Below are 114,626 nucleotides of genomic sequence, written 5' to 3'. Positions count from 1 at the left end.
GGTGACGGTGCCAGCTCGAGCTGCTTTGTTTCTCTTCCACCCCTCTGAGCCTCGTCCAGGTGTAGGGAAGTCAATGTACAAAGCTGGAAATGCTATAAAAAGTAATGTGAAGAATGTAAATGTAGAATTTTTTGTAAAGACCTTTAGATATGGAACAAACTTTCCACATCTTTTAGGGAATGTAATGGCGTGAAATTCAATGACTGGCAATGGCACAGCTGAGCACACCTCTTTAGAGGTTGTATAACAGCTTCTCGCATTGCAAATTACATTCGAACCCGATCCTCTTTTCCATTCAGGTTTGTACGATTAAATTACACAGTTTTTTTAAATTCATTCTTAAATACAGGTTGTGTCAGTTCTTGTTAATTATCTTTAGATCTGAATATTTGCTGCTTTGTGTGAAAGCACACGTGGTCTGAGGGTGGAGATTTGACAAGACATTCTGCGCTGCTGTCAAAAAAATATTGCAGAGAAACTAATCACTCTCTTCTCTTTTTTTCAGTTTATCGCAGAGCTTTCCATCTTAAACAAGGATTGACTTGGCAAAATATCTTCAGTTCCCCATTGACATGTAAGTCATTTGTGAGCTTTCAGTGTTCTGTTTTCATGCTTTTTCACAGAGTACTGGATTTCTCATTTGAGATACAAAACCAAAATCCATGACTCAACACTAAATGCTGAAATATGTAATTATAGCTGCTTCGCTTTGCTGTTATTTTCTATCACCAGCGGCTTTTTTTTTTTAATGAGTCCGTGGAGCTAAAATTAAATGAAAGAGCTACTGTGTGGTTTAGTTCTACTCAACAAGAATGATGCATGCGCTTCAGCGGATCATCACAAAGAACAAAGCGATGTTTATGTTGGGTAATAGAAAGGGTGTATCCTGACTAAACAGACCAGTGTCATGTGAATTCATCAAGGAGTTGTGCCACTTTTCCTGGCATAAGGTGTTGAACCTGACTAATACGGAAGCTGGGCTCAGATAACAGTGCAGTCAGCCATTGTGTAAATAAAACCAATCTGCTCCAACCAGAAAATAGGAGGCATCTCAAATGTAAGTATCCAAAAAAACTTTTGTTGAACTATGTTTCAGCTCAGAGAAATGCAGGTTTGTGTTAAGACTGTCATTGTCGTCGTCTAATATGTTACTATTTACTAAAATGTTAATGTACCACATTATCATGTTCTCTATTCACCTCCCATATTTACCTCTTCTTTTACTCTCTGATTACTCCTCATTTGCCTCGGGCCATTTGCACCGTTGATTTTCTGCCTTTGTAACAATAGATCGAGTGATGGACATCTAGATATTCAGAAATTTATTATGTCTGTAGTTCTCCTCATCCCTGTAAAGCCTTTTTGCATCTTTACGCTCACAGTTCTGACAAGCCGCAACTTCCCTGTTTTGCTTTACTTGCTCCGCTCTGATAAACAGCACGCAGGTTTATCAGAGCGGAGCAAAATAAGCAACTAGACCAAAATAGAGCGGAAATATAGATTTGATATTGGACTGACATTCCTCAGGCAGCCATGCAGAAACACAATTTTTAAATGAATATTTTGTAACTGCTCGATGTGTTAAAGGGTCCATTTTTAATTAAAAGGATTTTTCACCCCAAAAATCTAAAATACACGTTTTTTCTTTTACCTGTAGCGTTGATTCTCAGTCTAGATAGTTTTGGTGTGAGTTGTTGAGCGTTAAAGATATCGGCCATAGAGGTGTCTGCCTTCTCTTCAATATAATGGAACTAGACGGCACTCAGCTTGAGGTGCTCAAAGTGCCAAAAAACTGTCTGAAAACTCAACAACAATGTCTCAATCATGACCCGGTTAGTAAAGATAACCCACAGACATTGCTGTGAGCAGTTTCATGTAGAAACTACTTTCTTTCTACTGAACAACACCTGCCAACTGTATTAGATTGACGTATGACGTGTGCATTTGTTCATGGACGAGAGGCTCTCGCTTGTGACAGCGTGAGACGTAAACATTAGTGGCATCCTCTAACGTTAGCTAGCTCACTGGCGCTATGGAGCAGGCAGTAGATGCAAGCTTCCCTCTGCACGGTAATGCTGTTGGCAGGTGTAGTTTGGTAGAAAGAAAATAGTTCCCAAATGAAACTGCTCACAACAAGTATAGAAAAAGATAAATGTAGCTAATGTGATGTCACCGATTGGTTCGCGGACTCTCATTTAGAAGCCTCGAGTTCAGCATTTTGCATTTGTCATCTTTGGTTTTTTTTGTTCTGGCAACAGAGATTACGAAGTATGGATGAGGGGGTGGAGCTGTGGAGGAGCTGACCTCGCAGACAGCCCGAAACTCAAAGCAGCCATATTATTAATTATGCAGATCTTTAAGCCTTAAGAAATGTAAACAGGTAAATAATATAAAAATTCAACCCCCATACAGATGTCATGAGCAATAGAGACCAAAACGGTTTTTGCACCAGGTTTTAAACTTATTTTTTATGCTGAAAAAATTTGGCATTTTAACATCAAGGGCTATAGGGATTTACTAGTTTTTGAAGCCGGCCTCAAGTGGCCACATGAGCCTACAGTTTTTGGCACTTTTGCTTTTGCTTCGGTTTTTAGCTTCTGAGGTTGCTGCTTGATCACAACAAGGTCTGTGCATTATCTTGAGTAACTGGGTCATGATTTCTGGAAAGAGACATTGCAGTTGAGTTTTTATTGTATTGTATTGTATTGTATTTTGGGGCTTTGAGCACCACAAGCCGAATGCCATTTAGTTACATCATATTCAAGACAGCGCAGATGTCTCCAAGGCTGATAGCTCCAACACTCTGCAACTCACACCAAAACAATCTAGATCGATAAATAGCGCTACAGGTGAGAGAGAAAATCTGTATTTTTGATTTAGGATTGAACTGTCCCTCTAACATGTTCACCATATCAACTCAAAAAGTAATAATGTGTCAGTGTCAAGTTTACAACTTGTTTCTGCTGCCCCCAAAGTGGCTGAATCAATGAATACAGGCATTAACAGCATACAAGCACATGACTCGCATATTGTTTTCACGCCAGCGCTCTATCTCTCAGCATGCCTCCATATCTAAACTCTCACACCATCTCTCACCCCTCTCTGTGACCCAGCAGCTGTGGCTCCCTCAAGTCCCTCTGTTAGTGGGGTATTATTGTCTGCAACTGCCTCAGACCGGTCACATGGTAGTCAAGTGACAGGGCTCAGGTTACTTTGTGCTATTGATGTCTGATTTCCAGACGCAAGCGTTAACCAATAGTGTACTGAGCTTGTTTCCTCAAAACAGCAGAAGTGAAAACAGAGGTATCTTTATTTGCACTCAGCAAAAGCTTGAGGAGTCACCAGTCCAGTACCAGTTTGAAAAGCAAAAAACCAAGAACTCAGATTTTTTTCACACTTTACAGCATGAAGTAACACTGTATTTGATAAATAGTAGTATGTTGGATGTATTTTAAATACCCTCAGAACTCCAAAACCCTCTGTCAGGTTTGAAAGGCATATGTTCTTTAAAAAGTGCCCAAATTACTCTATTTTTCATCATCAGATTTTCACATTTCCGCAGCCCTTCAACAAGAAATAAGCACTTTGTTTTGGTGATAACTATCTCTGCCCTGCTGTTTGCTCACTGTTTTGGCTCCAACACTGCCTACATTTGGTGTGACTATTTAAAAATATGGTTATTTATGGATGAGGGAGGGTTATGCCTCTTCCCCAGCACTCAGGGAGGCTCAAGGAAAAAAGATTTGTGCCTTTGGTGAGGGTAATAATATAATAAAGACAAAATTCACACCCCAGCCACCCCACTCCTCTGATAAATAAAGTACAATCCCTAAACAACATGGCTTTAGAGGCATACTAATGTAACTGTCATTTAAGGACATCTGCCCTGTCGCTGGCAGAATAACATGTTGGCGTGGTACATTTTAGCTAACCACAGATGCATCATTTGTATATCTCAAACATATCATATTACCATGTCTAAAGCGATGTAGTTCAGATAACATGTTATGAGCTGAGTTTCTCACCTGTAGGGGGATCAGATGGTGTATGGTGTGACACCTAGTCGGAACAGCTGCCAAGCCGCTGTTCAAGGCCAACAAACAATAACAGCAGGTGTTTTTATGGACACAGTGGTGACATTATCTTTTCCCAGTCAAGTGGTTTTGTGCCTTCTCCTAATGTTAACCACAGCTTTGTCACAACATAACATTTCTTTGCCTCTAAGTTTCAAAATATCCACTACATATGAAGCAGGGAAAAAAAGATTTAAAATGTACACATGTAAAATATCCATTTTTTTTCTTTGCAGAAAAACACAATGCCAACATTTATTCTGGTGACTGGGTTTGGACATTTCCAAGTCTTAATATACAACCCCAATTCCAAATAGTTTTGGAATAACATTTAACTTTGAAAGTGAAATATCTTGTCTCTGTGCTGTATTCAATTGAATATAAATCAGAAAAGATTTTCAAATCATTGTATTCTGTTTTTTATATCTGTTGTATACAGCGTCACAGTTATTTTTTTTAAATCAGGGTTGTATTAGGCAGTTATCATAACTTCTGTACACTGTATGATTTGTTTCGTTTTACTATGATATAACCATATTTAACTAGGTAGCTATCTCAAAGGGCTGTGTTAAGCATACTAAACACATACTCTGACACAAAAAAACTGAAAATTGGAAACGTGTGGGGAACAGGGGATAAATTATTAAATGTGCGGGAAAACCAAGGAGAAAAAAAAATCTGAAAGATAAATAAAGGTGTAAAATACATCCAGTTTTCATGACTTTAATTTAATTTGATTTTTTAACTCAACGAAGGTTAAAGGCTTTATGAAGGTTAAAAACTTTCTGTTTCTCTTTATATATTTTTCATTAAGTAACTTATTGTGTAACACTGATATATGTATTTTATTTTTGACTTGGCCTTATTCAGCCTCCCCCCTGAAGACTGTGGTTTAATATATTTTTTTTAACTGATATTTATCTGACATATTTGACAGGAAGGTGCTGTCACATAAATATAGCTGTTATGTGGGTGTTGCTGTAATGAACATGTTGTCATGCGTTATGTTGTGCTGTGACGAGATTAAGCTCTCTTTCTTTACAACAAATAACTCCCTAAATTTCTTCCGCTGGTGTCCGACAGACCACATTTGAAGGAGTAAATACTTTTTAATATCTGTGATGCTGCCTCATAAGCTCGTACTATAGTTGCAGCTGCTGGGTGGAGATACTGTATTGAAACTGAACCAGTCTTCCCAAATCACACAGACGCCTTTTACCACATAAGTACAGAGAGTGTTTTGTGCTGATGGCACAGCATTGTCAGGGGTTGTTTTGCTAGAAAAACAGGAAACGTTATCCTTCCTCAGTGAAACTAGTTTAAAGGGAAGATACAGTTTAGCTGGTAATATACATTAAAGAAGCAGTTCAGCCCAAAAGCATAAAATGCATGTTTTTCCTCCTTACCTGTAGTCCTGTTTATCAGTGTAGATTGTTTTGGTGTAAGTTGTTGATTATTGGAGATATCGGGCGTAGAGATGTTTGCCTTCGCTCCAATATAATAGAACTGGATGGCACTCGGCTTGTGGTGCTCAAAGGTCCAAAAAACTGCATCTGAAAAACTCAACAGCAATGCCTCTTTGCAGAAATCATGACCCAGTTACTCAGGATAATGTACAGACCTTGTTGTGAGCAGTTTCATATAGGAACTATTTTCTTTATCATATATATCACTGCACAGAGGGGAGTGTGCATCTACTGTTAGCTAGAATGACTCAGCTAGCTGTGGTTGCAGTTCACCATTCGTGCAAAAGTACAGTTGGCAGGTGTAGTTCAGTAGACGAAAATAGAAGAAAATGAGACAGTTAACAAGAAATTAACCAAAATTGAAAGAAATATCAGAAAACTAGCAACAAAAGAAAAGACAAATGGTTAAAAAACAACAACAAGGAAATGACCTGAAAAATGTGCTATAGATGTATATACAAAAAAGTAAATATATATTTCTGTATTTTCTGTAGTTTTAAAAAATCTAATGATTCTCTCTCTATATCTCTCTCTTAACTCTGTCAGCTCTGTCAGACTTCCTGTCAGCTTTTCCTAATTTATTACAATTTGTGGGACATCTCTTGCCAAGTTGCTCTTCGCCTTTTTAGCCCTGTTTTTAAAAGAAACGAAAGCACTTTGCTTGAATTTTAAAGGTTTAAATGCTTGGGAAAGGCATTTGAACAAAGCATGTCACGCCAGGTTTCAAACAGTTAATGGAGTTGTGGTAAACTGTCAAAGGTCTTGATCCTCAGCATCATTCAGCTTCTAACAGTCCATGCTCTGTGCTTATATGAGCTACTGTAGCGCGTTCTTATTTCCTCCAGGAGATCTAAAATATCTCTGATTCTGATATTATTTCATTTATTAGGATTTAGGTGTGTTGTCTTTGCTTGTGCAAGCTACTTTCAGTCACATTAATCATTACCATGTCACAGAAAATGGACTTTACTACCAAAAAGACCCTCATGAGTTGGAAGGTCAGACATAAGTCACTTGTCCATTAACAGGGGCACACAGTGTTTCACACCTAACTATTTAAGGCTGTTGAGAGCAGAGCTTGACTCGAGGCGAAGAGACCACTGTCATGGTTACATAGCCCTACACTCTGCACACAGGTGAACTGCAGGTCAGAGCAAAAAAGGATTACTGTCAACCTCAGTGAGTAAACATATGACTCATTGCCTTCATTCCTTCCCAGACTGATAATGGTTGCTTTTTGTGTGGCTTAAATTGCATTAAGCCTGCTTTGACAAAAAATCCACAAAGCAGATGGAATTAAAAACCTAAGTCCCTTAATTTATCCCTAATTTATCTTGTAATTTGAGAGGGCATGCTGCCTCACTCCCTTGATTTTTAAATTTCCATAAAAACAAACTAAACCAGTAAGGTCTCTATGTGGCTTTAAGGGACTGTTATTTTTAAGAGGGGAGGGGGTGGTGCAAAATATGGGAGGCATGCCAAACCATTTTTTGAAAACACCGGGGAGGGACTTGGCTCAAGGGAGAGACATACCATCTTTAAATTAGGGCTGCAAAATGATTAATTTTTAAAATCAAGATTAATCATGTTTTCAGTTCCATTATTTTGCATTTTAAAACAGTTTTGAAGTCCATATTGACAAGGTGAAGTATTCTTACCCAATTGTCCTGATAAGGAATCAAATGATGGCAAAAAATTGCATGGGACTAGCAAAAAGTGGACATGTCTGTAAACAGGAGACTGATTGGTACCCACAGAACCTGTTTTCATTCAGATATCTTGAGGTCAGAGGTCAAGGGACTCTGCTGTTTGTCAGGCTTTTTCCATTGCCAAAATTTAGCCTAAGTTTGGAGCTTTTTTCAGCCCCCTTCCTGAGAAGCTAGCGATTAACACGATCAAAAACAAACAAAACATGTTATGTATGGACTTTAATTCCTCACGATTAATGCGTTAATGCTAACAGACCTGCTTTAAATGGTTTTATTTTGTTTTTATTTCAAATACCCTCAGAACCCCAAAATCTGTAAGTGGGTTTAAAAGCATGTTTTATTTAAGAATCAAAATAACACCATTCATTATGGCCAGAAACTGTGAAATATGTCTATTTATGATAAGGAGTTGTCATGTCCTCTAGTCACTCAGGGAGGCCCAAGAAAAAATATTGTACCTCCAGGGAGGGTCATGATGAAAAAAAAACAAAACCAAAAACAAAACAAAACAAACAAAAAAAAGGTGTCACGCCTCAGCCACCCCACTATTCTCATTTAAAAAAGTATAGTCCCTAAGTGATTCAGATTATAAAATACGAAATACGTTATAGAAATGAGAAATCTGGTAGTACGTATGAAATGATGTGCGATGTTGAACGGCTGCTGGCAGAGACCATAACCCGGCTTCAGGCTAATCACTGGTCTTCTATCTGCAGTGTAAGCACCGTACTTGTGACAACCTGCCTGCTGCCTTTCCTGCTTACAAGCTCCGACCCCCCACACACATAAACAAGCTCGCCGGCATTTTTGCAGCTGCTTTGCTGACCTCCTGCAGTCCTACTGAGACTCAAACATCAAGTATGTGCGCACACACACACACACACACACACACACACACACACACAAGGATGTGAAAGAACGTGTGTTTTGCATGAGTGTCAGAGACAGAGAGTCTAGATGTGTAAAGGTGTGAAAGTGTGAGTTGATAAGTGCATTGACACACAGAGAGAAGTACGGGTGACGACAAGTTTTGTGCTGTTTCCCACACTGACTTAGAAGCTCAGTTTGACTGCTGTTTGTTGCATCACATGTTGTTTCCTATAAAATATTTTTAAAATGTACTAGATATTGCAGGTATTTTCTTCTGTGTTTTCTCATTCATCTTTATTTCTGGCCTTACTGTTACCCATCATTTTTTATTTTTCCTACAATTCTCCCTGCATGTGATGCTGATATCAAAGCTAATGAAGGAATGATAATATGCATCCTGTCTGATGGAAATGTTTATACTCCTCATTTCCTATTCAAACTACACGTACTGTGCTGCTTTTGAGATAATACAGCACTGTTTCTGTTTCTCACCACTGGGACTTCCTGTTGTTGCCACCTCATTAAGCAGCAGACGGCAGCCTATAGGTTTCCCCCAGGCTCTACTTTGGCCCTTTATTATCACATGATGGATCGAGCCCGTAATCTTCTGAGCAATCTTGTGTCTGCAAACACGCAATCTGTCCCAACAGTTCTGGCAGACTGGAGACACGTTGTGTGACACTATTTCTACCACAAATAAATTGCCATATTTTCCACTTTGTAAAGATCACTGTTGTTTGATGAAAAAGTTTTTTTTAATGCAGCCATTACACACTGATGTAGAAACCCACGTTGGTCAGCATGTGGTCTGCATGATCCAGATCTATGACCTTATCCTTGCTGCTGTTCTTTGTATGTTGTGGCGTTATAGCTTGAAGGGATATTAAATACCATTTTGCAAATGTCACGCTGATGAGCATTGTGCTACTTTGCTGCAACAAGCACGCTATTCTTATGCCTGATGCTTAGTTTTATAAGACAATCTGCCTCGTGCAACAGCAGTCTTACGTTATCCTCATTGACTCATTTGTATGTTAAGAGAAAAAAACAAGTAAAGTCAAAGGTTCTGAACCATCTAATTCAACTCTTACCCAATTGTGCTGAATGATGAATCCCATTTGATCATGAGTAACTGTTAGCAGAGGTAATGCTTCCCGAAAGCTACATGAGAACAATTTGTGCCGTGTGCCAATTCCACACTATAAAACTACGAGTAAATGTTGCACTGAAAATGTTACTTAAAGCTTTAGTGTGTACAAATTAGAGGCATTTAATAGCAGAAATGGGGCATAATATTTCTAACTATGTTTTCATTAGTTTATAATTGTTGTGATATCTTTACCTCGGAGTGAGCTGTCTGTATCTACAAAGAGAGCAGGCCCTCGTCCATGGAGTCTGCCATGTTGTTTCTACAGTAGCCCAGAACAGACAAACCAAATATCGGCCCCAGATATGGACCTTTGTGTTTTTCCATGGGCCACAGTAGTTCTTCTGCATGCTTGGCACACAGGAGAAGCTTCAGTTCTGTAAAAAAAAAAAAAAAAGTGTGTAAATGTGTTATCGGAAAAATACTCGTGCTGAAAATTTTAAATCAATTTTACAATTCAAAAATAATAAAAATAAATGAACACAACAACAATGCACTGTAGTAAACAACATTGTCTAGTCTAGATATTAAGTCATAACAAATTTTCAAAAGTTCCCAGGCAAACTGAGAAACAAACATTACGTCATACGTAATTTTACGTATGTTGGAAATATTTCATGTGAAGACACGTCATATCAAATTTCTACTTTTGCCTCTTTTCTCTCTCTCCTTCTGTCTTTCTTTCTGTCTCTCTCTACATCTGATTTCCCAGATGTGCTATGAAATAATACTACATAACCAGAAGGCAGTGATTTTTTAACTGTACTTTTAAAGTGTTACAGGCCAAACAGATTTTCCTGTCATTGGTTAACAAATCTCAGCAGACAGTCTGTACTGTTTGTGTTTAATTGGGATCACCTGTGGCTCCATTTTCTGTTATTCAAATCCTTCCTGTTATTGGTTAACTAATGTTTGCAGAGAGCACTAAAAGGACAGAGACCCCGTAAAATCCTGTCTTCGGCTTTCGTCTCTCTTTTGGAAATACAGATTATGTGAGATTTTGATCATTTCTGTCATTCAGCGGTACCTGCACTCTGTTTGATACTAATACTGTGGATTAAGGATTTGACAGCCACAGCTGAGAAGGTAATGTGTACTTCTGCCTTTGGGGAAATTTAAGGTCATGAACCACAGAGACTTATTTCATGAGTTAGAAGCATTTTTGTAAAATATTTAAGGTCCAGTGTATAGGATTTAGGGGGATATATTAGCGGAAATAAAATACAATTTCATAAGTATGTTCTCTTTAGTGTATAATGACCTGAAAATGAGAATGAGCGTTTTTAGATGACCCTTTATATCTACATAGGGAGCAGGTCCTCTTTCACAGAAACACCGCTTTAAATCAGAGTCCATTTCTTTTAGAAAGGGTTAGAACTTTGTGTATAATTCTGTTTCAGATAAAAAAAAACCTACTGAATGTTTGAATCTTTGGTTGTTGGCGGAAAGCTGAACACAAATTGCATTGCAAGTATATACATGTCCTACAAGACAACAAAAGACAACACATAAATAAACACAGACACACAAACATGTAATCGATAAGCAGTCCCGCTTTTCCTCTACTACGTTCCTGTCAGCAGGTGCTGAGCTGGCGACAAAACAAACACCATCAGAAAAATACAGATTCATAACATTTATGCTTTGTGTGTTTTTACTGGTTTACTTTGTCCATGTATTTTGGAGAGGGACCTCTGTGATTAACCTCCTGAGCAATGAACACTGAAGGAATCCTCACTGGGAGTCCACGCTTGGCACAATAGAAAAGTTTCAGCTTGTTGCAATTTGCTTTCCTCACCGCTAGATGTCACAAAAGTGTACACACAAGGTGGTTGTATAATACAGATTTGCACAAAATTTACACAATGTTTTCGAAATGTTGATTGAGTGATGTTATGCAACTTCTCTGGGATAATATTCCAAGATAGTCCACAATTTCACAGAGTAATTGTGGATTCAAAACCTCTGAATGATTGGGTCAACTTTTGAAGAGTTATGTGATGCAGTAACTTGCTGTATCATGCAGGAGGGAGCCAGTTCCTACTGCCAAGTTCATAGCCATAGCATCATTTGACCTTCAAAAGTGAAAAAAAAATGTTTGCATTGCAGTTACCATCTCATGCGAGCATAAAAACTTTTTTTCAATAAATATAAATTTATTCAAAATTGACATGTTTCCATTAGGTGTATCTTATATTCCCAGTTTCAATTTGTGCAATTTGAGTGCAATGGAAAACTCGCCTACTGCTCCTTTAAACAACAGTAATAGAAAGTGTTACACAAAGTCATATGTAAAAGCAAGGTGGTATCTGGGTTAAAGGAAGACAACCAAAAGCCACATCCTCACCCTAGAGGCACCACTCAGCTGCCTGCTCATGTAGACAGTCTTACACTATCAGACATGATCAAAAAGAGAAGGGTAAAAACATTTTTAAGGCCCAGACAATGCGTGCTAGTCATCCTTAAAAGTATTCCCTCATGGAGACATAATGTTTGTTTCTCTGTTTGCATGGGAATGTTTTTCAGTGTTATCTGTCTCCTAAGATACAGTATCTGCAGGAGCATAGATAGAGACTTAAAACAAAAACAGGAATTATTGTGAGCCAAGAACGAAATCATGACCTTGGCCTAGTGGGGCTTAAAATAAGCTCCCAGGTGCACAACGGGGAAGAAAGTGACCGTAAGCTGTACAGTCCGAAAGAAAGCCATGTACATTATGTTAAATGTGTCCAGTAATTTAGTATTTCACACGTTGCAAATATATAATAATTTGTCACACTGGAAGGCTTTCCTTGGATGCTGAATGTGCAAGGTCCGACACTTGCTTTCATACACTTTTATTTAATAAAACTCAAGGCTTTTTTGCAGGAGTTGTAGCAATGGGATAACGTTTTAAAATCTGATTAATAATGCTCAACTTTTGACATACATTAACTACTGCATTATCATTAAAGAAATGACATTATGGGAAATGCAGTTATTTGGTTTCTTGCCAAGAGTTAGACATGAGGATCGATACCACTTTCAGGTATAGAGCTGGAGCCAGCAGGCAGTGACCTGAGCATAGCAGCTGCAGCTCATAACTCACAGAAAAACATCCTGTCAGTGTTACATTTGATATTGATAAAATGACCAAACTGTGTTATTTATTGTGCGCTTTAGAGGAGCTGGTAGACTTCTGACTGTAGCTTCATATTCAATGTATGCAAGAGTGTTATTAATCTTCCCATATCGCTCTAAGAAAGAAAACGAGTAAGTCGCTCTCCAAAATGTCAGACCATGGCTTTTAAAATTTTCCCATGAAGGATAGAGTATCTATAAACAACACAGAAACCTAGATGAAAGCTAAATACAGCTGTCTTAATCTGTTGATTCATTATTGAATAACTCCGACCCTGCTTTCTTGTGTTTACTTTAATTGTAGTCTTGAATAGACACATTGCTTGTGTTTAATGAAGTCATGCATGGAAGAGAGATTGGGTCTAATTGTTTGAACGGGAGAGAACAGATAAACCATGAGGAAGATAAACAGAGAGGGAGGAAAGAATGTGAATGAGGTCTCTGTCAGGGCGGGCCTTTTTAAGTGTCGAAACTCTTGACTTGAAAGGTGAATATACTGCTCATCTCGCTGACTGCCCGTTTTTTTTCTTTTTTAAGGTAATTTTTTGGGAGTTTTTGCCTTTAATGATGGAAAAGCTGCAGATTAATACAAAAGGTGGGTGAGAGAGATGGGGAATGATGTGCAGCACAGGGCTGTGGGTTGGTGTCAAACCTCGGCTGCAAAGGACTATATGGGGCACAAACTCTACCAGGTCACCTCAGGTCACCCCAGCTTTGGCTATTTTATAGAATGCGAATCATTAGTCTAGAAAAAGCAAAACACACTTGCTGTAGTGTCCTACTGCCTTGTGTATGAGATACCTGAAACCAGGACCCTCAAGTTCACTGCACGTTCATACAAATGCATGTGTATGTGCTTTCAGGGGACAGTTATTTCGGCGCTCTGAACACCTAACAAGTGCAACTTTTTCAGCAGGTGAAAAGTCATGTTTTGTCTTCCAATATTTACCAAAACATAGTTAATCTGAGAGCTGTATAACAACGCTACATCACATAAGACCACCCAGCTAGCAGGGAACGTTAATTGATTAACGTTATTACAAGTTGCAATACTTTTTAAAGAAAAAAATTCAATGTAATGTTCAGAGAATGTTTTACGGACATTTATGATTATAAATAATGTCCCCTATAAGGTAAAATGCTGACTAAGCCGTAATGTAATAACTGCAACATTCTGAGAATGTTTTGGGGATGTTGAGAGGTTTTTTTTTTTAATGAAAATTTAATGTTATGTGATATGCTAACAAAAAAGGCAACATTTTTTGATGCTACCCTAAAATGTAAACATAATTTTATGTTTCAGTTTGATGGTAGTTTCAGTGCATGCCATGCTAAGCTAACCTGGCTCTAGTTTCATATTTAGTGTACAGACATGAAAGTGATGTCAATCTCCTCTTTTAACTTTTGGCAAGAAAACAAATGTTTCCCCAAATGCCAAACTGTTGCTTTAAGCACTGCACAGCGGCAGTGTGAGATCAGTTTCTGTGTCTAAATTAGCTTAATTTGCAGTTACATCCCTGACTTAATAGTCGTTTCCATTACAGTGGCATAACAACAATCCAAGTTTCTGGCCATGTTGATCACCATGAGCACATTAAAAGTTACTATGTTGATGGAAAAAGCAGAGCTAGAAACAAATGTTAGGCAAATGAGACCATGGCCTAAATTATTACAACACTAAAGGGGACTTTTGTTCCCTCTGACTGATGCAAATTTATCTTTACAGGGTTTTTTCTCGTAGTGTAGACGAGATGATGCATAGTAAATATAGAGAATAAATGGGAAGTGGAAGTGTTGTTCATTCAGACTCCAGTCTGCCCCTGCATCTATGGGATCTATCAGCATCCCATTAGCACTTGTTTATTTCCTGCTGCCTGGCCGCAAGAGCAAAAGCCGTGCGATGGAGCAGATACTTCATCTATGATTCAGACGACAACAATCAATTATTTATTTTGCCACAGTAAAGTCTGGCTCTACTCGTGTAGGAGTTTCACTCAGACAGATGACAAGACCAAACATTAAAAAGTCTGTTTAGAGATATTGTCAGTTATTCTGTTCAGCAGTGAGTATGCTATTTTTGACGTACTGTACTGGGATAAAAATACACTTGTTAATGGTACGGCTCATTGGAAGGTCCCTGCATGCTAAATTTGATGCTGTGATGTAGCTTAGCAGAGGTTAAAGACAAGAATCAAGCTTAAGTTCCATTAAAGAGGGATTCATTACTTAGCGATTGTGGATCATCAGGGTTAGAGGTGACAGTACGCAGATTTTATCACAAGGGGGTTAAAATCTCTGTTGAGCTTCTTTCCAGCAACTGAACTTTTGCACAGCTGTTATCTCTGTATTATTACTTACATGTAATCTGCACAGAAATAACTGCAGTAAACTGGATTCAAAAAAGCTACAATTAAAGCAGGGGTGAGCAGTAACCTAGAAAAGACAAAAAACCCTGGAAGATTTGATCGTGCACCATCCTCCAGCAGCTTGTCCCTCATTGTCCTAACCACCCAATCATAAGCAGACCACGGGCATGTGCACATGCTTCATACATTGTGCCAGTGTTTCCAAATATTGCTTTATTTAATCTTATTTCATTGTAGAGATTCACGCGGCACATTCTCTCAGTCCCTTTTTTTTCCTTCCTCTCTCGCTCTGTTTATTGCATCACTAATGAGACAAGAATTAGCTAGCCAGCCACCCCACAGACCCTCCGCCTCGATCCGCTTTGTCAATGACTGCTTGCCAAGGAGGACAGCAGGCAGTAGCTTGGGTGCCTGACTTTTTGTCAGAAGCTGTAGCAGCTTGAATTTGGCCCATGCTATGTGTGTCACAGCAAAATGCTGGCCAGCAGCAGCACTGGGTCTAACCTGTGTAACGGCAGCAACAGAAAGTTTGCTGGGAGTCCGTCCAGCCTCCTGAAGCTGGGGTTTGCTCTGGCTGGTCCTGAGTTGCTGGGACCACTCACTGGGCTTCAGTCCCTGAAACTGCTGCTGGCAAGGTGGTCTGTAGCCACCAGTGTAGCACCCAGTGCCAGACATCGCATGTTCCAGGCGGTTAAAGCAGTGACGTGTACGGGGCCCTTAGAGTCTTTTTTTGAAAAGGCCATCCTCCTTTTTGGGGGAGTTGCTTTTCAGTTTTGGCAGCTATTACCAATGCTGGAATAGCAACTTTCTCGGCAGGATTCTCCACCATTAAATCTGGTGACAAGCATGTGCATCTGCCTTTTATAGAACAGCCAATAGGAATGCCCTCTTTCAGAAGTGACCTGTGATTGGCCAAAGTTTCTCGTCACTGGGTAGATTTTTTTTAAATCCTGAAAGCAGAGCCAAGAGGAGGTGCACAAATCTTTCAGTCTACTTGGATTACATTATGCTGAAAGATTATCATGGGATTTTTGCCCAGTGATGCCAAAATGAAACTGTCTACCCCAGCTTTAATATATGCACATGAAAGGCATTACATTTTCCTAAAGATTGTTTCTCTTGTTTCCATCACCCACTGATCTATTGTACCTTTAAGCTCCTGGAGGCTTAAGTTGGGAGCTTGTGCAAAGCGGAAACCGTCTGGGTACACTGGAGGAAGATGAAATACTTATTCCAATGATGGACCTGATGGTATCACTGCTAGAGGCACTGATTCCACAACCCACACTGGATGAAGGATTTCATTTTCGTTGGAACATGTTTTCTGTTATCATGACAGACTTGCCGCTCAAGTCTGCACTGGTTTGTCAGTTCAATAATAGAGCATCTGAGGAATGAGGCATGATGGTGGAAAAGCAGGAAAGCCACACTTCTTAAATGATCGAGTCAAGCCCAAAAGGATCAAGCTTGGATGTGGTTTCATCTTGCGATTTGGATGTACAGTGAGGCAAATACATTACGATCTGTGGACATGTAAAACAAACAGAGCTCTTCCCTTCAGGAACACGGCTCTTTACTGGTAGACAAACAAATAAGAGCGCACTTCCCAGATATAAAGAATGGAAAATTTCAGCTCCTTGCATTGTTTTCTGTGGCCATTCCCTCTTGTAAGTGTGATGTAAATTAATGATCTTTGGCCAAAGGCCATGAAGTGCTGCCAACTTGCCAGGAGTCTCAGGCCAGCTTTAAAAAAAAAAAGAAAATCCTCGGCCACTTCAATAGACTTGTGTGTATGTGTATATATCTCAGCATGTGCTTGTGTATGTATTTTATTCTCCTGGCTCCTGCTAATCTCCTGACCCCAGATGGAGAACAGTGGGCGAGCGGATTGTGTTTCCTGCTTGATTCAATATTAATAGATCGGTATGCTACTACCACACTCTTTGCAGGGCAAAAATGGAAGACTGCACCCCACCACCTCTCCAAACCCCCGCCCTCTCTTACCTTGGCTCTCAGCCCAACAACTGCTTATGTAGGATACGAGGCCTTGTGAATGTCAGGGCACAAATAAGACGCACGATCTGAGAGGAAAACTGAATTAGCAGAGTAACCCGAGCAGGTGTGAAGGACAGGACTATGGATCTGCTGCCAAACAACAATCTGCTGTGAGCAGCCACATGATAGGTCCCAACTGGGATTGAGGATGACATACAAGGTCTGCCGGATCCATGTTTATGAAGCATTTTAGCAGAGCAGTGTATGAATTATTCACCTATTCAAACCAGTACTTCTATTCTGAAAAGCTTGATGAACATACTGTCTGTTCACATTTGTCAGTGTGTGGCCATTTTACTGCGTCACAGCGAGATTGACAGTTAACAGTGACGACTGCTTTAAATAACTGAATCAATGTACATGAGATGTACGTGTGCGCACAGGAACATGAGCTGACCACTCGTATTACATGCTCAGTTAGTTATTAACTGCAGACAACTACCAAAATGTCTCATTAGATGTATAAATACATATGTACATAATGCAGTGACAGTGGATTTTGGTTTTAGTTGGTCCTGCTAAATACATTTTCTGGAGTGTATTTCCTGAAACAAGAACTGTTGTATTTGTTACATTGGAATAAAACCTTTATATCTGCACGGGAAGCAGGTCCTCGTCCATGAAGTCCGTCATGTTGCACCACCATGTTTCTAAAGTAGTCCTGAGTGGACAAACCAAACACTGGCTCTATATTGGGTCAATAGCGTTTTTGCGTTGGCCAGTTAGCAGCCCCTCTGTGATGAGCAGCGTTGGAAAAACAGATTTCTAAAAATGTAATGTAATGTAACAGCTTTATTTAGTGTTTTTATTGGTTTAAATGTAAATAATCCAACACCTCTTAAATCATCTGTTTTTTTTTACGTTTTCGCTACTCATTTACCAAAAAAAAGAAAAAAACACAGAAAGTTACAGATTTATGTGACTGACAGTTCTATCTTAATTTTTCAAATTTTGTACAGATTTTGCAATAATATTGTGAATTCTTTCTGCCACAACAATTATGCAAGGAAACCTGACACTGCTCTTGTTAAGATCATGTTTAAAAACATCTATCATCCAGCATCTAAAGTGCAAGACTCATGTAGAGAGCAAATATTGTACTTCAATAATCCAGAAAGTGGCTGTGAGTACATGAGTGGTTCCTTTTACTTACTTGTTACACATGAAAGTGTTTGCTTTCTATATGCCGCTGTGCACGGGTGCATTCATGCCTGAGCCTGGCCGATAAGTGGTTATCTAGTATGAATGACGAGCCCTCAGTGACTATGGCTCCAGTAGGAGTGTAGTGCTGTTCCAACATGATCTTAGACCATTCATACCATTCATACTTAATACACTATTGATTTTATACCTTTCATACCTACAAAATATTCATTTGATTAATTTACAGTGGCAGTCCAACCAATCCCACTGAGAACCTTTACTCATTCATACTTTACAAGGACAGTTCACCCCAGAATAATAGCTATATTATTTCCCTTTACTACCAGTGCCATAGTTCCATTATATGGTGGAGAAGGCAGAAATCTCTAAAGCTTATCTCCCCAACACTCTGGGACTCACACCAAAATAATCTAGATTGATAAATAGCACTACAGTCAGTCAGTCAGTCATTTCCTGTAACCGCTTGTCCTCGTAAGGGTCGCGGGGGGGCTGGAGCCAATCCCAGCTGTCATTGGGCGGAAGGCGGGGTACACCCTGGACAGGTCGCCAGACCATCGCAGGGCCGACACATATAGACAAACAACCACACACACTCACAGTCACACTTAAGGGCAATTTAGAGTCACCAATTAACCTGAGCTGCATGTCTTTGGACTGTGGGAGGAAGCCGGAGACCCCGGAGAGAACCCACGCAGACACAGGGAGAACATGCAATCTCCGCACAGAAGGGCCACGCCTGGACCGAACCCTTAAAATAGAAATTTAATTCAAAATCTAAATGGGTGACCCCCCCCCCTTTTTTTTTTTTTTTTCTGACACTGCAGTCAGTATTCAGCAATGATTCTGTTTGACCACCCGGGGACATCATGGTGACTGAAACCACAGAAACCGCCTCCTTGGATACAAGTAATTTATATACACTCAACATGAGTCCAAATAACAGGTTGTGACAAACAGCCTATGGCTTGTGGATAGGAACACTGTCATCCTGGAGGGTATCAGAATGACTCATGGAGCAAAGGGGCTCACACTTGTGTAAGTAATTACTATTTGTAGTCCCCTTACGGATAATTATAGCTCAAGATTTCAGGAAAAACACTCTAAAGTTGTGCAGAGCCACCAAAGACAGTCACTGGATGTTGGTGTTTTCTATATTTTGACTAAATAATGGCCGTCAATAATATTAAAGATCTGTAGGATAATTAGTTATACTTTTACATTAATAACCTGTCTTCAACAAATCAACCATAACTGTAAGATAAAGCAAATCTCTCTCCTGTGCAAGCATCAAACAATAGTGTTAAACTGGTATAATCAGGAAAATGGAACAGTCATGTTTGTTCGTTTGTTTTTTAGTTCAGTAATTAATTCAATCATTAACATAACCAAACTATTCATTAAAAAAAGATCATTTAACTCTTCTGCCATGCTCTCACTGTTCTTTAGATAAAAATAAATATGGCATGTTTTACATCTAACCTTGGTGAAAGAAGCTTTCTTGTTTTAACCAGCGAATATGTTCATTTTGAAAAGCGTTGTATTTAATTTATGTATCTGCCTCTAGTGGTTCCATCATGATAAGATCATATCCAATTAGGTGGAAAAACATATGTGCATATATTGGAATTGGCCAAAAGTCTTTAGAAAGAATATTAGAAAATACTGGCATATCGGATATCGGCAAAAATCAATACTGTGCATTCTTAGACAAAAATACCTAAAATGTTTGTAATATTTAGGGTGGCAAAAGATGGCATAACCCAGGATTTTATGGCACCTCATAACCTAGAATCATGCTGGTTTCACTTCAGAAAAATGTCCCACTTTGGCTATTTTGTCCCATTTTCGCTGAATGCATTAAGTACTCATTCAGAACCTTCCTTATTGTGACAGTCATCATATGGTGGTGTTTTTTAGACTATATACTGACTGTCAATGCTACCGAAGGTATGTTAGATATTTATTAATTAGGGGTCGACAGATTATCAGTCTGGTCAATTATTGGGGTCGATATTTGGCATTTCGCCGATTATCTGTATTGGCATTTTAAAATAAAATGAATTCATTGAAAAATGCAAAGAAAGTGTCAGCATGGGAGGAACTTTTACTTTGTAAAACCTCAGGGAGCTATTTTGATTTATTCATTTTTTCTTTAAATTTTCACTTGACTTTATTAAAAAAATGTTGCTGGGAACTTGATGCATATGATGCTGAACATTTCAGTTTTGATTAATCATTTGCTAAGGGCATTAAACACAAGTTTTGTGTTGGAAGTTTGTTATATTCCAAATTCTAAATATTGACCGAAAGATTTTAATTTTTATTGTAAACACATATCCATACCAAATATTGGTTATTGGTCTCATTAACTACTAATAATCGGTATCAGTATCAGCCCTGAAAAACCCCTATCAGCCGACCTCTATTATTAATATTTTTACTTCACCAATAACCTGTTTTTAACTGGTCTTTAGCAAATTCAACCATAACAGTGGGATAAAAGCATGCCTCTCACCTATACAGGCATAAAACAATAGTGCTGAGCAATCACATACCATTATAGTGTGGGGCAACCAGTTCAAACAGCTCTATACATTATTGCATCTCTATTAGTGCTGCTGAGCAAGTAGGGCCTACTGTTGCAGCGAAGGGGGGGTGGGGTTGACGTGTCTGTTATAAATGCAAACCCAGCTACAAAGCAATGTTTAACAGCTGACATGCAGAGAGGGGGCACCACGTGAAGAACCATCTGAAAAGGTGCACTCATTTTCTGTGAAATCAGGAGGGGGCATCGTAATTCACAGAGATACCTCATGTGACTGTAGCCGATAAAGTGTGTTGCTGTAGGTCAGTGAGCTGCTGCTGCTACCGCGGATGGTGATAATGTTGATGGAGGTGCTGCTTTTTCCCCTCCTGCCAGTCTTGATGTGAACTAGAGCTGGTGAGACAGAAGGGGAAACGCGCAGTCAGACTGGTCGTCTTGTGCTTCACAGAGCCAGGGCACTTTCACGGATTTCATCACGATGGCTTGGAGAGGAGGGAGAACACGGTCGTTTTATCGACCAATCCACTATTTAAACTAAAAGCTGGTATCGTTTCTGACCCGAGGAGGAGGAAGAAAGAAAAGGTAATGTCTGTTATTACCCAAATCCATTGGAAATAACAATGAGACGCCTCTGCGCCGCGTTTTAGTCGACAATGATGGTGGTGGTGAATTTTGGCAAACCGGTGGTCCTTGATTCTTCGCTAGATTACCTCAGCATTGTTCGCTCTTGTCACACTTTGCTACACTCGTGTTGTTGCGTACAATTATTTATCCCACCGGTGTTTCGGCCACAGATTGTGCTTCTACCTTAAGCTCGCGTCTGGCCACAAAATTTCCCAAACCAGCGGTGTTGTTACGCTGCGGGCCTGCCGACTGGATCAAGGCAAATTTCCCCACTATGCCAACGTAGCGTTGTTAGCATAGCGACAGGCTAAGCTAACGTTAACGGTTAGCTGCTTCATATTCGCTGCCGTTTTATGGCACCGTGTTTTCTCGTGTGGTTGTTAATTTACGTTAACCGTTATGTACACAGTGTCCGCTTACAACTACAGCGTAAAATGAGTCTGTAAAGTAAGATAAAGCCCTCAGGTAATCTTCAGTAGCCATTGTGTCTGGAGAGGCTGAGGTAACGTTGAATTATGGGACCTCAAAGTTCCGTTATGTTTGTCTTGCTAGTAACTGAACTTCGTATACAAACGTAACGTTAGCTAACGTTAGCTCGGTGAACAACACGAACAATTACAAACAAAAGTGAAGACCTGACTTTAATGTGGCCTCAAATATAAAGAAATTAGTGTAATGTAATGAAATGTAATGTGAAGGGGCATTCACTGCTGCTACTGAATCCCGTTAACACAGTGATGTGGTGAGTTAAATCGCTGTACTGTGGGTCGCGGTTAAGCATTTTTCTCTGCTACTAAATTACATTGTTTGGTCTTTTCCTGGCACAGATATATCTGTTTGTTAAATGTAGTTAAATAGTGCTGGACAGTGTTCTGTTGGAAGTGGTTAATCTAGAAATGCAATTTGTTTGGACGAAAATTAACCCCTTGTTTTGACCTGGATTCCCAAGAGTGGTGGTGTTAGCTACATGCTTGTGTACATTTTAGATAGGTTGAAGTCAGGTAAGGTGAGGCACTTTCGGTGGATTCCCAAGAAAACCACCCAAATTTCTGAAGACTACTTCAGTATTACTTTTAGAATTTTTTGTGTATCCCCTCTTTTTTTTTTTCTTTTTTTTTAAAGAAAATACATCGTTAAGTAAATTACTGGAGAAACTTTGGACCTTTTAAAGGCATAAAGAACTCCAACTTCACTCCAATGACATGCAGGTTAAAGGGGACATCTGGTAAGGTAAAATGGGACAGCCATATTTGTTTTTGAAATGATTGAATCCATTTATCAGTTCAGTCATTAATTCATTAAATCCTTAATGTGACCTAACTATAAATTTAAAAAAGATTATCTGGCCTGAGGTATAAAGAAATGAGTGTAATGTGGGGGGGCAGACAGCGCTGCTACTGAAACCATGGTTAAGTATTTTCTCTGCTGCTAATTTATGTTGTTTGGCCTTTCCTGTCATGAACATAGCGGTTTGTGATTTATATTTAGTTGTGTAGTGCTGGATAATGTTCTGTCGCAAGTGGTTGATCAAGAAATGCTATTTCTTTAGACGGAAAATAACCTATTGTTTTGACTGGATTTCCCAAGGGTTGCACTGGTGTTAGCTGCATACTTGTGTGCATTTTGGATGCATTGTGCCATAGTGTATGTTGATTTGAGGTAATTTGAGACACTACTTTTTTTTTGGTAGATTGCCAATAAAACATCCTGAAGACTACATTAAGTGGTAATTTCAGAACTCATGTATCCCAGCTATATTTCTGTAAAGAAAATATGTTGCCAAATAAAACTTTGATCCTTTAAATGCTTATGTTTAAGTCAGACATCTTTTAAGGTAAAATGGGACTGTCACGTTTATATTTAAAAAGGTTAAATCAGTACACAATTCGTTAAATCATTAATGTAACCTAACTGATATGATATAACTAAGATATGATACGGCTGTAAGTACAAAGAAATGAGTGTAATGTGAAGGGACAGTGACTGCTGTCATTGAAACTCGTTAACACAGTGATGTGGTGAGTTAAAACGCTAGACTGTGGGTCGTTGAGTCTAACGCTAGCCTAACGTTACCTAACTCCAATGTGCAGGTTAAATGGGACAGCTGATATGGTAAAGTGGGACTGTTGTTTTTTTTTTTTTTAATGGTTAAATCCATGTATTAGTTCAGTCATTAATCAATTAAATACTTAATGTAACCTGACGATTCATTAAATTAATCCTCCGGCTTTTCTACCATGCCTTCCCTGCTCTTATGCTACCCGTTTCCTTGGAGCCACATTGTGTACTATGGGCATGCATGTTTGCTTGCGTGCTTGTAACCGTGAAGGCTAATTTCAGACTACTGTAGTTACATGCTAGCTGACTCATCATTGTCTTTTTATATGTTTTAAGTGGAAAAAAAACCAAACTAAAAATGTCTCTAATATGACTTGGCTACACACTATAACAAGATTATTATAATTTTTTCATTGCAGTGTGTTCCCATTTTTTAAACATGTTGGTTTCACTTTAGAAAAATGTCCCACTTTTATTTTGGTCTCATTTTACCTGAATGCATATGTACTGACTCAAAACCCTTTCCCATCAAAGGTTAAGTGCGTTGTGAACATATTTTAATTAATCAAACAGATAATACAATGCAACACTCTGCAACCATTTTTATTGTCAGACTCTTATTGCTTTTGCAGCAGTAGACTTTTCATCAAAATAAAAATTAAATCAACATGCTACATAGCTTACCTTGCAAGTTCTGTGATCAGTGATTTTTTAAAAATCTTGCTTTGCCCATCCTAGTTAACTCAGGCTGCTAATACTTTAAAAGCCTCATTTCTCCCATTTTACCTGACGTCTTACATTACCTTACTTCACCCTAAATGCTGTTAAATTTGTTCCACAGGTTTCTGTTTTTCATTCGAGTTATTCTGTTCCAAGCCCTGTCAGTAAGAGTGATCAATTGGACTGCCTGGCAGTTTGTCATGTAACTTTAAATCTGCGTTTTTTTAGTCAACCTGTAGAATTATTGGTTGATAAGTTGTATTTTACTATCATCAGGTCGCATTTTATGTGAGGGGATTGTTCGAGTATTATCAAGTTGCATTTTTAACCTGCTGGATAACATCTGTTGCCTCATGTGGATTATGAACCGCTCTTTTGAAATGCATGGTTTTGCAGAGGTATTATAGTCTTATCTGAGCTCAACTCTGCACAGACGCCTCCCTGTGCTAAAGCTCTATAGTTCCTCATCTGCACTTGCCTTTAGCAGTTTCTCAGTATCACACATAGATGCCCTAGATTGAATTTGTATATTTATCGAACATATCACATCTGAGGAACTCTGCACAGCACTGTTTTTATTTAAAGCTGTAGATTATGCTAAAATAATAAAATATATATCGAGGGTTGAAAGCAGCTGCACGATGCTGGGTTACAGTTCATAAGACGGTAGACGACTCAAGTTAATTAGCAGAAGTTTTTTCAAGACAGAGGCCACGTAGACGCACAGATGACTAATGGATTGTCTTTTCTGCTGTGAGGCAACATATAGACTGGACATGATTCACAGCATGTAGTGCAGCATGTTTTGCAGGTTTAATATGTATAATCTAGATGGTCTGCATCTAGGTGTTGTGAGCCTTCGGCAGATGAGATTAATTGAGTGGAGCAGTAACTTTGTATCGCTGTTAACCAGATGAACCAACAACAATGATAGGGGAACATTGACCCCCTTTATCTAATAACATTCACGCTCCTAACAGAAGTGAGGGTGTGGTTTCCTGTTTACCGAGAACACTGCGGTTTTTGAGACAGCATTTTTAATGGATGCTAGGAGAACTGATAAGTACTAGTGTATAGCTGTCATCACCCTGCACTGCCATGACCAAAACAAAATGACCACAAAAACGAACTTTCTGCTACCCCTCCCAGTTCATCAAGATTCAGAAGCAAACAAAAAACAGCTTATGTTAAATTAATTTCCTCTTGTTTTTTGTTGCCTTCCTGTGGATGTAATTAAAGAGTCCTCCGGGATAGAGGATGGTTTATAAACCTGAGTGAAGAGATTTCAGAATTTTCTTTGTGGATTCAGACCAAAATCAGTCTTTACCAATACCACCCATCCTATTTACCTACGCTGTATTTTCTTCTTTTTATATACCCCTCTTAACCTCCAACGTCTTATCTCCATCTAGTTTTTCAGTTTTGACTCCACCTTTTTCCTCTATCCACTCTCCTCCCCATGTGCGTGTGTGTTCCTCTTTTCACTGCAAGTCGGTTTTGTCAATAGTTTCCTTGCTGTCGATGGATGAGCTTCTACTTCGGGATGTCTAAATGTCCCTGTACCCTCTTGTCATTGCAGGTGATGACCTGGATGGTGTCATGTGAATGACTGAAGACCATGAAGCCCACACACAAGCTGCTGTTTGTCCTGTGCCCCATGCTGGTCCTGGGCTTTATTTACTACTCCTCTGGGAAGCTACATCTACACGTATGGGGCCAGAAGCCGCGTAAGTGACATCCTCCAGTCTGACCGTTTGTAACATTGATTCATTACCTGATCATCCATCTGTCACAGTGCTTTTTGAAACCTACACGTTATTGAGAAAATGTGTTTGACACCTGTCTCTGTTTTGCCTCTCCTTGCTGACTGCCAGTTAACCGTGTGTCTGTTTCAATCTGTTTCTTTTGGGTTTTACTCTACAGTCTCTCTGCTGAGCTTTACATCGCGCTGTTTGTTGGTGCCTCAAATCGTGTCTGTCTGTGATATTAAGTTAGTTTTTCATTCACTTCACCAGAGCACCGGATGTAGTGGGGAGGGCGTAATCAGATTTTCTTGTGCAGCCAGTGCTAGTTGTTCCGTCTCTGCTTCTGAAAACCAGCACGTGCGGGTTGTCTCACAGATGGAAATCTTCTGACAGCCCTCCACCCAGGCTTCAGTAAGAGGACCTATGTGTTAACCAAAGACATGGAAGCCTTTCCTGACTCTTGTCTCAGACAGCGTACTCATTTTTGTTCTTCTGTAGATAGGAGGAAATGGCATTTTGAGATTTCCACACTTTGATGATGAAACCATAACTCGAATAACTGAAAATGCAGTTTTACAATAGTCTTTATAAAGTACTGAGAAGGCATTGCTTACACTTTCCACTGAAAATTACCCCTGGTATGTTTGGGTGTTGGTTATGAGTCAGTGTGATTTCCTTGTAATGTTGTATATCCTGAGTATCTAATGCCATGTATAGAAGAGTGAGGATGAGGGGTGTATGCTGTTACTATTTAGCTCAATTTCTTTTGGCAAAATGCGTGATTAAACTGATGATGGAGGAGGGGGCTAGGGGGTTTATTTCACACTGTGGGTATCCTGATGCGGCTGTTAAAATCCAGCAGAGGGGGCTAGATGATCTCAAACAATTTTGAAACTTTCTTGCCCCGTGCCTCCTACAGAGTATATTATCTTGGAAAACATTCTCAGTGAGCAGCTTTTGGCGAAGAGAAAACACAAATGTCAGTGTTTTGAACCAGATTGAGAGCGTAGCTAGAGGGACAGCATGCTTTCTAAAGTGCAAAGCGTGGAGAACATGTTTTTGATCTCCCTTGTGTTTTGTCATTGAGATCTTCACACTGGCCCAAATGTAAATATTTAAACTGGAGTTAAATTTTCTTTTTGTTGTAACCTAGACTAGATTAGCTTGAAAAAGAAAAGTGCCTATTCCTGTCATGTCCGCTGCTTCCCCAACTGCTGCCTGTGTGATGCAAAAATACAGTAATGTCCAACATTGATCTTGGGTAGAGGGATTATGTATCTGCTCGGCAATACGATGATTCAGGACGGTGTGTTAAAGCCAGGGCTGGTGCTCTGGTGTGGGTCCATGGATGCTCAGTGCCAATTATCAATAGCCAACTCTGCTTTTACGATTGTCATTGAGAATATTTATCTTGAGGGCCATAACTTCAGACAGGTATCTTACTTCTTAAGTGTTCTGAAACTTTTACATGGCAATGTCATGTTTGAAAAGGGGTATTTTTCCATTAAAGTTTTACATTCATGAAATTGATGGGAAACGTAATTTTCAAACAACTAATAGTCTTTTGAAGCATTCAAGCTACGGAGATAAACATTAAACTGCAAAATACATTCAGGAATATTTCACCCCCCAAATTACCTTTTGTATATCAATCACTCACCCTTGACTCAAAACCTTGTATGCCTCTACAGCGAACAAAGAATCCAAAAACTCCTGATGAATGGAAGTCATTGTGGGGTGAGTTTAATAGCAGTAAAACAATATTTTAAAAATCTGTTAACAAACCCTCACACAACTCGTGCAGTGTAATCCAAGTGTCTTTTATCCAGTCTTAAGCTTATTTCATTTTCATTGAAATATGAATATGTAAAACACCATCTGTGCCTGAGGCTATTACATGGCAAAGTTTTGCTGTCGTTAACACGATCCTCTATGACTTCAAGACTTTTTTTTTCCATTTTTGGATTTTTCATTAACTGTGGAGGCATGCAAGAAAAGCAAAGTTTCTTTCAGGATGAGTAATTGAAACGGTCAGTTGGTGGTGGTGGGGGGGGGGCCTGAGAGAACTGAGAATGCTCTTCTTCTTTGGTGTCATTACGTTTCTTTTCAACTTTGTCACTGTTCCCCATGACACTCTCACTGTGAAGAGGAACAGGACTTCAAAATCTCCTTGTCCTTAGTGGCAATGGTGCAAGCATTACTTTTTTTTATCTGTAAAAGTATTCTGTTGTATTTGAACATGGAGCTCTACTGTAACAGAACTGTGTGCAAAGTCAGAAGACAACACTGAATCAGGTAGAAGAATTTAGCAATTTTACTGTCTGAAAGGGCCAAGGAGCCAGCACTGAATAAGCTTTAAATGTGTCTGATAAGTCAATGATGCTAATGTTTGCTTATTTCATAGTGAAGTAGGTAAGTAAGAAGCCTGCCCAGTTTTTGTTCCCTACAACTTAATCTCTTGCTGTGCCCCCCCCCCTTAATTTAACTCATCCATGCCTGATCTAACAGGCTCATAGCCAAAGGGTCTTGTCTCATCCAATGTGCATGAATTTGTGTCAACCTTGGCATTTCAAACTGTCTGTACTGCTGAACTTGCTCTGCCCCTCTGCCTTACAGTGTAAATATAAATGTTGCAGTGTGTCCCCATTGTGGTGGCTTTGTGAAACTGTTAGACATAAATGAGTCCAAATGTCACTAAGTTTCTGTATATTATAAATAGTATAGTTTATATAACAGGCGTCCGTTATACTCTAGCGTAACTGGGATTGCTTAACATTTACTCTCAAATTTTGCCAAAAAGTTCCTCTTTTTGTGTGTTGCATCACTGTCATTTCGCCTGATCAACAAATGACCTTGGCTGTGGTCCATATCAAAGCGATCTCTCAAGCTGTGACCAAAGTCTCTGTGTAACAAGGCTCTTGCTTTCTGTTGCCTTCCATTTGTGTCTCAACTCCAAAGCACTGAAGTGAAATGCTTTCCACCTTGTACCATCACCAGCTGCATGGGATCGACAATGATACGCAGTCAGTTTATTTTAATAACTGCCTGACACCCTTTGATGTGAAGAAAGCAAAAAGAAGGGAGCTTATTTTTTCTCCTGACTTGCGTTTCAATAGCACATAGCAAAAAAAAAGAAAAAAGAAAGGAGCTTTGATTGCAGTGGGAAATATTGGCTTTCTGCGTTACTGTGGTGCCAGATGTTTGGCTTAAAAAAGGGTCAGAGGAGAAAGAGAAGCATGTGGATGGTCTCTCCCGCCCTCTGCCCCGGTCAGCTAAGCTATGCCGTCTCACTGAGAGGATCAAATCTGGATGATCTTTCCTCCTCAGTCTTGAATTGTGGCAGTAGAGACTCACTGCTGCACAGTCAAATGGAACATATAGAGGCTTATATCCTGCTCATTATATACTGTAGTTATTTTGCCAGTATTTGATGTGCTAATGTATCGTTATTTTTAGGGCTCTTTATTTCTGTCTTCCTCCAGCAGGAAGCACATGTATGAGATGGACTGCCAGGGAAATAAAATAAGAGTCATTCTGTTTATATGTGCTCTACGTTATGAAATCCAAGTAAATTATCTGGGTACTAACCTTGGCAAATTGATTAAAAAACAAAACAGAAAATGCACAATCAATAGGGGTTTCACCATTTTGATTCTAAAGCAACGATCAAAATAAGCTTTTGAGTTCAGTCATAGGAATCAAAGCAGGATCTGCGATTACTTACTGACCTGCTTTCCGTATTATGTGTCTAGTTTTACAATGTTGGATGTTCCTATTAAATGTAGCCAAACTTTCAAATAATGAAGTAAACATATATTAAAGTAATCCCTGTGAGCAAAAATATGATTATAGCATGGTCTAGTCGAAACCTTAAATACAGTGGCAGTCATATCACACTTGATGGCATGTAGCTTACCTTCTTATAAAATAATTTCAAAATGTAGCGACAGTTGTCAGGACATAAAATCAACGATTTGTTGATCTTCATGAAACAAGACTTTAGTCTTAACAATGGCATAGGCTTCAGTGATGAAAAAAATCAAATTATGGAATTGGAGAATCATGACACCCCTAATAATTAATACAGAATCTGGGCCCCTAATGCTGTGTTAGTTGTATTTTTAATCAGCCCATGCCCTGGCAAGCTGGTGTGTGCTATTTGCCACAGTGGGCCATGACAGGAGTTGGTTTTAATGAGCTGCCTGATGCAGATCCACCTGATGGTCACCACATTCAGGTGGCTGGTGACTTGTTTTGTTGTTCCTCTTTTAGCCCCCTTGTGTTATGATTTATCCAGACTTGTTCAAGTAATATTGCCTGTTGCAGTTGATCAGATCAGTGGTGAATTCTGTTCTTGTTTCCTGGACTGTTGTTTTTCCAATGACCAGAGCCTTTCTTGTGGCTATTTGTTTCACGCTGTCTTTTGACTCTGCCGTGACAGTAACCTTAGAGTGTCAATTTCAGAGCAGGTTCATGTGACCGTTGTCATCCCTTTGTTGTCAGCGGGAGTGGATGTTCAACTCTTGTTAGGCTTGAACTGGTGAGGGATTTAACCTGTGTCCTTTCAACAATAGCCTCTTTTCCAGCCAATGTAGCTTGTTTCTAAATTGTATTTATCATAGCTGCTGCAGAAGTGCTCTCAGTTAACATGTTCAAGAATTGCTGTGGCTGACACACACGGGCCTGTTAGCTGCCACTTGTATCTCTGTTTTATTCAACTGGAACCATAATTAAAGCCTGTGCAGCCATGATGAATAAAATTCACACAGCTGGCTAAATTGCTGTGTGAAAACCTAAAAATTAGGCAGTTTTTTGTACATTTACTCTGCAGCTGCACAAGTAAGGCAATGATGTGTGCCTGCACAGACTTGAGCGGGCACTTGTGTTGTTATTGAAGCAAACTTTCCATTGCCTCCAGCTTGTTTTGAGTGTCAGCATAGGCAATTACAATACAACTGTTGTCATTGATCTGTATTCATGTTTTGAGACAACTTTGTGAGTAATAACAGAAATTGTTGACCTTGTAATAGAAAGTGCAATCAAGTCACTATTTTATAAGTGTTAAGGGGTTTGACAAAAGAAACAGAAATATATGTTAGTGAGGAAAACAAAATTGTCTTTGGCTTTATTGCTACACATTGTACTACCCTAAAAAGGCTAATCACAGTAATTACATCAACACTGAAACTGAGAAAAATAGCTTAAATTTTTTTTGACTGTCCAGTCAAATGTGATATAGATAGAAAAGTGGTAATGCACTTAATAATAGGTATTCATTAAGTCATTGTTAGGCCTAAAAACCATGATCAGTGATTTGACCTGCTGATCTAAAAATGCACTATATTTGTAGTTACTGCACTTTGCCCTTGCACAGCCTTAAACAGCTATGTAGGTAATGCAAAGGCAAAGTGCAGTAGCTACAATGTTAGTGTCTTAGTGTATTATTTCTTTCAGTATGTGGAAAACAGTTTATATTTTTCATTTTCATACTAGATTAAATCTGTAAATAAATAGATATCTGTTTTAAAAGCAATAACAGAGAAAATTTTAAGCAACCTTTAAGTATTATTTTGTTGTAATATTCACTTTATACGGTTTGACCTAAATTAAGATGATGTGACAAAATCATCATCATTACTGATTTTGCTGTGGTCATTGTCACGTTGTCAGTCGTTTTGTTTGGCGTCATTCTCACTGTCACGCTCACCATTCACTGTAATACTCTTACCGCAGTTTTTCTTGGCCTGATAAAATCCCAAATCCCAAGGAACACAAGGCAGAGCCCAATAACTAGATTTACTGTAGTTTGCATTCTTTGGCTTCTTTAATCACTGCCATTTTACAGTCTTTTTATTTAGAACAAAACCAGATTGAACCAGATTTTTTTTCACTAGATGGATTAGATATCCAAAGGTTGAACTTCAGTCAGGTCTCAGTTTTGAGTGAAATTTTAGTTTCTGTGTTTTGTCTTTGTTAAGTTAACAATAAGTGATGGAGGCTATATAAAGAAACTGGTTTTAAAAAAGCTGAAATCAAGTGGTAATGCTTACCAGACAGTATCTGCAATGAACAATGTTCACTTACTGGATGTTTTCCAGATCTTTCAGCCACATCTCATGGCTTTCATCAACATGTGAACTTTGTTCGGTTGTCATTAAAATGGTTCACTAGTTATCACATGACCTGTATGATATTTTTGTCATTTGATAGTAGGCTTTTATATATTGTAAAAATATGAGCAGTATTCTGTGGTACATGCACCTTGTGCTAAGATGTTTTTCTATTATGAATCATTTGCCAACCACCAATTTTTTGCCGTTTCACTTTTTTTTGTTGTTTTTGTGCAGTGTGTATGGAGACCTTTTTTAAGGAATTAGTTTAAAAGTTGTTTTCATATGTAAGCGGTGATTTCAGATTTATTATTAAATAATGTGGACATGGCCTGTGTATGGATCCCACAACATCACATTTTAAGATATTTATTTTATATTTTAGATCTGATGTAATACAGCCGTTTCACATAGATTGGCCAACACTTGTGTGTGACTTGCCATTTTCAAATTTTGTCAAAAGTTGTGGTGCACGATGCAATTGCAGCCAACTTCCTTTTGAATTCAGACTATCCCAACAGCACAGTCACTCATAATAGTTTGCTTTGTTGCTAGTAACAGCAACGCCACCTCGGGGTGTTAAATCGCACTTGAAATTAACACCTGCATGGTGAAAAAGGAATGTGTTCCACCAGCCAAGCTGCTAACATTTGTGCCACCAAGCAACAATGTTAACCCCTGTGGATTTCACCACTCAACTGCTTTTCTATGATTAAACACTGAAATGGGTCATGGAATTGTGATTTTCTATGTATGTCTTTCAGAAATCTTTTTGATTCTGTTTTTACACTTTGCTCAAAAATGTATTAGGATACATGATCTTTTTAAGCGTGATTCCCCTTCCCCCTGTCAGTGTCAGTGCTTGATTAGCAGTGAGGTCAACTCATGGAGCATGCTCTCAGTATTGATGAGCTTGGTTTTCAACATCAGGGGATCGCCTTCTCGTGTGGTCATCAGTGATCCACCTATACAGTTTCGGCAGGGACAGAGCTTGATGCTTACTAATCGGGGAATTCGATCTGCCAGAAGCCCTCACATGGAGAGGCTGTGTTGTGCTTGCAGCCTTTTATAAAAGATCACAGTCCTGTACAGCAGTTTACATTAGCAGACTGCAACGCTGTCCTTGTCACAAGTGGCACTTTTTGTTCTCGTTCTGTTTTAAAGAGGGTTTTCTAGTTTTGTCGTGGTTAATCATCGGTGCTTGGATGAAACAGCTAGGCAGCTGTCCTCTGATTGTTTTAATAGAAGCTAAAGAGACATGTTTTCATTTTTCTCTAAAAAACCTGAGTGGGCTTTTGTATGAAGCTAGCCCTCTTCTTAATTAAAGGTTCTCCGTTTTTTTCTATCATGTACAACAATTATAATGAGCATCTGAAAGGATATGTAGATTGGAAATATGCAGCAGTTGCCAAAAATCTTAATCAGGCATTATAAACATGGCTTTAAGCAAGTTCAGAGAAAGTCACAGTTATTCACTGTGGGTTTGTCACTGCTGTTCGCACATATTTTTACAGTGAGAATATATCCCGTTGTTTTGTGAATATAACAGACTTGTATTGTAGTCATTCTGGGAAGGGTGATATATTAATCGAGCTATATTGTGGTTTGTTTCATGTGGGATGTATAAAATGACTTTATTGTGAAAGTTGAGTATAAATTGTCAGGTAATTTTTTTAAAGCACTGGCTTGAGACTCGCTTTGGTGTTTTGGTTCTCTGGCTCTCACAGACGCACAAAAAAGATCCATAGATGAGATATGCCATACAAACTCTCGTGCCCATTCAGACCACTCTCTGCTCAGCCATAATGTGTGAGGCGCAGGTCGTTTTTTGGTATCTGTAGGGCTCCAGACCGCAACTATTAGTCATATTTTGCGACTATGGAGCACCAATTTGGCTTGCAAATATAATGAATATGTGGACTGGAGAGATATTGGTTTGTTTCTAGCTCACAGTGAATGAATCCTCACATTTAATGGGGCCATGGTAACAGTTTATGTTTCGGCTAACTGCAAACAACTAACTGTTGACCACAAGCTTTACATTCAACAAAAACATCAACATTTATGGCCCGAGACGAGCCAGGTGCTTCAAAATTAAAGCACAAGTGGTTTCGCTTTTATTTATTATTTCATTATAACAATACGTTTTTTAAGCTCTATTATATAGCATTATTATTTATTGTATCAGTACTTTATTTGACTTTTTAAAAATAAAACAATAGCTTCTTTTTTAACTTTATTTTAACTAGTTCGTTTAACTTTATAATAACAGTTTGTTATTTATCTTTATTATAACAGTATTTTATTAAACTTAATTGTAACTGGTTTATTAAACTTAACTATAACAGTACATTATTTTACTGAATTATAACAGTTGATTATTTAACTGTCATAACAGTACATTGTTTGACTTTAACTAGTAATATAACTTTACTGTAACTGTAGTAAATTCATCTTTATAACAACAGTACTTTATTTAACTTTATTATAATTGTAGTTTATTTTGTAGTTTCATATTCTACAGTGGTTTATAGGAGATTTCAAAACATTGAGAAATATATTGTCTATCCCAATATAACCTAAAAATATTGTGATATTTATAAGCCATATCACCTAGCCCTAAGTAATTGTTTAAGATTGCTAAACTTTATATTTTATTGTTATGAAAATCTATGCATGGCACTACATAAATGTTAGATGCATATTGGGGGATTAGCATTAAACCTTTGATGTTTTGTTTCTTTCTGTCTCTGTGTCTGCCTTTTGTGTGCACCTGTATTTGTGCATAGCTCCGGTCCATGTTGTGCTGATGCTGAAATTTTTTGGAAATATTCTGAGTACTTTGGTCTTGGTTAATAGTTGTATCATTGCCTCCACAGCTTTACAGTTATGATCTTTTTTCAGTGTCTTAACCCCTTTTGTTTTCAGAGAGTGATGCAGAAGAGTCAACTGTAGCCTTGCCTAAAGAGGCTGAAGTGAAAAGAATTACAGGTAGAGGCACTGAGACCCTGCCCATTTATACTGGGTGACTGTCAAACTGTCAGCTGGGTGATTTTATACTGGGCTATTGAGTTTTTCCATTGGAATATACATCTCTGCTAACGCAATGAGAGCTTTACATTTTTACCACTTTCATCCTCCTATCATCATTTACTTTGTGTTTAATTACCAAAAATGTTTGTGCTCATTCACTCATTCAGTTCTTATGGGCAGCTTTCAATATACTACTGTCATGTAATCACAGAAACACAATGGGGGCTTTCTGCAGTTAATTTTCCACTTCATTGGGCTTTCCTGCTTTGAATAAAGATTTAGACTCAGTAGCTTTAATCCCAGTAGTCTGAATTATAATTCTAACCTCTCTTTCTCCTCCTTCGCCTCTTTTGACTCTGTAATGTCTGACATTTGCAGTTGGCTTTCTTTGGTTTTCAAGTCCAATGCTGCCATAACAGACTGACCTCACATGGTGCTAACTGACCATTTTGTGTTTCAGAGTTGGAAACGGACATCTCCGCTGGACGAATAGTAGGCTCAGGTACATCTGCAGCCCCACCAACCGAAATACTCACTCATCCTTGTTGTTCCTTCACCATATAAAAGAAAAATGCAGAACCCTTTCAAACCCTGGGATACTTCAGCAGCCACATTTGGGTTGAGATGCTACTTTATAAAAAAAAAAAAAAAAGCCAACTCTGTCAACCAGGTGTAATCTAACAGGGAAAGCAACGTGTTTCTCAAAGTAAAATACTGATTTGGGTATTCATCACAACTTGTGAGGCATTAAACATCTGCTCAGTCATCGTCCGCTACATGAAACTGCAGTGTGATACAACACTGCCCTCTGTTGTCTTGGCTCAGTAACAAATGGTTGGCAAGTGAAGCAGTCTGCAGGAGTTTTGGTGCATAATACTGTCAGTGCCACAGACCAACATTTGTCTTACTGGTAGGACCCTGCCGCTTTAATTTCTCCCCAGCTGTTGCCTCGACTTGGCCCTTTGGCTGCTTTATGCTTCCCAACAGAAACATAATGCGCGTACATACACACACACACACACACACACACACACACACACACACACACACACACACACACACACACACACACACACACACACACACACACACACACACACACACACACACACACCGCTCATCTTGGCTGCCATGGCAAAGTCCCCATCCTCCAGGGCAGTGCTTGGATCCTTCCCTAACCAGCCGTCACGCATTCCCATTGTCCTTTTCTTTATCTTTCTCCTCTAGCTTCTTCTCTGTGAAGACAAGATCCGCAACCACAGGAGTAATACCACGCTCTTCCTACTTTTAACTAATGCTCATGTTAAAAGTAGTCCTCCGTCATGCTAATTACAATATTTTACTGACAGAAACTGATATGTTTTATAGACTCTGTAATTATGGCTTATAGAGTACAAGATGTAGCTACTCAAATGACCTCCTCAATGAGGACAAAGTTCTCATTTCTCCATAAATATTTTACCTCTGTGCTTCTCTGTCTTCTACCTCAACGCTTCACCAGGCACCTATTGGCTGCCCCTTTGGTTGTCCATAGGTGATCTCTAACTTCTTTTCTAACTTTATTTGAAACTCAACAGATTGTTTTGGCTGGCTTCTCCCTAACCTTGCTTGTTTGTCACAAATTCTTTATTCTAATGCTTTTATTTTCCTTTTACATTCGCCATTTCGTTTACCCTGTGAACGACGCACAGGTTCTTTACAACTACAGCCAATGAGCTGATAGTTGCAATTATGTACATTGGATGAGCAGTACTAATGATTCAACTATGTAAAGTGTCGACATGCTGTACTCTTTATCCACACTTTGTAGATCTGCATTGTAATATCCGTCTTTGTTCTTGTTTTCCAGTGTATGATAAGCAGGGCTTTCTGCTGCAGCTGGACACAAAACTGTGAGTACATCTCTTTCTAGGAAACATATGTCATTTAATGTAAAATGTTTAACAAATCTCCATCATACGCTGCCTGTGATATTTCTAACTTGTTATATGTAGAACAGCTGAATTCCCACTTAGACTTTGACTCCCTTAGTTTTAATGTGTTTTACAGCTTGTTCCACAGAATACTTATTCATACAGATTCTTGATGATCAGGGGAAAACTTGAAACATGAAAATATAAACCTTCAGCCAATTAATCTCACTTGAGGTTTTTAAATAAACACATAGCATTTCACTGGAGTCCTAACCAAAACCTGGTGAGAAATGCACAAATTTAATTGAGTAATACATAAAGAGATTTGTGTGAAATGAAATGTAGTTGGGGTTTTCCCTTTTGATTCCAGAGCGGCTGTGGTTTGTCAGGGCGAGAACATACTACATTGAGTCATTACACAGCTGTCATTGTGTCAGCGTGTCTGTTGATATGTGTATAATTCCCTGAATTGGTTTGACACTCTTGCTCTAAACTGCCACGATAAGACCCTTTCTCCGGCCCTCCCATTACTACGCGGGCAGTAATCATATGCTCCCATCAACCACTCCAGCTCTCAAAGGGCACATCTGTCCACACTCTGCATACACACTGTAAGCATTGTGTCAGCACACACTTTAAGGTGGTTTTCACATGGGTTCAGTTTATCTAATACAGCTCCCTACATTATATCTACAGTGCCATAAATTACTCCATTAGGGTGCATGCATACAATGGTGCAATTTATCATAAAGCTAGTAATTAGTCCTGTGATTTGTAATTTATTCCAGCTTTACGTACCAGCTTGAGGCCAATTAAGGCCAAGCGGCAAGTGAGCAGCATTCTAGCATACTGAAATTTAAAAGAATACTTCGCCCCCCAGATGACCATTTGTATAACAGTTAATCACCCCATGTTACTTGGAATTCCCAAAGAAAACTCTGTTTTTCTTGTGTGCCTTCTTGGTGAATGAGGAAACAAAAAATAGAGAAAATCCTTGATGAACTGAAGTCATAAGGGTCCATGTTAAACAGCAGCAAAAACTGTTAAAAACATCTGTTTGGAAACTCTCAGACACCTTATGCAGTATAATCCATATGTCATTTATCCAGTTAAATGCTCAGTAGAGACAGCCTGTTTAATTAAATTGAAACGTATCTATTTTTAAAGCCAGCCTCAATTGACAGAAATTCAATTTTACCTTACTGAACACAGGAGCTGCTGGTCTACTACTGCCTCGATTGGTATTGGTATGGGTGAATCTGAATTAACCCATTAAAACACACAATAATACTTGATGGAGGCAGTGGTAGACCAGCAGCTGTTGTGTTCAGCAAGATAAAATTCCTGTTTTTGCAAATGGAGTCTGGCTTTAAAGTTAACCTAGATAAGTTCCAATTTTAGTTCATTTTCCCTAAAATTATGGGTTGTCTGTTTTAGAAGTACCTTAACATGCAACTGGATAAATTAGACCTAAATTATACTGCATGAGTTGTGGCGGAGTTCATAAATGGATGTTTTGATATAGTTCTGCTGTTAAAAATGGACCCCTGTGACTTCAATTAATCAAAAATTTAGTTTGCTTTTTAATTCTTTGTTCACCGGAGGCTTGTGAGAAAAATAACATTACCTTCATGAATTCAGTATAACACATGGTGAGTAATTGATACACGAAAGATCATTTGTGGCTAGAAGTATTTCTTTTATTAACTTGCATAGGGGTGTGCATAAGCAGGCCCCAGTCAAGCTCCTTCTCCTTCCAACTCTGAGTTCAGGCCTCACATAGAGCTCAGACTTGGGCCTCTCTCCGTTCTCCGTGTTTATTTGAACTAGATTCATGGCATACATCACGTTATTAATGATCATGCTAGTAATCGGGAGGTTCTAGTTTTAGCACTGTCGGTGTGATTATTTGAACAAGGCCTCTCTGCTTTGTCTCGCCACACACAGGTGATCCACTGAGCTGTTGATGAGCTCTCCAACTTCCTAAGCAACCTGTTTTTCCCCTATCTCTCAAGCCGATTGTTTGACAAGCTCAGTTTTTGAGGCTTTGAAATGTGTCAGCGTAATTGATAATCAGTTATCATGATGTGACTGATTGATCGCTCCCTCTGTTCTTCTAATGTACAGGCCACCAGAGTTGGCATACAAGTACGGCAACCTCAGCGAAGGAGTGTGCAAGCCTGGATATGCAGCAGCCAAGATGACCGCCATCTATCCTAAGTGAGAAGGATTGCTCTTTCTTTTACACATAATTTCACATAACAGTGTGGAGATCCAGCTGGATGCAGGAAGACTCCTTTTTAAAATCACATGCAAGCTTCACAAACAAATCATTTTAATTGGATGTCAGCAGGAGAAAAGCTAAAACTGTCACTCGAGCATACCAAGACGCATGATGTCACTCCTCAAGCCAACTTGGCCTTAAGGGTTTTGAGTCAGAAACAGAAGCCCCCACATTCCTCTCCAATCTTCCCCTGTTTCAATCATGGTCTATCCCCTCCCCACTACAAAACCCCAACTGTGTCCTTGTGATCCTCCTGTTACACAAAAGAACATTTGTCAGCCGAGTACAAGGTCTCCCATCTCTCTCCTATCGCATCCTAGAGCCTTAGAGGCTTTCTCTGTGAATGAAACCAACCAACTTCCTGTCCTGACTCATCACGAGCTTCCTGGTACCCAGTCCACACAATCCACACAATCCGCCATGGCCGTCACTGATGTCACTCGTTCTTTTGATTTTTCTATTTGCCTCTTTTTGCCGCTCATCTCAGCTCAATCTATAGGGCATTGTACTGGCAGCATTCTCTGAGCTAAGCTAATAGAGGGGCAATTTGCTGCGTTGCTGAACAATGGCCAGTGGTACTTCAATGTAGCACAAAAATTTGCCAACCCACTTCCAAGTTTAAGTATTGGACCCGATTTATCTATTGCCTGAGGATGTACAATTACATTCACAGCTTAACAAAACACAGTATGAAAGTTGAAGAATAAATTCTAATACATTACAAAACTCTTTTACTTTATTATGTATATTCACATATTTTACATTCTTAATTATTTTTATTCACTTTTTTATATATAGTCTTGCTACCAGCTTTTCCTACAGGGCTCTAGGAGCACCACTTTAAATGAACATGCAAAACTACAAAACACGTTTGGATTGTTTTCCCATCTTACTTGTATTACTGATAAATCCTTTATTAATGAATAGACAATTTACATAAATAACAGTTTGCTTTTTTATTTTTTATTATAAGTCACAACCTCTTAACTACTTAGCGCTTAAGTTTGCTGGAAACATAGCTGAACTTACCAATGTTCTCACCTCACCTAATCAGAAATTTAGATAGTTTAAGGTGCATCAATGTGGCACTTTAATCTTGGCAATTTTCCAAAAGATAAAAAATCTAAATCTAAATTTCATCATTGTCAAGTCAATTTTACTCACATTTTGGTAGGATTTCTTGGTTTACAGAGGGAATGTGGTTTATATTACCTGTGAATATAATTCAGTGAATCTTAATTTCGTACAGTAGGCATTTTATACTCTGCATAAACACTGGTAGACAAAGTCACATGTGTATACTTTCAGTGCATTTACCGTAAAGGTCAGAATACAGGGGCTGGTTTGACAACAGAGATACTGTATGTGAGCCAGCAAGCTAAAACAGAAACATCAGATGCTGTCTCTGGACCATCCGAGACCAAACTAACTGTCACATCTCTGTGTTCAAAACAGCAGCCTTAGTTGGAGACAGACACAGAGAGAACAAAGCAAAGTCTTGACAAGTAGAGCTGACTTAGTAACATCACTCGTGGAGCAACACACAAATTCATGCTCCCTCTCTTGCGTTTCACATGATATGCAATAATGACTTAAAAAAAAAAACGAGGAGGGGGAATATTTTCAAGTCATACAGGTGTTCCTAGTAATGAAATTCAGTTGTATGGCCTCCAAAAATGGGTAAAATGAGACTGAATGGTTGCAGTCTGGAACCCTGTTCCTATCTAATAAAACTGTCTTCCTCTCCCTGTTCTCAATGTGCTTAAGTGAGGATATCCAAACCAAACAACACCATCAGCCACACTGCCAGCTGTACATAGCAGTGCTACTTAACGCGACATACCAGCAGTTGTGGAACTGCCCTCTACCTATCTGAGAGGCTACGTGTTAACAACGTCCTCCCTCTAAATGACTTCCTCTAATCAGCCGCACGTGTCGGATCAAAGTTCTGTACAACACAGAACCCCCACTGGGAGCTCACTGATTGCTACCACCTCCAACCCAGTCACATGTAGGTCAATGAGCCCAATTAAAGCTGCACTATGTAAGTTTGCGTGTATGTTTGCGTTTGTATGCATGAGTGTAAGTGTACGGTTGAACCTACACAATCAAGCAGTTTGTGATCTATCACGTCCTGTGCGAAAAGGAACCAACCAATTAACATCTTGTTTGCTAACTCAGTCTGCTCTGTTTGTTTATCAGGTAAAAACAAACCAATTTAAAAGTCCTTGTTAGCATTTTGTTTAGATAGGTGTGGCCTACAGTTCAGCTGTTAGAGAAAACCTACTTAACCTCTAGCAGTGAGGTCCTCTCGTGGCTCTCCCTCTAATCATCTCCTGCTTCCTCTATGTTTGTCTCTCTGAAGCCCCCTGCCCTGCAGAATCCAATTTATTTTCCACACCTCCCCTCCCCTCTGCTTTACCCAAAACTGTTTGTATTGGAGCCCTAAATCAAGTGTTGGCAGTGAACTTGAAGCGGCACGGTTATGAAAATATTGCCCGTGAGAGATGGACCCCGCAAAGGAAATGAGCACAATGCTTCCCTGCCTGTTGGCTGTTTTGGGAGCCCTCACTTTTTATTTAACAACAAGCAGCCCCCTGTCTCTGCTTTGTCAGGATGTCAGTGACTGACTGTCGGTCAAGGCTCAGTGACTTGCAATGGTCCCATGTTATTTATAGCTCCCTCTGGCCTCAGAATTTCTGGGTTTAATGAATCTCCATTTGTTTTGGCAGGACAGAAGTTCTCTCTGTGTGTGTGTGTGTGTGTGTGTGTGTGTGTGTTCGTCTTCGTCTGTCAGGTGATGTGAGGAGGAGAGAGAGTCTCCTCTCGAGTTCTCACTCTGCTTTCATACTTTAAACCTGGAGGATAATGAGGGTATCAAAGACCGATTAGGGTGCTTGGAAGAGGTTTAAGCTAACCGGAAGGCCTCCCAATAATGTCGGCCATGTTTGGTCATTGTGGCTCAGAGCTGCACATATTTCTTGTGAACCCATGGCAGTGTTATGGGAACAAGCTGTCCAAGATTCCTGCTGAGAAACAAGGGAGCGTGATGGTACTTGTATATCCTCCTGATTCCAGTTTAAAATGCCTTTGCTAGTTACTGTAGTCTGTCGGCTGTGAGAGCTATAGTTATGTCGCTGGTGGTCTGGTTTCCGCTAACTCTCTGCAACTGTCTTCTGTAATAAACAAAATAATACACACCAGCTCAATAGATCTCCCCAAGGCGCCTTGCATTGTGTTTTCTGTTCATGTGTCCTGATTGATTATTTAGGTCTGACACGGAAGCGCATGGAACGCCAAGCATGTTAATGCCAGAAAAGAGACAACGAAAGCGCCCCCCCTCCCCAAGCATGACAGCAGGTCATAAAAACACACATTCATCCTGGAGCCACACTTGCAGAAGTGGCACGTAGCCCAGTGCTCGGGTCGCAGGCGTGACTAAGAGGAAATGGCTTCTTTTGATTCTGAGGCTTCAATTAATCAAAGAGGGACACACACACACACACACACACACGCACTCACACACTCATACAGATACTCAGGATAAGGAAGAGCCAATGCTGGAAGTAGCAGTTTGTGGGGCGTTAAAAACACTGCTCACAGACTTGTTTTTCAAACTTGTTTGTTTTTAGTGTAGCATGATGACTAGCAGGAGTGGTTTCTCGGTTATGTGAATTTTCTGGATATTTTCTGGTGTGTGTTTTTTTTTTTTGTTTTCAGAGGTAACAGTGAGAACAACTTCCCCCACTCTAATTGAGTTTGTAGGGGCAGTTTCGCCCCAAACATTTGAAGAAAAGCATTCTGGCACGAGTGTGTTGTCCCAGCAGATTTATCAAACCGTGTGCCAGCTGTGATTTAGGCTTGGGTGGAGAGGTTATGTTGCTGAGTTGTGCACTGCAGCCGCCTCCTGTGTCGCTCTTTGCCCCTCAGATTTTATGACACACTAAGTTTTTAGCTTCCTTTAGCTAATATATGTGCATATGTGCAATGTGACTTAAACATTGCACAGGTCATTAACACTGCTGTCCCAGGTGGAGGTTGGGTTTTTGGAAGTCACAGGGCCTCTTTGTTTGGATAAGGAATTGCACAACAAAATAAGTAACTTCTCTTTCTCTTTGTTGCAGGTTCATGAAACCAGCACCCATGTTTCTTGATCGGAATTTCAAACGTCTTGCAAAAGTCAGCAATTACTTACCTCCATTTGGATTCAAAACACAAGGTAAGAAGAGTTCATTCTATTTGTCATCTTACACAGTGACATCTACTATGTTCTTTATTAATGTGCTCGAGGACGCTGTCCACAAAACAATTAATACTAGTAACACTGATCTGTTGTGTTAAAGCCAACATTGAGCCTGTGTATTTAGTGCTGCTGTTTCTACAACGTTTAGATGCTGTGTGGGAGCTTGACCGCACGTACATGTTACAGTATTTTGTGCCTGCAGTGCCTGGCATCTCAGATTAAGGAACCATCTGATTTAGCTGGTACCAAACTCAGATTTGTCTGTTTTCACTCTTGTACAGATGATTTACAGTTCTGCTTTAACTTGCCAACATTACACTTGGGTCAGAAGGTGATGGGTGAAAAGTGAGAGCGACCAGCCGTCTACCCTTATCATCAGACACCAGTTGGCTTTTCATACTGTACCTTAATGTGGCATCACTGATGCAACATGTGAGACAAACTGCCAACGTTTCTGAAGAGACAAGTCATTCTACAACCTGATATTCTGACAATTATTTTCAGTTTTAAATTGCTGAAAAGAATCATGGATGTGGGCAGTGGTTCAGAGATTTTTTGTCCAAATATCTGCTTTTTTTTAAACTCACCAAGGTTTCGCTCTGACGGTTCAGCTGTGGAGAATGCCAGTGTTCTGCCACTTTGCACTTCTCATCATTTGTCATTGTTGCAAGGCTGGTGTTTTTGGCAGAATATATATTCTGCCTCAGGTTTGTTTAGGCGAGTTGAGACAACGTGATACAGGTAATCCATCACAGTGTCCGTTTACGGTACGTCACCTTTAGTCTTTGCTAAAGTTATGCTATTATTATATAGTTATGCAAGCATAAAATGTTTTTGAAGACCACTGAGATTGGTGTATTCATGGACAGTCCAACACTAGGATTTCAGGAGCAGTTGCTGAACAGCCGCTTTTTTTTAATCCAATAAATGACTTAATCTCTATCTGACATCATCCATGCTTGGTTATTGTTTGACTTCTGGGTATGGCTGGGTTCCAATAATTTGCTTAATTTTGGATCTTGTTGCTTGCTGGCAAAATACCCAGATTCTTAAAGCTTTGATGCTAACAAAACTCTTCAGATCAGATTTTCTAACTCTCTTTACTCTTTTTATTAGCAAAGAGAAATTGAAAACATAAAGGCAACAGGCTTGCAGTTCTTAGCAACTAGATGAGATGAACTAATGAACAACTGAATTATTTAAATAACACGTTGGGCTGTTCAGTGGTTGAAATGCTGTCTGTAGCTGGTGTGTTTATTCAACAGAGTGGGGACTTTACTCTAAAGAAATGATCTACCTGATTGCCTCACGCCAATTTAAGAATCTCCCAGTTAAAATTTGCTTTGATTTAATATTATAACATTATTTTAATCTGATCTAACATTACATTTTGGTGTTTTCAGTAGGTACAGTATTTGGTTCCAATTCTGTTCAGACGAATGTCCAATTCATGAAAAATATGTGCTGTAGTCTGTTATTTGCTCAGCACTACGTCTCATGTTTGGTTGCTCCTATTGGTTGTAGCTTATCCAATAACGTCTGAAGCAATTTTGATCTACGTCCAGCCTTAGATAAGGTCTGTGGTTAGTACAAGCTGAAGAGACTTTCACGTTTTGCTCTACAACATAAAATGCTTAAATAAATACCTCACTCATTAAATTTTAAGCTATTATGCGTCTTAAAAAAGGGGGTTGCTAACAACTGGCTAAATGAGACTACAGAGCATCATTACATGACAGCGTCAAACACAGCTTTATAGCCTCGTAGCGATGGCAACGCAACCGTAGTGTAGTTTGTTTTAGCCTAGCTTTGGCTTTTTACCTCTGGTAATTACGTTTAGGCTTAAAAAATCCTGAAAGTGGTGTTCATTTGTGAAGATTTTCTTGCTGAACAAAATGTTTCGGTATCATAAATGTTTGTTCACCACAGAGCTTATTTTCTGCAATGATCCAAAATCCAATGGGAAAATCCCAAAGACTTTTTGATGACGGAACAAGGCAAAGAAAAATGTCATCCCAGGGGCACTCTGTTTGCATTTGCAGTTAGGTCTGGTGATGTGAGGTCATTGCACCCAATCCCTATTTCTGGGTATTATTTTCAGACATCATGTCTCATTTAAGACATGCTTTTTGACGGTTCATATCACTATCGGAGCGCTGTTGAACAAACTACCAAAACAAGTTTGGAGCTAGAGATTATTTCAGCAAGGAGGATTTGCGAGTGGATTTGTTGAATCCAAATAATCTTTTATTTTCACTTTTAACAATGGGGCTCAAAGGCAAGTCTGTGTGTTTCATTTTGGCAAAATGCCATGAAAATAATCTGCTATATAACGGACAAAATAGATTTTTACTCTTGAGCCTTGAACAAGACATTTTTTTAAAAAGTTCATCTTCATCTTTATAACACCATGCCCATAGATAGGAATATATGAATATTTGCAGTCATTTTGTTTACACCGTAGGCTTCTGTTTGTCATAATAACAAAATCTCATCAGTGATTTTCACTTGTTTGCAAGATGTATTCTGTCTTGGGACCAGGGAACTCGCAATGTCTCCCAACACTCCAACTTTAATGTTTCCATACTCAGTGCTTGTGCTTGTTCCCTGACCTTAACACACTCCAGCACTTCAGATATCAAACCAGTGTACAATGCCATGGGAACTGAAGAGATAACATTAAGCTGGCTTCAGTGACATGCTCTGTCACATTTTCCAATACTTAGAAGCAGAAGGTACAGTGAATGTTACCTTTGTGCTCTGGCAAGTTCCTCCGCTGTCATACGAACACACACACAGGCACACACACTGTCTCAGTCGCTATCAAAAGAGCACTCCCTGTGTGAGTGTTACACCTGGTTTCTGTTTTCTCCACGGACTGCGATGGCAGCGGGGTTTCCCTTTTAGCGGTACTCATGTGGAGAGATGATACGTGTGGATCTTGAATAGAACGCCACAAAGGATTCCAAATTGAGAACATGGAGTGGAGGTGGTGGGCGAGAGGTTTATTTTTACTTTTTATTTTGCCGAGAGGTATCTCTGGCACACATCGACAACAGCAGAGAACAGTAAAGCTGTGTTGATTCGGTCTCAGAGGAACAAAAAACATACTTGTCAGCACGGCAGGATGCCAGTCAGCCACTGAACGGTCAATTTAAGTATCATGCTATATTTTGCATCAGTTGTTAAACAGTATTCTCGCTGTATATAAAAAAAAATGTTCTTGCTTATATCTTTCTTCAATCAACTTTATAAAGTTGTTATCATGATGTTGTCCACAGTCAGAGTCTTATACAAGAGGTATTTTTCAAAAATCACTCAATTTGACAGATTTGCAGAAAATCAGCATTTGCACATTCCTTTTAAAATGTGTTTGACAGCCCTGTAAAATGGTTGGCTGAAGGGATTTGGCTAACTGAAAGAGGCCTTTATACAGTATTTCCTATTAGCAGTTGTCGATGACAGACATTGACATTAACTCAGCAAAACTGATTGACTCTCGTTCTGAATGTAATTGCATGAACATAACTAGAGTATGATGTTTACACAAGCTCTGTCACATGATCACACTGCTGGTGTGACAGGTAAATCACTGTATTATCTTCTTTGTAACATGAGCTAAAAGCAGGTGCACAAGTGTATGACCACATTGTGCCAAAGATTAGAATTTTCAGTCTTCAACTTGGTCCCCTGAGCTGTATTTTAGAATTGTTCAATTATGAAGATCCTTGATAAATTGGTCATCGTATTACAATCAAATGATCATTTTTTGATCTTTCAGTTGATGCTGATTCAAAACCCAGCTAAAATGCAGGCCCATAAAATACCACTCTCTGATCACATGATTCTTTTGTATTGTTTAGGCTGCACTCTTTCCAACAATGTGTCTGTGTTTATGTGTTACGTGATGCTTCCGACCATCGTCTATGTTGCCAGTAAAGATTTTTGTCGAGAATTCCATGTTGGACCAATGTCTGACCAGACAGCCATTCGTCTTCGGCTCCCACCACGAGACATACTTGGCTGAAATGTTTACCCCGAATACTTATAACAATTAGCTTCCATGTCATCCTCGGGAAGAGAGTCCTGCCCATTGTGATTTTTCACTTTTCACCCACTAGGACCCAGGTGTGGTCCTCAGCCTTGTGTTTATGCTGCCTGGGGTGATGCTTGACGCCAGACATCGACACCACATCCAAACAATGGGCTGTTGCTCTGCTCGCCTCTCCTCAGCAGGTTAATCATTAGGATCGTTAGCCAGGGTGAATGAGGCTGTAATACATCTTACAAAGTGCTCTGAGGCCCCAGTCTAAACTCTCTTCTTCTCACTCTCCCTTCACTCTTGCTTTTGTTGTTTCTCTTGGCCCCCATTTGCAGACTATGTGCTATATGCTGATTATATGAGGTCGAGTAGGGAGGGCAATGAAAATCCCTCATTTTTTTATCAATGACTATGTTAACATGCATAAAACATCACATTTTTTTTGGCCTTATTCCAAAAATGACAATTCTCCTATTAAATTATTTACATGATTGATGAAAATTAATATTTGACCAATTTTCTCGTCTATATGCAGCCTCAAAGAACCTCAAAATGCAAAAAAGTGGAGCAAATTTTTTTTTCAAAGTGGCAAACCATGTTAACACAGCCTCCCATTTTCATTCTTTCAATCGCCATCTGGAAACAGTCGGCGTTGTGATATGTGTGCATATCCAAAAATCTGTTGATATCCAACTTGTCTTTCATAAACTTTAAAGTAAAATGTGGGGTTTTCTTGAAGTGCCTCAGCCTTGCACACTGTTGGTGAGATGGGTGGTGTACAATACAAACAGCCGATCGTAAACAGACAAGTTGCTGAAACCCCAATTGAAACACATATTTTGGATGAGCCATAGACATGTACAAAGAATGCTACTTAAACAGGAATAATGGCACATCTCACATTTTAATGCTAGTTTATATCACCTTTATATACAAAAATGGATACATCAATTTAAAACGTATGAATCACTGGCATCAATACTTCCTTTATGTCGGCATGTGTAGATCCACAAGGTGGCACTAGAGGGCAGTCAAAAATTTCTGACAACAGAAAACGATTCGATCCGTTCTGTCATTCTTTAAATATATCGTCTTAGTTTCCTATGATTGTGTCTCGCTTAAACTAAGCTTCACTGCCCCCACGATTTACGATGGTACTCTTTCATTTCGTCGCGTCCATAAGCTTTCAGAAAACATGCATAAATGCGGACAATGTAAAGGTAAGAGTACACACAAAAGACTTCGTCCGTTTCTGTATCTAATGTTGAACATAAATGAATATTAGTTTGCATTTAGCTTCCAAGTAAGAGAAAGCTGATTAACCGCCATCATTATATCCAAGTAGTCTAGTTGTGGCGCATCTGTATTGCTATAAATGTAACAGAGATCGAAGATAGTAACAACTGTAATGGAATCTGCCACATTCCGGATATAATGGTAATAAATTAAAATATGAGTGGTCTAAAAATGGTCAGGAGAAGAGAGAAATATATGTAACATCTAATGCTGGAAGCGTGACTCCAGCAGAATGCCCCGTAGAACATGGCAGGAATGTGTGCTATGGCTAAACATCCCCATTTCTCACCCTGCGATCAGAGGGGGTGCTGGCCACGCAGGGAGACGAGCTCAACATCGCCCACTTAACCAGGAGAATGTGCTTGTTTGAAAACAGCATTCCTCTCTGAGTGCTTTTATGGGAGAGTTTCTACATACACACGCATACCACACCGGACGCTGTATGTCTGTTTCTTCCAGTTTCACTCCTCTCAAGAACACAACAGCTTTTTTCCCTCCGAAATCCCATCACCACTCTCTCTGAGGGCTGATTGGTCACTCCTTATCTGTGACTGAATAAACGGAGAGAGGTGTTCTCTCCTCCAACTGTCTGAAGACCACCTAGATTGTTATATCTCTCGTGGTATCTTAAAGTCTTTGGCAGTTTATCAATAAAGGAGCAGTTCCCTCAGTTTTGGCTTTTCATGTGTTTGGTTTTCATTACTAGAGAACATCACCTCATCTGTGACGTTAAGGTGATGCACTGCTTCATAAAGGGTGCTTACGGTGACTGACCTTGGCGATAGTGCTCCATTTTTGAGTTTCAAATAATGAATTTGACTAGTTGTGTTTATCCAGTGTCCTATTTATTGCCAAGAAAGCCATTATCCACTAATGTATTTTATACAAACTGCTGCAATAAAATTACCTTTTACAGTTATTTTATTACTTATGTAAGAAATGCAGTTTAGGTGGCAACTTAATATTATCTTAACTGTCCTCTCATGGTGTTTTCTTTTTCCTTGCAGAGAGAATCATAGACACCATTTTAACTACCACGAAAAATTACGGACTTGGAGAGGAGCTGGACAGGTAATTATTGCTACTCACCCACATCAAAAAGAGGTCCTGTTTCTTTCTATCCATTATTCTCCAAAGAGAAAATTCACCAACTTTCACGTGGATTAAGTGAGCTTTTATGTGAATCCATGTTGATGCTGAATGTAATCAAATAAAGCAATAAATTCTTATCATCACTTACTTTTATTGACAGAGAAAACTGAGCTGTCCTTCTCCTGAAGCGGTGCTGGCAAAACTTACATATACCAGGATGCATTTCCTGCAAACATACTAGTCTATAACAATTACTTTGTTGGCCAATTCATAATGTTGCCAAGACTTTCAAGTTGTGCCTATACTTCTGTAGTCTGAACCAGAGTGAACAAGATGGCAACATTCTTTTGTTATTTTTTCTTCTTTACAGCAGCAAACTGGTGCTCTACTTCATTTTTTTTTACCTTTCACAATAAAAGTCCAACTTGAATTACTCAGAAAATGAGGCAACTCAACAAAATAGCTTACAGGAGCATTGGATGACAGAAATACTCACTTAATTGTCACCTGTCCTCTTGGTCCTGCTGGTTTTGGTTGTCTTTTCCAGTTTATCTTTGGGATCTTAAAGAAGGGCACTCCTCTGTCCAAAAGAGGTAAAACTTTCATGCATAGGAACACAGACAGACAGGTGGTTCTCTCAGGGCTCTTTTGGCATTTATGACAGCATCCAACAAAAACTGCCCACTCTGAAGGTCATTGCAACAGAATGATTCAGCCTCTGTTGACATCAGAGCTCAATCTAAGCAGAGTCATCACCAGTCAGTGCTTGCTCTCAGCAGCTCAGGTTCTGGAGTGTCTCCATTGGCCATATCCTGTGCACGAATAGCACAGCTTCAGCTTCTCTCTGCTGCATTTCTTGGCGTGTATACTCTGCCACGAATAATATGGCTAAAACCTGAGTCAGCCAAATTCCTGTAAAATGTATCTTCGTCTATAACATTCTCTGCACTCATATTTTACGAAGCTATTTCCGCTGCTGGAAGCATAGCTAGTTTGTAATACAAACAAGGAAGTTCTGTTTCTGAGGGACCCTGGCTACTTAGAGTCAAAATCCAACCTGTAGTTCTCCCTGCATCCAACTATGATAGTGTTGATTCAAATGATGCCGCTGGATGCAGGTGGAACAAAGCATTTTGTATCTGCGAACCCAGTTTTCTCTGTCAATGTAGCACGCACTGAGAAATTTATTGAGTTGCCATCAACAGTGATGGGACATCAACAGAAATATTGGCAAATTTTCCCTTTGATGTAACAAACTGTCCCTCCTGTCCTGCAGTCTCAGCTGTAAAAGATGCATCATTGTGGGCAACGGTGGAATCCTGTTTAACAAGTCTCTGGGCTCCCGTATAGATGACTATGATGTTGTAGTGAGGTAAGATGACATCATGGTAACTTCAATGAATATGAGTATCGATGTCTGAACAGTTTGCCCATAAAACAATAGCATTGTGAATAAGATGGGTCAAAACAATACAAACAGGATGTAAAGATTGCCATTTGTGATATTAAATATATCCTTAATTAGAGAAAACCTTACTGAAGTGCATTTTGCAGAAGTTGATACATAAATAACAAACTTCCCAGCTACTTAACTTCTGTGCCATGGGCTTTTCTTAACCCAGATTCCTCTCTGTAAGACTGTTTTTTGTGCTGGCAGGTTGAATGAAGCCCCAGTAAGTGGTTACACCAGAGACGTGGGGACCAAAACCACCATTAGGATTACCTATCCAGAGGGAGCCATCCAGAAGCCTGAAAACTATGAAAAAGACTCGCTTTTTGTTTTTTCTGCGTTCAAACCACTGGATTTCAAGTGGCTCAGGCAGATGGTCTTCAAGGAGAAACTGGTAAGGATATTTTTTTTTCAAATGCCGAGTAATGAAAGTAAACATATTGAACATTTAAAACACATGCACACAACCCTGCAAGGTAAGAAATGTAACTCACAGCTACTAAATGAGCAGAGGTGTTTCACGCGTTTCATTAGAATTGTTTCACATTATTGCTGTTTGACCTGCATCCACTGAATTACACTGCAGAGGATTCTGCTTCTGTGTGTGAATGTCTCTGAATATCTGAGTTATGTGTCTTGTGTTAGCAGAACATAGCCGTCTAACCTGTGATCACATTCTGTACATTCCTTCCTGTGGAAGTGTAAGCCGTTTTTGTGAAGGGGTTAAGAGGACAGCATGGATCTCTATTATATAATGGGGATGTTTTAGATCATTTGAATGCTTAATGTGAAATGGACAGTTGAGAAAAACCAATAACTAGCACACTCCAACTGAGTTAATTTTTGGCATGATACTTTGCCAAATTGTGTTGTTTCCCTCTGAACCTGGTGTCTCACTTGTTTAGATGTTACCGTGCTCATAATTAGAATTAATTTACCTTTTTACAAATCTTTTCAGTGTCCTTTGAAACCTCACGGTCGCCAGAGTTAAATGACAGAATGTGAATTGGCCTCTTAATCACAACGGTCAGACTGAAAAACTGAGCTGGCTTTCCCTTATCTCTTTAAGTACGTGAGGCAGTCATATTTAATGGCCCCCTTGTCCTTTCTTTATATCCATTGTCAAAAAAAAAGGCTCTCATGAGCACTTTCATTTTGTTCTTGTTGAACAATCTCTAGTATCTCCTTGAAATAATTTTGAGTCCAGACAACTACAGGACAAGGGGGTACTTAGTGGCAGCTCTCCGTAGAGTCATTAAAAACAAAAATTATCTTTTAAAGGACAATCCCAATGTTTCGAAACAATGGTCAACTAGAAATTGTTTTCCCTTACATCGCTGACTATTGCTGACTTAAAGATTCGTTTAAAAAAAAGTATTATTATTATTATTTTGATTTCATATAGTACTCTGGCATTACTAAAATCAAAATCTTTTTCCCAGCACTTTTTAGTTTATTTGTTTTTTTTTTACACCAAATTTTTCTAAATCAAGCAAAAAATAACACGTTAAGCTAAAGATTTAAGCTCATCTATCACTGTGAGCCTATCCACAAATATAAAACTTTTTTTCCCACAGCTGTTTCAAATTCTGTGAATTTCGCATACCAGTAAAAAATAAGCTCACAAATGAAATAGCATTTTTTTGCTTTCTCAATGGATATTCTTTACCATCAATATCATAATCCCCTTCATACTTTCACACAGCAATATGTTGATTTCACAAAATTATTTCTTCTATGTCAAATGAAATTAAGATCATGAAGACCACAAACATTTAAGTGATAATCTGGGGAAATGTTGCAGAAGAACTTGCTGGTGATGCTGAGTAGCAGCCACCAAAAGAGGGGTAAACATACTTTGGTGTCAAGGTGATGTATAACCAGTCATTAGCTGACGTTATACTGCAGGGCTTTTTACACGTCAGACATTACATGTAGGTGTTGAAATGTGTACTATAAAACCTGACCATACAGGTTAAGCAACAGCTTAACAATTATTATTATAGTAGTTCTACCAGCAATGTAAGCATATGCGCTCACAGTCTGTTCATGAGAAGTCCCTGGAGCCCCAGTATTACAAGATGCTCATTTTCTGAAAAGCCATGTATCACAAACACATACATACAGCAGACAAACTCAAACTTTTTTAGGCCCGTACTAGTTTTAATCAGTAAAGCACATTACAATAACCAGGCACCACCCACGGGAAATGCAACTACACTGTGTCTTTTAAATACAGTATTGCAAGGCCATCTTCATTGTGTAGAGATAACTTGAACAACAATAAAGTGATGAATGCGTTATGTAAAAAATTTAATTTTCAGTGGAATATGCTTAATGTGGATTTCATTGTCCGCCCTGGCTGTGAAAAGTCGTTCAGACTGCATTTTATTGTAAAATAACACTAAAAGGTTTGAAATCACAAATGAAGTTGATTATGAAAGCTACTGTACTTAAGTCAAAGCCAAAGGGCTAAACCATTATACAGCACCTGTACATTCCTTAAAGGTTGTACCCAGGCAGAAAAGCTAAACGACCCCTGTATAATCTGGCAACCCAGAATTGGGGAAACCTGCTCTATTTTCTATCACAGCTGTGTGACTTTGAGGAAGCAGCTGCCAGCTGTTTTTTTTTTTACAAGGTGACATTTTTCATAATGGTATGATTGAGGGATGGGTTAAAAAAAAAAATAAAGAGGAGAGGACAATGCCATTATAATAGGGGATGGAAAGGTCATACAATGTCAAGCTGAAACGAAGTAATCGTGTGAAGTTGGATTAAAGGTTGAGAAAATAGAGGAGCGCTAGATGGAAAGGATAAAGTGAACTAGGGTAAAGGGATAATAGCTGGGGAAAAGAAAATGAGCAGTGGAAGGTAACAGTAAAGTAAAATGGAGGAAAATAGCTTGGCTGGCTGATGGCCCCTTCAGCCTTTGATAGGGCCCAGATTTTTCTGGTGTGTCAGAAGGAGAGGACAGTGGAAATGGCTGCCCAGGATAATTGATCTGGCCCCTGGCGTCCGACTCAGCCCCCTTTGATCTGCTGAGGAAGGAAGAATGTTTCTCATGGGTTAAAAATCAGGGAACAAAAAAATCAGTGTTGTTTGGTTGGAGCCTTGATGATGATATGGAAGAAGAGAAATGACAGATGTGCAAAGACCCATGTTTGACCCATAGATAGTCTTTTCCTGATACAGCAACAATAGTTGATTTTCTACCATAAAAATACATCATCCTATGTATGTGTTCTGTGCAATTTACTCGACATAAGTGATCGCACAACCATTTTTTAGTGTAGTAAGAGTCCAGGCTCCAAGAATGGCAGTGTTGCTCAGTCAGTCGGTGTAAACTACTTGAGGCCTGTTGGGTGTTATGGGCTGTGCTTTACTTTTTAGTCTCCGTTATTGTGGCATTAGATTCTTGTTAGAGTACATGTTTATGTTTTTGTGTCCTAGAGGGTAGGGAACTGCTTAATGCCCCCGTTTTTGTTAGAGTTATATATGCTCATTACTGTTGCAAATTTAGCTGATTTTAAATGCTCTCTTTGAGGAGTGATCACAATGGTACATTATATTGGGGCGTCCAGTAGCTCACTTGGTAGAGTGGACTTCTCGTGTATCAAGGCTATGTCCTTGCTGCAGCGGCCACAGGTTTGATTCCAACCTTTGGCCCTTTGCTGCACATCTTCCCTGCTCTCTTCCCCTTTCACACTATACCTGTTCTGTCTGATAAAGGTTTTAGCATAAAAGCAGAGACAAATACTGAAGACCTTTACTAAAGGGACAGTTCACCTTAAAATGAAATCACATATTTATTGTCTTACCTGTAGTTCTTTTTATCAATCTAGATTGTTTTGGTGTGAGTCTCCGAGTGTGTTGGCGGCTGTAGAGATGTTTGCCTTCTCTCCAATGTAATGGAGAGAATGGCACTCTGCCTGTAGTGCTCAACGCGTCTAAAAATTACATACAAAATGTCTAAATCATGACCCAGTTTCTCAAGATAATACACAGACCTTGTTGTGAGCATTTTCATGTAATAACTGTGTTCTTTCTACTGAACCACACCTGTCAACCGAATCACTACGCGGATGGAAGTGTGCGTTTACTGTTGGCTGACCTAGTGGCACTGCGCTAGCTAATGTACAGCTCAGCCGAGGAGGATGCAATTTATGTTTATGTCTCGCACTATCACAAGCGCAAGCCTCTCGTAATAGGCAACTTGGTTTGAGACAGTGATATGACACACTTTGGAATATACTGCAGGAATATTCCCCATGTCGCAGCAAACGTCCCTCCCTTTGATTCATACCCATTTAGTCCATCCCAGCGGGAGACATAATGTAGCTTAGGACAGCTGTTCTTTGGGAGCTTTTACATCTCTTGGTCCAGCATGGGATTTCTTTGTGAAACCTGCACACTCACAGCTGCAAGGGATGCAAAACCTTTTCACTCTCCTTCTGCGGTTATGAAAGCGAGTGTATTTTCTTCCACTTTAAAAGGTTAGTGGGTGGTACAGGGTTGTTGTGCAGCCGCAAGTGACTCATCCAGCCGGTTGTGAGAGTGCTCTGCTATCCTGCGCTATTGTGGCTTTTCAAACGCCTCCAGCGCAGTCTTGGATGCCTGAACAGAATACAAATTAGCGAGGCAATTTCCCAAACTGTTATTTAGTGTTTTGTACACTCTCACAAACACACACTCAAAAAACACCCACTCTCTCACACACACACACACACACACACACACACACACACACACACACACAAGTCAAAGATTTGCAAACTTGACCTCGATCCTGGTCAGATCTTAGCCTTGCAGATGCAGCTGTCTACCTGAATGCGTCTTACATTTTTGATCAGTGAAGCCCTCCACTCCATACACAATTACACTACTGCACCATCATAAGGCTTCCGTCTTCCTTAATCCCTCATCACTGCAGGTCTGCGTGATTACAGCTCAACTTTGTCGCTCTGCTGTAAAGTCCGACCCCACATACACAGCCATCTGGTTGATTGCCCAGTTACACACTGTTTACAAATGTGCTCAAACACGATTTCCACAATTGTCGTTATTCTCTTTTTCCCCCCCCCCATTTGTCTAGATTTCAATTTTGCCCTCATGCACAGCGCGCGCTCACGCTTCATACACACACAGCCGCAGTTGTTTGTATATGCGTGGATATTTTCAAACAGAGCCAGTGAAGGATATACAGCCGGTGGTAAACACGGGGCTCGAAGGTGGAGTGCCGGTGTTCTATCTCTGCTGTTTGTTTACAGGAGCTCTCCCTGCTCTCCACAGGCCAGAGAGATAAATGATGGATGGAGACAATTTCAGGAAGAGAGTACTTCTCCTTTAATAGAAATACAGCCAGGGGGTTCTCACTCAGAAGTATCAAAATATTGTATCAAAGCCAATATTTTAAAAACATTGCACATATCTGAGGCAATGCCAGAAGTTGTGCAAGGAATTACCAAAATAGCCAGTTGCTTCACATCACAGGCAAATTCCCAAATAATCTCCTTTCTGCTAGAATATTGTTTTGAAGCATTTCCTATTGTTAATCTCTGTGTAACAGCCAGGCCTTTTTCAGTTTATAGACGAGTCATTTCAGCCCAAAAAGTTTATTGTAACTCTATCACTGAGGATGCTCAAAGGGACAGAAATAACAGCTATATGGCTCGTTTTTAAGCCCAAACATCTGCGCAGAAGCCCCAAGTAGCAAGCATACATGCATTCATAAACATTTACATACTTGTAAACATGGATTTTGAACATGAACCAAGTGACTAACATAGGGTCCGGATGTCACTGATTACCATGAGTGTTGTGTTTCAAAAATGAGTCACCTACCCACCCTGCAATGATTAACACTCAGACCTGTACTCTGGTTTCCTTTAGTGGTGTGTTCTGATGCAATGAATGTTGGGTAATTAAGTATCAGTGCAAGATTAAGGTAGAGTCGGGCGATATGTTGAATATTTTTGATGTATAGGTGCTTGTTCCATGTGGGATGTAGGAATTGACTATTCAAATATAAACTGTCACGTTCTTTTTATATCACAGGCACAAATATGATGCGTCACACACACAAAAACCATCCATTCAGACGAATCACTCCTGGGTGAAAGTGTGTGAGGCAAGGCCAGTATATCTGCAGGTCTCCAGACCTTGACCATTGAGTTGCTTTTTGCAACCATGGACCACCAGTGCTACTTGCAAACACTATAAATGTATGAACTGGAGAGATATTAGTTTGTTTCCCACTCACAGTGAATGAACCATCTCCTTTAATAGTTGTGCTGTAACGGTTTAACTGTCTAACAGCTAACTGCTAACCAAAAGCTTCAAGTTTACAGTAAACACATCAACACTTCTGCCCAAGATGAGGTGGGTGCTTCAGAATAAAACACCAAGGATTCCATTGTGATTTATGTTATTATGATACTTAATTGTAACAGTACTTTATGTAACTTTTTTATAGCAGTGCTTTATTTATCCCAACTATAACAGCACTTTAACTTTATTGTAATAGTACTTTACTTAACTTTATTATAACTAAAAGAATACTTTATTTATCTTTATTATAACAGTGTTTATTAATCCAAACTATAACGGCATTTTATTTTACTTATTACAGGACCATGTTTACCTTTTATTAAAGCAGCACTTTATTTATCTTTATTATAACAGTGCCTTATTTTACTTAATCATAACAGTATTTTATTTACCTTTTATCATAACATTACTTTAATAAACTAATAACAGTTTTTCTTTTAACTTTATTATAACAGTACTTCAGTTAACTTCATTTTAACAGTAGTTTATTTAGTAGTTCAGTATTTTAGTAGTCTGCAGTAGTTTAGAGGAGTTTTCAAATCAGTGGGATATATTGTGTGCATCCCTATATAGCCTAAAAAATTTTAAAAAAAAAAAGTTTTTTAAAGGTCAAATAGTCCAGCCCTAGTTTAAAGATAACTTTGACTCTTCAGAAAAGTTCACTAGAGGGATTAATTAGTTTTTTAGTCAGATACCAGCAGGCCCTGCCAGTGAGCCCATGTTGCCCAAACAAGTCAGGGTCACAATGCTGTCAAGTGTTGGCACTGTTTTTACGTTTGCCGTCATGGGAGTGTGAAGACAAGGGTTTCACACACTGGATAACCTAAGAGAGGCCAGGAAAAGAGAAACCACCATGACCCCAATGAGGGCAGAGGTATTGGTATGTGTTGAGAAAAGTAAAGGCAAATTGGTGATTGCCTCAGATTCCTGGCTAACGTAAGGCAATAAAATTACCAGAACTGTTCAAAATTTTACCTCTAGGATTTTAGAAACAGTAATCCCCCACTGGGCATCCTAGCATTTACCAGCTGCTTTGGAAAATCTCTCTCCTTTTCAAACATTCTTTCTGAAATGGTTCCTCTTCAGTGGAGCACTTATGCGGTGAGACACTGCAACTTGTAAACTCAAAGGTCTAACATGTACACAGTGCTAATGACCTCCAGAGCAGCCTTAATTGTGATCGTTAGCAGTTCGGGGGCTGCCGTTTTCGTTTCTAAATTGCTCTAAGTCTACTTTCCGGAATCCAGTCCACCTCGTTTGAGTCGTCCTCTCCATAAACATCAAACACAACCACATCCTCATACACTGCCAGATAGAGCCAAATTGTCTGATGGCTGTCTGTTAAAGAAGGACAGACATCTGTGTCATCATTACAGAGGTATTATGAGATTATTCTGGATAACACAAGAATACGTCAAAACTTTCAAATCAGACATATATTCCGTCTGATGACAAGATTGTGGTTGGCTTTACTACTTGTGGCTGACAGAAAGCTGAGGTTTGTTTGTGTTTGTTTACACTGAAGGGCTTTAGAGCTACCTGTAGTAACCCGGCAGATGTGAAACTTTTTGTTCTCTCCTCTCATGTTACAGTTCTGTTCAGCGCTCAACATTTCTACACTTTTCACTCCGTCCCGCAGGCACTCTTAACCAGGCTATCTGCCTTATTCAGATTGTAGAAACATTTTAGTTTGAAGGTGAGTTAAATTTCACTGGCCACACTGAAACCAAACCACACTGAAAACCATAAACGCAAGGCTGGATAAGTCCAGGCTCTAAACCAAGCTGTTTCTTATTTAGGCTTTCACATTTATGACGTTAAGTGCAACTGTGTAAATTTTTAGTTTTTCTGCAACTGGAAAAGGATGTATGTCGTCATGTTCATGCCAAGTCTTATTTAAGTCTTCAACACCTCTAGCCTGTAGTAACTTTTTTAGTATTTTTGTACATTACCATAATTGTGCCTAGATGTTTTAAAATAAAGGAAATATAAGGTAGTTATTTTTACATTTTCAGAATGCTGATCATTTTCCATTTTAGTGCTCATTAACCTATTTTTCTTCACCTTCTGTCATCCACATCTCTTTTTCCATCTGTTTGATCCCTCACTTGTCGTGGCTTACGGTGGGTCCTCTCCTCACCCTCTGACATTGTCTTGCTCTAATCCTGAGCTTTAAGGTCCTTTGGTATAGCAGTGATTTTCCTACAGCTGTGAAATTACAAGACAAATACACTTAGCCTTTGCAAAGCTTCCGTTGTAACTGACAACACAGACGTAGAGAAACTGAGTGCTTTTATGGTATTAGTCTACTCTGAGTGATGCATTAATGGTACTGCCTTTCGCATCAATAACACATGGTAAGCAAAGCAATAAAAGGGAAATTTTCTGTGTTGTCATGAGCATGGATAATGTCATTACTGCAAAATATTTTTATCCGGCTAAGATGTTTAAAACTTTATGTTTGTTCAAAGTAGAGATTTTCCTAACCACTAATGTCCCTGATGTTAAGTTGACGAGCCTACAAGTAATAAAACACCCAGAAAACAGTAGACATTGAGTACAATTCAATCTGTAAGGTTAAACATTGAACAAGAAAAGATAGTGTAAATTATCAGAGCCATTTGAAATTATTAATCACATTTTTTAATCACTAAATTGTATTTGAAATGAAAATATGATGGCACTCTGCACTGTGCATTGTGAGCATCACATATAATCCTACACTGTGGCTCAATAAATACAATTTAACAATCACAATGGCATTTTCTGAACGCAAGAAGAAAGAAAAACTGGATAAAAGTTTTTACCTCGGCTAAGGTAGATAATTTGGTGTATCAATTAAAGCAAAATGTGATGACATGCAATAGAAACAGACTTGGCAAATAAATATGTATAAGAAGTAACTTTAATGTCAACTGAAATTCGCTCATTACTGAAAAGAAAAATGACGGCTGAGGAGACCTTAACCTTCCTCAAATGAATACCTGAAACAAATCTGCATCCCATATTTCCATCATATTTTTCACATTATTTTCATTCATGTAAGGTTTGATTGGTGCCCTTGAATTTTATATCATCTCCTAACCTCCTCTTGGTGTCTTAACAGTAGTTTAATGGCCTCTGGCTGGAGAAATAGCGTAATCAAATGTTCACGATGTACCCAATTCCTCATATTCACACATTTTTTTTCTGATTTCCTTGAAATTAAGTTATCGTTCATACTATATTTGGATGGAAACTTGACTGGTGTCAAAACAAATGAAATAGTAATGTCTTTCTTACTTTCTTCCAATTGAATGATGTCGACTTGTCTACAGTACTCAACTCACGTTGCAAACATTTAACTCTCCCAGTTCAAGGTTGTTTTAACAGGTGCTTTATTGAGCTCACAGCCCTGCGCGCACACACTTAAATCTAATAATCCAGACCAATTTAACCATAAAGCTGTCGCAGAAGAAGGGAAACAGCCATTTCCTCTCTGACCACGGGCCAGCGACGGCCCTAACACCAAAGCCGCACACTTCTGTTCACCTTCGAGCATGTGTTTGTCAGAGGTTGGTGAGTACGTGGCGCAGGAGCACTCTGCAGCTTCCTGTTCAGTAATGGTCAAATGCCACTGGCTCAACAGTGTTTCTCTTGACAAACTAATACACACTCACGAAGAGGTTAGCGGTCAGTCCACAGTGGAAGCCACATCCTGTTCCCTGGAGGCTATTTGCTTTGAGCTTTGAGCACTACTCCTGCAGTGCAGTTGTTAAACAGTCTTTGACAAAAAAATCCACCATTGTGCAGTTTGCTTTAACCTTTTATTTAACCAGATAAGGCTTTTTATCAAAACTCATTTAATTTTTGTACAATTTTAGTATTCATATCCACAAAGTCTTCATTGCTTTTACTCTGCAGCTCCTCTGAAATAGAAGAGCAAAAAAGATGAAGATTTATCATTAACCCTCTGAGACCCATCATAGACCCAACCTTTTCAAGGGGGTACAGGGGGGCATCTTTAGTGGGAGATAGCACTATAACTGATGATGCCACATAACAGTGGTATACATCATCTGAAAGCTGGGAACCGAAAAATTAATTTGAGATGCAGAATGATGTGTCAAGTTTTTCTTGTCAGAAATCTGTATTAAATGTGTTTTGGTCAGGTGCCGATACAGATTTTGAAAGTTTAGAGTATAATGGCTATTCCAATGCTCAATTGTGTATCATGTGTTGTTGCAGCAATTTTTGGGATTTTGCACTTGAGTAACTGAGAAAATGGTCAAAAAGACCACACTGAGACACAAATTCTCCATTCTCCATAGAAAAATCCATGCTGTGATTTGATTTAAAAGAAACTTTAAAACTTTTGATTTGGAGATTTCTTGCATTTTTTGGCAATTGGGTGGCTTTGTTCTGGAAACTGCCGGGAAAACCCCTTATTGTCAATATACCTATGAAAGCCAGACTTCCCTCTGAATGCTCCACATTTCTAGTTTGTGGCTAGAAAGTTTCAATAGGCTGTGATTATTCCTCGAGGTCACAGTGGGACAGTTTTTACAATGTGGTCAAGTTTCATAAAATGCTTTCCCTACATAATCACACATGAATACAGCTGGGCTCATTGAATCCACAAGAGTTTAAGCTTTCCAGTCATACATAGTTAACGCAATTCCAAAACTGTTTAGGGACCCCAATATGCACAAATATTCAAATACACCTTTTTTAAAACAGGCGGAAATAACAACTTCTCACTGCATGCAAAAAAACTGCTGAGTTTTGCCCTAAACTGCATGGGGTTTGCATAACATGGGCATGTCTCTAAAGAAGAGACTAGCAAGTACCCATAAAACCATTCTCATGGACCCCTTTGAAAATGGATATGCCAGTTTTTCATTCGCAGAAATTCTTTGGAGCTATTATTTAATGCCATTCTTAACATGACCTCTTAGCATGACATGATTATACCAATGGATGAGACCAGCATTTTACAGACATTAATGTTTATTAAGATTGCCAGCGATTCTGCAGATCTCAGAAGGTTAACTTTCACTGTCCTGTCCATCCTAACTGGTGTAGGTTTGAGAAGGTGACCTTTAATGTAAGCAACTTCCCACATTCCTAAACTCATAACAGTACCCACAACCCCCCTCCGTCCTGACAGGCCTGAGTCCTTACATACTAATTGCTCTTCTCAAAGCCACCTGTACTTTGCCAGTTGTCTGAATATGTTCAAAGAGATCCCCACCCCAAGACATTTGTGTCTACGTACATGTCGGGTCATTGCTGTGTAAAGCAGAGGGGTGTGTATGTTGTGTGTCATTAGCGTCTCTCCTTCCCAGAATAAAGAAAAAAAATGCATCACTCTCTTTTATTCAGCGTACACAGACGTGCACACATCCAAACAGCGCCGCTAAATAGATTCCTGGCAAACACAAGCTGTGTTGACAGGAGAGATGAGCTGCTGTTCCTGTTGCAGCTTGCCGAAGGCACAGAGCTGGGCCCGTGTTCAAAAAGAGCCGCCACTGTTGAAGCCACAAAGCCAGCAGACTTGTTGCTACTGCCTCTGCCAACACACACAAACACACACACACAGTTGTGCATTGCTGAATCAAAGGCGGCCGGGCGGGTGCTTGACTATTTGAACAGGTGATTCCCATTTACTTCTGCTGACCGTATTGGCTTCATGCCTCTTAGGAAGTTGCGCTGTCAGGCGTGTCAATCACGCACTGCAAGTTGGTTGCATGTTCATTTCGTTTATCACTGGAAGTAATGCCGTAAAGAGGTCTAATTTGTTGGAGGTGTAACTTGGCAATTCGCATGATGTTGAGATCATTTTCAAGGGTACCTTTTTATGATTTTTTTTTCTCAGTTTCCTGATACTCGGTGGTTGTTTTGTATGACTGAGTTTAACAAGTGCTTTTCATCAGAGTTACATAATATCATTGAAGTGGCTCTGCTGGCCTGTCTGACAGGTTGCCCTAGCGACTGATAATGATTATCTTTTGTAATAAGACCAAAAGTGTCGCAGAACACCCTCAGGTCAAGGTGTGATTTTAACCATTTCCTTTCAAATGCCCCTTTTAACCACAAATGTTTGATAAGGACACTGTTTTTGATTTTGTGATTTTCCAACAACTGCTGCAGACACTAAATGAAGACGTAATTACTATTTTTCCACAATTAAAACTTGTGCAGTTAAGCGGTATACTGTTACTGGCAGTTTAATTTTGCCGTCATTTGGCAAAAATCTCACAATAGACTTTGAGGATAATGTAACTCACATGGTCTGAGAGATAACTAGACTAGAGATCACCATTTTCAGAGAGAGCAGCTGTCAATCACCCCTCATGAACTGCAGTCAAACTGTCAACCTAGGCAGCACTGATCAAGTATGAATCAAACTTATGGTAATCAGTTGCCTATTTTTCACCTCAAATGTTTTCAAAAAATATTTTAGTGTACTGTTTAGCTGTAAAATGAGAGATTTTGTCACCCAGCCACCATGTTAGAAACAATCAAGCTGACTAAAATATGTTTCTAAAAACATTTAAGGTGAAAAATAGGCAATGCATTACCATAAGTTTGACTCATATTTGCTCCAGGGTGCCTAGTTTGAATCACAGGGCTTCGGCAGTGATTGACATGATTTACAGCTGCATTAGAGAATCCTTTGCTCTGATCTGTTGTTTCCATGATGATTTTTGCCTTTAGAAGCAACGAGGAGGCAGAGGAACAAGATTTTTTCACAGATTATCTGCCTCATCAAGCATGAGCAAACACTGCCAATGAGTGTGCAACTGTTCTGTCAGGAGAGCAGATGTTATGATCAAAAAGCAGTTAGTTCTGACAGGCAAGTTTGGGAAAAATCCTTATTAGGAAATCTTAGGGAAAGGTGGAAATGATCAAACCAATAATGGCAAGGAAAATCCAGAGTCGGTGCATGTAAACATGTTTTTTTTTAAGTTAATCATCATTATCTGTCATCCTTCTCTCTGTTGCCGAATTTTAAGTCAGATGGAATAGATTTTGTAAACATGATGTAGTAATTTTCCTAGTAAGTTTTCTATCTTCTGTTACTTTAAGAAATACATCAGTGAAAATGTATAGAAACTAGTTAAAATGCATTAGGAACAACTCCCATCCCTAAAATTGAGACAAATCAATGTTAGAACGAAGTTTTGCATTAAGAAATAAGATCCTTTATATTAATCAGTCCCCATATCTTTTCTCTTCAACTAATGAAACAGTTAAGAGGAGGACTGTAAAGCACTCAGCACTATAAAGCAGCTGCACCCCTCACCCGCTGCTCGATCCTCCTCCTACCAGGAGTCGTAATTACTGATGTCCTGCGAGCCCCTCACCCTGACTTCATCCATTAAAGGCCCAAAAGCCATTTCCCTAATCAGTGCTCGTAGGGGTCTGGCTTCTGGATGGCTTCTGTGTTTTATGTCAGTGTTACGGAAGATAATCTCACTTTGATGTTGGGTTGGTAAATTGCAGTTGGCTGTCCACCGTGGAGATGGCATCATGTGAATGTCAATTTTGTCTTTCATGCTCATAACTCTGACCTTGCGGAGACAAAACCGTCCAGAATTTATGTTGAAAACTATTAACGCACTATTATCCGTCTCTCTTTTCCCCCTATGTTTCTGTCCTGTTTCCTTGCCAACGCCTCAGAGGGGCATAGAGGGGTTTTGGAAGTCGGTGGCTCACTATGTGCCTCGGGAGCCAACAGAGATGAGAATCCTCAATCCCTACTTCATCCAGGAGGCTGCCTTCCAGTTCATAGGCCTGCCCTTCAACAATGGCCTCATGGGCAAAGGGGTAAGACACACAGCAATGTCACAAAATCATGAAAAAATAACACACCCATCAATTAGATTTGACATTTTTTTAAGCAAAACACCAACATCGTGCTGTAGTGATCATTATCAGTAAAACTATACTGTGCTCTGCAATTGCACAATTGTCTGTTTCAGCCCCATTTATAGAGGCTGCGTCCTTGCTGCAGTGGCCGTGGGTTCAATTCCGACCTCGGCTGTTTACTGCGTGTCATCCACTCTTTCTTCCCCTTTCACACTCAATCAAATGTTGTGGTATTTTGGTTCAGTTTTTTTGTGTTGTGTTTTTTTTTTCTTTGTTTTATGCTTTTTAAGAATTGAAATAACATATCAATGCTGCAGTTACGGTTCGTAAAAAGAAGGAAAATAAAAATTATAAAATATGTTTTTAAAAATTTCAAGCAACATCAAAGCAAAAGCAGCAAGAAACAGACAAAATTTGGACACATTCATTTTAGCTCATAGTATACAATTAATGTGATTACATAAATATCCCCTCATAGGATATAATTTACTTGTAACTCACAAAGTCAGAGGATACATTTTACCAACATAACACATGACGACAGGTATCATAAATACACACATACACCAACACACCTTCAGTAAGACTATCTAACAAGATCTATAATACCAATTTCCCTTGTGAAAAGAATAGAAATTATACGGATGAATATATTCCCAAGATTTGTATTTCTTTTAAAAACACTACCCATGTGTATTGTCTCTAATGTACAATTACAGGAAACCAAAAATAAAACGTGGTACCTTAAATTGCCAAAATAAATGGGCAGTCTGGTTTTACCAAAGCTGCAAGCTTACTATCAAGCAGCACAAGTCAGGAATGTCGAAGTGTGAATGTCAGAACGTCCACATACGAGTTGAAGAAAGATGGAATTAATTTGTCGTTTAACTTAGCATGTTTGTACTTTAATCTTTGTTTGTTAGAAGGTCTTTTCCTCAGAATGGCAGCGTTACCTTCACCATTTTATATATAAAAGAGGGAGACTGAAAGTACACTGAAAGAAAATATCAAACTATTTCTAATTGTTGACATTGCTTAAATGTTGAGTACCTGCTGCAACCCTGGTCCAGTCTGAATCCTGCAGTACTTTATTATTTCTATTGGATGTTAGAAGTTAATATATGTGCTGTGCTCGTGTTGGTCTGGAGTTGCTGAACCAGAGAACATTTTGTCTGAGAAATAAAGTGAACACATTTTACTTGGTGACCAACAACCAGGGTACAGGGCAGAAAAATATCAATTAATGATGTTTTTATTCATGCATTATTAAGCTGTGTGTGTGTAGAGGGGGAATATTATATATATATATAATATAGAGAATTGGAGAAGACATGAGGAGCGTATCACCGTAACTCTGCCCTCTGGGGCCACCAGAACACCCCTGCATGAACTCCACTCTGCAACATGTGGTCAACATGTGGGCATCTGGCCTGTGTGTGTGTGAGAGTGAGAGAGAGTGGGTCATTTGTGTGTGCACATTTGTTTCGGGATGTTTGCAGTGTTGTCTCATACAATACAGGCTGCACAGTTGTATGATTTGGCACATTATTTCCTTCAAACACTTCCCTGTCAATGTTCTGAGCATCATAGTTTATGTTTATGTTTATGGAAATTAATGAGGAGGCCTATTTGTTATACCAGTGTTTATGTTGTGTGTGTGTGTGTGTGTGTATAAATTAATCTGTATTAGAACACGCAGTAGGGGGTTGGCCAGCTGCTGGTTCAGCTCCACCTACCCTGAGGGCTGCAAATCAGGGTAATGATTTAAATGGGGCCTCCCTCCGCTCTTTCTTCTGCACCCACTATTTTCTCCAACACACACACTTTTTTTTTTCCTTTTCTTGTTCTCCAACATCTACATGCACACTAACACACACTATCACACACAGCCCCTGTACCCCCCAGATCTCTGGCAGCCCAAGGCGGTTAGGAAGCACAGTTCAACCCTGTAGATCACTGTGTCGTAGCAGGGGTCTGCAGGGGTCGCGTCTTAAAGGTAATAGTTAATCACCAAGTGCTCAAAGTCAGTTAGCAGCAGTGAGGCAGAACAAAGACAGAGGCTCAGATGAGGGAGGGGAGCAGTTACATGAGAGGGATCAGACTAGAGTGCGCTCGGGCCGCACATTTCTGTCCAAACTCGACCCGAGCCCGAGAGAGAAATGACTGATCCAGACCTTAAACTGACACACATTTTATTTTATGCCTAAACCCAACCCGATGCAGTTAGTGTAGGATGAGTTTGTCCCTGTCTCGCTGTTGTTGTTGTTGTTCCCATGGTTACAGCTAGCCCTTATACCATGACTACACATGCGGCACCTTGTAAATGATTGTCAAAAGGCATCGTTTTATATAGACTAAAGGTAGATTGTTTTAACATGCATGTCATCAGCAGCTATGAATCGTAAATATTGAGTCTAATTATTGGTGCATGTCGAGTCTTCATCTCCATGGATTCTTCTTGTAACTGCTGTGACCTGAACTATTTACATAATCCAACCATCATGGTTTGTTTGGAGTTACAGGAATTTTTAGGTTATGACTATCTTCACTTGAAGTTGGTTAACTTCAGCTTACATGAGTTTTACTGCATAAGATTGCCTGTGTTGCTGTCATGTGTTGTCAAGTAAGTAACAAAATCCAGCACTGACACAGTCTGTAGGTCTGTCATTTTTTAGGCAGAACCCAACCTGAACATTTTTTGTTAATATTTGTCTGAACCCAGCCTGACCGATCGGGTCTTGTTGGGTTCGGGCCAACTGGAAATCTGCCACTGAATTACTGTCAGAAACCTTGATCACTTTCAAAATTGTTTGATAATAACATAATACTGCACATGTTTTTTTTGTCCAAATTAATCCCTGTGTTTAGTTGAAACTTGTTTTTCAAATCAATAAATGCTCCTTGTGTGTGTGTGTGTGTGTGTGTGTGTGTGTGTGTGTGTGTGTGTGTGTGTGTTCGTGTGTGTGTGTGTGTGTGTGTGTGTGTGTGTGAATGTGTGCGTTTACACTGAGATGTTCTAACAGCCTGTGTTTCTGTTTTTTTTAACTACAGAACATTCCAACTTTGGGAACAGTTGCTATAACGATGGCACTGCATAACTGTGATGAGGTGGCGGTGGCTGGTTTCGGCTACGACATGAACACACCCCACGCACCTCTGCACTATTATGAGACTGTCAAGATGTCCGCCATTAAAGAGGTGAGTTTTTGAACATTTGAGCACAGCACCTATTTAAAAAAAAATGGTACATTTTTTAAATGATCAAGGCACTCCTAAATGACCAGATTTTTTAATAAAATCTGGTCTCAATGCTAATGAGAACAATATTTTCTGGCCTCTCCCGCGCCTCTGAGGAATAACTGAAGAAACAAATGACTGTAATCTTTGATGAGGAGGGACCACCACTCCTGTGGAGGAGGGGGAGGGGAGAGGTGAACTGGCCGACAGCCAAAACACATTCACTACAAAGCCGTCGCTGTTTAGTCTGATGGTGTTATTAGTATATAAATTGGGCATGAATTGAATTTATTCCAGCTTTTGTATTTGCATTCAAAGATATGACAGTTCGGAGCTTGATGAACATTGTGGGGAAATGTGTGGAGTTGCATCAATGGGGTCTGTCTCTGGTGCTGTTGTTCTCTGACAGATGCAGTTATTCAGATATGAGAGTTCAGTGGAAGTCTCTATGGTGCTGTTAAAACCGTGAAGGTGGGAGGAAAAAATGTTTGCAGCGTGTTGCAGTGTGGCTCTGTCAGTATATTTTCTATGTATGATAATAGTTTCATCAGTTTAAATATGCTCATTTGGCTCAGATGCCACATTGTGTGTGTTTTTTAAGGTTTTACATTGCTGTTAACTTTAAAAATATTGGAACAGGTATTGTTCAATCATGGTAATGTAAAATTACCAAAAGCCTTTTTAGCAATGATTACAATTAAATTAAACATCTACTATTGTAAACATGCAAGGAAAAGCCACAGTGACTGATTTATCAACATTCTTCTTTACGGAAAACAGCAGAAACACGATAAACTTAACTCAAATCTTTATGGTAAACAATGCAGGTATTGTAATGTTTGTAGACATTCAAACTTGGCCCCTCCTCCCTGCACTGCTTGTATTCATACAGTGTGAGCTAACATTGTAGGAACGTTTCATTTGTTGTAATGGAAAAGCCAATACTTTAGCAAGCTAACTATTCTAACCACAGGCTCCCATCAGTCCAACAGAAAACAGGCCAACACCGCATCACTCTTCATCCCCATCCTCTCTTTTATTGCACCCTAGCAAATTGAAATATTAAAGCAAACCTCAGATTTATTCTTGTTTTTGAAATAGCTCTGTCTGCTTGCAGTTTTTCTGAAGTTTCCTTTTGGATGTGTACTGCTTCTGCCCAGTCTCTGTCTTTCTGTAAAGTCAGGATCTTAACTGTGGGCTAAATTAGCTACGGGCTACACACTACTGCCCAAAATTTGCAGCCTAATAAGGTCCCAAACTCAATAAAATAAGAATAAAATAAGAAATCACAGGCAGGGGGCAGAGTCTGTGCAGTAAAATACATTGCTACACACTTGGTGTGGGCCATAAGTGGTTATTCAGAAGGATTCATTTTGTATGACTCTATAGTTTATTTATTTATTTTGTTTATTTGTTTTGAAAAATCCTGCATAGTACATCTTTAACTTAGTTGAAATAGTATTATGGCTAAAATTAGTTTTGATTTGTATTTGTTTAGGCCACTATACTGTGGGTAGCTAATTTATGATGCATATGTATAGATGAATAAGGTATGAAATACAAAAGTAAAACAAATTCTACTGTATTTATTGTTGTACATATGTTATGCATACTTTTCTTTTATCCTCTTATCTTAGGAGTACTGAGGACATAAAAATGCACCATAACTAAAAAGTCAAACTCTCAGACAAAATAAACAGCTGAAACGGAAGAATAAAAACATCAAAAGGTTAAATCTGTAATTTCCCCAGACTGAAGTGGCAGTTGTCTTTCACCAGTCACTGTATCAACAAGCTAACTATTAGTGTGTCGTTTGAACAGTCATTCTCTAAATGCCCTCATGACAGACCTCTCTGCTCTCCATCCGTCAAGTCTTCCTCTCCGTGTTTACGCTGAAAGCCAGTGGAATCAAAGATGTCACTGGCGTGCTGACGTATGTAAACCATGAGCTCAGTATGATGATAACCTTTGTCTAAACTCCCAGTGAACCTTTGACATTTATTATCATCATCTTCATCACTATTGTCATTATCAGCCACACATGGCTAATTAATGGGAATACTTTTGGCTTTTTTGTTTGGAACACTTTTAACCGCTGCCACTCCCTGAGGGGCTCTTTGATTTTCTGGGACCGTGAAATGATCCACGATTTATTCCACTGCTTTGGAGAAAGAGCCTGTTTCCTATCTGGATGGATGCTTTAAAGCTCCATGGAAACTGTGTAATTAGACGAGGTACACATAAATTGATAATTAAATGTCACAATAATCACTGTAGACAGTGTGATGCTGCGGAGGTCATCTGTTGTCGTGTATGAAATGCTTCATTTTTCTCAATTCTGTCATCTCAGCTGTTTTGAATGAAAAAAAGCTCTGATAAATCCACTGAGCACTGTCCGCTCAGCACCAAGCAGCAGACAGACAAAGCTATCAGCTAGCTCACTGACGTGATGGAGCATTTAACAGGTGAAGAGGCAGATATTTCCCTTAGACGTTGCAATAGAGGAAAACAACGTTAAAATGAGAGATAATTTGGGGGCCAGAAACATGACTTAAAGCTCAGTGTAACAATAACTAGCTGTAGGTTTGCTTTACCAGTTCAATAGGTGACTATATGTCAGTGTTGTGTACAGTTTCTGCTGACCACGGGACAGTGGATACACAGACTCTAAAATATGCAAAATTCAGAGCAAATGTGTTGTCTGGACACAGTTACCAACATGGAGGTTGCTGAGCTGGTGACTGTGGGAAAACATTTGTACCCAAAAGGGAGATATTTATATTTTTGTTGTTTTTACATTTGCGCTTTTTGGACAGAGGTTATGCAATACCGTCCAAAAAATGCCAGAAACTGCCAGAAAGAAAAGAGGCTCGCTGTGCCATAGGGAAACAATGGTTTTGCTTCCAATGCTTTGCTTGCAATGCCTTTCTGGCGACACGTCTCGTGATCTGCCTCTAAGAGATGATCAGCTGTTACGCAGAGTTTGCTTGATTACACTGAACTAAACACTGCGTGAGTTTAGATAGCATGCCGACGTTCCTGAAGCAACAAAAGAGACGTGATTTGTAACACAACAGCACGGGCGTCTCGTGTTATATTACACAGACCTTGATTCGACTCTGTTAGTACCTATACACATGGCTGAACAGTGGAACAGCGGGCTTGTGAGATAATTAGCCATCCAGATGTAACATATTGAAAAGCATAAACATTTACATGTGAATTTCAACAGTGTTCGAATGCTAACTGGTCCTGGTCCTTATTCCTAAATATTACTGCTAACAAAGCTCTTTCTGTCCGCGACTTGTATTTTTACGTGACTTTTTATTTATACGAGCTCATAATTTTTAGCTGTGTCTTTGCGTCTCCACCAGAGGCTTGGGAACTAAATTCCCTAAAGGCCTTTTTTTCCTTTCACTAATATAATTTTACAACAAAAATGGATCAGTTGGACTCAAACATCACAGCGCTGTTATGTTAATTCCAATAAAACTGTAGCTTATTGTTCCTCCTGGTCCTGCTGTGACCCATCATGTAGAGGTAGGAGGTCCGACCCAGACAGGACTAATCTTGAACCAGCAGGATCGACTCAGAGGCAGCTGCAGGGCCCAACCTCCTGTAGCTCTCCACTTTTTTTCTTCCTCCTATTCCCTCCTGTACATTTCTTCCTCCACCCTTTGCCTCCTTCATTTGCTCTCTGGCTGCTCCTCAGTCTCTGCATCCCAAAGCACTGCACAGGAACCATCGGCTCTGGTTACACGTCGGCCCACTGGACTGAATCCTCATAGCACAGCAGGGAGGAAAGCTGACCCAGTGTGGCTTAACTCATATATATGCACACATGAACACCCACACGTACGGACAGGCTTCAGTGCATGTAGCAGTATTCTCACAATGATTGCAGGTTATTTCTAGCATCAGTCTGATTTAGGGATGTCCCAGTTGGATTGGAAAGATCAGTATTGGGTCCGATCAGTGCATTTTTTTAATTGATCGGGATTGATTCTTTTGAGCATAATGCCCCGCCCGATTATTTGTTTACATCCATCGTCACACAGGTGTCATAAATGTAGAGTACGATCTGCGGCAGATATTCAGGTGTTATTGTAATGCTGGTATTGCTTTTCATGTTTAACTTCGGCTGCCATACAACTTTAAGTGGAATTAATTTTTTTTGTTCATTTTTAGCAAACTAGTTTTACTGTAATGCTGTACTAAGCAGAATTTTGAACAATTTTATTTGTTTTGACTGGGAATGTTAAAGTTCAGCAACTGTGAAGTGGAATTGTGATTATATTACTCATTTATAGTGTTCTGCACTTTTATTACAATGGTACACTAAGTGGATTTGAGAGAAAATTCTGAAGGCAATTTTTTGGTTTGTTTACTTATTTTTTAAAAATAAAAGAAAAAAACTGGATGAAGACATTTTTTTATTCCATTGCAGAGCTGTTAAACTGTCATGCATATACACTGGATCTATTTGAATAACTTTAAACTAAGTGAAGCGTGCACTGTGCGGCTGTATTATCCAGGTAAATACAAGTATTGGATCTGGACTTTGTATCTGCATCAGATGACTCTGATGGGATCAGGGCTTAAAAAAAAAAAAAAAAGCTTTATTGGGACATGCCTACTCTGATTAATTTTTCTTCTGATTCTCTCACAGTCATGGACACACAACATATCCAAGGAGAAGGAGTTCCTCCGCAAGCTGGTGAAGGCCAACATCATCACAGACCTGACCAATGGTATTTGAGTTTACACACACACACCCACAGTCTCCTTCTGCCTTTCCCAAAGGACTACAAAACAGGAAACTGAGAAGACATGGATCGACTCTGGGAGAAAGAACCCTTAGAATCCGGGTGGCCTGGTCACTGTCTGGGTTTCTTATATCAAAGGAGATAATTAAAAAAAAAATAAAAACAGATACAGGAGGTTTTCTGTGGGGAGATGCACACATGTGCCTTCTGAACCAAAGACTCCTGCTGTTTGAAGCAGGGAGCGGAGGGGGGGTGGGTGGACACAGGGAGGACTGGATCTACCCGGTCTCATTGAGAGACAGTCGCAGGAAAGGTCTGCCGGCCCCGCGCTTCAGCGTTTACCACTTCAACCCTCGGAGTATCACATGAACGAATAGTACAGAGCAGAGGTGACCGTCAACATACAGACGTCAGGATTTAGCTTGACTCACTGGCTAACTTGACAGAGGAATGAAACGAGGACTGTAGCGGAGAGCGTGTGCGGGGATGGGTTGAGTATTAGCAGTGCCAAACGTACCTCGTAGAGGGGAGAGGCCGTCCTCCTCCTTTTGCTGCCTGAATGTATTCACTTTCCTCAGTGTAAATATCAAAGATTTTTACTGTGCTTTTTAACAAGCTGCAGCAGCCCCCCCCGATCCAACCCCCACCCACCATGTGTTCATTCATTCATTCACTTTTTTACTGCCTGTCCAGGGTCCAAAATTAACACTTGCCGAGCCAGATGACAGTAGATAAATCAGCGAGGGTCACAGTGCCACACAGACTGGTGTCACTTTGAGACACGAACAGTTGTGTGTTTTAGTAAAATACAGACTTCAGTTCTTGCAGTTTTCTCTGTAAAGTCTTTGTCTGCATCCATTAAGCAGGTTCTTTCTGCTTGTTAAGTTGGTTCCACACAGAGCAGCTGTGTGTGTTGTCCTCATGCGACTGCTCACATCAGGTAAGAGGTCACTGAAAGGAAAATAAAGATTAAAGATTCTTTACATTAAATAGCATTGAAAGCACTTATCAGGAAAAATGTATATTTTGGTCTGTGTAAATTATTTTAATCGTAGGATTTTTTTGTTTTGAGTTTACCAGTTCTGGCAGGTAAGCCCAAAGGTTAAATTCGGACACTGATCATCTCTCTCCTGCACCTCTTTGTCTCTTTGTAAATCCCTCCTCCTCTCGGCTCAGTCATGTCACGGTACTGTCTTCATCACTTCATCAGACATACAGTAACGTGTCCTGGTCAAGGAGAGCAGATTCTGTATGTCCCTCCTCCAACCTCCTGTTGCTGCAGATTTTCTTGTTCTTCAGTAAATGGTGGAATCTCAGATTGTAGAATATAAATATATATATTTTTGTTTTTAGTTTAATTTTAATTATTTATTTTTTCTTGTTACTAAGTCCCAGCGTTTTGGTCACAGGCAGGCCTGCTTTCTGTTTTTTTTTTTTTTTTGTTAAAGAAAAATGCAAAGTTTGTGTTTTTTTTCTCCTTCTTTTCGATTTCACCGCCATGTGCTTCCTCAGAGACTGCATCATCTTTTAAGTTTGTGGCAGAAGCAGTGTTGTGATTAAGCCAAATAAAAACAGACTCATCAATGGATTCAGTAATAAAATGTTGGTAGACAGCAGCCCTTTATTCTGTGCTTTATGCAGTTTGTGCTAACAACAGACACATATGAAACATTTCTTCATTTACAGATGATCTAGAGGTGAAAATTCATCGGTCCCAAATTACCATGTTGCATGTGCTGATCAGGCCTTTGCACTTTGCAGATGAAGGTTCTGCCACATACTTTTCAGTATTTCAACACTGCATGAACATAGAAAGTGTTCAGTATTACACAATCAACCCTTTTGCTTCTTCTTCTGCCCCCCCACCTCCCTACAACATAACAATGCGAGAATGTCAAAATGTTACATTTTCCTTTTTGTCATCAAATGAATGCGATAATCATCTTTATGTGTAGTGATGCGTTTAAATACTGCTTGACCAAAGCAGGGTTTTGTTTTACAGATTTTGTCAAATGACAATTCAATGAGATTTTCACCCATTTTCTGTTTCTACTTCTTTGGAAGTGCTTATTTTAAAGTACGTTGTACACACACGGCTTCACCTCCATTATTCTCAGTGAGCTGCTGCTGTTGCATCTGTTACATCGCTCCATCTCTTTTTCCTGATTAGTTTTCACAAACTCCGCTGGGATCGTGCAGCAGCAGCTTGTCCTACCCAGTCAGAATGGCTCCACTGGGTTTGAAGGAATGGATCACTTATTTGGAAACTAGACCCAATTTGGGACTTTTGTTGAGAGCAAAGGTACAGCTGACCGTTGCACTATCAAGAGGCGCTCTCAGTGCCTTACACCTCATCACCTGGAAACTGTAGCGAGGAGTTTGACGCGACAAAGTAACCGCAGCTGATTCGGTATGTACAAACAGCTCCAGGTCAGCACAGGTCACATCTCATTTCTGTGATTTGGGACCAGTCCATTTCATATCTGTGCTGTATGTATACAGTATATACAGTTTGGGAAGACCTGAAGCTCCATACTGGTTGTTTTGCATGTTTTAGCCCAAAACTTTAAATTTTGGCTGCTAAACAGCAGCTGTTATAATGCAAGAAATCTTTGCTTTGTCCGTGGTTGCTAATGTTTGTTTGCAACATTGCTCATTGATACCATGGTTTTCGGCAGCTTGCTGTTAAAGGGGCACTCTCCACCAATTTTACACATGAAGTTCAGTGTACCCCTCATGAGCAATGATTGTATAAAGAAAGTTCGCACTACAGCTCCCTAAAAGTGAAGCCATAGCAGGAATAATGTATGTGCAGGAATGTTTCAAATTAAGTTAAAAGTATTGCATTGAGGTACAACTCATTCGCAGTAATATCTGATCTGCAGGTCTCGAAAGGCTCCATAGCTTTCTCACTATCATAGAACATGGTGACTATTGATTCGTTTCGCTAAGGCGTCTGCAGGTGGCCTTGGGTCGTATTATATTTTATACAATGAAATACAATATTGGTGAGAATTACATTTGTGCAATTATTGAAAAAGTTCTTAATGAAACACCATAAACAAATGCTTTCAATATGAAAACGTACTACGGAATATCGGCTGCCATCTATTCACCAGAAAGTTCTGTCAGGTCGAGGAGGCTATAAAAAGTGCACCTATTGCAAACCTAAGCAGACATCATCCTTTTATTTCTACTGCTACTGCTGTTACCTTCCAACATCTCATTTCCAATGATGTTGAGCATGCGTCTTACCTCATAGCTCCCAGCGGGTCAAAGATGTGTCCCAGCCTTAATTCGATGGCCTCGATTGCAACTGCACACACTGATGCTCCAAATGATATCACAGCGCTCGTACCAGAAATTTTTGACTTTTTGGCTTAATTTTTGTTGAGGATGGGGAGATGCAGTGTCTAGCTTTATATACATGCTATGGTTAAGAGGAGAACTACTCAGCCTGTAAGAACATTTGCTTAATGTCTTCTGTGGCTCTGGAGGGAGCTTTCGAAAGTCTGAGACAATGTGGGATCTGGTGTTCTTGGAGCTTGACTTGTATAGGGACTAAAAGTCAGGATATCTTTGCTTTCTGCTGCTACGGTTTTGATTTTTTTTTTGTAATCAGTCTCTTGTGAGGCTCCCATTATTATGGATGTGCAATGCCAAATCACTGGAGTACCTCTTTAATGCTTGAATGTTTGAACATCCTTAAATGCGAGGAGAGTTTGAAACTGTCCCTGCTGACCGCCACAGGGTCGTATCACTTTAATGTGACTTGACAAAAAATATATGAGACTGTCATAGATCATGGGACATGTTAGATTTATAGCGTCGTGAAATCATTTGAAACCAGTGGCAGAGAATCAATTTAAAAATTTCGTTGCATGTTTTGGAAGATGGTCATTAATTAAGTAAAATATATATAGTCAGCGGGCTAAAACACACCAAACCACCAGTATGGTCTTCAAAGCTTTGAGACTACGCAGACCCTCAGTTGGAGTTTCTTTTTTTTTTTCTTCCTCTTTTTCTAGGTTTTGAGATTTTACGCATGCTGGAGTTCAAATGGATTGGACCCAAATCGCCTCGTCTTCATAACCTCTTCATGTTAAAGCAGAATGTATTCGCTTTTGTCTTTCATCATATTTATGAACTTTTTTTTTTTTTTAAATTTCACCATCATCAGAAGGAAGTCAAAGTGATCAAAGGTGTTACTGTTTGTTTTTTATATACAGTTATAAATGGCTTTCTGCAACTCAATAAATAAGTTTGTAATGGATATCTGTCTCTGCATGTTTCACTGATTCTGTGGAGCACCTGGATTTTTTTTTCTTTTTTTGTATTTGTCTTTTTGTATATACATGTTTCTGTACACTGTGAATTTTCAGTATCTACAGTAAATATTTTTGATGTATTCATAGTCTCCGTTTTATCTCAACAGATGTGCAGTGATTTTCATCCTTGCTTTTGTCAGAATGTGACAGCAGGCAGCCTGATCTTTATGGCAGATGACTTTTCAAAGCACAGTGTGGCCTTCAGTGCCACTTACAGTTGAAGGAGGCTTCATGTTATGCAGCATGCATCAGGTATTATACTGTCTGTGTGTCACTTGGTGTGTTTCTGAGGTTACAAACTGCAGGGAGCTCACAGTGAAGATGAAGAGATGGAACGGAGGCGTGTGGAGAAGGGGATTTCCTCTCCTGCTCTGTACTCTGTATCTCCTACCTGCAGAGCCAGAGGAAATCATTTTTCAATCCTCCATTCACCGGACTTCCTCCCTAATGTACTCCTCTTTTTTTTTCTCTTGTGTGTTTATGTCTGTCGCACTCTGTGTCCCTCTCTGACTCTCACTTTTCTCCCCTCACCCACTCCTCACTCGCTCCATTTTGCTGTCTGTTCCCATCCCTGCGCCGTGTATTTCTCTCTCGTCACCTGCTCAACCCTGAGGCGGATCTTGTTTCATTGCCGTAGCCACGAGGGACCCATTCGAGACCTGTTGCTCGCACACAATAAACACACGGGCTATTCAGCTGCAGCCGTGAATCTCTCACTCACTTTCACACACCACAACATCACCGTTAAAGCAGACGAGCGTTGTTGGAATGAGCGAGAGCTGGCCGTCCAGCTGTGGCTGCTGTAAGTCAGTGTTTGTGTGAGGTGAAAAAAGACAAGACGCTCAGGGCCCTTAAAGCACCGCTGGACCGTCCCATCCTGCTGTTAATGGGGTGCCAGAAACTTTCGGCCCCCACAAGTCACGCCTCGCCGGTTACCAAAACCACCTCACTAAGGCGACTCTGACTCAACAGATTTCTTGACCTCCGCAGGGTGGGATCCTATGCTCTCTCCCCGCAGCAGGAGGATATTTGCCACCTGGGATCTCCCCGAGGCAGCTGACTCGGTCGGCCGGGTGGAGGCGGTCGTTCCTGTTTGTCCAGCGGAAAGGGGTATGAGCACGCCTGCACCTCTTCAGCCGACGGGCCTTTTATTCTCGGCGACAGGTTCCCCGCCCCACCTCCTCTCAGTAGGATTGGAACGGAGGGGCCATGACCTCCAGGGCCTGAAATTTAAACTCCTCGTAAAAGAGTTGGAACGGGGAGAGAAAACACCCATTCAGGCACCCATTTTTTTCTCCCTCTGTTTACTCAATGTCGGGTCAGCTGAGATGAAGGAAAACAACATTCCCTTCTTTACGTGTTGTCCCACATTCTGTCAGATTACCTTTGTCTGTGGATGTGACACATATACAGTCATGCACCTGAATCACAAAGTGTCTCTTCCTGTCCCGTCCGCCTCCAAAGCTTTTAGTTTGAAATGATAATTTCTAGCGAAGATCCATAAATATATGTTCCACAGTGACACAAAACTTAAAAATTGAAACTGAATTGTTAAAAGATGGCAAGACCTTGTTTTTAGTGTTTCATATTGTTTGTCTGCCCCGCTGCGATGGAAACGCACAAACAAGTGCTCTCAGGCAAGAAGCAAGTCAGAAACATCTGTAAGTTAGAAAACACTTCTCCGTCAGCCATGTGGCCTTTAGGGTGAAATATGAGGAGAAAGTACAGTTTTATACAGCTCTGGCAGAGCGCATTCTGTAACACCTTGCTTGAATTACAACAATAAAATAAAATAGATAAATGTCATCACAGTTGCAGTTTGCAATGACTCTGACAACATAGTGTTCAGTAACGCTAATACCATTTTTATTTGTAGCCTGCAACTAACTCTTTATGTATTGATCTTTATAGATTGATCTGTCAGTTTTTTATTCATATTAATTGTAACTTTCAATTTAATTCTGAAAAATAGTGAAAATTCCCAGAACCCAAACATCAAAGTGCTTCAATTTAGTCAAAACCAGTAGTCCAAAACCCCAAAATCTTGGATTAAATAAATTAAATCACTAAATAATAATAAGTTCCGCATATTTACAATAACAGTCCCTTTAGTAGCTGTTCTGGAGCTCTCAGTCGTCACGATTTTCATTTGTCATGACATTTTAGATGTTCAGACTTGGCTTCTCCTTCATGTTTGCATACAATATTAGATTTTAAGTTCTTGACTTTGGTTATTGATTTTTCAGAGATCTAACCAAAAACCCAATTTACAAAAAGATTTAGAGACACAGGAACCAGAAGGCTAAAATACTAACCCCGTTGAAATGCTAAATCTTTTCTGGGTTTTTTGTGAGCATGATTGCATGCTGACGTTAGCATTTAGCTCAGGGCAGTGCTATGACTTAAGTTCAGCCTCACAGAGCCACTGTGACTGCAGACTCTTAGTCTTGTTGCTTAATAAATGCCTTAATGATTTACTGATAATCAGAATTGTCGCTGATTCATTTTTGATTATTCAACTTATCATTTCCGCTGTACTTCCTTGAGATAAGACTGAAGCCAGAGTGACATGCTGAGCTTTAGTGCACACTGCTGTAGCTCCCCATTGTGCACTCTGCTCACCCTCCATCCATCCACATAATAACGCCTCTAATCAGGCCGCATGCTGACACGTTGCTTTATGATTTGTTTGTATGAACAGTGATACAACAAATCTGGAGGATGCCTGTGGGGACGCAGCTTTGAAATGCTCTGATGAAATGTAAATTACTGCAGATTTATCTGCACTTTATTCACTCGTTTGGGCTAATGTGGAAACACGTTGTTATGGAGTTAGCTGTTGTGCTCTTCCAACCTCATCATGGCTGTCCCACAGATTTGGCTTTGTTTTACAGATTTGGCCTGAGGGCTTTGGACAGTGTACTGGATGAGGGGAGTTCCCACTTGCAAAGTGAAAACAAACTTTTAAAGCTGGAACAGGCCCAAGAAAAGAGAGGCACCTTTGGATGGAGAGAGCACAGAGGAGACGGAGAGGAAGAACCTGTGACCTGTGCCTCCAGACGAAAATCGGAAAAACCTTGGAGGGAATTTAAAATACCCTCAAACTGTCCATCACATCTGGAACAGTCACTCTCCTTCTCCCTTCAGCATCACCACCCCAAATCCAAACCATCCACCCTCTCCCCCATCCGGACCTGAACTTGGATGGACTCAGCAGCTCTAAAGGCCCAAACCAGCACCCTGTATCCATGGGAACAGCTGTGTACATCTCTCAGAGAGCTAAATTTCACCAGACAAATAAATGATAAAAATCAAAAAAATCTTCTCATAAATTCAGTTTTATATTCTTTTGAGGAAATGAAAAAATTCCACCACAGCCATCATGTCCCAGGAACTAAACTTGCGTGTTTGTGTGTGTGTGTGTGTGTCCTGAAGATATGTGTGTTGTGCTTGCTCGGGGTTTAACTGTGGGTGTGCAAACAGTGTCGCTCTGCAAATCCCTCACAATGCCAAACAAGTTCATCGCCACTGCTCGTCGTGATGGATGATGTAGACACACTTCTTGAATTTGTAGTCCTGGTTGCAGTGCGGTGCTGTCTGCTGTAACTCTGCTGACTTACAGTTTACACAGTGATTCATTTTATGGAGGACATTTTTCACTCCAGAGGTTATTATCTGATCTTTTTAAGAGGTGGACTGGCGGTTTTTGGCAGCCAAGTCAGTTTGATGTGTGTGGTAATGTGTGTTTAAGGAGTAAAACCGGCTTGTTCTGGGTAATAAAAGCCATTTTTCACTCATCTTGGATCTTAGCGGCACAAATATTTGATTTTTATGACCCTAGCAGGACTCTCTTGCTGCCTGTTGTTCTTTAGCTCATCCTTATTATCTGACGCTACATTCCTGCATGTCATGCACCTCAGCTGTGTGCATTGTTGCCTTGTTGGTTGTTACTATTAATAGTGCCGTGGCAGAGACCAGGGATCCTCCCTGCATTTGTCTCTGCCTCTGCGTGGAGAGTGGGCCCATAGACGAAAGCTAAGGAGCTGTTTACCCAGCCTTTGTACTCGACGGGCCTCAGTGTTTGCCCTGCAGGGAGTGCCACAGCTGGAGGGCCTTTCGTGCACCGAAGGGTGGGTGGGTGGGTGGAGTGGGGTGGCAGGACAGAATGGGACAAACCTGCAAGGCGGAGGGGTGGAGAGTGTCTGGAAGCTCTGCCGGTGAAAGGTGCTCGGTTTGTGGTGCAGTCAGCAGAGGGTCTGTGGTGTGTCTGGACTCCTTTGCCCATCCTTCAGGCCTGACAGCAGGTGACATAGTCTGGCAAGGTCAGGGCTGGACTGACTGGGTAAACACATGCACCAGGGTGGTAAACATGCATGTGTGTGTGTGTGTGTCTGTGTGTGGCCTACAGGTGCACACAATCAATCATGCATGTGCACAACCAGTCAATGGGCCCCTGAGCCACAGCCCCTGTTACTATTACTGTTAACAGTTGAGCTGCAATCAGAAGCTCTGTGGGTTGGCTGGTCCGCAAAAGCTTTCCCACCCTTTGGCAACTTTAGTTTCTACCCTCTGAAAATTGGCATGGAGGTTAGGGCTGACGTGATAACCTCACCATGAAATACCACACTATTGAAAAGCCAACTGCAGGGGATGGCAAGCAACTACTACTAACACTATAATCATGTTTTGTCTTTTTTAATTTCCTTTCATGGTTTCGTCGCAAATTTCAAATCTGCTACTAAAGCAAGCTGCATGACGAGACACTGAGTGTATGTTCTGCACCAAGCAATGCACGTTTGCTGTTTTTTTCTTTTCCGGTCACAGAGAGCAAGTATTGTGAATTTGCACCTGATCTCAGTTGCTTTGGTGTACTTGCGAGTCAGTCCATTTCTCAAAACAATTTGTACAAATAGAACCACACAATGGATGACTTCCAAAAGCTCGAAAATTTAACCCCAAATCCTTAATTTATCTCTCAAAAGTAAACATTTATATCAATGAATGTTGGTGCTGTCAGAATGATAGGTCTTTGTGTAATTGTTTACAAACAAGACAGTGAACATGCATAGCCAAGTCTTCGATATAAGAGTGTTCTCTCTAACTATTGTTGTATGTAAATGTTGCAGGAGCGAAGGTTATAGTACTGTTGACGTCACCAAGAAGAAGACATAAAACACACACTGACCCTATTCTTACGCGGAAACCTGAAATACTGTCCATATGGACAGCTTCACCTTTCTCTACTGAAGCGCATAGACAAAACCGCAGAACTGAACCAGTTGTGTTACAGAAAAGCAAAAACAGAAGTAAAACCTTTCATCATGATTTAAATTACATTATGGCTATAAGGCTTAGATGACATGTAGCATATATCAATACATACAAAAGTGGCAACTCTGTACTGTTAACTGATGATGTGGCTTAGGTTATTTGTGTGTCGTGCCCCCTCCCCCACCTATGCCCCTGTGATGTGTTGGATGAACAAGTAGTTTTGCCAATTTCACTTCTGATCTGAGAAATAGCAGAGCGACTGATAAGAACTTTCATATTTCTCTGAAAATGTATTAATAAAGAGGCACAAATCATGCACAAATAGATGCTGAACGACCACAAACGGATGCAAATTGACTACGCAGTGACACAGAATGACCAAAGAGACGGACTAAACGTTTACAAAGAGACACAAAACAACCGCAAACAGATACAAATTGGTCACAAAGAGACTTGGCTGCTCCTTTTGTCGTAATTTTGTATCTATTTCAGTTTGAGTGTCTTGCTCCTGTGTGAGCAGGGCGAGGGGCCTCTCACATGTCTGTGCCCAGGGGCCCATTGTCTCATAATCCGTCCATGCATCAACTCTCTGCGTACGTGCACCTACAAGTGAAATATAGTGAAACGCTCGACATTTATGAATCAGGGAGTGTAAACACTGACGAAGAGATGTCACTCGCCGGATTCTTCCACTGGAGCACTTTTCCAGAACCGCTCCATGACCGTCCTGTGTGACAATCACTCCCCTCCCTCCCTCCTCCCAAAGCAGGAACAAAAAGACATCCGAGCTATGTGGATGGGGAAGAAAAATCACAGCACTTTGTTGAGCGGCCACCGCGCTCCGATTTCACAGAGTCTCTGACAGGCGGAGCGGCGCGCTGCTTTTACGCATAGCCTCCAGTCCTGCGGGGCATTGTAGACATTGTTTAGTAGCTGTGTAGTAGACTCCTGAGAAGACACCGGAGCGGCACAGTCTCTGATAACTGGATACCTGAATCCAAAGTAAGACAGTTTAAAACCAAAAAAAAAAGAGAGAGGCGCTTGCTTGGAGACGCGGAGTGACGCTGCGTAAAGGCGTGACGCATGGACTTTTTATGTTAAAGAAAAATATTTTGACTGACAGAGCAGCGTTTTTTCAGGTTCAACTTGACATTCAAACTAACTGAGACTTACAAGAAGAAGGAGACTTTCCTGTGATTTCGTCCTAAATGAGAGGGCCGCGCAGAGTCTGTCCTTATCGACCTTGACTTCACTTTTAAAGTGACGCATGAACATGTTGTGAGAAATTTTCCCGCGGTGTTATTTACTCATTAAGCATAGGAGCTGTTTGAAGGCAAGACTGAACAGGTAAGGAGAAGGGGAGTCGTGCCTGAAAAACTGGCTTCATTTCATTAAACGATGGTTGGAGGTGAATCAGCAGGGAGACGGCGCGAGTAGAAAATTGAGGACGAACATTTTTTTTACACTTCTGTTTGTCTGTCCTTCTCTCTCGGTCGCCGTGTTGGAGTGTTTATGTCACCGCAAACAAACTTCTACCTCATTAGATTTTATATAGGCTTTGCCCTGCGCGCTCGAGTCAGCTGTAAAGTTTATTTTTCCTGACCTGGACAGCCTTCCCGTCTGCAAAATGCCAGTCTTAACAAGTCATTTAGTCTCGTATTTTTTCTTTAAATACACATTTCTTTAAAATCTGAAAATACATTTGCTTACATTCACTTCACTTATGTTTCGGGATTTTTCCAGGACGTTTTTTTGAAAAATATGTTTTAAAAAGTGCGAAACCGATGAAATCCAGAGAGGATATTCCACTCAAACTTAAATTCTGATTGTAAAACTTGAGATAATATCAATAAAATGACTTCATTCAGCAGGTTAACAGTCTGTTTTCACCATCCACCCTCTGTGTCTCCTCTCCAGGGTGCTAAGACTCTCCAAGAAGCCGTGACGGGACACCCGGTCAGAGAAAAAAGGATTTTGACCCGCGTAAAAAACGAGGGAGGAGGCGCCTCTCGCGTTGGAGCAGAACCGCTTTAGATGGATTCTTCATGTTTGCTTCAGCCTCAGCGAAGACAGCCAGCTCTGAACACTCACAAACCGTGACAGTGAGGTGTAAAACATGACGCATCGCAGCGTATGGATAGCCGAAGACATGAGCTGCGCCCAGCGTGGAAGAAGCCGCGGCTCTCCTCTCCTCTCCGGTGCGCACTTGGAGCAGAATGCGCACAGGGCAGCTGGTAAGGCGCCATTCAGATTCTTTAAAATCTGTATAGGGATTTAACATTTAGGAGAATATTGTTGGATATCTTTAATGTTGTGAAAGCAGACCTGCGCCCTTGTCTTCATGTTTGCTGTGACAACACTGAAATGGCTGTTTGATGTTTGATTTCTTTTCACATAAGCGGCTTTTTGCTGAGCTCCGTGCACGCACCTGCCAGCTGTTTTAGGCTCCTCTGACTCTGAGGGTCACTTTGACCTGGAGACCTGGAGCTAGTGTGTTGGACTTATGATTTAGTGTTTTTTGGGGGAGTGCTTGTGAAATGCAGTCTGGGAAGAGGACGGTGGAGGTTTTGTTCTCTGTTTTATGAAGTGAAGTTTTATGATTCATGGTTTGACGTGTTTACAAGGTGCCAGAAGGTGACTCTGAATTATGGAAAAATATAAATCAAAGTGGCTGTGATGTTAGAGTGAGTGTGTGTGTGTGTGTGTGTGTGTGTGTGTGTGTGTGTGTGTTCTTATGGATGAGGAGGAAACAGTGGCAGTCAGGAAGTCTTCTAGTGTGACCCTCTTCTGTGGTGGGCTGCAAATCTAAATATCAAAGCACTGGACACACACTCACACACATACACATACACACACACACACACAGAGCTGCATGCATTTCCCTCCTCTACAGCACCTCAGTCTGAGGGGATCAGGGGCAGAGCGAATCTTTTAAGCTTCAGGTGTTTTGACGTGCTGGAAGTCAAGCACATTGCTGCTCAGTTTCAGAAGAAACTGTGTCGATTACTTCAGCTTCATGAACATGATCACACTCTGAACTCTGGATTTTTTTTTTTTTCTATCAGTGGCACATTCACAGCTTCAGTTTGCGGTACTTTCCGTCCCATAATGTGCAATTTTTCCTCTCAAAGATGTGAGAGAAACTGCACGATGCGTCAGTGAACTTTCATACTTACTCTCTGACTCAATGGCCCACTGACTCACTGAGTCATGTACATACAATGTCACTCATGCACTCAGAGGAGGCTCAGTTGGAAGGCGGCTTGCCAGTGGCGCCCCCAGAAATTTTTACATAGGGGTGTCCCCGAAAATGTCTGAATGTCACACCAAATCTAAAAGCTTTTCAGGAATTTGCTTAAGCTGAAGAATACAGGCCAGCTGAAAACCATGTCAGTGTGAGAGTTAAAGACTCGCATGCTAATATACTTCTGATTTTTGTTTTTTTTAAAGTTAATGTTACTAATTATCTGATGTGTATAGAATAATACCAGTCACGGTTAACATTTTGAGTTCCCCACCAATGCTGTTTTAATGTTCGGTATCTACATTTTAGGCGTTTCATTGTTCTTCAAATAGGCTCATTGTCCTTTTCTTTAAATGACAAATATAAAGCTTTAATTTAAAGGGGTACATTGATTTAAAGGAACAACACATACACTGGGAACAAGCTTTCTCACATTGAGGGGAGACTTGAGGGTATATAGAACCCATTTTTATTTGAATATCTTAAAGTTAGAGCTCAAGAAAGCCTTTGGAAAATGGTTGTCCGTTGTTCCCTTACCAAAACTTAGTCTAGCTTTGGAGCATTATTTAGACCCCTTATCAACAAGTTATGCTGATTGGTACCTATGAATGCCTTCATGCTACCTTAAAAGATGTATGAGCCACAGCCTCCTAGAAACAGTAACATTGGCCACCAGTTATTTTCACCAGTGGAAGGTTCAGCAATTCTATCAGGGGATCATGGCCCCCCGACTCCTCTCTGGGGACGCCACTGCAGCAGGCCTCTGATGTTCAGGGTTGAATCTCACTTTTTTCTTTCATGTCTCTTCTTTGCATCTCAGAACAGTTTTACATGATGAATCTGTGTGTGTGAGAGCTTTGGCATCACCTGAGACATGTCACACATCCCCAGCAGGCGCCCTCCACTACATGCCTGTAAAATGTGTGAAAACAAGTCGTGAAACAGCCTTGTTTTTCTTTACTCGTGTTGTTCAAATATTGCCAGTTTGTTCTCAGGCTGAACATGAGAGCATCGCCTCTGCTTCAGGCATCTCTCACTCCCCCGTCACGCTGCCACAGCTTTCACTTCCTCCAGTCAAAGGTCACAGGGTCAGCGGCCCTGCTGTGGGTCAGGTACAGCGGGGCCGGGCGTGTTCTCTTTACCAGCAGCCTCCTGATGTGTGGTCTGGTTTGTTTTAACTGGCATGCGGCTTTACGAGCGCTAGCGTGCAGTTTGTTGGTATTATGGGTTTAACTCTTTCTTGCTGTTGTGCTGTACTGTGGTACCAGTCAGACTCACGGAGAGGCAGTTGAACACTTAAAATGACAAAATAAGTTAGCGTTATTACCACGCGTTTATATAGAACATCCTCATAAATATGTTTGGAGCCATTGTGGCTGTAAACAGGCTGTTTGTCCTCCTCACCCAGTGGTCTTCATTACAACATAAGCTCCCAGTTACAGAGCCTGATACTTCAAATATTACTTTTATCTATTTCATTAAAAACCCTGAGACATATTGAGGATAAAACCAATAATTTTAAGAAAATGTAACTCTGCAAGATTGTATCTCTCCCATCAAGTTTGCCAAGAAAAACACAATATACCTCACCTGGCAACCGAGGGGAACGAGTTGGGGGGTAAAAGCAGAAAGGAACAACACATTTTGTTAGTTTTAGAGCTCAGTAAATATTCAGGGAAAAGAAATGACTGACAGAGTGTAAAATTACCTCCTGAATGTTCACTTCGCCACTATTTCTATCTTAAAGGGACAGTTCACCCCAAAATCCAAAACATATTTTTCCTCTTACCTGTAGTGCTGTTTATCAATCTAAATTAGACTGTTTTGGTATGAGTTGCCAAGTGTTGGAGATGTTGGCTGGAGAGATGCCTGCCTTCTCTCCAAAATATTGGAACTAGATGGCACTCAGCTGGTGGTAAAAAAAACCCCCAAACAAACAAACAAATAAAAATACATCCAAAAATACATTTAAAGATCTCAGCGTTAATCTCTTTTTTTCTGAAATCATGACCCAGTTACCCTAATAATAGTAACAGACCGTGTTGTGAGCAGTTTCATGATGGAACTATTTTCTTTCTACTGAACTACACCCACCAACTGTGTCACTGTGCAGAAGGAAGCGTGCACTACTACTACTACTACTAAACTACTGCTAGCTCATTATAGCACTACTAAACTAGCTACCGTTGCAGCTCAGCAGCGGAGGACACCATTAATGTTTGCATCTCGCTCTCGTCAGGAGCATCAGCCTCATCCATGAGCAGATGCACAGTTCATTCTGCGTGGTGATACGGTCGACTGGTGTAGTTTGTAGAGAGAAAATCATTTCTATATAAAACTGTTCACAACAAGGTCTGTGGATTATCTTGAGTAAATGCATTTTTTGACACCTTGAGCACCACAAGCCGAATGCCACAAAGTTACATTATGTTGGAGAGAAGGCAGACATTTCTATGGGTGAAATCTCCAACACTCTGCCACTCGCATCAAAACAAACTAGTCTGATGATTAGCACTAGAGGTGAGACGAAAAAAAGTCATTTGAATTTGGAGGTTTACTGTCCCTTTAAATCTTGCATCACTGTGTGATGTTTTCAGAGCTAAAGATAAATATAAGATATTCACCCCAAAAAATCCCTTTTCAGTATGTCCAACACTGCACATCTGTATGAATTTAGAGTTAAAAAGACGTTAATTAAATATTATGACTAATATGGCTAATAATGCTGAGTGTTTGTGATGATGTTTACTTGCCAAAACCAAAAGCACCTTATTTCTTGTAATTGATTCTCTTCTTCTAGAATCTGGACTTCTTCATGTAGTGTGTGTATTAGTACATTTTAAGAGTGACGTGTTGTCAATTAATTATTTTAAAGTTATTTTAAACAATCTGCAAACATCACAAAGATCAAGTTGTTTTTTGTTTGTTTGTTTTTTTCTGACCAAATTCACTATAATTCTCATCTATTTGATCTGCTAATGCATTTTTGGGGGGTACATTTTCAGGATCAGTCAATATCATAACACTTTACTGATTGTTACAAGAAATAATAAAAATCAATTTAACCCCAAGGTCTTGTAATATAACTTTAACTGTTTTATAAAAAGTACCCATTAGAGAACCATAAAAACAAAAAAAAAAATCAAAAGTCTTGACACAAACAGAAAGTTGGAGGGGATCTTCCTCTGCCGCTTTTCCTGAGGTTTATTCCTCTTTTCCCCCACAAGGGTTCTTTTTCTGGAGTTTTTCCTGAGGTGATGTGACGGTCTAAGGGCAGAGGGATGTCGTAAGCTGTAAAGCCCTCTGAGGGAAACTGTGTTTTGTGATAATGGGCTCTATAAATAAAAATGACTTGACTTGACTTAATGCAAAAATTGAAAAGTTCAGATTGCAGCACAAAATTATAAATCATCAAACACAGTGACAGACTTAAATTCTACAAGCAACAGATTGAAGCGTTTTGCTCCTTTCATAGTAACATTAAACACAGTGAGATATTAACCAGCTCAAGGAGGGCACAGTCTCTTCAGATTGGTGAAAATCTGTCATTAAAAGATGGACGTGTGCGCAGGGAGCACAGCAGTCCTCAGCTGTGTCTCAGCCGCGGTGTGTAACGTTACTCTGGTTGTTTTGTCTCAGCACTAATGGAGAAAGTGCAGTGAGAGAGATTGATTATGCAACCCAAAGTGCCACAGGGCAGCTTCAATCTGGAAGTGCTTAGAGTACGCAGCGAACCACAGTGATTCCTTCAGGGCAAATTGAAGGAGGCATGATCTGACAAAAAGGAATTTCAATTTGTTAGATGTATTTCTTCAGACAAATGCTTCCCATGCTTCTTATGTTTTCTAGGCCCTTACTTTTTGTAAAGTATAGTGGACAATCTCGTGCAAGTATGCCGAGGGAATTATTTCTGTCTCTGATCTTGAATTGTTTTGTTGTTGTGGAGCATTTTTGGCTACTTCAAGTTCAAACGGCTTAAATTATTTAGAACAAAGCAGCAGTTAATACTTGTGGAGCCGCTGATGAAACGTAAAGCGAACTCCTGTCCTTATCGTAAAATCTCCCTCCTTAAAACAACTTTTTCCTCAAAATACAGAAGAATGTTAACTAGCCCAGTGCAGTGTTTCTGTCTGTGAGAGCTTTTTTATACAATAAGCTGTATTCTTCTGAAATTAGCAGGTCAAATTCATTAATCATAGCGTCTGAGGGCTGCTTTGAACTATCAGGCCAGGTCATTAAACCCAGTCTGTCTGGGGCACGAGCGGGCGACACGGAAACACTTTGGAGAGCGCTGGTTCACCCACAAGACACACTAATAATGACCAATGTGTGTGTGTGTGTGTGTCACAGATGGCCACGTTTCTGAGTGCTACTCTCGGGCTCAGTGTGGGCTTAATTTGGAGAAATAACAACATAAGAAGGGAGCAAGAAAAGGTCGTGAGGGTGGGAGAGGGGATTTCAGTGTGTGGTTTTGTAGGAAAGGTGAAGGGTTCTGTGTGCTGTTGAATGTGTTTTTTCTATCTTTTCCTCTTCCTCCCTCTCCTTTCTTTCCCTCTGTCCTCTTTGCGGCCTTTTAAGCGCTGTCGTCCTCACAAACACCGGAAAGTGAAATCCTACCCTCTGATCATCGCTCCAACGCGGCTAAAATGTGTTCCCATTTAAGGTGAGGCTCACCCAACCGCTCTCTGTGTGGCTCCCTTTTAAAACCAACTTAATCAGGCAGGAATCTGGGTTATTAGGGTCAGGGACACTGGGGAAACTGCCTTAGTGAGAGACAACGTGAGGAAGAGCGAGACGGTGAGGACACAGATGTGTCGCATCATGAGGCTGTCTTCGTCTCAGCACTGATGGGGAAACGAGGCCCGGCGTGGTGGATGGTGGTGTCCCGTCTAATTTACCTGACTGAGTCACAAGACGCTTATGCGTCTGTTGCATTGTGGATTTCTTTGTGGCTAATTAGTGCTAACTGCACATTATCCAAGCTTTCCATTGACCCTGCACACTTAATCTTGTAGCTGCGGACAGTGTGGAAGTCACAGCTGATGTGGAAAATTCTGCTCCAGGTTCATCACTCCTCCTTTATGTTCTTGCAGCCCAGAAGAAAATGTTGGCACTGTATGTTTCTGCAAACCACACATATGTTGCATTTGTATGTTTTGTTTGTGTCATATCAATGTGTCTAAAGTGACGTTCTTCTGATTAAATGCATATGAGCAGACTTTGTCATCAGGACATAGTGGTGATGGATCGTTTAAGACCAACAAACAAAACAGCTGGATGCTTTGAAGCGCGACATTGGCAGCATTTTCAGCAGTGATTGTCCTAATCATAACCAAGTGGTTTTTGTGCTTAACAAAGCCACATACTAACCACCGCTACATAATAATGTACAAATGTTACATATCTTTAATGGAAACGTACAAGCCAATATTTGTTAAAAGTCTTTAAAAGACGTCTTTAGCTGCATTTGTTTCACCAAAACTGGCTATTTTAAACCAAAACAGGATCTTTTCTTAACTTCAACCACAGTGTTGTTGGAATGAATAGAAACAGAGTTAGAGTTATATAGAGTATAATAGCATGAAATGTTACATAACTCATTTTTTGCAGAAATGTACAATGCCAACATTTATTCTGTGGACTGGGTTAATACTTGAAACCTCTTGACCGCTGATGCAGTTTGTGGTTGTGCATGAAAGGATAATTGTAATTTAAAACAACATTGTCTTGTCATTGTACTTTTGTAGCTTTGGCCTTAATTCCTGTTGCTGATAATAACTTCTATTCACCAACTAAATCGCAGAGACCTGGGAACATGCCAACACTGATAAAAGAAATCCGACAGGGAAACAAACATGAGTAGTCAGACAATAATACAGTAAAGCTGCATTAATTCATTTTTTGACTATAAGCACAACAGTTACACAGTTATGGCGATTGTGTTAGGAAACATTTACCTACACTTCAACCAGATGCAACATTAGCATTTATTTGGAGTCATGTTTGTGTTCAAATAAAAGATGTTAGGCCAATATTCACTCTACTTTTAGCTCTGTTTTTGGCCTCAACCAACCCCTGAGGGAAATATATGACTCTTTATCAGCTAAATGCTCCACTATTTTCACCAGATAGTCACTACATTTGTCTGGCTGATGAGAGCACTGACCCTAAAACCAAAATAATACACTTAAAGTTAAAGATGCTTAATTGTTCCGTGGAGGGGAACCACAGAGTAGAGCAACGTCTGAGTTTGTCACTATGAGCAACCCCCTTCCCATTACACATAGTCATTCAATCCTTTGTTAATAAACATATTGGTTATCGCAGCTGTAAACCAAATCCTAAAGCTAGCTCAATTTATTGTATTTGACAAGAAATAAAAGCTAACAGTGAAATTACAACAAAAATTATTCGTTATACATTCGTCATCGTTTACAGAATAGTTTCCTGCTCACAGTTTTCCAGTGTGATAAAGGATTATTGCCATTCTTTCTTGTGTGCACAAATGTTTTTGGTTTTTTTTTACCTTTATGCAAAATAGATTAGTTAATCTGCCAAAACTGTTGATTTTCAAAAAGCCATCTAATTATTTAATGACTAGTGGCAACCCCATTGTTTATTTATTTATTTATTTTTTATTTAGCAGTTTGCTGTGTACTGATACCTGATACCTGCACTTCCTTTGGTGAGCATCATATCAACAGATGTACAAAGATAAGTAAAATAAATTATGCTTTAACCACAGCTGTCCAGCTGCACAGCTGGCTGTAATACACTGCAGTAGATGTTTTTGTACCTCACAAATCATTAGATGAGGCAGACACATCACACATTAGTCTGTTAATGTGGAGTTGGTGTCACAGCAAGCTAATCACATAACCTAAGTATATCGTAAATTATTTTAGGTTACTTGGGGACTGTGTGCCAGTTAGCGTCACGCACAGTTGGAAGAATGATTATGGTTCAATTTTCCTTTTCTCTAAATGAGCTGATATTGACAGATTGATGATTAGAGAGAATCCAGAGTTCCTGGCAGGAGTTGACAAAGTGCCTACCAGCAACAGTAACAGCTATTATTTGGCAATGTACCGAACAAGTAGTGATTAGTGAGGCATGTAGAGGAACGGAAATGTGTGAACACAAAAGGTAGAGTTGGATTTGCAAATCTGAAACCAGATGGCTGAAAAATTAAAGGGAGTGTCTGAGATATAAAATGTGACATGTTGATCTCACTTACAATTAAATCTTGGAAACTGTTTGCCTTGGGGGGGGGTTAATAAAAGTACTTTCTTAGTAACTACATGTAAATATTAATTTGTGTTTACTTTATATTTAAGTGTTAAGTTTACTTAAAATTTAGCCGTATTTACTTCATTTTGTGAACTTGTTGTGACCAACTTCAGTAAACCTAGTTAATCTAATCGAAAATAAAAATATGGTTGACTAGATTGCAACCAGCAGAATACAAAGACAAAACACAGTAAACTTGGTTTACTGAAGTTGCGAAAACTTTGCAAGATTTATTTAATTAAACTTTTCATTTGTAAGTTGCAACAACTTCACAAAATCAAGTAAATACACCTAAATTAAATTGGTAAAAAAAAAAAAAAAAGATTAAAAGATGTTTTTACCTAAATTTTTTCAAGCCAAGAGATTTCCTACATTTTTTAAAGTAAAACCAGCTTGTCCAATTTATAGTTCAACTCCATTTTTTTTTTGCTAAATAATTGGATATCCCCATTATATATTTCAGTCAATTTCCTCTGCTGTGCGCTCCATGACAGCCTCAGCTCTCTGGGGTTTGTCTCTCTCAGCCTCACAGTGAAAACACGTTTCTTTTAGGAGAGCCAGGTGGCTTTGGTGGCTGAGACGATGACAGCAGCTCTTTCTCTCTCTCTTTGCCATAATAATGCCATCAGGGTTGCAGCCCGAGGTTAACGCGCTGGTCACAGGCATCACTTTTATACCCTGTGGAAACTCGCATTTTATCGCACTTGTTACGACCCACTGATCCCGATGCTTTGATGACCTGCAGTAACTTTCCGCAGCACCTTTTGGCAACTTGAACCTGCACATGTGAGGGCGTTAATCCAGAACTGTTACACTTCAAACACATTGTTCTCCACTAAAAGCACGTCATTTATCCCACTGAAGAATCATTAGACACGTTTCTGTGGAGCTCCTCTCTTTGGAGTGGAGAGAAGGCTGCAGGGTCAGGGGAGTAAATCACTGATCACTCAGGTTTATCATTAGGGAACCAATAAGTTTACCTCTAATAGGTGCTTGTAATGAGGCTCAGGATGTACTGTTGAACCCTACAGGCAAGGCTTGAAAGAGGTATTGTTCCCCATAATCTGTGGCTGGTTTTCTCTGCACATGATGATAATCAGCAAGATAATCACCATAATACTGAAGATGTATCTCAAAGCTGCAATACTTAACTTTTTTTGCCATAAGCTGCATAAACATAACTGATCATTTTTATGTTAAAACGCTTGATTTGGCGAAACATGTTAGCCATTTCGAGTTGTGTTTTTGACCACCTGATGAATGCAAGTTTAATATTTATTTTCCTTTCTGCTCTATTTTGGTCTTTATTATCTCATGAGGGAAATATCTGGGTCTTTAGCTGCTCTGTGCTCCACTGTGTTGAGTCAGTGGAGTCATGTGGTAATTTTCTGAAAGTTTTTCAATTTAAGCAACCACTTTCACATAACATATGGCCATTTGGTCCATGGTTTATATAAAATGTTGACTACAGCAGCATTATATATATCGATATTAGGTGAATTTGGTCATGATTTACAAGTCAGACATGTAAAAAAATTGCACTGAACCACTGCATATTTTAAATAATCATTTAGGCTATGTCCTCATATCACATTTTTGATTTTAAACACATAATTTTAGCTACATTTATGCCTAGCCCTTAAAACTGATTGCATTTTAGTCTGGACAGGCAGAAACAAAGATTTTAAGAAATGATGACAAAGACACTCACGTTAACTTCCTGATAATGTCTCATCAGTCATGACGTGTCATGTCAAAATATTAAACTAGATCTACATGCCCTTAGTGATTTTAGCCGTCTTGTGCAGTGCTCCTTTCCCATTCCCATGGCTTTCTCCAGTGATGGATAGTGCTCCTGGCACCGCTCTAATATTTCGCCGTATGTGCTTTCCAGTGACTCCCAATCTGTCTTCCGCCACCTTGACAGTTTCAAACTAATATGTTTCAGTGTGTTGTGTTGTTAATGTGCCTACTACTAATATGGAGGGGTATCTCCTGTCATGCTGCAAAACATACATGCTTATTGTCTGTCGCTTTGACATCTTCTTTTGCAACACTTTGGCTGAGACGCGGCACCATAAGGGTGAAGCTGAGGTTGATGGGAATGTGATTTTGCAGGTGTGTGGTTATAAACTGGATCGATTAGACAAAATGAAATGTTTACTTGATGTTGAGGGGATCACAGAGGTCAGTATCCTCTCGGGACCCTAAACATCTGGACAAAATTTCAAGGTAATCTGTCCATAGTCGCAGAGATATTTCAGTCTGGACTAAAGTGGTGGATCAACCAGCGGTTAACATTGATCGTTGGAGTCGAACCCAGCTCATCCCAGCCCCTGTTATTCGCAGTAAGTCACCCTGCTCCTGACAGATTATTTCTCTCAGCCCACCCTGCATGATTCTCTCTCATTCGTCTCTTACTGACCTGAAAGAATCTCAGACACCTTCAGGCTCAGATGTTGTCAGTCGGTTAATAAAGCCTCCTGGTGGGAGAATCACAGAGAGGGGTGAGGTCATATGGATTCACTCCTCTCTTCACCATCCTCCTCCAGGCTGTAGAGTGTCCACACCTCTGATTACCCCGGCCCCCCTGTGTGTGTGTATGTGCTGAAGTGTGTATGCCGAAACTGACAAAGATTGGATGTATCTTGTGTGTTTCTGTGCGAAAGGATTATTAGAAAAAGGAAGCAGAAAAACGGTGTGTGTGTGTGTGTGTGTGTGTGTGTGCATGCGCGCATATGTGTGTTTTCAGGGGTGTTTGGGTGGTGGGGGCCTCCCCACCTATCTGAACCGAGGCATGGGACTCGCTATCTGTTTCTCATTTCGCCAGCGCTCTGTGGTTTTCTAGCAGTGACAGGCCTCAGAGTGGAAACTGGCACTAACGAGCAATTACATCCTGCCTGCCTGCCAGGGATTATGGGATTACAGACTGACCGGGCTTCAGTCTGCGCTCTCTTTCTGCACTCTCATTTTGTCATTCCCTTGCTTCCCTTTGTTCACCTTATCTTTGCTTTTAGACTTCCATTCAGTGGTTCAATTATCTTTTTCTAATTTTTATTTCCCCTGGATAATAAACCATTCTCTATTTTTAATTCTCTTTACTCTAATCATATGATTTTTTAAAATTATCTAATTCTTTCTATCACTCCCCCTCTAGCTTTTCCTCCTCTGGCTTTGTGGCTGCCTCACATAGTTATGGCATGTTAACCGCTGAAGAGTGAAATTGTTTTAGTCAGAAAGGGTTAGAGAGCACATTTAACAAGAGAAAAAGACATTTAATGTGTATGAAATTTAATGAAGCTTGATGGAAAGGAGAAACAGGAGGAGGAGATGAAAGTAAAAGAGAAAGTGCAGGAAAACATCACTACTTGGCATCATATGAGTGTCTGAAGAGGTTTATTTATATAGTCCAAAAAGGGGATGCCATTTTTGGTTGATTTTGCTTTCTATAGCCCCACAACCATAAACATTAACTGTACATTTTTAGGGAAAAAAGTGCAAAATTATGTGAAATACAAGACGCCTTTCCTTCAAGTTTGACGCTACAGCTTAAGCACCACATCTCAAAGCACTATCCGTATAGAGGTGATGAAATTGTAATGTTTTGTGATGTAAATGTTCTCCCTTTTATTTCATTTATTTCTTTTTCTGTTGGCTTTGCTGACAAACAGCTGGTTAGAAACGTTAACATGCGGAATCACACTGCCCACCCACCGATATCCACTGGTTAGCCAACAGCCTTGGCTGCTCCGCACTATGCACCACCTGCCGCTCATTTGGAAATGTCGCTGGTAACACCATCCTGGTAGTGGGATGGTGTTGCTGCAGAAACGGTGGCCTCTCTCCTCCCTCAGGCCACCCCAGTGAGTAAACAGCGTCAAACCCCTCTCTCATTGTTAAGTATAGTGGTTTTTATACAGAGATCATGCCGCCTTTGCTTTTTCAAACATGACCAAACAATGGCTGCATCATGTTGCTGGAGTGTGTGATTATAGACAGCTTACCAGCACTGCAGGAGCAAAAGAGGCGTGATATTTAATGCATCAGCATCGGCCTCCAGTGTGACATATAGCATCCATGTCAGGGGCACTTTATAAACAATAACAACAACATAACATGGCAACTGTTTGCTCTCCCTGTTATATGCTTCTGTCATCCTCTGCATCCCCTGCTTCGGGAAAGAAGGTGTTCCCAAATGTTTTCTCAATTTGCTGAAAATTTTCAGCTGCAGTTTTTCTTCTTTGAGTTAGCTGCTAGCTGCTGCTGGTAGCTTTTTAAATCTCTCGTCACATCTGTCCCACCCATGGTCTCCATCCTGCTAGCTGTCCCTTTTCCACAGACTTTTTCAGGGTTGTTACTACCTCTACTGCCAGCTTAAAAGATGAGATAACTCTTCCCCCATTCCGAGATTGTACATTTTATACAGAACAGTGAAGCGGCACAACAGCGTGATATTCCTTGAACAGGCAGTATTAAAGGGTCATGTGTTAGTACCTATAGCCATGCCAACACTGCTAGCAGTGTCAGTAAGTGTTAATTGCTCCCACCCAAACCCACTGGTCCTGAAGATTGTTAAAATAGACTAACATGTACTCAATTAAAAAATATTCTCAGTGGTTACCCAATTCATCTTTGACATCCATAGTTCAAATTTGTTCATTTGTTCACAAATTTGTCCCACAGGGCTTCTCAAAGCCTCTTCACTCAGATAAAGAAAAAAACATTCATTGAGACAGACTGTGAGGATTTGCTGTTACACTCTGAAGCCTCTTGTATGACATTTTCTGAAAAGCTATCAAACTGTCTATAGAGCACTACAGGCAGGATTAAAGCAAAGTTACAAAACAAGTTTTTCACACTGCTCTGGATGCATATATGCAGAGCTCTGGGGCACATGTAAGTACAGCAGATATCATCACGTTTTGTGGGACCTCCGCAGGTTTCTCGGTGTCTGGTAGTGATCAGACGGCTCTCCTGGTGTTCTGCCTCTCTCTCCTGCATCTCCTCTTACACTGCAGGTGTCTTTTATTGAGCCAGCGGTGATTTACTGTACTCTTGTTTTTCTCCTTGCTCCTGCAATCAGGCACCGTGGTAGTGACAGGTTAAAGCTGGAGGTCAGATCATTTCACGGACGTGCACGCGCACACAGCAGAGAACAGAGTGTGTCTCTAATAGCAGGTCATTATCAGAGAAGTTTAGCTTTTAGAGGGAGGTGGAATACCACAGAGCTCGGAGCTTTCTTTTACAAGGTGAGAGGTTTATGGAGGCTCTGTGGGCAAAGCTCAGGTCTGAGGGTGTAATAGTATACAGTAGGCACCAAGATCACTAACCAAAAACATGTCCGTTATGTCGCCCTGATTCTTTTCTCAGCAAAGATGTTTCTCTGTTGACAACAGCAGTATTCATAAAAGGATTACATATTTAAAAGTAGTATACATTGAATCATTGCATTATTTTTACAGCCTACAAAGGCAGAGAGCAAAAGAGCTTGAAGTGTGACTGCAGTTAGCCAGATGTGTACCAGGTTTTTGTAAGACCTTAATATGATGCCTCTGAGGCTGATTATTATTCATTGTGAAAGACTTAACATAAAACTTTATGTTTGGCCAATTTAAAGGGCTCAAAGAGAATTTGTTCTCGTTTCATATTCAGCTTAGTTTTCCATTTAAACTTATGAGCTTCTTTAAATAATTCATCTTAAATACATTTGAATATGTGATTTAAAGGTAGTTTAACCACATCAAATTATGGAGTATCACTAGAGTCACATAAATCAGCCCGAATTTGCAAGCGATTTAAACATGGAAAAATCTGCTTAAAGTAGGCAATAGAGTTTTCCTCTCTGTTTCTTTTCTTGTGTTATGTTTGAGATGACAAACACACAGGAAAACAGGGCTAGTAAACAGTAAAGAGAAACACAGAGGCCAATGAAAGAGTTACAGTGATGACTTCTTCTCTCTCTATCTCTCAAACTTAAACTCAATTTTCAGCTGCAGTTGGTGACTTGAGATAACTGATCTGTCTATCCATTCAGTGCTGGTCAGATCAGATCGATTGATGAGAGGAGCAGCTGCTTTAAGTGAAAGCAAAGTTTAGACCCAGCAGAATGAACGGTTGAGTTTCACTTTCAATGCGGCTAAAGTTCTACTGCTCCATCTGTGCCATTAACTTTCACTTTTTCTGGTGATACTGTTTACAAACAGAAATTGTCATTTCCTGTGTATATCTTTAACTCCGTTTTGGATAACCGCATAATAATGCAAAAGTCCAAATGCTGACAAGCATGAATAAAAACTCTCTTAATATTCCAGTTTTAATCCATACTGCTGCTCTGTGTTGGTGATAGTCAGTGAACTGATGTTACTTTTGTGCTGACAACCTCTGTTTTAAAGCTCATACCCTGCTCTTTTACCTCGTAAATATCCCCCAAACAAAATCCACATCCATCCTCTCCAAGCACTTAAACTGTATTTGTAAAAGCAATTCAGAGCGGCAGAATAAGCTCTGGAAATAGTAACTGGCTCTGGCTTTATGGGTTGTACTTGCTTCAGGAGGGCTTTCCCACTTAACTTACTGTGAACAACAACTGGCGCGCAGAGGACCAACAATGCAAATGGAAGGTGACAAGAACTCCGCTCTCCCCACTGCAGACATCCTGATGGACAAACCAAAGGCTTTAATCAGCTAAACAAGGAAGAAACACATGCCCGGCTTTCTAAACACACGTAGAAACACACGCATGTTGGATCTGAAGCTGCACACACACATACACACTGTCAGTAGGCCCGTGTCAGTATGCAGCTCTTCAGGACCAGTGTCCTGCTCTCCACCTCTCGACTCCCCCTCCCACCTCATCCCCGAAAAGGCTGGAGGCGTCGGGCTGTAAACAGCTCCAGAGTGCCAGGATGAAATGAACCAGCAGACAGGCCCGTGTAGACTCCCAGCTCGCTGATCTTAAAGGAGCTAAATGTTCCCAGCTGTGGCATTAGGGACTCTGAATGGCACCTCTCCTGAGACCCAGCAAGGATCTATATTTCTCTGTGCCGCCTGATACGCCGATGGGTTTTAAATCAGCTCATAGACGGAGGGAGATGTAGGGCTGAGGAGTCAACACACTTTGGTTTTAGGTTGCAGCGGTGGTGCACACTCTGTCCGTCAGCTGATTTATGCTCACTTTGTCTCCCCTTGTCCTCCTGTTCCCCTCAACGTCTGTAATTTTGCCTTCCCTCAACTGCATTGCTGCAGATTGCAGAAATGCATCAACAGGTCTTATCGTGACCCGTGATCTGTAACCTTTTGTCAGTCTTCCATCTCATTGCACAGACAGAACTGCTGGGATTGTTTTTGACTGTTATATAAACATGGCGCACGACATATCGGCAAGATCTACAATACACGCTTGAATACGTTACTATGGGCGTACAGTGTTGCTGCAGTTCAGCTCCGAGGTTATGCAAAGCATCTCGGACATGATAGATGTGGTTTGCAATTATGTTGGAAGTATCTATGGGCAGACGGTTGTTTCAAGAAATTGTTCATGTCAGATTTGTGTTGACTTGATGATTGATGAGCTGATTAGAGAGAAAGCATGTTGACCTGCTTTTTACAAAACAGATTTACAGAAGAAATTAAAGTGAAACAGAGTAAAAGAGGTAAAACAAGAATGCAAACAACAAAATTTGATGTGAATTTTTTAAAGGAGGTCAAAGCAAAATGGGATTTACAATGCTTTTTAAAGATTCGCATTAATTTGGCTTCTCTTAAACTTTGTAGGATACTTTCGACAGCGATGTTTTCATTCTAAGGCAACTGTCTCTGCAGACTCCTGTAACATGTATGTTATTATGTGGTGGATATGTTAAAACTTTACATTTCAGTCGTGCTGTGTGTTAATTTGTGTATATGTTGAAGCACAAAAATCACTTGATTATGGTTAAGATCATGTTTTGACTCAAAACAGCCACTTTTTGTGCCACCATCATGGCTTGAAATGCAACCAATAGATTTAACTGTTTGCTTTTGGTCTTGAACAGTGGTCTGCCGATTGGCAGCTGTCTCGCTTTGGTGTCATGCCATCCAACATCTCTTTCCTTCTCATGATGATAAAGTCACTTTTGCTTTGATGTTGACATGATGCACATGAAACACACAGGGATGCCCCTTGAAAGTCAGAGATTTCACGCTACTATTTGGCATTGACGGCTGCAGGTCTCTTAATACATCCATGGTGCAGACACAATGCAGCTGCACGGAGGAGACGAGGCTCTGCACTGTGAGGCTCAGAGTGAACATCTTCTTTTATGTGCTTAGAAGTGGTGAATTTACAGCTCGCAAAAACTTACAACTCACTCTCTTTTGTTTGATATCTATTGTCAGCAAAAAACACATTTGCGATCCCTCATTAGTGCAGTTAGCTTGTTTACTATATTATGTGAACGCTGCTGTCACACTGAAGGTCCCGCTGAACCCCGTTCAAACTTAAACTACATGAAAAAGAAATTAATTGTTGAATATTGGTATAGAACAGCCAAATTTGATTTGGCTGACATAATTCTGAGTTGAGCCCTACATGCAACTTTAATGTATCCATGGTTTGCAGACACGTACTATGCCAACAGTTTCTTCTGGCAACTGGCCTGTTGAAGGGGTCACCAACCAAAAATGTTGATAACCACTGAACTTGATGACTCACTGAAAAGTAATCGATTGCAGTGTCTACTGATTGGTCCACCACTTTGGTCCAGACTGAAATCGTAACATGTCAACAACCATGGCATGGATTTCCATGTAATTTTGTGCAGATAAAGTGCTCAGATGATGTGTCCTAATGACTTTGACTCACCTCTGACTTAAGCAGTTGAGAAAAATGTACCTTTCTACCCTTGTTTTTGGAGTACATGATGCTCTTACCTCCGCTGAGCTTCACATTTTGGTCACCACAAAACAACTCGATGACCTCATGTTACGAGTTGTGTGGTTGCTCTGCGGTCAGCACAATCCTCCACACTGCACGTACTATATATAAACATCTGCCTCCCTGACACTTCTTATCACCTGTCCTGCATCTTTGTGGTTTTTTTGTCTGGGACCTCCGCGAAGTGCTCTCGCTATGCCTGGTTCCCCCTGCTTGTACCTCTGCCACAGGAATGACCCTGAAGAATGCCTTTGACAAGTGTATCGCAGATGCTGCCCTTTGTTGCCGAACTGGGGCTGTTTGCATGGATGTATGAACCGACAAGCCGACACTAGCCACACTAGCTGGCAGCAAACACTGGTCTTTTACTGAAGCAGCAACAAACACGCTGTCCTCATGCATTGAGGACGTGATTTATGTGACATGTCAGCTTGCTTAGGGGCCCACAGGGCTGTTTATTTTTTAAATTTTTTTACAGTATCTGGACAATTGTGAGTGTATAGACATCATAATGCCCGCATGTTGTACCTATAGTTTATGTTAACCTTTTCAAGCTGAGTTCTAGGAGGAAAGCTGAGAGTGAAGCCTTGTTCTTGTTCTTACATTCCTATCTTTCTTTCTGTCTCTCTCCAGGTGGGACCAGATGGAGAGTTCGGAGGAAGGATAGACAGGAGATTACCTCTGTAATGTCAGCAAAGGCCAAGGTTTGTCATAAACAGACGTTGTTGCCAAAAGAATACCTTGAAAATTTCCTTCTCTTCTTCTTCTTCTGCCTATTCTTCTTCATATCTTCTGTCACATCTTCTTCTTTCCATCTCTTTTCTTTTCATATTTGGCGTTCTTGCCATATAATGAAATCACCATCTCTGCAAATAGGCCAGCCTTATCATTTTTCATTTCCATTGTACAGACCACTATAAACCAAAGGATGAGTTATGTGTAGGTATAAATTGTTAATGAAATCCATCCCCACAAGGCTCAGAACGAAGCTTTCCATAAAGCCATGTCAGCGCAGGAGCTTTCATTGCTAAATTCTAAACCAGTGGATGAAGCTTGATCCTGGGCGGAAAGAAAGCAGACTTATTTGACTTGAGTATTACTGAAGAGTAAGTGAGATCATTTTTGATGAAAAGGGCTTAACACAAAGAAGGGCTGTAGCTCATTTGAAGGGCTGTGTGTTTTTTGTGCTTTTATAAGCATTATCTCATTTCTTTTTCTGTTTTTCTGTCTGTAAAGCACTCTAACAACTTAGTTTTGTTATGAAGTACATGGTCGCCATGAAAGAAAAAGATCTAACAGCCAATTTCTTTGGTGGTGATTTTATTAGTAAGAAAAAGACGACAGCTCAAGGCCAACAGCAGAACTGTACATCTTAACTTTCTAGAAATAGCTGAGATGCTGTGTCACCAAAAATCTACTTGGAGGAATATTTTGACATTTTGGCAAATGCACTTTTTGCTTTCTTGCTGAACTAGATGAGGGAGATATAAATGTCATGTCAGTCAGCAAGTGTTAAGCTTAGCAGAGAGACTGAAAACGGAGGGAAACAACTAGCCTGGCTCTGTCCACAGGTTAATTCAAATACAACTGCCAGCACCTCTAAAGCTCTCTGCAGTTAAAACATTATAGCTTGCTTGCTAAATATGACAATCCACCAAACTGTGCGCCACTCTGCAATTCTTGCATGGTAATATTTTAGTCCAATACACTGTTATAAAACTTAGGAAGCTTTAAGTGAGAGAAAAAAACAGATGATTCATTTTCTAAGTCTGATCTTAAGTGTTTTCTCTCCTGTGTTTATGACTTAAGAACTTTTTTTTTTAAAGTTTTTTTCAGGATAATGTTTTAAGTTACTTTTTTCATCTGTCAAAATACGTGAAAAAAAGCTTTGGTAGGTGAAGCTTTTTAGGCAAGATAATTTTTCATGTTAATATAGTACTCATTTCAGCCACAAGAGGCTGAAGTGCACCACAACTCCATGTACTAAACAGGACTAAAAGCCTCCCCTCACAGGTTAATTTTATTTTCTCCATGCACTCAGAACAGAGGACACATATATCGTTTGTTAGCAAGTTGTGTAATATCACTGTCATGTCTGATCCTGACAAAGGTAATTTTTTTTCACCTGTCAAAACTTAGAGAAGTGATTCTGGCGCAACCTTTTCCACAGATGAAAAAAACTTAGAACTCAGAGGCATCTTAGGAAACGTAGAAACATCCTTGCTAAACCCTTTTTTTTTTGCACTATTCTGAGGTCATAAACACAGGAGAGAAAACAACGTAGGTCAACCTTAGAAATCAAATCACCAGAATTTTTTTTTATCGCTTGCCTTTTAGGCTTTTATAACTGATAATATCTCAGTATTATGTTTACAGCTTGTTTCCCTGCCAATGAGTGGCCACAGAAATCTATTAATGCAGATGAAAGAATGATTAATTTAATAGTTTGGTATAAAAAAAGTATCAGAGAATTAGAAAGCTACTCAATTACAGCAGTAAAAGCACTTGTGATAAGTTATTTATGGTTTTATTCACTTTTTTCTTCATTCAGTAATTTTTAGCATGCAACAGAGTTAGTTAACCAAATTCGACAGATTTCCCTTTGCCAGCTAACATGTGACTCTTGCCTCCTGTAGGTGCTGCTGTGGGTGCTCCTCTCTCTGCTGCCTCTGGTGGAAGGAGCTCATATGAAAACTGGTGCTGCCGGTGTGGGATCAGACTCGGGCCACGCCGTGGGCCTGCTGGCAGGCCAGGAGGAGCGAGAGCTTCCTGTGACGCTGCCAGAGGTGGTGGAGGACGAGGAGCAGGAAGACGACAGCGACCCTTACTCTACTTGGCATGCTCTATACGGTACTGAAGCTCTTATGAAAGTGTAATTTACAGCACATCTGCTTTACCAGACAGTATTAGAGAGGAAAGAGAGCATGAGCCCGGGGATCTGCTTTGTATCTCAGTCCTCAAAATATATTAACATGAGATTTAAAGGTGATAATATACACCTTTGCATTTGTCTGATAATCTAGTGTGCAGACATTTTTAATCTGTTGTATTTTCAGTATTATCTCTTGTCCAGCACCTTTTTTTTTTTTTTTTTTGTCGTTTGGATGTGCATGATTTTGTGAACTTTTTACACTTAAAATATCCGTATATTATCAATATTTGATTATTATCAAGAGATTCAAAGGGTGACAGTTCATTTTAATTTAACAAGTAGAAGTGAAATTAAGGATTTTTGTAGAAGAATTTGCACGTTATTGCTCATAATTTTCTGGCTAGGTTTTAATTTTCATTTTAACTGTCTTTCCTTTCCATTTTCAGACCCCTTTGTAATAGACGAAATGGATGACCATCCCAGTAGTCGCTGGGCAGGGCGCTCTCCACGCTCCTCTGACCCCTCGGAGCCTCAACCCAAAGGATCTCCAAAGAAAAAGAAGAAGAGGAAGAAGAAAGAAAAGGAGGAAGAGGAAGAGACGGGCAAAGCAGATAGAAAGGGTAAAGGTAAGAGCAGACAGCCGAAGCAGAGCAGCAGGGACTGCCGCGTGGAGAAAAGGGAGATGAGGGTTCGGGACTTGGGCCTGGGCTTTGACTCGGATGAGATTGTTCTCTTCAAGTTTTGCGTGGGTTCCTGCCAGGCTTCCAGAACAAACTACGACTTGGCACTGAAGGCGCTGCTGGAGAATGGCTCGCTGCCTCGACGTACCGCCCGCAAGGTCAGCAGCCACCCCTGCTGCCGCCCCGACCGGTACGAGCCGGTTTCCTTCATGGACGCCCAGACCACGTGGAGGACCATCCAGTCGTTATCAGCTGCCAGCTGCATGTGTATGGGCTGAAGACACGCGCGAAGGTGACGAGGAGGGAGGTCACCCATCCTGAACGGAGAGGAGTCACGAGGCAGAGGGGGGCGCTGTCACACACACAGAAAAGAAGTGACGGAGGCCACTTGTTGATTTCCTGTTGAGGAGAAAAAGGGGCTCTTCTCATTTCTTGTTTTTTACCTCCTCACCTCCTCCGTCCTCCTGCCTGTGACCTGGAATTTCAATTCAGCGTGTTAACGTGAAGGATATCTCAACTCCCAAAATGCATCTTGATGTGAGAGGAGGCTTGTCGGAGCTATGAACGAGGATGTATCATGTGCAGGAGTCTTTTCAGCGGCCGTGACCTATAAAGGAGCCGTGACACACAGCTGACGATGCTGCTGTGCTACACATCATATTCAATTGACGTCCCTTCAATATGACGGCTCCAAAACATGGATATTCATGGATATTTCGTTTTGTTAAACACCCTTTGCCCCTCCTTGTGTCCTTCGTGGCCTCCTCCGCTTGCATCTCAGGTGGGAGGGATTAAGACGCGCAAAGAAAATTTGAGAGTGTACAAACTGAAAAAGGATAAAAGTGGTGGGTGTGGCGGGATGACTGAGGTTAAAGGTCATGATGAGAGACTGAGGGGGAAGTCATCAGGGAACCACAGTCCTGATTTATTGTTGCGTCTTCAAAGAGTGAATTCTTTTCAACTGAATAACAGAAAACTCCACACCAGTTCATACACATAAAAGAGACTCTATATGCGAACAAGACTGCTCTGACTTCATCTGGGCGAGATCTGAAGGCTGAAACTCAAGAGATATAAAGAAAAGACACGATTAAAGGACTGACACTGTGTTTATATTCTGACTTAAAATGAAAAAAAAGACTGATATGACGTTCACTATTACTAACAGTGAAACCCCAAAAGCTATATCATTTTTTCCCGCATAAAAACAAGGACATGACATCGTATTGTTTCTATGTTCAGGTGAACTCAGCCAAATGGATGCCATGCATCTTCATGTATTACTGTATAAAAGTAACATATATTTATTTCTGATAAATTATTTATTTATTATAGCTTCATATGAGAGCTGTTTTTATTAACTCTATATTGTAGATAAATATCTATTTATTGCCGAGATTCAGATTTCATGTTGACAGTTACTTCTCACATACAGTGCGTTCTTTCCTTTTTTCAAAGGTGCTCCTTTTCATTTTTATCCAATGCCTCATGAACTTTGTTCAGACAGCTGATTCTGGGCAGAATGAGATTAGATTCAGTGAACATTTCTGAAATTAACTGAATGATTTTATGAAGCAAAAACATGATCCAAAAGCTCAATTTCTCTCTTACATTTTATCCCAGATAGAAAAAAAATCCTAATAATAGATATCAGAAACAAGTTGACCTACATTGACATGATCTGGCATACTTAAAGGGGAACTATCTAAATGAGGAATTTCAATGTTATTTCCATGGCTTAAAGATGTTCAATAAATATTTTTGAACATGAACTACTCTCTCTCATAGCCAGAAACTAGAGACGTAAGTCTCCAACTTGTGATGTCCATAGGTGGTTTATGAGAAAATTGCCCCTGAGCACAGATATGGGTAAGACCCCACCACCTCTCTAACTTAGGAGAGTGATTCACAATCACTGTGGTGGTTTTGCATCTTTTTTTGTTGTTTTGTGTCTTTCCTCAGTTTTTATGCATCTTTTTGTGGTTTTGGCTCTTTGAGGTAGTTGTCTGTTCTTTGTTACTTTGTTTGTTTTTTATTTATTTTGTGTCTCTTTGCAGTTCTTTTGCATCTTTATGTATTTTGTGTCTATGTGTGTTCATTTTGACTCTCTTCTTGACATTTTGCAGATGAAGGCCAGGGCGGCCTGACACACTGCGCCCTGGTACACCCATTCAGTAATCCATCCATAATGAATGATGTCATCAAATATAAAGTCTAGAGCTGCTCGATAGACAATGAATGGGAGCCTGATTTTGTAGAGCCACAGAGTGTTTGTTTTTTTTATACCCAAATGAGCTTTACACTACTGTAGTGTTCTCATTTCTAAAACAGAAAATGAATCCACATACTCAGATCATTCCCCAGGGTGCTCTCAGTGTCATCTTCAACCAATTCCCAATTCATTGTCTGTGGAGCAGCTCCAGACTTTATTCCAAATTACATCAGAAATTTAATTTTTACCACTCTAGCTTTGGATTTGGGAGAGTTGTTCATGCTTACTAATATTTTGGACTGTCTTACACCATAGGAATAACTTTAAATTTTGAAAATGGGCGTAGTTTCCCTTATATCAATATTTTTCCTCAAGACCACGTCACATTCTTGAGTCTGAGAACTACTGGGTAGTGATATCAGCTTTTCCACAGCGTAATGGAAACAGCCAGTCTCAATATCCAGAATGTATGCAGCAAACAGTAAAACATTATAATACAAAACCTCAACATTTCTCATCTTAGAGTGGGGATATCAATTCAGTTACACACTCCAGTATGTCATGTTATTATTATTATTATTATTATTATTATTATTATTATTATAAAGTTTTCTTTATTTTTGTATGGCATTATCCTCTAAGGAAATAAAGTTTTTTTTTAAATATACATCTTACTATCACTGTTTACTTCATCCATTTGGCTGCATGAAAATGACTTTTCTTCAAGTGACCTTTCTAATAATTTTTGCTGTGAGGCGGATCAACAGCACTACCTTCCACCAGTTCATTTTGATGGGAACTTTTTATGTTGTAGAGCCACCTACTGGTCTAAAAGAAACAGTAAAATGTGAACCTGTTGTCCCCAGTTTGAACTGAGAGAAGTGTAGGTCTTCTGCCACCTGTCTGTTCAACTGAGAATGTTTTCAAAATAATTTCTTTAAACCAGCAGAACTCAGCAGTGCGCTGTCTTCAGCTGTCTTTTTATTTCTCTGCGCAGACACATCCAACAAACACCATGGATCATACAGCTCACAGCAACAGTATTTTTTCTTCTTGGAAAAAAAGGTGCTCATGTCGGCAGTTATCAAAACATTAAATGCAGTTACGGAATATAAAACAAGGTTTGAGGGGTCTACATTCAGTTTTCCCTGCAGCATGCATCACAGGCACAAAGTATGTTAGCAGCATTTCGAAAATAATGAAAACAAAAGTAACAACACGTTATGAATAAACAAATAACACATATAGATTCATACAGCTGATCAAACTCTCAGAGTGTCACATCTTTTTTTGTACCCACAGGGTATGATTATAAATATAAATGTTTTCATTTCCATTTTTTTGGAAATTGTCACAGTTGTGTGCTTTCAGCAGAAGTCTTACTTAGAGGGCAAATTAGATTCTAGTAAAATTGTACCTAATGGTCTAGTTCAAACTGCTTGGAAAAACAGCAGTTTTTATACCAGCACTCTCTGTGATCCTCTGCCCCTGCACTGCACACACTATTATACTCACAGTTTAAAACTGCAGGTTAGCACTGTGTGTTTTTATAGACCTCACCTAAATAGAGACATATTTGATATGAAAAGATGTTTGAAATGCACATCGCTTTGTGTCCTCAGATGGCTCAATTAACCTTAAATAAAGCCTAAATAAAACGCAGAGACATTTATGCAGCAAGTTAATTCATATAAGAGAGATTTATGACCATGTGCTGATGTTGAGATCAGTTCAGTCCCATTTAGCTGCTAAGTGCTATTTCAAGTGTTTCGTTCATATAATCAGATGTGGCTCTTTGGTTGTTCAAAACCATCAAAAGTATCTCTTAATGAATACATGGTGGCCGCATGCAGGACAGATGAAGCACTTTGAAACATTTATATAAACTAATATTGGCAGTTAAATGTTCATCAAAGGCATTTCACTGACTGACATGAACTCGGTGTGCTGAACGTGCACGTGACAATGTCCACTTTCCTAACATGCGCAGAGAGAAGCGGCGTTGCGCTGCGTCCTGGAGGCGACTTGGCCGCCGCCTCCTGTTTGGATCCGGCTGCTGCTGCTTCCACCTCACACCCGAGGATCGCGGTCGATTCTACGCTAAACGGGTGAAAGCTGACCTGCGCGGTGTCGTACTCCCACGCTTGCCTCATAGCAAAGTCTGTAAAGGATTTGTTCTTGATGGACACCCGGTTTTCCGCCTCGTTCCTGTAGCTGGCTGTGCGTAATGACGCGTAACTGGTATCATTGCTGTTTAAAGACGGAGGGGAGTGTTGGTCTTCTACCCAGCCCATGTGGTCACCGCGACCGTCTTTAACACGAGCAGCTGTCCTCTTCAGCTTCTCGCAGCCCTTTAGCAGCAGGTTCTTCCGGCATAAAATGTACACCCACGGGTCCAGTATGGGGTTGAATGAGGCGAAGCGGATCGCCAACAGGTCGCTCCGATAGTCCGGCTTTCCTCCAGCTGTGATATAAGCAGGGCCGTAGAGCTGGTTCACAAAGATTCGCACCTGTCAGATAAACACGGACAGAATATGTATAAAGATTAGTTTTAATGCCAACGGAGTAATAAATGTACTTTGTCGTGCGTAAATATTGTAATAATTATTGACAGAGGTATAAAACCACCTGTTCTTACCACCAAAGGAATGGAGCAGACCAGGAAGACGATGGTCATGAAGATCAGAAGCCAGAACATTTGAATCTCAGCCGCTGATGTGACGGACGGCAGCCGGGGGAAGCGGCGCCGCGATCCTCCCAGCTCACCCTCCGTCCTGACAATCCCCGTCCTCTTGTTCATCCCCACCAACGACCGGCACACCGCCAAATTACACAGAACTGTCACTGCGATCAGCACCAGCATCACGCCGCCGTACAGGAAGGAGTAGCACGCTCCGAGTGCATCCATCGCCCTCCAGTCCAGAAAGCACCAAGTCCCGGGAGAATACCTGACGTGCTGCCCAAAGCCAAAGCTGGGCATAATGCACAGCACAATGTTTGCCAGATAAGTGACCAGGAGCGCAAAGCGCGCCATTGTTCGGTCTATGTTCTGGGAGTAGAAATACGCGTGGTTTATGGCCAAGTATCGCTCCACGGCCATGGCGCACAGGATGGACATCCCTGCAGAGCCGAAGAAGAGCATGGAGAAGGAGAAAAAGTGGCAGAGCAGCACTCCTCCCGGCCACCGGTTGGCCACATATGTGGCGATCACCACTGGGCTGGTGAAGCAAGTCCCCAACAGATCCGTGATGGCCATCCCGCACACCAGAGTGTAGAAAGTGGTTTCCTTCTGCTCCTTTTTGGAGATACACAGCACAACTATGGCGATGAGGTTCCCCAGGACTCCCACAGCGAACATCGTGGCTGAAGTGACTAGAGACTTGGACTCGAGTTGGAGCGCAGGAAACGCACTTTGGTTTTTGCTGAGAGAGAGAAGCGGCAGCGCCTCAGAAACATTCGTGTCCAGATCTCCAAACGCAAGAGTGTCGTTGATCATTATTGAAGCCAATGCACATGAGTTTAAGTGCAAAAACGTTCTGCAGTGTTTAGAAAACTTGCTCAAAAAATATACTCAAAATGAATTATCTTTAACTGCACAGTTACATCCTGAAATATCCTGTTTCTGGTGGAGTATAGACTCTACACCGAAGTGATTCTGGTGTTTAGTTTCCAGCTGTGTTTGTCTCTGATGCGCCCACATGAAGGTGTGCCTGGCCGTGTTTACACCGCTCGGTGCTGCGGGTATTTAAGCCGTGTGCTGATGTCAGGGGAGTGACGTGCGGGCTGCGAGCGCAGCGACCCAGGTTTCCCAGGATCATATTTCTGCAGCCAAAGAATCAATATTCAATACTTTTCTTCATTTTCCTTTTATCAGCCTCAGAGATAAAATGTCAACAATTGAAACAGCACAAACAATTGAAAAACTGCTTCTATAAAAGTCAAACTGCATACATTTGCCTTGTCTGATCATAAAAACTACAAGATATATTCTGTATTGCGCTCAATGTGGAGGTTCCTCACGCCCAATTGAAATAATGCAACACGCTCATGATGGTATTACGAGAATGCACATTATTCTAACATGTGATTCAACAGGCTGGAAGGGTTAGTAAGAAAATTTTAGCTGCGGTCCAGAAATATAAATAATATTATAAATCCCAGTTTCAGCACCAAGGTCAGCGCAACAAAACAATCAGCACCACCAAGATAGACAGTCATGACGCTGCACGCAGCATTTTACCCTTGATTAAGTGCGCCTAATTAAATTACAATCGATGGCACAAAAATTTGCTAGCGTATGATCAATTCAATTTACCAAATTCTTCATTAAAAGTGTTTTGGTATCATCCAAACCAGAAAAAAACATAACCTGTTTCCAATACAACACCAAATATATTTCTAGTCTGATTTCCTGTTGGTATAATCTTTCATGATGAGAATAAGAGCTCACACATTGCTGGGAAAAGGCGTCTTCTACACATCAATCACATCGGCCATAAAGCTCCACATGCCTCTTAAGCAGAAGAGGCACGTGGGGACAAACTGTCAGTGTCACAATATATGGCTCTATAGCCTCTCCTCTTCATCTTTGGACTGGTTTTGACCTCTGGATATTGACACATGCATGCATCCCTAAAAGGAAAAAATATCAAGAATGATTTCTGCGAGATTCTTTTATTTTATGTCATTTTGTGAGGCTGTTTAAAATATATCTGTTATGACAGTAAAGCAGAGCACAATGACAGTTTGATGTTGAAGGCTCCTTTTGAAAGAGTCCGTTGAGTCTCTTGTTGCTTTGTCTTTTTTGAAACATCCTCCCGCTGATCAAAAACACTGACAGCCCAAATACGCTGCAACTTCCAGTGAGGACAAAATACCACAGATGTACCAATTGTGTTGAGCCATGCTTTCTTTTTTATTGTTTGATGTTTTTGGAAGTTTTTCCAACAATCAATCTGAACTGCAGGTGTTAAAAGGGAGGGTTGTGCTGTGGAGGCTTGATTTAATCTGAATCTATGGCTCCCTCTCACTCCTTCCCAATTCTGTAGATTTTTCCTTCCCTTATCTTTTTCATTTTCTTTAGAGTCTATTAATAAATAATATTTTATAAATATCCCTATGGCTAATAGAATGAATAATAATTTCGTGAGTAATCATGATTAATAATTTAGCAATTCTCATATGAAGCTGCACTGCATAATAGAGTCTCATCTTCTTTTTTTAAACTCGTAATATCTGACAAAACCCACTTACTTGGCCTCCTGAGCCTCACACTGGCCTGCAGGGCTTCATCCCAGTGCTGAATGTTAACCTGCGCTAATTACGCACAGATTGAAAGTGCGAAGTAATGTGAAATACACCTCAAATTCACTGCGTGAGCTGTGAAACTCTGGCCTTAGGTGTCTATTTAGCGCCTCTTTTGCCTTCCTTATTTATTAGCTGTGAGTCATCTCACTGAGGCACGCCGGTAAGTTCTGGTAAATCTAACCATTTAGGCTACATCACAGATATGGGCCTACTTTTTAACCAAATGTTCGTGTGGACACCTTTGCATTATGAACCGGATTCCGAGATCATGGCAGAAAAAGCATCAGCTTTGTAGATGGTTGCCTTATTTTGACAAGCATTTTGTCACTGAGTAGCAACATGACACAGTTTACAGATGCGGGTAATTACGGACTTTGTCAGCAGGCATGTATACAAAAATTTCTGCCTTTGTTGTCATTGCTGCAGTTCCTGCTGACCCCTGACCCTGTCACATGACCCCACCGTTCGTGTGCATATTGCATTTTACAGATGCATGATGTTTATTTCTGAGGACGTGCAGAACCAACACTCCAAACGATGCGGGATACCAGAGGCAGTCATCGGTAGGGAACATAGTTAACGGCAAGTATATCTCCGGCTTTATACCACACACACACACACACACACACACACACACATTGACCTAATGCATCCACATGACGTATTTTATGTCTTCAGCAGAGTTACGCTGGCTCTTGGAGCTGTTGCTCGAACTGCAGTCTGTAATTCCGCATTTTCGCATCGCTTGCCAACAACACTGCCAACACCACGTACAATAAGAGCATATAGCTGATCAGGATATAGACCCGTGCTTCTCTCTCTCTAATGGCAGAATTCAGCAGTGCTTATGAGATATGAATCAAGACTGTGTTACTGCACTGTCTATTTCTCTCCTAAAAAGGTACAAAAGGATTCCCACACACTGTCTAACTTGCAATATATATATCTATATATGCAACTTTTTGCTGTAGTAGCTACCTTGTAGGGTTTTTTGAAAATCTTTTGAGCGAAAGGCAATTCCACAGTCTTTATTTTTTTTCCTCTGGTCATGTTGCACCAATTTCAAAAGTATTTGTGTCTTTCTACTACATAGATGGCCTACTGCGATGTGAGGAGTGAAGTACTTCTTTAACCATCCCAGCTAAATGCCTATTAGCCTCAACCCTTACCCAAATCTGAAACTTATTCTAACCTCA

The 114,626-nt window shown here is 40.2% G+C and overlaps 3 protein-coding genes across 9 annotated transcripts; 2 read left to right on the top strand and 1 right to left on the bottom strand.

Moving 5' to 3' along the window:
- The first annotated feature begins 428 nt into the window (after positions 1-428).
- On the top strand, positions 429-77,585 carry st3gal3b (ST3 beta-galactoside alpha-2,3-sialyltransferase 3b). 7 transcript variants are annotated; one of them, XM_042497147.2, is made up of 14 exons: positions 429-574; positions 7,965-8,106; positions 25,497-25,644; positions 34,701-34,763; positions 35,266-35,307; positions 36,655-36,697; positions 38,846-38,938; positions 43,127-43,221; positions 49,591-49,654; positions 50,952-51,047; positions 51,333-51,519; positions 65,121-65,267; positions 68,361-68,507; positions 73,216-77,585. In XM_042497147.2, the coding sequence occupies exons 3-14, from the start codon at positions 25,536-25,538 to the stop codon at positions 73,303-73,305; spliced, it is 1,176 nt and encodes a 391-aa protein (XP_042353081.1). In that variant the 5' UTR covers positions 429-574; positions 7,965-8,106; positions 25,497-25,535; the 3' UTR covers positions 73,306-77,585. The 7 variants fall into 7 exon arrangements, with proteins under 7 accessions (XP_042353081.1, XP_042353085.1, XP_042353080.1 ...); XM_042497146.2 differs by lacking the exon at positions 429-574 and adding an exon at positions 901-1,057; XM_042497151.2 differs by lacking the exon at positions 7,965-8,106 and having other exon boundaries at positions 509-574.
- Positions 77,586-82,205: 4,620 nt separating this feature from the next.
- artnb (artemin b) lies at positions 82,206-108,790 on the top strand. Its single transcript, XM_042498231.2, has 5 exons — positions 82,206-83,913; positions 84,829-85,145; positions 102,993-103,063; positions 104,996-105,209; positions 105,678-108,790. Exons 2-5 carry the CDS (start codon positions 85,028-85,030, stop codon positions 106,187-106,189), a joined length of 915 nt encoding a protein of 304 aa, XP_042354165.1. The 5' UTR covers positions 82,206-83,913; positions 84,829-85,027; the 3' UTR covers positions 106,190-108,790.
- Positions 108,791-108,916: 126 nt separating this feature from the next.
- On the bottom strand, positions 108,917-112,502 carry ptger4c (prostaglandin E receptor 4 (subtype EP4) c). The gene is made up of 2 exons (XM_042498093.2): positions 110,762-112,502; positions 108,917-110,633 (listed from the first exon to the last, which is right to left on the bottom strand). Exons 1-2 carry the CDS (start codon positions 111,617-111,619, stop codon positions 110,034-110,036), a joined length of 1,458 nt encoding a protein of 485 aa, XP_042354027.2. The 5' UTR covers positions 111,620-112,502; the 3' UTR covers positions 108,917-110,033.
- Between the last annotated feature and the right edge of the window lie 2,124 nt (positions 112,503-114,626).

Source organism: Plectropomus leopardus, chromosome 12 (assembly GCF_026936395.1).
Source record: "Plectropomus leopardus strain MGB_pleo_1.0 chromosome 12, ASM2693639v1, whole genome shotgun sequence".
Classification (NCBI taxonomy): domain Eukaryota; kingdom Metazoa; phylum Chordata; class Actinopteri; order Perciformes; family Serranidae; genus Plectropomus; species Plectropomus leopardus.
The sequence above is the reverse complement of the archived record's forward strand: the minus strand, read 5'-3'. Positions and strand labels throughout refer to the sequence as shown.

What these genes read in the sequence shown, in the direction of transcription:
- st3gal3b (XM_042497147.2), top strand. Translation starts at nt 25,536, where the DNA reads ATGAAGCCCACACACAAGCTGCTGTTTGTCCTGTGCCCCATGCTGGTC. An exon ending in CGTATGGGGCCAGAAGCCGC is followed by an intron (nt 25,645 to 34,700) that starts GTAAGTGACATC and finishes TTTTGTTTTCAG; the next exon opens with AGAGTGATGCAGAAGAGTCA. An exon ending in ATGGCCTCATGGGCAAAGGG is followed by an intron (nt 65,268 to 68,360) that starts GTAAGACACACA and finishes TTTTAACTACAG; the next exon opens with AACATTCCAACTTTGGGAAC.
- artnb (XM_042498231.2), top strand. Translation starts at nt 85,028, where the DNA reads ATGACGCATCGCAGCGTATGGATAGCCGAAGACATGAGCTGCGCCCAG. An exon ending in GAATGCGCACAGGGCAGCTG is followed by an intron (nt 85,146 to 102,992) that starts GTAAGGCGCCAT and finishes GTCTCTCTCCAG; the next exon opens with GTGGGACCAGATGGAGAGTT. An exon ending in TACTTGGCATGCTCTATACG is followed by an intron (nt 105,210 to 105,677) that starts GTACTGAAGCTC and finishes TTCCATTTTCAG; the next exon opens with ACCCCTTTGTAATAGACGAA.
- ptger4c (XM_042498093.2), bottom strand. Translation starts at nt 111,619, where the DNA reads ATGATCAACGACACTCTTGCGTTTGGAGATCTGGACACGAATGTTTCT. An exon ending in TCTGCTCCATTCCTTTGGTG is followed by an intron (nt 110,634 to 110,761) that starts GTAAGAACAGGT and finishes TTTATCTGACAG; the next exon opens with GTGCGAATCTTTGTGAACCA.